Here is a 131,513-nt window from a genome sequence, read left to right on the forward strand (position 1 = left end):
TTTCTAAGTATTCCGCAAGGTGTCTACAGCATTGTGACGTAGTTTTACACATTTCTGTTGAAGAATAGCCGTAGGGGGCCACATTGCGTAAGTGGTCACATGGTGGCTCCGAGAGAGATTCTCGCGTAAAATACAGAGGTAGCCATTACTCCAATCGGTCCTACTGAAAAACGAATTGTCCCGACGGATATATTATCGAATAGATATTAGAAATTAATAAACAGCTTGGAAAATGACAGAAAACGATATCATGGCTTTAGAAGCTTCTGATAGGCTAATTGACATAATTTGAGTCAATTGGAGGTGTAGCTGTGGATGTATTTCAAGGCCTACCTTGACATTTCAAGTGCCTCTTTGATTGATCAATGGAAAATCAAAAGAAATCAGCCAAGACCTCAGAAATATAATTGTAGACCTCCACAAGTCTGGTTCATCCTTGGGAGCAATTTCCAAACACCTGAAGGTACCACGCTCGTCTGTATAAACAATAGTACGCAAGTATAAACACCATGGGACCACCCAGCCGTCATACCGCTCAGGAAGGAGATGCGTTCTTTCTCCTAGAGATGAACGTACCTTGGTGCGAAAAGTGCAAATCAATCCCAGAACAACAGCAAAGGACCTTGTGAAGATGTTGGAGGAAACAGGTACAAAAGTGCAAGCCGAAGAACACCATCCCAACCGTGAAGCACGGGGATGGCAGCATCATGTTGTGGGGGTGCTTTGCTGCAGGAGGGACTGGTGAACTTCACAAAATAGATGGCATCATGAGGTGGGAAATTATGTGGATATATTGAAGCAACATCTCAAGACATCGGTCAGGAAGTTAAAGCTTGGTCGCAAATGGCTCTTCCAAATGGACAATGACCCCAAGCACACTTCCAAAGTTGTGGCAAAATGGCTTAAGGACAACAAAGTCAAGGTATTGGAGTGGCCATCATAAAGCCCTGACCTCAATCCCATAGAACATTTGTGGGCAAAACTGAAAAAGCATGTGTGAGCAAGGAGGCCTACAAACCCGACTCAGTTACACCAGCTCTGTCAGGAGGAATGGGACAAAATTCACCCAGTTTATTGTGGGAAGTTTGTGGAAGGCTACCTGAAACGTTTGACCCAAGTTAAACAATTTAAAGGCAATGCTACCAAATACTAATTGAGTGAATGTAAACTTCTGACCCACTGGGAATGTGATGAAAGAAATAAAAGCTGAAATAAATCATTCTCTCTACTATTATTCTGACATTTCACAATCTTCAAATAAAGTGGTGATCCTAACTGACCAACAACAGGGAATTTTTAGGAAGCTACAATATTTGGAAGCTACAATCTATCTGTAATATTATAGCTGATCTACCCTCTAAAAAAAAGTCAGAACCGTAGGATAAATAAAGGGGGAATATTGGCAGACAATGAAAGCTCTTACAATATTTGATGATGACGTTTCTCTAAAACAGGCTCTAGGCTACACTTGCACCACCAAGTCAGAAAAATAGGCTACGTTATGAAGGGGAAAGGGACCAAATTATTAGGGTGAGGCTCATGGGCTACTAACAGCTTACTACACAACATACATTTAGTATTACTTTCTAAGCTACAATATACAACTGGGAACTCTGAAAAAAACAAGGTTGATTCATGACTTCAGTGATCTTCAGGTCGGAGCTCTAGAAAGGGGCCCGACTTGGAATCCAAGATGGATGACCGTTCAAAATGTTTTTTTTTTCCCAGTCTGAGCTCGTTTTCTTCCGAGTTCCCAGTTGTCTGGAACTCACTGAAGTCCCAGTTCTGAGTTTCCAGCTGTTTTTAAGGCAGCAGAAGTAATGACGGATTGACCTCATGGCCAATGTATTCAACCTTTTCTGGCCCATGATATTTCATGTGAATGTTTATCCTTTTATGCTTGGAAAAGAGACCCTTAAACCCAGACTTGGATCACACACCCTCTCCACCAAATAGCAGGCGGGGGAAGCAAAATAGTGATTGCTTTGCAGCACTTGCAGTTAGTCATTGATTCCTTCCGAACTACTCATTGATGAATTTGCGATTTCCAACTTGCTTGAGCCAGTACATTGAAGCAGCATATCAAATTGGGATAATGTTGTAGGTTGCACCGGGAAGTATAAGTATTTGCCATTTAATATTATTTAATTAGAAATCTGATTATTTCAAAAGGCTAGCTAGCTTGCAGTGTTAAGCAAACTTGCTAGCAAGGGAAGACAACAAGACAAGAGACTCTTCTTTTGCTTTCACAACAAATGAGAAGACACCAAGAAAACCTCTGTCGCCCCCTTGTGAATGTTGACCAGTGAAAAAGCAACTATAGAGGATGTGTGTTGCTGGAATAGAGGCAAAGAAAAACCTAACTTGTGTATTAAATACATATCCAGCAGCACCCTTCACCCCCACTGCCTTCAACCCATTTTATTATTTCACATGTTGCTCAATTCAAGACCTTTTGACTCATGACAAATCAAATGAATCAGACATAAAGTAGGAGTTCCCTCTTCCTATAGGTCAACATGTTGGTTGAAGAATGTGATATCAGTTGGCATGGTACTTTCTCAACAATGGCAATTGGTCAATTTGTTTTACACACTGATTAAAAAAATAATTTTACATTGATAAAGGGCAGAGCATCAAAAAGATGTGAGGAAGAAGGGTACGGCTGGCTGGTCTGTTTGTTCCCATCCAATTATGTTCCTTTCCTCCATTGTCCTGAGGGGGATTTCTGTTTCTCTGCATCCTGGACGTTTAGGCCTTTCATGAATGACAATGCTAGCTACACAGTTTCAGACAATACAGGATTTCACATTATTTCACATTGCTCAATTCAAGACCTTTTGACTCATGACAAATCAAATGAATCAGACATAAAGTAGGAGTTCCCTCTTCCTATAGGTCAACATGTTGGTTGAAGAATGTGATATCCATTGGCGTGGTACTTTCTCAACAATGGCATTTGGTCAATTTGCTTTACACACCTTGATTTATAAAAGTACTTCACATTGTATAATGCATTGAAGAGATAAAATCACCCAAAATATATCACAATATTTACAGTATCACCAGTTACACTATTCAAACCGGTCAAAAAAATGTGTGTTTTTGCATTGGACATTTTGACCAATGTTACATTCAGTCTAAGCAAAGCAATGATGATAAAAGGCAGAGCATCAAAAATATGTGAGGAAGAAGGGTGCGGCTGGCTGGTCTGTTCTGTTTGTTCCCATCCATTTATGTTCCTTTCCTCCATTGTCCTGAGGGGGATTTCTGTTTCTCTGCATCCTGGACGTTTAGGCCTTTCATGAATGACAACGCTAGCTACACAGTTTCAGACAGTACAGGAAAACAGTTTTGATTCTCATTGAGAATATTTATCAAAAGTAGATGTTAGCTGAATTGTCTCTTTCATACTTTTTCTTTCAGTACAAGAGTCCCGAAAAATATAATCAGAGAGAGGGGGAGAAAGAGAGAGAGAAAGAAGGCTAATTTAATTGTGGTTTTGACAGTCTGGTTTTATCTGAACTGGCAACCACAGAGCTGAAGCTAAGCCTCTGTGTTCACCTCTGATACAGTTTGTCTGGAGGAGAGACCAGTCATGTGACTGAGACATGATAGAGACAGTTTGACTAGGAGGAGCAATGTGGGGACTAAAAGAGAAACAAGCAACCACCACGCTTCCTCAAGTCAAGTTGTCCAGACCCCCCCCCCCTTTGAATCATCAATGAGAGTGAATTAAGGTGTCAGCAATATGGAAGTGTGCCAGTGTGCCAATATGGAAGTGTGCCAGTGGCACAAAAGGATAGTAGACGTTGACTCTAAATGGAAAAGCTGATATGTAAAATGGGAATAAATATCCTTGTTTTTCCACTGTTGAAACATGACACTTATTACAACATAGCATGACTGAAGTCATCTATGACTTTCCCCAAAAGTTATACCACTTCCCCCTGATAGGTTAGTTTCTATGATCTAGGCACAGTTCCACTTTCTTTATGAGCTGTGTGTTCATTGTCTTCATTGTTCATTCATGCGCCGTGATGCACCTGGCCTGTCCGCTGCCTATCGGGTATTCCTATTTGTTCTTTTCAATTTATATTGAAAATTGATGCAGCTTTGAATGGTTTTATATGTGGTGTGATTGCTAGTTAGCCTATTGCATATCTGGACAAATGATCCATCTACCACTATTGTCACTATGAATGCTGGATAGACTGGTAGACTATACTGACCTGTGGTATAGTAAAGGTTAGCACACGGAAAAGCATGTGCATTTAGGGAAGTACCAATACACCTTGATATAGAGGATGTGCATGCAAGCAGATGAGGAAATTTGGCTAGGATGGAAGAAATTATCTAGTAAAACCACAAACCCTCCCCAAAGCTAAAAAAAAGAAGAAAAGTTTGACAACCCTCCCCTATTTTGGACCACCCCAGCCCCCCCAGTAATTTGTGAGCTGTCACTTAAGCAACATATCAATAATGTTGTAGGTTACCCTGGCAAGCATAAGAATATTTGCCAGGGCATTTTTTTTATATGTTTTTATTTCACCCCCCTTTTTCGTCATATCCAATTACAATCTTGTCTCATCACTGCAACTCCCCAACAGGTTCATGAGAGGCAAAGACCAAGTCATGCATCCTCTGAAACATGACCCACAAACCACACTCCTTAACAAGGTAAAAATCTGTTGTTCTGCCCCTGAGCAGGGCAGTTAACCTGTTGTTCCCTGGGTGCCATGGGTGTCGATTATGGCAGCCCCCCGCACATCTAGGATTCAGAAGGATTGGGTTAAAAGCAGAAGACACATTCAGTTGTACAACTAACTAGGTATCCCCCCTTTCCCTGGAGTGTTGTCCTGCAGAGAAACAGTTCATTCATTTTAATTGAGTGCCTTTTAAAAAACATAGCTGATATGGCTGATTTGCTTAAACATATGTGGTTTCTACTGACAATTGAGATGTACAAACTATGGCATAAGGGAACGTTGAGCGGATTAGAGGCAAGCCAAAATTTTGATTAAGACATTATTAAGCGAGCTAAGACGGACATAGTCATTAAAACTATTTGTTCAGCACTTTTCAAATGTATAGCGTTTACATCCCGCCTCAATCCGATACCTCGATGGCCCTCAAAGAACATCACTGGAATTTATGCAAACTGGAAACCACATATCCTGAGGCTGCATTCATTGTGGCTGGGGATTTGAACAAATCAAATCTGAGGACTAGGCTGCTGAAGTTCTATCAACATATTGACTGTACTACTCGCGCTGCTAAGACTCTCGACCATTGCTATTCAAACTTCCGGAATGCTTACAAGGCCCTCCCCTGCCCTCCTTTCGGCAAATCTGACCATGACTCTGTCTTGCTCCTCCCGTCCTATAGGCAGAAACTCAAACAGGAAGTACCCGTGCTTCTAACTATTCAACGCTGGTCTGACCAATCGGAATCCACGCTTCAGGTTGTTTTGATCACGTGGACTGGGATATGTTCCGGGTAGCTTGCAAAAGTGATCTAGACGCATAAACGAATATGGTGACTGAGTTTATAAGGACGTGTATAGGAGATGTAGTACCCACTGTGACAAGTAAAACCTAGCCTAACCAGAAACCGTGGATAGATGGTAGCATTCGCGCAAACCACCGCATTTAACCATGGCAAGGTGACTGGTAATATGGCAGAATATAAACAGTGTAGCTATTCACTCCACAAGGCAATCAAACAAGTGAAATGTCAGTATAGAGATAAAGTGGATTCGCAATTCCAACAGCACTGTCACACCCTGACCTTAGATATCTCTGTTTTTCTCTATATTTTGGTTAGGTCAGGGTGTGACTAGGGTGGGTACTCTAGGGGTTTTTGTATGTCTATGTTGGCCTGATATGGTTCCCAATCAGTGACAGCTGTTTATCGTTGTCTCTGATTGGGGATCATATTTAGGTATCCATTTTCCTCATTTGTGTTGTGGGATCTTGACTATGTTTAGTTGCCTGTCTGCACTAAGCTTCACGTTTCGTTCGTTGGTTTTGTTGTTTTTGTTAAGTGTTTTCATTCATTAAAAGAGAATGTACGCATAGCACGCTGCGCCTTGGTCTCACTCTTACGACGATCGTGACATGCTCAGACTCAGACAACAAAAGGAAAACCAGCCACGATGCTGAGACAGACGTCTTGGTTCCAGACAGGCTAAACACATTCTTCGCATAATTTGAGGATAACACAGTGCCACCAAAGCAGCCCACTACCAAGGACTGTGGACTCTCCTTCTCCATGGCCGACATGAGTAAAACGTTTAAACGTGTTAACCCTCGCAGGGCTGCTGGTCCAGACGGCATCCCTAGCCGCGTACTCAGAGCATGCGCAGACCAGCTGGCTGGTGTGTTTTCGGGCATATTCAATCTCTCCCTATCTCAGTCTGCTGTCCCCACATGCTTCAAGATTGCCACCATTGTTCCTGTACCCGAGAAAGAAAAGGTACCTGAACATAATGAATATCGCCCCATAGCAGTCACTTCTGTCATCATGAAGTTCTTTGAGAGACTAGACAAGGATAATATCACCTCTACCTTACCTGTCAACCTAGACCCACTTCAATTTGCTCACCGCCCCAATAGGTCCACAGACGATGAAATTGCCATCATACTGCAGCTGGCTGGTGTGTTTTCCGGCATATTCACTGCCCTATCCCGTCTGAACAAGAGGAATACCTATGTAAGAATGCTGTTCATTGACTACAGCTCAGAATTCTACACCATAGTCGCCTCCAAGCTCATCATTAACCTTGAGGCCCTGGGTCTCAACCCTGCCCTGTGCAATTGGGTCCTGGACTTCCTGACGGGCTGCCCCCAAGTGGTGAAGGTAGGAAACGTCACCATTTCGCTGATCCTCAACACTGGGGACCAACAAGGGTGTGTGCTCAGCCCCCTTGTGTATTCCCTGTTCACCCATGACTGCGTGGCCATGCACGCCTCTAACTCAATCATCAAGTTTGTAGACGACACAACAGTGTTTGTAGACGACTACAGTGCCCGTTGTTACAGGAAGGCCAAAAAGATCATCAAGGACAACAACCACCTGAGCCACTGCCTGTTCACCCCGCTACCATCCAGAAGCCGAGGTCAGTACAGGTGCATCAAAGCTGGGACCGAGAGACAGAAGCTATTTTTCAATCTCAAGGCCATCAGACTGTTAAACAGGCGTCACTAACTCAGAGAGGCTGCTGCCTACATACAGACTTGAAATCATTGGCCACTTTAATAAATAGATCACCAGTCACTTTCATAATAACACTTAAATAATGTTTACATATCTTGCATTACTCATCGCATATGTATATACTGTATTTTTATACCATCTATTACATCTTGCCTATGCCGCTCAGTCATCGCTCATTAATATACTTATATGTACAGTATATATTCTTATTCCATCCCTTTAGATTTGTGTGTATTAGGTAGTTATTGTGGAATTGTTAGATTACTTGTTAGATATTACTGCACTGTCGGAACTAGAGGCACGAGCATTTTTGCTACACTCGCAATAACATCTGCTAAACATGTGTATGTGACCAATAAAATGTTATTTGATTTTCTGCTGGCCTGCCCCACCACCACAGAAAGCACTGAGCTAGGCTGAAACACCTGCATTTTGGAACTGCCTGTTTGTTTGCGGCTTTATTAACTAATATTTTTTACATTATTTGCAAACTGATATGTGACACATGTTAATGCCAAAATAACATGCAAAACAGGCAAGCCCCCCCCTAAAAAAAACATATATAAAATATAAATATAAAAAAAAATTTGAGGCTCAAATGAGCCCCACCTGCCCTGAATGAAGAGTCGCCACTGCGTCACTTTATCTGTGGCCAATGATCTTGAACCTTCTTGAATGGGCACTTCTAATGTAAATCTATGGCAGCACCCAAGGACGCTTGAACTTTTTAACTCTCCCTGTAGATTTTCTGGCAACGTGTCCCCATGAGTGACAGAACACTAAGCCAATCACGGTGCAACTAGAGAAAATGACCAACCACTGCGCTCTGTATTTTCGGCTGGCTGGGTCTACACCACAGATAGCACTGAATTTGGCTGAAACACCTGCATTTTGGAGCTGCCTTACTCAAGAAAACAAAAAAGAGACCATGTTTGTATGTCGCTTTATTAAGTCAAGAATAATTGTAACTTTTTTTTTTTGCTGAACATGTGGGGCTCAAAGCAGGTGGGACTCCCCCCCCCCCCATGCCCTGAATGACGGGTTGGCACTGGACAAGATTGTAGCCTTATTAGAATCCCCTCATTTTGAAACGTAAAAACAGAACAAAAAAAATGTGACATAACAATTATGACATTCTATTTTTAGCTCATAGGGGAGCCAATACGTTGAAGTAGAATATTAAATTGGTATAATGTTGTACGTTGCATCGGAAAGTATAAGTATTTGCCATTTAATATTATTTATTTAAAAATCTGATTATTTCAAAAGGCTAGCTAGCTAGCAGTGTTTAGCCAACTTGCTAGCAAGGGAAGACAACAAGGCAAGAGAAGAAAACCTCTGTTTGTTCCCCCTTGTGAATGATGATCAGTGAAAAAGCAACTATAGAGGATGTGTGTTGCTGACTCATGACAAATCAAATGAATCAGACATACAGTAGGAGTTCCCTCTTCCTATAGGTCAACATGTTGGTTGAAGAATGTGATATCAGTTGGCATGATACTTTCTCAACAATGGCAATTGGTCAATTTGTTTTACTCTCATTGATTTAAAAAATAATTTGACATTGATAAAGGGCAGAGCATCAAAAAGATGTGAGGAAGGAGGGTACGGCTGGCTGGTCTGTTCTGTTTGTTCCCATCCATTTTATGTTCCTTTCCTCCATTGTCCTGAGGGGGATTTCTGTTTCTCTGCATCCTGGACGTTCAGGCCTTTCATGAATGACAACGCTAGCTATACAGTTTCAGACAATACAGGAAAACAGTTTTGATTCTCATTGAGAATATTTATCAAAAGATAAATAGATGTCAGCTGAATTGTCTCTTTCATACTTTTTATTTCTGAAAAATATAATCAGAGAGCGGAGAAGAAGAGAGAGAAAGAGAGACAGGGAGCGAGAGAGTCATGAAGTGAGTTGAATTGTGTTTTTCATTTCTCTTCCGCTGTGAGTGTGGTGTCTTATCTGAACTGGCATCCACCGAGCTTCAGCTAAGCCTCTGTGTTCACCTCTGATACAGTTTGTCTGAAGGAGAGACCAGTCATGTGACTGAGACATGATGGAAACCGTCTGTCTAGGAGGAGCAATGTGGGGACTAAAAGAGAAACAAGCGACCACCACGCTTCCTCAAGTCAAGTTGTCCAGATCACATCCTCTTCTTCTGACTCCCTTTCACCTTTCTTCCTATTTTCTCTCAACTTTATTTCCCCCCCTTTTAATCATCAATGAGAGTGAATGAGGTGCAGTTTTGAATGGTTTTATGTGAGGTGTGATTGTTAGTTAGCCTATTGCAGATCTGGACAAATGATCCATCTACCACTATTGTCACTATGAATGCTGGATAGACCGTTAGACTGGTAGACTATACTGGCCTGTGCCCAATAAAAAAAAAACACAACCCACCACAAAGCAACAAAGACAAAGTTTGACAACCCTCCCCTATTTTGGACCACCCCCCAGTAAATTGTGAGCTGTCCCTTAAGCAACATATCAAATTGGGATAATGTTGTAGTTTACACCGGTAAGTATAAGAATATTTGCCAGGGCATTTTACACTCCTTTTTCTCCGCAATTTCGCCATTTCCAATTACAATCTTGTCTCATGGGACGGAATATGGGAATTAATATCCTCGTTTTTCCACTTTTCCAAACATGACACTTAGTAAAACATAGCATGATTGAAGTCATTTATGACTTTCCCCAGAAGTTGTATCACTTCCTCCTGATAGGTTATTTTCTAGGCACAGTTCCACTTTCTTTCTATGATTTTCATCACATAACACTTCGAAAGTGTGATAATTATTTCCTGAGGCATTTACATAAATTCACAGTTATCCTATGTCTATATGTATCCTAACTGATAAAAAATATGTCTACACAAGCTATTCAGCTATTCACTGTTTAATTAGCCTGTGATCTAATAAGGACAGGAACTCCTCCTCATACCAAATGTGCCTTCCCACAGACTTTGGCCACATTCACTCGAAACTGACATTGGCCACATTCACCATTGCAAGTCGTGATACAGAGCCAGAACTATCATCCACTGTGCGCTCGTTGGACTGAGTGTTTCGACCATCTCTGTCATCGGCTAGTGCTCTCCGGTACACCCCAGCTAAGCTCTGCCTGAATCTTGACCCTCTCATGTCCAACCCCATACAGAAGTACAGCAGCGGGTTCACACAACTGTTGAAGTAGGCAAAGCCTGTGGCCCCTGTCAGCCCCACCTTCACCACCATACTGTTGCTCTTCACCATCTTGACCAGTAGGAGACAGTGGTAGGGCGCCCAGCACAGGAAGAAAGCACAGACCAGCGATGCCAGGATACGGAGGGGACGTGACTTGCCCAACAGGCGGGTGCGTCTGATGCCTAACCCTGCTAGGATGTAGCAGCAGAGGATGATGAGGAAAGGAAGCAGGAAACCGCATAGGAAGCGCATTAGGTAGAGCGCGAGCTTAGCGCTGTTATCGCCTTTCGTTGATTCCTTGACATCTAGCGAGCACTTGCTCAGGTTGTTCTTGCCGAGGTAAACCTGGCGGTAGGCGAAGTAGGGGGCGCTCAAAATGGCCGCCACCGCCCACACGCCGGCACTCACCAGGCGGGCGGCGCAGATCGTCCTACGCCGTTTGGTAAAGACGGGGTGCCAGACGCAGAGCGTCCGGTCCATGCTGATGACAGCGAGCAGGAACACACTGCAGAACATGTTGGCATACTTGAAGAAGCCGTTGAACTTGCATAAAAAGATGCCGAACGGCCAGTAGTCGAAGAAGAGCTTCTTGGTCAGCGAGAGCACACGGCTCAGGCAGAAGATGAGGTCGGCCACGGCCAGGTTGACCAGCCACACATTGGTGACGGTGGGCTTGAGCTTGAAGCCTGCCACCCAGATGACTACAGAGTTGCCCGTGGTGCCCAGGACAATGGTCAGCGTGTAAAGGACAATGATTAAGTTGTTCATGATGGCCTCGATGTCCACCACCTTGGCTTTGTCATCTCGGGTGGCTGAGGTGACGAGGACGAATGGAAGGGTGGCGTTTGGTGTCATTCTGTAAAAAAGGGTGACAATAGTTTGAATACACAGAATGACTACCTTCTAATCTACAGTATACTTAATGGCTTCCCTCTAGATGAGTCATATTGTGTAACACTGTTTCCTCTAATGGTAGAACACTTTGTCACAGCCAGCAGCCAGTCAGTTATTATTATCAGGAAGAGGACTCATAGTCACAAATGGACAGAACTCTATAAATTCTTGATTTTAGGAATTATTCTGAACCTTCAGATGGGATATAGTGTACCAGGCATGATGTAATCTATTCATGACAGTCTATTTCTATGTCTGTGTCTGAGTCATTCTGTGTCTATGTCTGGGAATGTGTGTGTATGTATCTGGGTGAGTATGTGGCGGGGGTCTGGGACTGTGAACTACCCACAGTTTTAACCTTTTACATTTTTTTCCCCCAAAGTGCACACCACAGGAACCTGACGGCTCAAAATAATGACTGTAACGGAGTAAATGGAATGGTATCAAACACCTGTTTCATGTATTTGACACCATTCCACTCATTCCGCTCTAGACATTACCACGAGCCCGTTCTCCCTAATTAAGGTGCCGGATGGGATGGCTGGCATTTTACGGACTCCTAACCAATTGTGCTATTTTGTTAGTTTTTTCGTGTTGTTTGTAACTTATTTTTTTACTTATTTTGTACATAATGTTGCTGCTACTGTCTCTTATCACCGAAAATAACTTCTGGACATCAGAACAGCGATAACTGGAACTGGACGAAGATTTTTATTTTAACGAGTCCGACACAAAGGAATAACTTCTTTCTCAGAAACGGGCCCAAATCCCCTTCATTGCATGAAGAAAAGACGGAGAAAAAGGGGGCGGAGATCGGGCTGCCTTCTGAGAATTTGTAGGCGAGTGAGTAAACCTTCACTACCATTGGCCAACGTGCAATAATTGGAAAACAAAATGGATGATATACGATCAGGACTATCCTACAAACGGGACATTAAAAACTCTAATATCTTATTTTTCACCAAGTCGTGGCTGAACGGCAACACAGATAATATAGAGCTGGCAGGATTTTCCATGCATCGGCAGGACAGAGTAAGGTAAGTCGGGTAAGACGAGGGGCGGGGTGTGTAACAGCTGGTGCGTGATGGCAATTTTTTTATTTTTTAAAATTAATTTTTAAATAACATTTTACTCCTTTTCCTCCCCAATTTCGTGGTATTCAATTGTTTTTAGTAGCTACTATCTTGTCTCATCGCTACAACTCCCGTACAGGCTCGGGAGAGACGAAGGTTGAAAGTTATGTGTCCTCCGATACACAACCCAACCAAGCCGCACTGCTTCTTAACACAGCGCGCATCCAACCAGCCATCCAGCCAGCCGCACCAATGTGTCAGAGGAAACACTGTGCCGTGCACCTGGCAACCTTGGTTAGCGTGCACTGCGCCCGGCCTGCCACAGGAGTCACTGGTGCGCGATGAGACAAGGATATCCCTACCGGCCAAGCCCTTCCTAACTTGGACGACGCTAGGCCAATTGTGCGTCGCCCCACAGACCTCCCGGTCGCGGCCGGTTGCGACAGAGCCTGGGCGCGAACCAAAGGTCTCTGGTGGCACAGCTGGCGCTGCAGTACAGCGCCCTTAACCACTGCGCCACGCCTTTGATGGCAAATTTTAAAGAAGTCTCGAGGTATTGCTCGTCTGAGGACAGAGTACCTTATGATAAGCTGTAGACCACACTATCTACCAAGAGATCTATATTATCATCTATATTATTCGTAACCGTCTATTTACCACCACAAACCGATGGTGGCACTAAGACCACACTCAACCAGCTGTATAAGGCCATAAGCAAACAATAAAATTATCATCCAGAAGCGGAGCTCATAGTAGCAGGCAAACTTAAATACATTTTACCTCATTTTTACCAACATGTCACGCTTAACCAGAGGGAAAAAACTATCGACCACCTTTACTCTACACACAGAGACGCATGCAAAGATCTCCCTCGCCGTCCATTTGGCAAATCTGACCATAATTCTATCCTTCTGCTTCCTGCTTTCAAGCAAAAACTAAAGCGGGAAGTACCAGTGACATGCTCGATACCTAAGTGGTCAGATGACGTGGATGCTACGCTACAGGACTGTTTTGTTAGCACAGACTGGAATATGTTCTGGGATACATCCAATGGCATTGAGGAGTTTATCTCCTCAGTCATCGGCTTCATCAATAAGTGCATCGACGACGTCGTCCCCACAGTGACCGTACGTACATATCCCAACCAGAAGCCATGGGTTACAGGCAACATCTGCATCGAGCTTAAGACTAGAGCTGCCGTTTTCAAGGAGAGCGACACTAATCCGGACGCTTATAAGAAATCCTCAGACAAACCATCAAACAGGCAAAGCGCCAATACAGGATTAAGATTGAATCGTACTACACCGGCTCTGATGCTAGTCGGATATGGCAGGGCTTGAAAACTATTACGGACTACAAAGGGAAACCCAGCTGCGAGCTGCCCAATGACGCGAGCCTACCAGACGAGCTAAATGCCTTTTATGCTCGCTTCGAGGCAAGCAACACTGAAGCATACATGAGAGCACCAGCTGTTCCGGACGACTGTGTGATAACGCTCTCAGTAGCCGATGTGAGCAAGACCTTTAAACAGGTCAGCATTCACAAAGCTGCAGAGCCAGATGGATTACCAGGACGTGTACTCAAACCATGCACTGACCAACTGGCAAGTGTCTTCACTGACATTTTCAACCTCTCCCTGACCGGGTCTGTAATACCTACATGTTTCAAGCAGACCACCATAGTCCCTGTGCCCAAGGAAGCGAAGGTAACCTGCCTAAATGATTACCTCCCCATAGCACTCACATCGGTAGCTTTGAAGTGCTTTGAAAGGCTGGTCATGGCTCACATCAACAGCATCATCCCAGATACCCTAGACTGACTCCAATGCTGTTCATTGACTACAGCTCAGCATTCAACACCATAGTGTCCAGAAAGCTCCTCACTAAGCTAAGGACCCTGGGACTAAACACCTCACTCTGCAACTGGATTCTGGACTCCCTGATGGGCCTCCCCCAGGTGGTAAGTGTAGGCAACAACACATCTGCCATGCTGATCCTCAACACGGGGGATGCGTCAGGGTGCGTGTTTAGTTCCCTTTTGTACACCCTGTTCACCCACGACTGCGTGGCAAACACGACTCCAACACCACAACTGACAACACAACAGTGGTAGGCCTGATTACTGACAACGATGAGACAGCCTATAGGGAGGAGGTCAGAGATCTGGCAGTGTGGTGCCAGGACAACAACCTCTCCCTCAATGTGAGCAAGACAAAGGAGCTGATCGTGGACTACAGGGAAAAAAACAGGCCCCCATTAACATCGACGGGGCTGTAGTGGAGTGGGTCGAGTGTTTCACATTCCTTGGTGTCCACATCACCAATGAACTATCATGGTCCAAACACACCAAGACAGTCGTGAAGAGGGCACAACATGTTTTCCCCCTCAGCAGACTGAAAAGATTTGGCATGGGTCCCCAGATCCTCAAAAAGTTCTACAGTTGCACCATCGAGAGCATTCTGACTGGTTGCATCACTGCCTGGTATGGAAACTGCTCGGCATCTGACTGTAAGGCTCTACAAAGGGTAGTGCGTATGGCCCAGAACATCACTGGGGCCAAGCTTCCTGCCATCCAGGACCTATATACTAGACGGTGTCAGAGAAAAGCTTAAAAAAATGTCAAAGACTCCAGTCACCCAAGTCATAGACTGTTCTCTCTGCTACCGCATGGAAAACAATACCGGAGCGCCAAGTCTAGGACCAAAAGGCTCTGCCATGGCTGGCCTGTTCGGGTCAGGTTAACGTGGGCCACACTCCTACAGAGACACCACTCACACCCACCAGAGAGGGAGAGATCGAGAGGTATGGAGGTGGGGGTTTTATGACACCTCATGCCCATAGTAAATCTTAAGGCAGCAGACAAAATCCCTTTGTCCTCTGACTGTGGAGGAATGGAATGTAGGATGGGCCTATGGAGAACCTACCTCAGAACAGTAACATGCAATAAATGGTCTTTTGGACAATGTGTTTCGTCAACCAAAATGGTGGAAAATGATAGATGGAATACGAAAAGGAATGTTGTTTTGTTATGCTATTAAAAGTTAAATGATGACGTTATAACAAAAACATTGTAACTTGAAGAGTTTTCACAATATGTGCCTGATGTTTGCATGCTGTACGTTGTGTGGAAAATGTCCAGATCAAATAGAATGTTTTTGTAAAGATGAAATGTGAAGTTAGTGTTCTAAATTGGATCTGAGTAAAATCCAGACCTTGCCTCGTAACTAGCGACGCCCAGAGAACTTGCCATAAAGACGGAGATCTTCAACACGTAATTATTTAATTATATTCTGACCCATAAGAGCGGCAGTTCGGGGTAAGGTAGGGCTAAACTAAGCATAGTTTACAAATGTACCCAAGTGTGCTTTTCTCTCTTTTTCTCTCTCTTTTTAAATCCCCATTTTGTGTAACACGTGTCATATTGTGTTGGCCCGCTAGGGACCTGTTTCATTATACTAAGTTCTAATCAATATCCTAGACTGTGTGTTTGTGTATCGTATATTATCATTTTAGCTTGTTAGAAAATAAATAATCAACTCATAAATAATCAACTATTGTACGGACATATTTAGTGGGTCTCGGGTTTGTGCTGATTCCCAGATTATGCGATGTTCAGGACGAGACTGTAGAGAAAATGTATTAATTAGCAACTGTTGTAAAATAGATATTCTGATATTATTTTAGTTGATTTAGGAAATAGAAACTCAATTAAACCAAACTTTCCCATGGTGCCCCAGGTTACGGAGTTAATAATTACCTGATTAATTGAATCACATAATTATAAACAGTTAATCAATTGATGAACAGCAGTCATCACATTAATCAATGCTAAGTCCCGACAGCTCCTTAACAGCTTCAACTTACAAGCCACAAGACTGACAACAATTAATGAAATGGCCACCCGGACTATTTACATTGACTCCCCCCATTTGTTTTTACACGCTGCTACTCGCTATTTATTATCTATGCATAGTCACTTTAACCTTACCTACATGTTCAAATTACCTCGACTAACCTGTGCCCCCGCACACTGACTTGGTACCGGTACCCCCTGTACATAGCCTCGTTATTGTTATTTAATTGTGTCACTTTTGATTCTTTTTTTTTACATTAGTTTATTTGGTAAATATTTTCTTAACTTTTTCTGGAACTGCATTGTTGGTTAAGTAAGCATTTCACGGTAAGGTCTACACCTGTTCGGCGCATGTGACAGATAAAGTTTGATTTGATTTGATTTGACCAACCTCCTGTGGTGCACACTCACACACTATACAATTCATTGGATATTGACATACTCTCTGCATTCCACCTAAAACACATCAGTCCAACAAGGAACGTGTAAGAACATGATTGCCATCCTGATCCTCTTAGCATACAGTATCTCCATTTCCTTTCCAGAGGCATGCATAGACAGGAATCGTATAATGGTTTTGGCTTATAACTAGGGCTGTGGTGGTCATGAAATTTCATCAGCCGGTGATTGTCAAGCAAATAATTACCGGTCTCACGGTAAGTGAGCGTTAATTAACAAACACATTTTGCATCTCCTGGCTTCCACACAGTATAGCATACACCTTCACAATAAATCCAGGATTTACTTTAGACAGGTCTAAAGAAACATGATATGGAGAAAATGTCATCTATTTCAGAAGAACAGAATAGCATACTCTGAGTTGTCCTTATGTTAGGTCCTGATCAGGCTATGCCATATGGCTGTGGGCTATGGTAGTTAATTTAGCAGACAAGATTTGCTTAGAATACCATGGCATTATTTTATAGTATTATATAGTATAAAGAATACAATGGAACAAAGCTGAATAAAATAGAAAGGATATTTTCTCCAAACAATTTGAGGGAGTGCGCACATGTGGCAATTCTGTGTTGAGTGGTTAACAAAGATAAAGGCCATCCTATATGCTTCATTTAGAGTTATTTATGTAACTTTAGTTGCGATACAAATGTTGGGGTATATGTTTTGATTTTTAATACATTCCAAGGCTGATGAGACTCTAATGATGATTTGAAAGAAGTCATATTAAAGGCATGAGCTCTGCTTTATTTTTTTGTGCAGGCTGTACACACTTCATCAGTCTCTCATTCACAATTTGACAAGCACTTGCTTCGAATTTCCCAGTGGCATCCCCTTTGTTTGACCATAATGCCCCCTAAAATAATCCAGACATTTTGCAGCCAGCGGCTGTTCTGCCCTTAGGCTGAACACGATAATTGTTATTCCCTTCTCCCTGCGTGCTTCGTGCTCTGAAGCACCTCTCACTCGTATTGGCTCTCAGTCACGTGATCTGGTCTTTCTCACAGGTTGAAAGACAGACACATCCGGGTGACAACTGCATGTGTCCTCATCCAATTCCGAGGCACATATTAAAGATTTTGGAAGAATTTACTTGCCGTCAGCCAACAAGATGAGTAAACCTAAAGAACAGCAAAATCTCTAGCCTATGTCAATCCACTATCCCCCATAGTACAAAAGTTGACCTATTCTATTCTGTGCGAGAAATAAATATTCCAAACATAGTCTGGGACAGCTGTGCAATGAGATGGATTCCAAATTAATACAACTGCTAGCATGAAAAAAAAAAAACGCAATGAAGCTTATGCAACAGAACAGAACGTTCAGCTTAAAATGTTGATAAACTATTTGTGCAGCAATGCACAAATGCCAGTAGGCTACAAACCGAATGTTCCATTAGCTGGAAAACACCATTATCAAAAGTGAAGGAAATGGGATTACGCATGTAATGCTTCTATTATAAAGGTGCATTTTAATGGTGAAAATGATCTTCCCCAAACTTGAAACTCACTCACTGCGTATGTAATCCAGTTAGAATCTACAGTTATATGGCCACTTTAGTTGTGATGCAAACCTTGTCAAAACATATAGGCCGACTATGATTTGAAAAAGTCGCAAAAAAAAGGTATGCATTGTTTGCCTTATGCAGGGCATCTTTCACAAGTGATAATATTTAATTCAATTTTTACCCCTTTTTTTCCCCAATTTCGTGGTATCCAATTGTGGTAGTAGCTACTATCTTGTCTCATCGCTACAACTCCCGTACGGGCTCGGGAGAGACGAAGGTTGAAAGTCATGCGTCCTCCGATACACAACCCAACCAAGCTGCTTCTTAACACAGCGCACATCCAACCCGGAAGCCAGCCGCACCAATGCGCCGGAGGAAACACCGTGCACCTGGCCACCTTGGTTAGCGTACACTGCGTCCAGCCTGCCACAGGAGTCGCTGGTGCGCGATGAGACAAGGACACCCCTACCGACCAAGCCCTCCCTAACCCGGGCGACGCTAGGCCAATTGTGCGTCGCCCCACGGACCTCCTGGTCGCGGCCGGTTACGACAGAGCCTGGGCGCGAACCCAGGGACTCAGTACAGCGCCCTTAACCACAGCGCCACCCGGGAGGCCCACCAACACACTATTCTTAATTGAATCTTGCCTTTACATATACTAAATAATATCTGTGAAATTTGTTTTGATTTGGAATGGGCCATTATCATGCACCTGTCTTGAAACAGGGGCAGGGGAAAAAATACATATTTAATATATGCACTTAAATAGTGAATGGAGGACGCTTTTCCCAAGGTTCATTTTCATGCCAGCCAGGTGGCTATACTCGTGCTGTAAAGAGAAGCAAGGTGCTTAATATTAGGAAAGTTGAGAAATAAATATAGTAGGCCTAGCTGATGGGATCCTCTTCTTTTTAGTAGAGGCCATCACTCTGTTTTCTCACGCAATTACATAGCCTATAGAAATGAGCTCATGGGCTCTCATGAAGTGTTTGAGTAGATTTTTCGATTACATTTGCATTGATCTCAGAGTGACAGTAGAGTGGTGAGTACCAGGCAGTTAGCAAGTTTGGTAGACTACTAATGACCATCAGCAGCAACAGAGCTTGGAGAAGCCGAATTACCGTAACTTCACATGGAATTTGAATTTGACTGCCTCCATGACTCGTGACCGCTGGTGTGGCGGTAACAGCCGTGATGTGACCAGTCTCTTTGGATCATAGCCGTGGGAAGTAGGGGTGCTGAGGGTGTTGCAGCTCCACTAGTGGTGAGATAGTAAGACTGCAGAAGAGCTGAATATTCCAATCAGTGAGCATTGCATTTGGAAAGTATTCAGACCCTTTCACTTTTTCCACATTTTGTTATGCTACAGCCTTATTCTAAAATGGATTCAATTGTTTTTATCCTCATCAATCAAATCACAATACTCCATAATGACAAAGCAAAAACAGGTTTTTAGAAATGTTTTGAAATGTATAAAAGCAAAAAAACACCTTTACATAAGTATTCAGACTCTACTCATATACTTTCCGAATGCACTGTATACAGTATATATATATTCCCATCAGTGAGCCAACAGTAAAACAAACATAGTCCTGTTGTCTGGCAACCAATACGCTTCCAGTCTATATAAGGGATGGGGTTTACCTAGGAGCAAGACAATTAGGAATGTGTTGTTGTGCCATGAGCCAAGGACTCAATCCACCTCTCGTACAGTTTTGTGTTGTTTTATGAGCAGAGGCTTCTTTGATATGACGCTAATATGATTTGAATCGCCCTAAATTCTTGTGTTGTCATAAAGCTGGCTCTCTGCACTAGGTCAAAATCAATATTGACAGGCTACATTCATTGTTTGTTCTTTATCAGTTTGAGGATGTATTTCATTCATGTAAATACACCTTACAAAGTCAAATCCGATCACTATTTCTGTTTGATTTCTTTATTGTCAAGATAAAGAAAGATGTCTTATTGTTAGATGTGGCTGACAGATGCTGTTCGCCCCTTGCTCGTTAACGTAGAAGAAACTTTGTTTCCAATGACATACTATTTGTTCCTGGCTAAATTAAGTTTCAATAAACGCTGCAAAACAAACGTCCATATCTAGCCTAGACTTTACTCAATATTTTCATCTACAGTAGTTATACATATATATATAAGTGGCTAATCATTATTCATCTTGTTGGCAACTCAATTTGAGCTGGCATTTGATGATATTGCAATGGAAAGCAATGGACACAGATTAAGGGTAACATATCTTCTTCATATAGTCCCTGACGGATGATCTGTATATATTCAGCTAACTATCCACAGAATCTCATCATTTGTCCAGAATAGGCTATAGCATGCTACAACTACGTACGTGTACAGCTTGAGTGGCCAGTATTGATAGTCAGAAGACAGAGTTGCTTCATGTCAAAAGAGTTTAGGTGGTCTCTAACTAAATCGAACCGATCGTCTCTTGATAGTCAGAACACCTAGAGAATATTCTCTCCTGCATTTGAAAATATCCAAATAAAGTGATTTAAGAAACTAAATGAAAAGTAAAGCCAAACAACGCTGTATACGGTTGTTGTTATTCATACCGATAATGCTTACCTATGAGCTGAGATGCTTCAGTAGTAGCTGTCCAGCATGTTTAGCTTCAGGGGTTGAACAAAGCGTGGAGGTTCATAGTTCTAAGCTGTGTGTCTTAGATTTACAGATAGGTTTGTGTCCCTACAATCCTCACGATCTTCTCTGTCTTTCCCGTGTCTGTGTGAGTGTGTCTGTGTGTGCATGTCTAAATGATGTGGCCCCCAACCACAAGTCATTGTGCCGCTTGGGTGAAAAGGCCACAGAGAAGTGAACTTCCTGCCTCTCGCTCTCTCTTTCTCACGCTCCATCTCTTTTGCTCCCATCCCCTATCTCCCACCTCCTCTCTCTGCTCACACAGATACAAGGGGCAAGAGTTGTAAGGGGGTGTGCACTACTGACCATGCCTTACTCGATCGTTGGACACTCTTCCCTGGAGTCCTAGAGTGTCCACTTCCTGCATGTATTCTCAATTTTTAGCCAACAGACCCAGAACGAGATGAATGCCTCAATAGAATTAGGACTTTATGATGAATGAGGGTGTAGTTAGTAGCTTATTAAGTCAAGATGAGGGCTTTTTCATGATGGCATCTCAATCTCAAAGTATCTAAATGCATCATTCAATCACAATGTTTTGTTTTACTGCAGATTTTAGTTAGAGTTACAGTACATCACTCTCCAAATGTACCAATAGCTGTCTTACTGCATGTACTGCACGACTGTATACAGAGCTTTATAAAAGCTATCTGCGGGATGCCTCAGGCCCCTGATAGTTTTGGTGGCTCCTACATGGGGATGTTGCACTCTGGTGGCAGACTGTGTCAAGTCATCACGAGTATAGAGTATCTCAGAAGCATTACACAATAAACACAGTCTTTTTCTGTCTCTATGTTTATTTGAAGTGTATTGTTACTGTGGAAGGCACCTCAACAACATCACAGATTGCGTTCACCATTTTTCTGTTGAAAGGTCAGTTTCTCCCTAATTGTGCGTACTGTACTTCTTAACTTGTACACACTTAGACTTACTCACAATTTTACTGACATTTTACTGATAACATATTATTTAATTTATAAATGTGATTATTTCACAGCTAATCATCTTCAAAATCACTTAAACTTCAAGTTTACTGTCTCAGTTTAGCTTGGCACTAAATAAGCAGCCTATTTGGCATTGACAAATAAATATAATCTTAGCGACTGTTCAAACAATAAATCAAAGAAGATCAGTGGCGATTTTAGCATGTAAATCTTGGTGGGGCAAACTTAACGTCACTATTTCTTTGTATGCATGCCAGCAAAGCCATTACACAACACAACACTAAACAATACATGAATTGCACTATAACGGTGACAAACAATGCCCACAAACTGTTAGGGCCTACATAAAGCTGTCCCAACAGCAGAGCTTTCTTTTCAGCACCATGGAGTGAATCCTCACCACCGCTACACCTGGCTATCAGCGAAGCCTTGTCTGACAGTGAAACAGTTAATTCAGCCTCATTTATTGCCTTTTTAAAAAACATTGCTGATATGGCTGACAAATGTGGTTTCTACTGACAATTAAGTTGTACAAACTATGGCATAAGGGAACAATGAGCGAATAAGAAGCAATCCGTAGTTTTGATTAAGACATTAACGAGCTAATACGGACGTAGTCAATATAACTATTTGTTCAGCACTTTTGAAATGTACAGCGACAGAATTCAGAACATGGGCCATTCTTACAATATACTCTCTGTACACCAAGTCAGAACAGTAGGATAAATAAAGGGGACATATAAGCAGACAATGAAAGCTCTTACAATATTTTCGATGATGATGTTTCTCTAAAACAGGCTATAGGCTAAATGTGCACCACCAAGTCAGAACAGTAGGCTAAGTTATGAAGGGGAAAGGGACCACATTATTAGTGTGAGGCACATGGGCTTTAGCCTATAGCTTACTACACAACATAAACTTAGTATTACTTTCTAAACTACAGTATACACATCTCCCTGGCATATTACATAATTTATGCAGCAGCCTACAATACATTTTTGGACTCACCGTGTTGTGCTGTGCTCACCTGAACAGGAATGTTGCGCTGGCAGTCCTTCTTGTGGGCAAATTTTGTAATGAAACGTTGTCATCAAAGTCTGGCTCTGGATTTGTGGTGCTTTCAAGACAACTGGGAACTCTGAAAAAAACAATGTTGAATCATGACGTCAGTGATCTTCAGGTCGGAGCTCTAGAGTGAGGCCTGAGTTCTCGACTTGGAATTCCGAGTTGGATGACCATTCAAACATCGAGTTTCCAGCTGTTTTGCCTTCGGCAGAAGTCATGCTGGAATAACAGCATGGCCTATGTCTTCAACCTTTTCTGGCCCATGATGTTGCGTGGGAATGTTTATCCTGTTAAGCTTGGAAAAGAGACTCTTAAACACAGACTTAGACCACACACCCTCACCACCGAATAGCAGGTATGTCACGCCCTGGCCATAGAGAGGCTTTTATTCTCTATTTTGGTTAGGCCAGGGTGTGACTAGGGTGGGCATTCTATGTTCATTTTCTATGTTTTATATTTCTTTGTTGTTGGCCCGGGTGTGGTTCCCACATGGTTTTTGTGGGTAGTTGTTTTCTGTTTTGTGTCTTTCTGCACCTGACAGGACTGTTTCGGTTTTTGTTTGTTCTCTTTGTTATTTTTGTTATTTCAGTGTTCATTTCAAATAAAGTATGAACAAATAAAGTATGTCCTCTCCTTCCAACAGCCATTACAAGGTAGTGGAAGAAAAATAGCGATCACTTTGCAACACTTGCAGTCAGCCACTGATTCTGTCCAAACCATTAATTTCTGAATTTGCGATTTCCAACTGGTTGTGTAATGTTAATATCCAATGGCTGATGAGCACTGCTACGTTTTATCTATCATTTCTATTCATATGACAAGGCTTGAAAAGGATTTGCCGACGTGATTCATGATGATGACTGCTCTTCTAGCTTGCTAGCTTAGATTATCAAAGCTGTGGTAAATATAACATGATTTGACATAATTTTATCTGTGGCCAATGACCTTGAGCCTTCTGGGATGGGCACTTATAATGTAAATCTATGACAGTACTCAAGGGGGCTTGAACTATCTAGCTCTCCCTGTAGATTTTGTGGTGACATAGTGTCCCTATGAGTGGCAGAACACTGAGCCAATCACGGCGCAACTAGAGAAGATTACCAACCCCTAAGGCTCAGTGTTTTCCACTGGCTGCCTCTCCACCACAGAAAGCACTGAGCTAGGCTGAAACGCCTGCATTTTGGAGATGCCTTACTCAAGAGTGCAACAAAGAGAACATGTTTGTATGCCGCTTTATTAACTCAATAATAATAATTTTGAAATATAATATTAATGCCAAAATAGCATGCAAAACAGGCAACATTAATTTTTTTAGCTAAACAGGTGGGGCTTAAAACAGGAGAGGCCCTGAATAAAAATTATGACATTGTATGTTTAGCTGATATGTGAGCCAGTACATTGAAGCAGCAAATCAAATTGGGATAATGTTGTAGGTTACACCGGAAAGTATTTGCCATTTAATATTATTTCATTAGAAATCTGATTATTTCAAAAGGCTAGCTAGCTTGCAGTGTTTAGCAAACTTGCTAGCAAGGGAAGACAACAAGACAAGAGACTCTTCTTTTGCTTTCACAACAAATGAGAAGACACCAAGAAAACCTCTGTCGCCCCCTTGTGAATGTTGACCAGTGAAAAAGCAACTATAGAGGATGTGTGTTGCTGGAATAGAGGCAAAGAAAAACCTAACTTGTGTATGAAATACATATCCAGCAGCACCCTTCACCCCACTGCCTTCAATCCATTTTATTATTTCACGTTGCTCAATTCAAGACCTTTTGACTCATGACAAATCAAATGAATCAGACATACAGTAGGAGTTCCCTCTTCCTATAGGTCAACATGTTGGTTGAAGAATGTGATATCAGTTGGCATGGTACTTTCTCAACAATGGCAATTGGTCAATTTGTTTTACACACTGATTAAAAAAATAATTTTACATTGATAAAGGGCAGAGCATCAAAAAGATGTGAGGAAGGAGGGTACGGCTGGCTGGTCTGTTCTGTTTGTTCCCATCCATTTATGTTCCTTTCCTCCATTGTCCTGAGGGGGATTTCTGTTTCTCTGCATCATGGACGTTTAGGCCTTTCATGAATGACAACGCTAGCTACACAGTTTCAGACAATACAGGAAAACAGTTGAGAATTTTTATCAAAAGATAAATAGATGTCAGCTGAATTGTCTCTTTCATACTTTATATTTTAGTACAAGAGTCCTGAAAAATATAATCAGAGAAAGGAGAAGGAGAGAAAGAGAGAGTAAGTGAGAGGGAAGGAGGGAGAGAGCGAGAAAAAGTCGGAAAGTGAACTGAATTGTGGTTTTCATTTCTCTTCCGCTGTGAGTGTGACATTGCATATTAAGTGGAAACGTGACCACACGGTTTTTATCTGAACTGGCAACCACAGAGCTTCAGCTAAGCCTCTGTGTTCACCTCTGATACAGTTTGTCTGAAGGAGAGACCAGTCATGTGACTGAGACATGATGGAAACCGTCTGTCTAGGAGGAGCAATGTGGGGACTAAAAGAGAAACAAGCGACCACCAGGCTTCCTCAAGTCAAGTTGTCCAGATCACATCCTCTTCTTCTGACTCCCTTTCACCTTTCTTCCTATTTTCTCTCAACTCTTTATTTTCCCCTCTTTGTATCATCAATGAGAGTGAATGAGGTGTCAGCAATATGACAAATTCACCAGTGGCACATAAGGATGCTGCCAAGTAGTTGACAATGATTCCAAAAGCTGAAAAGCTGAAAGGTAAAATGGGAATAAATATCCTTGTTTTTCCACTGTTGAAACATGACACTTATTAAAACATAGCATGACTGAAGTCATCTAGGACTTTCCCCAAAAGATGTACCACTTCCCCTGATATGTTATTTTATATTTCCTTGACACAGTTCCACTTTCTTTCTGGGATTTTCATCACATAACACTTAGAAAATGTGAAGCTGATTTATTGAGTAATTTATGTAGATTCACAGTTACCCTGTTTCCATATGTATCCCAACTGATAAAAACTCTGAAATATGTGTGTCTACACAAGTTGGGAAAACCTATTCAGTGTTTACTAGCCTGTGAGCTAATAAGGACTGAAACCACTCCTCATACCAAATGTGACTTCTCTCAGACGTGGGCCACATTCACTTGAGACTGAGTGCAGGTTGTGACGCAGAACCAGAACTATTATGCACTGTTCGCTCGTTGGACTGCGTGTTTCGACCATCTCTGTCATCGGCTAGTGCTCTCCGGTACACCCCCGCTAAGGTCTGCCTGAACCTCGACCCTCTCATGTCCAACCCCATACAGAAGTACAGCAGCGGGTTCACACAACTGTTGAAGTAGGTAAAGGCTGTGGCCACTGTCAGCCCCCCCGTCACCACCGTACTGTTGCTGTTCACCATCTTTGCCAGTAGGAGGCAGTGGTAGGGCGCCCAGCACAGGAAGAAAGCACAGACCAGCGATACCAAGATCCGGAGTGGACGTGACTTGCCCAACAGGCGGGTACGTCTGATGCCTAGCCCTGCCAGGATGTAGCAGCAGAGGATGATGAGGAAAGGAAGCAGGAAACCGCATAGGAAGCGCATTAGGTAGAGCGCGAGCTTAGCGCTGTTATCGCCTTTTGGCTCATTGTCCTCCAGAGAGCACTTGCTCAGGTTATTCTTGCCGAGGTAAACCTGGCGGTAGGCGAAGTGGGGGGCGCTCAAAATGGCCGCCACAGCCCACACGCCGGCACTTACCAGGCGGGCGGTGCAGATCGTCCTACGCCGTTTGGTAAAGACGGGGTGCCAGATGCAGAGCGTCCGGTCCATGCTGATGACGGCGAGCAGGAACACACTGCAGAACATGTTGGCATACCTGAAGAAGCCGTTGAACTTGCATAAGAAGATGCCGAACGGCCAGTAGTCGAAGAAGAGCTTCTTGGTCAGCGAGAGCACACGGCTCAGGCAGAAGATGAGGTCGGCCACGGCCAGGTTGACCAGCCACACATTGGTGATGGTGGGCTTGAGCTTGAAGCCTGCCATCCAGATGACTACAGAGTTGCCCGTGGTGCCCAGGACAATGGTCAGCGTGAGAAGGACAATGTTTAATTTGTTCATGATGGCATCGATGTCCACCACCTTGGCTTCGTCATCTCGGGCGGCTGAGGTGACGAGGGCAAACGGAATGGTGGCGTTTGGTGTCATTCTGTAAAAAAAAGGCAACAAGGGTGTGAATACACAGCATGACTTCCTTCTAGTCTACAGTATACTTAATGGCTTTCCTTTAGATGAGTCATATAGTGTAACACTGTTTCCTCTAATGGTAGAACACTTTGTCACAGCCAGCAACCAGTCAGTTAAAATCTTCTTCGGGATAGGTGTACTGTCCACGAGATGGTTGAGCTGACGTAGGCTAATGTGATTAGCACGAGATTGTAAGTAACAAGAAAATTTCCCAGGACATAGATATGTCTGATATTGTCAGAAAGCTTAAATTCTTGTTAATCTAACTGCACTGTCCAGTTTACAGTAGCTATTACAGTGAAATAATACCATGCTATTGTTTGAGGAGAGTGGACAATTTTGAACATAAAAAGTTATTAATAAACAAATTAGGTACATTTGGGCAGTCTTGATACAACATTTTGAACAGAAATGCAATGGTTCCTTGCACATACACTGCTGCCATCTAGAGGCCAAAATCTAAATTGCACTTGGGCTGGAATAATACACTATGGCCTTTCTCTTGCATTTCAAAGATGATGGTACAAAAAAATACAAAATAACTGTAGTTTTCTTTCTTTGTATTGTCTTTTACCAGATCTATTGTGTTATATTCTCCTACATTCCATGTTCTATTGTGTTATATTCACATTTCCACAATATTCAAAGTGTTTCCTTTGAAATGGTACCAAGAATATGCATATCCTTGCTTCAGTGCCTGAGCTACAGGCAGTTAGATTTGGGTATGTCATTTTAGACGAAAACTTTAAAAAAGGGGCGGATCCTTAAGAGGTTTTAATAATATCAGGAAGAGGACTCATACTCACAAATGAACAGAACTCTATAAATTCTTGACTTTAAGATTACAATTAAATATATTTTGCTATTTAGGAAGTATTCTGAATCTTCAGATGGGATGTTGTGTACCAGGCATGATGTAGTCTATTCAGGACAATCTATTTCTATGTCTGAGTCATTCTGTGTGTGTGACTGGGAATGTGTGTGGGTATTTTTGTGAGTATGTGGCGGGGGTCTGGGACTGTGAACTACCCACAGTTTTAACCTTTTACATTTTTTTCCCCCAAAGTGCACACCACAGGAGGCTGCTGAGGGGAGGACAGCTCATAATAATGGCTGGAATGGACTAAATGGAATGGTATCAATCACCTGTTTCATGTATTTGACACCATTCCACTCATTCCACTTTGTATTTGACAGCATTCCACCGATTCCACTCCAGCCATTACCACGAGCCCCAATTAAGGTGCCACCAACCTCCTGTGGTGCATGCCCACATACTATACAATTCATCGGATATTGACATACTGTCTGCAATCCCCCTGAAAAATATCAGTCCAACAAGGAACGTGTAAGAACACGATTTCCATCCTGATCCTCTTAGCATACAGTATCTCCATTTCCTTTCCAGAGGCATGCATAGACAGGAATCGTATAATGGTTTTGGCTTATGACTCATTTGACCGGTCTCTGTGTCATAGCTGTGAGAACTAGGGGTGCTGCACCACCCCCTGGTGGTGAGATAGTACATCTGCAGAAGAGGTTACAGCCTTATTCTAAAATTGATTAATTTGTTTTACCTCTGAAAAAAATCCCAACAGTATGATGCTGTCACCACCAATCTTCACCGTAGGGATAGTATTGGCCAGGTGATGAGCGGTGCCTGGTTTCCTCCAGATGTGACGCTTGGCATTCAGGCCAAAGAGTTCACTCTTGGTGGTCTGAGAGTCCTTTAGGCACCCTTTTTAAAAGGACAAAGCGAGCTGCTGCCATGTGCCTTTTACAGAGGAGTGGCTTCCGTCTGGCCACTCTACCATAAAGGCCTGATTGGTGTAGTGCTGCAGAGATGGTTGTCCTTCTGGAAAGTTCTCCCATTTCCACAGAGGAAATCTGGACCTATGTCAGAGTGCCCATTGGGTTCTTGGTCACCAGCCAATTTTTTGTATTGAATACATTTGCAAAAATATATTTAAAAAATGTTTTTTTGCCTTGTCATTATCAGATATTTTGTGTAGATTGATGAGAAATAAAAACTATTTAATCCATTTTAGAATAAGGCTGTAATGTAACAAAATATTGAAAAACCCAAGGGGTCTGAATATTTTCCGAATGCACTGTATATATATTCCCATGAGTGAGCAGACAGTAAAACAAAACATAGTCCTGTTGTCTGGCAACCAATACGCTTCCAGTCTATATAAGGGATGGGGTTTACCTAGGAGCAAGACAATTAGGAATGCGTTATTGTGCCATGAGCCAAGGACTCAATCCACTTCTCGTACGGTTTTGTGTTGCTTCATGAGCAGAGGCTTCTTTGATATGATGCTAATATGATTTGAATCGCCCTAAATTCTTGTGTTGTCATAAAGCTGTCTCTCTGCACCAGGTCAAAATCAATATTGACAGGCTACATTCATTGGTTGTTCTTTATCAGTTTGAGGATGTATTTCATTCATGTAAATACACCTTACAAAGTCAAAATCCTTTCTGCTTAATTTCTTTATTGTCAAGATAAAGAATGATGTCTTATCGTTAGATGTGACTGACATACTGTGTGTACTGGCGTCCACTAGCACAGTGGACGGATTGTTCTGGACTTCATTGTATACACGATGAAGATTACATTGTTTTGTTACGCCTCCTATTTTATGGCACTGTTTGTGTTACTGCAATATTTATGCTTGCCTACGTGATTAAATGCTGTTCGCCCCTGCTCTTAAACGTAGAAGAGACTTTGTTTTCAACGACTTACTGAATGCTGGCTAAATTAAGTTTCAATGAATGCTGGGAAAAAAAAACGTCCACATCTAGCCTAGATTTTACTCAATATTTTAATCTACGGTAGTAATGTATATCAGCGGCTAATTATTATCCGTTTTGTTGGCAACTCAATTTGAGCTGGCAAGTGGTGATATTGCAATGGAAAGCAATGGACACAGATTAAGGGTAACATATCTTCTTCATATAGTCCCTGACGGATGATCTGTATATATTCAGCTAACTATCCACAGAATCTCATCATTTGTCCAGAATAGGCTATAGCATGCTACAACTACGTACCTGTACAGTTTGGGTGGCCAGTGTAGATAGTCAGAACATCTAGAGAATATTCTCTCTTGTATTTTAAAATATCCAAATAAAGTGATTTAAGAAACTAAATGAAAAGTAAAGCCAAAAAATGCTGTATACGGTTGTTGTTATTCATACTGATAATGCTTACCTATGAGTTGAGATGCTTCAGTAGTAGCTGTCTGTGTCTGTGTATCTAGGTGATGAAACTCCAGCCATAAGTCATTGTGTCACTTGGGTGATGTGGCCAGAGAAAAGTAATCAGATGTGTGAACTTCCTGTCTCTCGCTCTCTCTTTCTCACGTTCCAGCTCTCTCGCTCCCATCCACTCTCTCCGTTCACACAGATAGGGGGTGTGTAAGGGGGTGTGTACTACTGCCCATGCCTTACTCGGGTTGTTAGATGCTCTTCCCTCTTCAACTGGAGTCCTAGAATGTCCACTTCCTGCCTGTATTCTCTATGTTCAGCCAACAGACACCCAGAATGAGGCAAATGCGCCCAAAATCAATAGTAATTAGTAATAAATTATGACTTTAGGATTAGAGTATATCACTTTCCAAATATACCAATAGCTGTCTTAATGATGCATGTACTGCACGACTGTATACAGAGTTTTATAAAAGCTATCTGCAGGATGCCTCAGGCCCCTGATAGTTTTGGTGGCTCCTACATGGGGATGTTGCACTCTGGTGGCAGACTGTGTCAAGTCATCACCTTGTGCCTTATTACAATAGAGAAGTCAGAGACGTCCTGTCACAGAATGTTGCAACCAATTGTAAATGTTCTAATGTTCCATCAGCTGTAGCAAACATCCTCTTTATTCTGATGTTTGTCATTGGTTCAGCATTAAGCAAACAGGGTTTGGATTTCCCTTTATTTCCCAATGCATATAAAAGAAAAGACAACTTCCTGCTTTGATTGAACACCCTGTGCCATTTTGGATATATCTGTGATCTCAATATCCATGATCTCCATTACTCAGTCACAGGTAAGGCTTTTTCATAAATGAATCTGAAATACACGTTTAGAGTATTACACAATAAACACAGTCTTTTTCTGACTCTGTTTATTTGTAGTGTATTGTTACTGTGGAAGGCAATCTCAACAACATCAGAGATGGGTCTGTGGTTAATTGCGTTCACCATTTTTCTGTTGAAAGGTCAGTTTCTCCCTAATTGTGCGTATTGTACTTCTTAACTTGTACACACTTAGACTTACTCACAATTTTACTGACATTTTACTGATAACAACTCTGCAATGTGTGCTTGTACGTTTTAACAAATGTGTGCGAGATTGATAAATCTTTGTGTTTGTGTGTGTGTGTGTGTGTGTGTGTGTGTGTGTGTGTGCAGAGACATTTGTTTTGCTGTTCAGCCTGGCCTCATAGACTAGACGTAATATAATAAAAGTACGTCTGTGACACTCAAATTAGTATGATATGTTACCTTTGGTATGGTTACATACAGTGCCTTGCGAAAGTATTCGGCCCCCTTGAACTTTGCGACCTTTTGCCACATTTCAGGCTTCAAACATAAAGATATAAAACTGTATTTTTTGTGAAGAATCAACAACAAGTGGGACACAATCATGAAGTGGAACGACATTTATTGGATATTTCAAACTTTTTTAACAAATCAAAAACTTAAAAATTGGGCGTGCAAAATTATTCAGCCCCTTTAAGTTAATACTTTGTAGCGCCACCTTTTGCTGCGATTACAGCTTGGGGTATGTCTCTATCAGTTTTGTACATCGAGAGACTGAAATGTTTTCCCATTCCTCCTTGCAAAACAGCTCGAGCTCAGTGAGGTTGGATGGAGAGCATTTGTGAACAGCAGTTTTCAGTTCTTTCCACAGATTCTCGATTGGATTCAGGTCTGGACTTTGACTTGGCCATTCTAACACCTGGATATGTTTATTTTTGAACCATTCCATTGTAGATTTTGCTTTATGTTTTGGATCATTGTCTTGTTGGAAGACAAATCTCCGTCCCAGTCTCAGGTCTTTTGCAGACTCTTTTGCAGACTTTTGCAGGTTTTCTTCCAGAATGGTCCTGTATTTGTCTCCATCCATCTTCCCATCAATTTTAACCATCTTCCCTGTCCCTGCTGAAGAAAAGCAGGCCCAAACCATGATGCTGCCACCACCATGTTTGACAGTGGGGATGGTGTGTTCAGGGTGATGAGCTGTGTTGCTTTTACGCCAAACATAACGTTTTGCATTGTTGCCAAAAAGTTCAATTTTGGTTTCATCTGACCAGAGCACCTTCTTCCACATGTTTGGTGTGTCTCCCAGGTGGCTTGTGGCAAACTTTAAACAACACTTTTTATGGATATCTTTAAGAAATGGCTTTCTTCTTGCCACTCTTCCATAAAGGCCAGATTTGTGCAATATACGACTGATTGTTGTCCTATGGACAGAGTCTCCCACCTCAGCTGTAGATCTCTGCAGTTCATCCAGAGTGATCATGGGCCTCTTGGCTGCATCTCTGATCAGTCTTCTCCTTGTATGAGCTGAAAGTTTAGAGGGACGGCCAGGTCTTGGTAGATTTGCAGTGGTCTGATACTCCTTCCATTTCAATATTATCGCTTGCACAGTGCTCCTTGGGATGTTTAAAGCTTGGGAAATCTTTTTGTATCCAAATCCGGCTTTAAACTTCTTCACAACAGTATCTCGGACATGCCTGGTGTGTTCCTTGTTCTTCATGATGCTCTCTGCGCTTTTAACGGACCTCTGAGACTATCACAGTGCAGGTGCATTTATACGGAGACTTGATTACACACAGGTGGATTGTATTTATCATCATTAGTCATTTAGGTCAACATTGGATCATTCAGAGATCCTCACTGAACTTCTGGAGAGAGTTTGCTGCACTGAAAGTAAAGGGGCTGAATAATTTTGCACGCCCAATTTTTCAGTTTTTGATTTGTTAAAAAAGTTTGAAATATCCAATAAATGTCGTTCCACTTCATGATTGTGTCCCACTTGTTGTTGATTATTCACAAAAAAAATACAGTTTTATATCTTTATGTTTGAAGCCTGAAATGTGGCAAAAGGTCGCAAAGTTCAAGGGGGCCGAATACTTTCGCAAGGCACTGTAAGACAGAAGGTTATTAACTTCAAAAAACGAAAGGAAAGAGGGAGGTTGGTCGGGGAGGATGGGTAGACGTGACCGTCTAGCAACCCAAAGGTCAATTTTTTAAAAATCAAATCACGGACATCTTTAGCATTTTAACAAAATAGAAACTTTGCAACAACTCACAGTAGTACTTAGCCTGTTAGATCAACCTTCTCCTAAAACTAACACCTAACCCTAACTTTAACCGTCATTTTAACCTTAACCCCACATTTGCACAGAAAAGTGGAATTCGTAACATATTATACCAATTGAAATGCGTGATATATCATTTACGAATTATAATTCGTAACATATCATACTAAATGAAGGCAGACAGATTTTATGTTTACTATGTTATGTCTATCCCTGAGTCCAGGTTTTGCTGTTCAGTGTTTGTTGATGGTGCGGTGTTCTCCAGGTGCTCTCTGCCAACAGTGGAGTCTGTGGACGCCCCAAAGCATTGTGGCTGTTGGTGGATCCTGCCTAATGGTCCCATGTAGATTCCAGATCCCTGCAGAGTTTGATGCTACCTTGAACAACTGCACACCCCATGGGCTTTGGAAGAAACATTCAGAATGGGGAAATATTGTTTTCCACTCAGCCCAAACGGATGCCAAGAACATCATCAAGGGAGTGATGTTAGGAACTCTGTTGAACAAGAACTGCACCACTATTTTCAACAGTTTCTCTGCAGGATATGATGACACATATATCTTTAGGCTGGAATGTGCTGGAACAAATCACCTCAAGTATAACTTTCTACCAGGTGTAAATATCAATCATACAGGTACTGAATTTTACCTTTCCTAAGAAATATAATGCCTTAGGAAAGTATTCAGACCCCTTCACTTTTGCCACATTTTGTCACATTACAGCCTTATTCTAAAATTGATTATATATATTTTTCCCTCATCAATCTACATACAATACCCCATAATGACAAAGCAAAAACAGGATTTTTAGAAATTCCGTATTTATACAAGTATTCAGATTGTTTGCTATGAGACTCGAATTTGAGCTCAGGTTCATCCTGTTTCCATTGGCCATCCTTGAGATGTTTCTACAACTTAATTGGAGTCCACCTGTGGTAAAATCTATTGATTGTAAATTATTTTGAAAAGCACACACCTGTCTATATAAGGTCCCACAGTTGACAGTGCATGTCAGAGCAAAAACCAAGCCTTGAGGTCGAATTAATTGTCCGTAGAGCTCAGAGACAGGATTGTGTCGAGGCAAAGATCTGGGGAAGCGTACCAAAACATTTCTGGAGCATTAAAGGTCCCCAAGAACACAGTGGCCTACATCATTCTTAAATGGAAGAAGTTTGAAACCACCAAGACTCTTCCTGTCACACCCTGATCTGTTTCACCTGTCTTTGTGCTTGTCTCCACCCCCTCCAGGTGTCGCCCATCTTCCCCATTATCCCCTGTGTATTTATACCTGTGTTCTCTGTTTGTGTGTTGCCGGTTCGTTTTGTTTGTGAAACATACCAGCGTTTGTTCGCCTGTTCCTGTCTGTTTCTTGCACCTGTGTCTTAGTCTTCCTGGTTTTGACCCTTCTGCCTGCCATGACCCTGAGCCTGCCTGCCGTTCTATGCCTTGCCCCACCTCACTGGATTATTGACCCCTGCCTGCCCTGACCCTGAGACTGCCTGCCGTTCTGGACCCTTTGCATCTTCTCTGGATTACTGACCCTTGCTTGCCTTTGACCTGTCGTTTGCCTGTCCTTCTATTTAGAAATAAACTTTTGTTTCTTTGACACTGTCTGCATCTGGGTCATACCTGAAACGTGATACTTCCTTGGTCAGGGAGGTGACCAAGAACCCGATGGTCACTCTGACAGAGCTTCAGAGTTCCTCTATAGAGATGGGAGAACTGTCCAGAAGGACAACAATCTCTGCAGTGCTCCACCAATCCACCAATCAGGAAAGACGAAAGCCACTCCTAGGTAAAAGACACATGACAGCCCGCTTGGAGTTTGCCAAGAGGCACCTAAAGACTCTCAGACCATGAGAAACAATATTCTCTGGTCTGGTGAAACCAAGATTGAACTCTTTGGCCTGAATGCCAAGTGTCACGTCTGGAGGAAACCTGGCACCATCCCTCCTGTGAAGCATGGTGGTGGCAGCATCATGCTGTGGGGATGTTTTTCAGCGACAGGGACTGGGAGACTAGTCAGGATCAAGGGAAAGTACAGAGAGATCCTTGATGAAAACCTGCTCCAGAGCGCGCAGGAACTCAGACTGGGGGCGAAGGTTCACCTTCCAGCAGGACAATGACCCTAAGCACACAGCCAAGACAACGCAGGAGTGGCTTTGGGGTGAGTCTCTGAATGTCCTTGAGAGGCCCAGCCAGAGCCCGGACTTGAACCCGATATAACATCCCTGGAGAAAGCTGAAAATAGCTGTGCAGCAACGTTCCCCATCCAACCTGACAGCGCTTGAGAGGCTCTGCAGAGAAGAATAGGATAAATTCCCCAAATACTGGCGTGCCAAGCTTGTAGCGTCATACTCGAAGACTCGAGGGTGTAATCTCTGCCAAAGGTGCTTCAACGAAGATCTGAGTAAAGGGTTTGAATACTTATGTAAATGTGATATTTAAGTTTTTTTATTTGTAATAAATTTACTAGCATTTCTAAAAAAAACATGTTTTTTCTTTGTCATTATTGGGTATTGTGTGTAGATTGATGAGGGGAAAAACAATTTAATCAATTTTAGAATAAGGCTGTAACATAACAAAATGTGGGGAAGTCAAGGGGTCTGAATACTTTCCGAATGCACTGTATATGATTTCCAATTTAAGTATACCCTTAGGGCTAAACATTCTAACAGAATGACTAGATTGAACTCTTATAAATACTAACAGCAAATATAGGGCTCGATCCAGTCAGATGGAGCGTTAACGCATGATGGCCGACATCCGCATAATGGATGTTTTGGTGGTGTTGGATATGTGACTGCGGAAAGAGCTGACAAATTGGTGAGTGGCTGCTCTTGTGTGTCACAAACCACTTCCTTCCTTATTATCCCTACCACTTTAGAAGTTCAAAACAGTGATAGAAAGTGTAGGCTCTATCGATGATAGAAAGTATTACTCTCAAGTAATATCATTAAACTAAAAGGGCTATAGCCAACAAAAGCCACCTGGCTACGTTCTCCTTATTTATGTAAGGAGTCATCAATGAGGCAACATTTTCAGAACTGCCTACTTCTAATGTGTCTGCATGGGATTTGTCGAATTGTAAAATCAGGTGGTCCAATTCAGTGTCCGTGATAAGGTAATGTAAGGAACCATTTGTGGATTTGAACTATTCCACCTCAGAAATCACCAAAACAACCGTTTGCGGATGTCGGCTAAAGCGGATCTGATTGAATCGAGCCCCTAGAATCAAATACTCAACATGAAAAGTGATATTGTTAGCAAAGTTAGTTTCAACCTGGTTGCCCCACCACGGCATGCCATTGAGCTATACTCAGGCCACTTTCTGTCATGTTATTGATTCAATATCACCCTTTCTCCCACATATCGTCATCCACCCAGACACCCCACCCAGACCCCAACTGATCTCTATGGGCAACATCATGGAGGGGGAGTGGGCTAGACTGAGCTGCTCTGCCCCCGCCCCCTGCCCTACATTGCCGCCCTCCCTGACCTGGACCTCTAGGCTGGGTGGAAGTGTTGAGAGCCGGCTACAGGAGGGTATAGATGGGCTCATGACCATGACCTCCATCCTGACATTTACCGCCTCCCTCCGGCATCATGGGCTGATGGTCAAATGCGCCGCCTGCTACACACTGCAGCCAGGGGGCACCACCAAGACGACTCAGGGGAACCTGACCCTCAATGTTCTGTGTGAGAGACCACAACAATCATAATCATATGACCATACCGCCACCTTATGACCACAACCGTAAACAGTAGTGTAATCTCCTTATTCTGTGTTTAAACATGTTTAGTGATTTAACTGTTAAGTGCTAAACAGTATTAAAGAGCACAGGGCATAAAAAACGAACTGGTTAGACATGAATTAGCAGATAATAGGCAGTGATTTAGCTAATCCTACCTGTGCAAGGATTCTTCCCTTCCTCATTCTGTACACTGTATGTGTATCTTCTCAATAGTGGTTTGAGATCACGTTCTCAATACTAAGGCAACTTTCCAGCTCACTAGCGAGACTTCAAAATGACACTAATCATTTGTATTTTTTCCTGTTTTCTCTCATTCACTTCAACACGTTGTATTTCTATCATTCGTACGCTCGTTGACGCTCACATGACGAACGTTCCCCCTGTGGGAATTGGTGTTTAATATTTCAAATCAAAATGAGCTTGTATGCCTCACAGGTAGTTGAATTAACTGTGTGGATGTTGTCTTCCAGATGCCCCTAAAAACACTGTAGTCCTGTCCAACCCAACAGGGCCTGTGCCTGAGGGTAGGGCAGTGACCCTGACCTGCCAGAGTGATGCCAACCCACCGGTGGAGAGCTACACCTGGTATAAAGACATCAGTGGGAAGGAGACCTGGAAGGCCAATGGGCAGACACTAGTCCTCCTGGTCAGCAAAGCGGACAGCGGGCTCTACCTCTGTGAGGCCCACAACCAGAACGGATCACAGAGGTCAAAGGCCATGCCTCTGGAGTTCGAAAGTAAGCCATTTTGTTCACTTTATGAATAGTGCACTACGTTTGACCTAATAGTGCACTATACGAAATAGAGTGCCATTTGATTGGTTGAAAAGTGCTGCTGTGGGTAACACTCAAGACAAATGGACCACAAATTAATTTTAAAAAAAACATGTTCTATTCCAATTGTTTTCAGGCGACCAATTTTTCAAGATGGCCCCCTACATCATCTGTGGAGTGATGGTGTTGCTTTATGTTCTGACCATCACCGTGGAGGTGTATAAATATAAAAGGTATCATTGTTTACGTAGTCATGCCCATCGAGTTTAGGAATAGATTTATATAATAGATTTCTTGAAGGACTGTTCCAATCCTCTTTGTTCTAACCCAAGTCCCCCCCCCCCTTTTCCTTCCCTCATAAGTCTCTCCAGAAGACTGAAAGTAAGAGGAACATTTTCATTTCATAACATTCTGTTTAACCAACCTCACCCACTGAGCAATTTTAAGACATTGGCAGTAGATGACGCAGTTTGATACTCAAGAGTTTGATGTGTTAAATTCCACGTCAAAACTTTAACAATTCTCAGTATGACTATTATACATGTTGCGCCTTTGACAACGTTTACTGGGGTTTTGTATAAAACATGTAACTCTAATACTCCTATTTTGTATTAAATGTTATATAGTATTGCTACCTCTGTTGGGTAATATAACTCCTCTGTTTACATGAAATTATTTATCCTCAATATTTTAGCAGATCGAGCTCTCCCTCTCAGGGAAAGCGGACAACACATACACCAACCTAAGGATCGCCAGCACCAGCTCTGACTATGACGAACTCCAGGTGACTATGAAGAAAAAACTCAAATATAAATTCAAATCAACAAAATACAAAGTTTTTAGGTATTTAAGCTAACTGTTATGTATGAGGATTCATTTGAATAAGGTACAGTTAAAAATCATAAATGTGTTCGTGTGTGTGTCCATACACAATGTTTTCCTCTGACAGATGACCAGGGCTGTCCCAGGTAAATCTAACTCTCATGAAAACCCCAATGGAATTGGCAGAGGAAGTGAAAGAGCTGCGCCCTGAAACCACATGGCAAAACAGCTCCAGATGTAACCTTTTCAGTTGAGCTTTTGCATGGAAAATGATAATCTTGTATCTTTTGCTTCGGATCATACTGTATATTTTTTCGGCACAAAAGACATGATATTATATATTTTAACCTGGTGTTTTCTGAATGTCATCACCTCTGCTAGTGTATTTCGCCTGAAAGAGTTCAACATGATCCAGAGGCGTCATGCACCTGATTTAAAAAAAAAAGGGAGCATTGATGGCCAAATTGCATATCTTTGGATTCATGCGTAAGATGAACCATAGCTTCTGTATTTTCAGTGTACAAATGGATAAACTCAATGGGCATAATGCCTCTGTGTTGCCCCTGTGAGCTATGTATTTACATCTCAATGTGTAAGGCTGTATATCTGAATTAATGCAATGCTTTATGCACTGATAGTTGTATTTCCTAAAATAGTACTAAATTGTTCTTGAAGGATTTTGGTTTGAGGTTCAGCATCATCAGTGTATTGCTGTCGTCTTCGCTGTAGATGATGTTAAACCATGCAGGGGGTTGTGGGTTGTGTGGTAATCAGTCGAATAAATCTCTTAATGCCATTCTAACGTGTTTTCTCTCTTGAAATTCCACACATTCCATTGCCTCCATCAATGAACAGGAAAGAAAGTAGAGGAGTGGGTGGCCGGTCGGGGGGGAAATGGCAAAAGAAGCAGGGCGTTATCTGACATCACTTTTTGACCCTCCCCCCTCCCTGCCCCCCCCCCCCCCCCCTCGGGGCCCCCTGATTTCCCACCAGGAGGGAAGTGGCGGATCTTTGATGACATCATAGAGCACTCATCTCCTTTGTCTGCTCTGTGTGAGTCTCTTTGCGTTCATGTCCATCCATGAAACAACAACAGGCAGAATGCTAGCAGAGAGATCTGACAGTACTTGCTAGCTACAGAGAGGGCCAGGGGGGTTGTGTGGGGTGCAGTGTGGGGACATTTTTGGGGATTATTTTACTAAGGGAGGAGAACGATTTAAAATTCAGATAAAAATGAATCACCACTTAGCAACCGTTTCAAATACAGTATCAAACATGTCTGATAAATGGTCGTTTTGAATCATCTCTTTTAGTTGAGCCTCATTGCAACTCATATCATATCAGAGTTAAGGAGTGGGACAATTTTTTTCCAGAGTGTGTGATTGCGTCACTAATTCAAAGCCAAGATTATTCCATAGAACAGCCTGATAGGAGAACCCAACCAGTAAAACCTAACCAGTTTTAAGAACCCAACCAGTATAAAGACCCGAACCAATATAAAGACCCTAACCAGTAGAAAGAACCCAACCAGTATAAAGAATCCAACTGGTATAAAGAACCCAACCAGAACCCAACTAATGAACCCAACCAGTATAAAGAACCCAACCGGTATAAAGAATACAACTGGTATAAAGAACCCAACCAGAACCCAACTAATGAACCCAACCAGTATAAAGAACCAAAACTGTATAAAGAACCCAACCAGTGTAAAGAACCCAAACATAACCCAACCAGTATAAAGAACCCAACCGGTATAAAGAATACAACTGGTATAAAGAACCCAACCAGAACCCAACTAATGAAACCAACCAGCATAAAGAACCAAAACTGTATAAAGAACCCAACCAGTGTAAAGAACCCAAACAGAACCCAACTAATGAACCCAACCAGTATAAAGAACCAAAACTGTATAAAGAACCCAACCAGTGTAAAGAACCCAAACAGAACCCAACTAATGAACCCAACCAGTATAAAGAATCCAACTGGTTTAAAGAACCCAACCAGAACCCAACTAATGAACCCAACCAGTATAAATAACCCATCCAGTACGAAGAAGCCAACCAGTATAAAGAATCCAATAGGTATAAAGAACCCAACCAGTAAAAAAGACCCAACCAGTATAAAGAACCCAACCGGTTTAATGGAAAAGAAAGAAAAGAAAGTGAATAGCTGTGTTTTGGAAGGGAGGAGGGAGAGAGGAGAATTGCGGGGGCATTCTTCTATGAATGGAGAGGGTGACTCAGGTGACGTGTCATCGTACAGATTCTATAAAAGAGAACGTTTGGGTTTGTGAACTCATTTAGGGGGACGAACGATTGAGGCTGCTGACAGTTTATTTACAGCTTTTGGATTTTGGGGTGACAATGAAAAGTAAGTATTTCTGATATACTATTGACTGGGGATGTATGTCTGTGTGTGTTGGGTGGGGGTGCAAATTTAATGTTTAGTTGTGCGATTATGACATATTTATATACATAAGTGCTCAAAATTGTTGGTACCCCTCCACAAAAAACAAAGAATGCACTATTTTCTCTGAAATAATTTGAAACTGACAAAAGTAATTGGCATCCACCATTGTTTATTCCATATTTATTTATTTTTACATTTAGAATATATTTTTTTTACCCCTTTTTCTCCCTAATTTCGTGGTATCCAATTGGTAGTTACAGTCTTGTCTCATCACTGCAACTCCCGTACAGACTCGGGAGAGGCGAAGGCCGCACTGCTTCTTGACACAATGCCCACTTAACCCGGAAGCCAACCGCACCAATGTGTCAGAGGACATTTTAAAAATGTTTTTATTTCGCCTTTATTTAACCAGGTAGGCCAGTTGAGTACAAGCTCTCATAACTGAGACCTGGCCTAGATAGAGCAAAGCAGTGCGACACAAACATAGAGATGCACATGGAATAAACAAACGTACAGTCAATAACACAATAGAAAAGTCTACACACAGTGTGTGCAAATTAAGTAAGATTAGGGAGGTAAGACAATAAATATATATACAGTGCCTTGCGAAAGTATTCGGCCCCCTTAAACTTTGCGACCTTTTGCCACATTTCAGGCTTCAAACATAAAGATATAAAACTGTATTTTTTGTGAAGAATCAACAACAAGTGGGACACAATCATGAAGTGGAACGACATTTATTGGATATTTCAAACTTTTTTAACAAATCAAAAACTGAAAAATTGGGCGTGCAAAATTATTCAGCCCCCTTAAGTTAATACTTTGTAGCGCCACCTTTTGCTGTGGTTACAGCTGTAAGTCGCTTGGGGTATGTCTCTATCAGTTTTGCACATCGAGAGACTGACATTTTTTCCCATTCCTCCTTGCAAAACAGCTCGAGCTCAGTGAGGTTGGATGGAGAGCATTTGTGAACAGCAGTTTTCAGTTCTTTCCACAGATTCTCGATTGGATTCAGGTCTGGACTTTGACTTGGCCATTCTAACACCTGGATATGTTTATTTTTGAACCATTCCATTGTAGATTTTGCTTTATGTTTTGGATCATTGCCTTGTTGGAAGACAAATCTCCGTCCCAGTCTCAGGTCTTTTGCAGACTCCATCAGGTTTTCTTCCAGAATGGTCCTGTATTTGTCTCCATCCATCTTCCCATCAATTTTAACCATCTTCCCTGTCCCTGCTGAAGAAAAGCAGGCCCAAACCATGATGCTGCCACCACCATGTTTGACAGTGGGGATGGTGTGTTCAGCTGTGTTGCTTTTACGCCAAACATAACGTTTTGCATTGTTGCCAAAAAAGTTCAATTTTGGTTTCATCTGACCAGAGCACCTTCTTCCAAATGTTTGGTGTGTCTCCCAGGTGGCTTGTGGCAAACTTTAAACGACACTTTTTATGGATATCTTTAAGAAATGGCTTTCTTTTTGCCACTCTTCCATAAAGGGCAGATTTGTGCAATATACGACTGATTGTTGTCCTATGGACAGAGTCTCCCACCTCAGCTGTAGATCTCTGCAGTTCATCCAGAGTGATCATGGGCCTCTTGGCTGCATCTCTGATCAGTCTTCTCCTTGTATGAGCTGAAAGTTTAGAGGGACGGCCAGGTCTTGGTAGATTTGCAGTGGTCTGATACTCCTTCCATTTCAATATTATCGCTTGCACAGTGCTCCTTGGGATGTTTAAAGCTTGGGAAATCTTTTTGTATCCAAATCCGGCTTTAAACTTCTTCATAACAGTATCTCGGACCTGCCTGGTGTGTTCCTTGTTCTTCATGATGCTCTCTGCGCTTTTGACGGATCTCTGAGACTATCACAGTGCAGGTGCATTTATACGGAGACTTGATTACACACAGGTGGATTGTATTTATCATCATTAGTCATTTAGGTCAACATTGGATCATTCAGAGATCCTCACTGAACTTCTGGAGAGAGTTTGCTGCACTGAAAGTAAAGGGGCTGAATAATTTTGCACGCCCAATTTTTCAGTTTTTGATTTGTTAAAAAAGTTTGAAATATCCAATAAATGTCGTTCCACTTCATGATTGTGTCCCACTTGTTGTTGATTTTTCACAAAAAAATACAGTTTTATATCTTTATGTTTGAAGCCTGAAATGTGGCAAAAGGTCGCAAAGTTCAAGGGGGCCGAATACTTTCGCAAGGCACTGTATATATATATACATATATATTTTTGGCAAGACAATAAATAGGCCATAGTGGCAAAACAATAAAACATGTGCAATTAAACACTGGAGTGATAGATGTGCAGAAGATGAATGTGCAAGTAGAGGTACTGGGGTGCAAAGGAGCAACAAAAAACATATATATATGCGGATGAGGTAGTTGGGTGGGCTATTTACAGATGGGCTATGAACAGGTGCAATGATCTGTAAGCTTCTCTGACAGCTGATTCTTAAAGTTAGTGAGTGAGATATGAGTCTCCAGCTTCAGTGATTTTTGCAATTTGTTCCAGTCATTGACAGCAGAGAACTGGAAGGAAAGGCGGCCAAAGGAGGAATTGGCTCTGGGGGTGAGCAGTGAAATATACCTGCTGGAGCGCGTGCTACAGGTGGGTGCTGCTATGGTGGCCAGTGAACTGAGATAAGGTGGGGCTGTACCTAGAAAAGACTTATAGATGACCGGACAACAGTCCCTCCGATTTGACACACTGAACTCTGTCTGAGAAGTACGGGTGAACCAGGCAAGCCAGTCAATTGAGAAACCAAGGCTGTTGAGTCTGCCGATAAGAATGTCAATCACCGCAGTGTCGAAAGCCTTGGCCAGGTCGATGAAGATGGCTGCACAGTATTGTCTTTTATCGATGATGGTTATGATATCATTTAGGACCTTGAGTGTGGCTGAGGTGCACCCATGACCAGCTCAGAAACCAGGTTGCATAGCGGAGAAGGTACAGTGGGATTCAAAATGGTCGGTGAACTGTTTGTTAACTTGGCTTTCGAAGACCTCAGAAGAGGGGTATGACAGCGGCAGCTTTCCAATCTTTGGGGATCTCAGACGATACAAAAGAGAGGTTGAACAGGCTAGTAATAGGGGTTGCAACAATTGTGGTGGATAATTTTAGAAAGAGAGGGTCCAGATTGTCTAGCCCAGCTGATTTGTAGGGGTCTAGAGTTTGCAGCTCTTTCAGACCATCAGTTATCTGGATTTCAAATCAAATCAAATTTTATTTGTCACATACACATGGTTAGCAGATGTTAATGCGAGTGTAGCGAAATGCTTCTAGTTCCGACAATGCAGTAATAACCAACAAGTAATCTAACTAACAATTCCAAAACTACTGTCTTGTACACAGTGTAAGGGGATAAAGAATATGTACATAAGGATATATGAATGAGTGATGGTACAGAGCAGCATAGGCAAGATACAGTAGATGGTATCGAGTACAGTATATACATATGAGATGAGTATGTAAACAAAGTGGCATAGTTAAAGTGGCTAGTGATACATGTATTACATAAGGATACAGTCGATGATATAGAGTACAGTATATACGTATGCATATGAGATGAATAATGTAGGGTAAGTAACATTATATAAGGTAGCATTGTTTAAAGTGGCTAGTGATATATTTACATCATTTCCCATCAATTCCCATTATTAAAGTGGCTGGAGTTGAGTCAGTGTCAGTGTGTTGGCAGCAGCCACTCAATGTTAGTGGTGGCTGTTTAACAGTCTGATTTGGGTGAAGGAGAAATGGGGGAGGCTTGGGAAATGGGGAGGCTTGCTGTGGGGGGTGCAGAGCTGTTGACCGGGATAGGGGTAGCCAGCTGGAAAGCATGGCCAGCCGTAGAAAAATGATTGTTGAAATTCTCGATTATCTTGGATTTATTGGTGGTGACAGTCTTTCCTAGCCTCAGTGCAGTGGGCAGCTGGGAGGAGGTGCTCTTATTCCCCATGGACTTTACAGTGTCACATAACTTTTTGGAATTAGTGCTACAGGATGCAAATATCTGTTTGAAAAAGCTAGCCTTATATTTCCTAACTGACTTCCCTGAAAAGTTGCATATCGCGGGGGATATTCGATGCTAATGTAGAACACCACAGGATGTTTTTGTGCTGGTCAAGGGCAGTCAAGTCTGGGGTGAACCAATGGTTATATCTGTTTTTAGTTCTACATTTTTTTGAATAGGGCATGCTTTTTTAAGATTGTGAGGAAAGCACTTTTAAAGAATTACCAGGCATCCTCCACTGACGGAATGAGGTCAATATCCGTCCAGGAAACCCGGGCCAGGTCGATTAGAAAGGCCTGCTCGCTGAAGTGTTTTAGGGAGTGTTTGACAGTGATGAGGGATGACCGTTTGACCGCGGGCCCATTACGGATGCAGGCAATGAGGCAGTGATCGCTGAGATCCTGGTTGAAGACAGCGGCGGTGTATTTAGAGGGCAGGTTGGTCAGGATGATATCTATGAGGGTGCCCGTGTTTACGGATTTAGGGTTGTACCTGGTAGGTTCCATTATCATTTGTGTGAGATTGAGGGCATCTAGCTTAGATTGTAGGACGGCCGGGGTGTTCAGCATATCCCAGTTTAGGTCACCTAACAGTGCAAACTCTGAAGATAAATGGGGGGGCAATTAAATCACATATGGTGTCCAGAGCACAGCTGGGGGCTGAGGGGGGTCTATAACAAACGGCAACAGTGAGAGACTTATTTCCGGAAAGGTGGATTTTTAAAAGGAGAAGCTCGAACAGTTTGGGCACAGACCTGGATAGTATGACAGAACTCTGCAGTCTCTGCAGATTGCAACTCCACCCCTTTTGGCAGTTCTATCTTGGCGGAAAATGTTGTAGTTGGGGATGGAAATTTCAGATTTTTTGGTGGCCTTCCTAAGCCAGGATTCAGACATGGCTAGGACATCAGGGTTGGCGGAGGGTGCTAAAGCAGTGAGAGAAAAAAAACTTAGGGAGGAGGCTTCTGATGTTAACATGCATGAAGCCAAGGCTTTTACGTTTACAAAAGTCAACAAATGATAGCGCCTGGGGAATAGGAGTGGAACTGGGGGCTACAGGGCCTCGGTTGACCTCTCCATCACCAGAGGAACAGAGGAGTAGGATAAGGGTACGACTGAAGGCTATAAGGACTGGTCGTTTAGTGTGTTGGGGAGAATAAAAGGAGCAGATTTCTGGGCATGGTAGAATAGATTCAAGACATAATGTACAGACAAGGGTATGGTAGGATGAGAGTACAGTGGAGGTAAACCTATGCATTGAGTGACGATGAGAGAGGTTTCGTCTCTGGAGGCATCTGTTAACCTAGGGGAGGTCTCTGCATGTGTGTGGGGTGAGACAAAATAACTATCTAAGGAATTTTGAGCGGGACTGAGGGCTCTACAGTGAAATAAAACAATAAAAACTAGCCAAGACAGCAGTAGACAAGGCATATTGCTTTATGCCTCTCTCTAATGTCAATCACAGGTGTTGATCAGGAGAGCTAAGACAACAACGGGTAAATGGTGATGAAGGGGTAGAGCGGGTCAGTTAGGACCTGACCTGACAGGTAAACAAAATGAGGTACCGTGTTATTGAAACAGTCCAGGGGGCATCAGCTGTGTAGTCAAGTTACCATAGGGTCAAAAGAGCAGCAATAGGTCAGTCAGGGTGCTGTTCGGTAGTCACTACTACGCTAGGCGAGCAGGGGACACCGTACAACTGGTCTACCCTGTCAGTATGCACTGTGACCGGCCCGCCACAGGAGTCGCTAGTGCGCGATGGGACAAGGACATCCCTGCCGGCCAAACCCTCCCCTAACCCAGGTGACGCTGGGCAAATTGTGTGCCGTCCCATGGTTCTCCAGGCCGCGGCCAGCTGCGATAGAGTCTGGACTCGAACCCAGAATCTCTAGGTTTATTCCATATTTAATAGAAATCAGACTTTTCTTTAGATTTTATATTCAACATATTATTGTAAATAATAAAACAAATGAACATGGCATGGACAAAAATGATGGGACCCGTAACCTAATATTTTGATGCACAACCTTTAGAGGCAATCACTGCAATCAAATGTTTTCTTTAGTTCTCAATGAGTCTTCTGCACCTGTTAACAGGTAGTTTTGCCCACTGTTCCTGAGCAAACTGCTCCAGCTGTCTCAGGTTTGATGGGTGCCTTCTCCAGACTGCAAGTTCTCTTTCCATAGATGTTCGATAGGATTCAGATCAGGACTCATAGAAGACACTTCAGAATAGTCCAATGTTTTGTTCTTATCCATTCTTGGGTGCGTTTTAGCTGTGTGTTTTAGGTCATTATCCTGTTGGAGGACCCATGACCTGCGACTGAGACAGAGCCTTCTGACACCGGGCAGTACATTTCACTCCAGAATGCCTTGATAGTCTTGAGATTTCATTGTGCCCTGCACAGATTCAAGGCACCCTGTGCCAGGCGCAGCAAAGTGGCCCCAAAACAGAACCGAGCCTCCTCCATGTTTCACTGTAGGTATATTGTTCTTTTCTTTGAAAGCTTCATTTTTTAGTCCGTGAACATAGAGATGATTTAACTTGCCAAAAAGCTCCAGTTTTGACTCATCTGTCTGAAGGACATTCTCTCAGAAGGATTTTCTCTTTTTAATATGCATTTTAGCAAATTCCAGTCTGGCTTTTTTTTTTTTTACGTTCTTTCAAAAGTGGAGTCATCCTGGGTCTTCTTCCATGGAGCCCACTTTCGCTCAAAACGTGACAGATGGTGCGATCAGAAACTGACGTACCTTCACCTTGGCGTTCAGCGTGTATCTCTTTGGCAGTTATCCTTGGTTCTTTTTCTCCCATTCGCACTCTCCTTCTGTTCAATCTGGGGTCCATTTTCCTCTTGCGGCCGCGCCCAGGGAGGCTGGCTACTGTTCCATGGACCTTAAACTTCTTAATAATATTTGCAACGGTTGTCACAGGAACATCAAGCTGCTTGGAGATGGTCTTGTAGCCTTTACCTTTACCCTGCTTGTCTATTATTGTCTTTCTGATCTCCTCAGACAATTCTTTCATTGCTTTCTCTGGTCCGTGTTTAACATGGTGCACACAATGATACCAAACAGCACAGTGACTACTTTCCTCCATTAAATAGGCTGCATGACTGATTACAAGATTGGAGTTTGAAATATCACTATAATCCAATTATTTATTATATTTTCTAAGGGGTACCAACAAATGTGTCCAGGCCATTTTAGAATATCTTTGTAGAATAAGCAATAATTAATCTCTTTTCACAGCTTCTTTGCTTTATTCTATGACATACCAAAGGCATGCAAGTAAACATGATAAAATAGCTTTTAATTTCCTCACTTTTCAGGCGGAATGAAGCATTACTTCAATGAGCTGTAAGGGTACCGACAAATTTGAGCATGTCTGTATTTGATTCCTTACCTTGAAAGCAGTCTATGGACAAAGGTTGACTGCAGTCCACACCAGCACTTTTGGACTGATTCCTCATGTAAATTCCTCTTCACCATTTAGAACGTTTAAAATTTAGTTCCCGATCATCTAAATAGGATTTGAAACCAACACAATCCATTTAAGAGATGATTTGGGCAAACAACATGGAAACAAATGCACAAATAAATAAATATATAAGACCACTGACCTTATAACTTAAGCAATTTTATTATATTTAGGAGAGTAATATAGGCATATCCAACACACTATAATGCTAGGTTTCCAGAATACTGATCCACTGTACGTAGACAAAGCAATGCACTTACAAGCAACAAGGTGTGCAGAATTTCTAAGGAAATTGTCAAGTACATGGTTAGGTCAGCCCAATGCTACATCAAACTTCCGTTTAGTGGTATCTGACACAGATGAAAATCTGTATAAAAACTGAGTCAGAGATAACTTTTTGACAGTGCAAGTGACATGCATTTTTCCATGAAATGACTGAACAGGAAATGGTTACCTCTCAGGTAACTCTTTTTAACTCTATGGCTAAATGTATGAAATTTAACATATTATTATAAGTATGTTGTTTCTAACCTTAAGCATCATAGATTTCTGCCTGCATCAGACTGTGTTCTATTTATCAAGTAATGAAATGACAAATGCATTTTTCAATCAAAGGAAAGTACTGTACAGGAAATGGTGACTTTCTTAGAAGTTGATTCAAACCCTATCCTGTTTCTCAAGCATTGATAATGGGTTATAAGAAGTGTATAGGGGGATATAGATGCTACTGTATTATTCTACTGGTGATCACCAATATGCTGCTCAGACCATCTCACTCGTTTATGTTTACAAGGAACCTAAAGATGTCTATTACGACATACTCAGCATTCTTCATAAATGACTTGGCTTCAACTGTGATATCTTGTTTAGTTCTGGTTGGTGATTTATATGAAGGTTTGGTTGCAGTGTTTCTGATGCAGTCTGCTGGCTAGGAAAACAGTTGAAATCAATACTTGTCATTTCATGATTTGATAGCATCAAATGAATCACTAGCTTACTGTCCAGACTGAGTCATAGTGCTTGCTAGCAATAAGCACATAGTCTAGAAAATACTATTTGAAGTTGTCGGCTTGATGAGTCAATGATGAAACAGTTGGACTCCATGGTGATTGGATGACCCCATTATCAGACATAACCTCATTTTTAAATGGAACCTGTCATGTCTATGTTTTTCCCACTTTTTCCCATTGTGCCAAAGTGAAGAGGGGAGTGGCATTGTAAAAAAAAAGATCTGGTTCCATGATGGCTTCTTGCTCTCTGGGAAGACAAAAACCTGTTACGTGCCAACCAATCAGCGTGTCCACTCACTCTAATGTAGACCTACCATTTGGTCTGGTACCAGGCTATTAAATCACCGCTTTGTAATTGTTGAATAATGTTTCATAGCATTGTAAACAGTGGCAATTGTTCAAAACAAACCTATTTTGAAACGTGGATGAATGCTGCGATCTTGAATGTAACCCTGATCCAATGCCTCATACAATGTACCTCTCTAAAATGAGGATTTATTTCTTATCTCTGCAGCGTGGCTTAACTCACCACAGTCTCTCCTCCTGTTGCTGCTATTGGCGCAGCGGCTTGTCCTTTCATGGCCACGCCCCACCCACAAGTGCCCCCTCTGTGCCCATCTGACAATGATGGTCCAGCAAATGAGAAACCTGCAGATGCTGACAAGGAATCTCCAGGTGAGTGAGTTGACCACATTTTGCTAGGCACAGCACAGTCAATGCTAGTCAACAGACGCTCATTAGTTGACCATCCGATATAACTCTTACCTATGTCCTCTTCCTTTAGAGTGAAAGTGAGTTCAGCGGTATAGAGCTTCTGAAATACAACCTAGACACTCTTCCAGAGATGGAACACACGGCAAATCACCTCAGTTCACTAAAGGTATGTATCTATCTTCTCGAGTCCAGTCCTTATTGCATGCTTTCAGCCTTCGGAAAGTATTCTCACCCCTTGACCTTTTCAACATTTTGTTGTGTTAAAACATCTACAAAAAAAAAAATACAAATAATAATAATAATTCATGGAAAATAAAACACTAATATATTTTGATTAGATAAGTATTCAACCTGCTGAGTCAATACATGTTAGAATCACCCTAGGCAGCGATTACAGCTTTCTGGGTAAGTCTCAAAGAGCATTGCAAAGCTGTGTTGTACAATATTTTCCCATTATTCTTATTTTTTTATATTTTTAAATCTCTGTCAAGTTGGTTGTTGATCATTGCTAGACACCATTTTCAAGTCTTACCATAGATGTTCAAGCCGATTTAACTCTATCTAGGTCACTAAGGAACATTCAATGTCGTCTTGGTAAGCTACTCTAGTGTATATCTGGCTTTGTGTTTTAGGTTATTGTCCTGCTGAAATGTGGATTTGTCTCCCAGTGTCTGATGGAAAGCAGACCGAACCAGGTTTTCTTTGTGCTTAGCTCCATTCCTTCTCTTTTTATCCTAAAACACTCCCTAGTCCTTGCCGATGACAAGCATGCCCATAACATGATGCAGCCACCACCATGCTTGAAAATATGAAGAGTGGTACTCAGTGATGTGTTGTGTTGGATTTGCCCCAAACATAATGCTTTGTATTCAGGATTAAAAGTTAGTTTCTTTGCCACATTTATTGCAAACAGGATGCATGTTTTGGAATATTTTTGATTTTGTACAGGCTTCCTTCTTTTCACTCCATAATTTAGGTTAGTATTGTGGAGTAACTAAAATGTTGTTGATCCATCCTCAGTTTTCTCCTATCACAACCATTTAACTCTGGAACTGGTTTAAAAATCACCATTGGCCTCCTGGTGAAATCACTAAGCGGTGTCCTTCCTCTCCGTCAACTGAGTTAGGAAGGAGTATCTATCTTTGTAGGGACTGGATGTATTGATACACCATCTAAAGCGTAATTAATAACTTCACCATGCTCAAAGGAATATTCAATGTCTGCTTTAATTTGACATTTTTACCCATCTACAAATATGTGCCTTTCTTTGCGAGGCATTGGAAAACTGTTCAACTGAGCAAGATTGCGCTGACAGAGATGGTCGCCTCGCTTTGAGTTCTTAGGAAACTATGCAGTATTTTGTTTTTTTTAATGTATTATTTCTTACATTATTATCCCAGGAAATCTTCAGTCTTATTACATACAGCCGGGAAGAACAATTGAATATAAGAGTGACATCAACTTACCAACATTATGAACAGCAATACGACTTTCCCGAAGCGGATCCTCTGTTCGGACCACCACCCAGGACAATGGATCTAATCCCAGAAGCCGACACAAAACAACGGCGCCGCAGAAGTGGCAGACGGTGCGGTCCGGCCTCCTGGTCAGGCTCCATAGACGGGCACTTCACCCACCGCTCCCGAGTATACTACTCGCCATTGCCCAGTCCCTTAACAACAAGGTAGATGAAACTCGAGAGACATCAGAGATTGTAACATTCTCTGTTTCACGAAAACATGGCTCTCTCGGGATATGACGTCGGAATCGGTTCAGCCATCGGGCTTCTCCATGCATCGCACCGACAGAGATAAACACCTCTCTGGGAAGAGGAAGGGCGGGGGTGGGGTGTATGCTTCATGACTAACGACTCATGGTGTAATCATAATAACATGCAGGTCCTTCTGCTCACCAGAACTAGAATTCCTTACAATCAAACGCCTACCATTTTACATCCCAAGAGAATTCTCATCAGTTACAGTCACAGTTTTGTACATTCCTCCTCAAGCAGACACCAAGATGGCACTCAAGGAACTGGACTCTATGTAAACTGGAAACCATATATCCTGAGGATGCATTTATTGTAGCTGGGGATTTTAACAAAGTAAATTTGAGAACAAGGCTACCTAAATTCTATCAGCATATTGATTGCACTACGCGCAGTGGTAATACACTCGATCACAGCTACTCTAACTTCCGCAATGCATACAAAGCCCTCCCCCTTCCACCCTTCGGCAAATCCGACCACAACGCCCTCTTGCTCCTACCGTCTTATAGGCAGAAACTCAAACAAGATGTACCAGGGACTAGAACTATTCAACGCTGATCTGACCAATCGGAATCCAAGCTTCAAGATTGTTTTGATCACGCGGGCTGGAAACTGAAAGCGCTAACCATCGAATTTGGAAAGAAGTCTGGGAATATGGCTGAATATAAACAGTGTAGTTATTCCCTCCACACGGCAATCAAACAAGTGAAATGCCGATACAGGTACAAAGTGGAGTCACAATTCAACGGCCCAGACACGAGACGTATGTGGCAGGGTCTACAGGAAATCACGGACTACAAAAATAAAACCAGCCACATCACGGACACCGATGTCACGCTTTCAGACAAACTGAACACCTTCTGTGCCCGCTTTGAGGATAATACAGTGCCACCGTCGCGGCCCGCTAACATGGACTGCACCCCCCCCCCCCCTCCTTCTCCGTGGCCGACGTGAGTAAAACAATTTAACGTGTTAACCCTCGCAAGGTTGCTGGCCCAGATGGCATACCTAGCCGCGTCCTCAGAGCATGCACAGTGTGTTTACGGACATATTCAATCACTACCTATCCCAGTCTGTTGTCCCCACATACTTCAAGATTGCCACCATTGTTCCTGTACCCAAGAAGGCAAAGATAACTGAGTTAAATGACTACCGCCTCGTAGCACTCACTTCTGTCATCATGAAGTGCTTAAGGAGACTAGTCAAGGATCATATCACCTCCACCTTACCAGCCACCCTAGACCCACTTCCGTTTGCATTCCGCCCCAACAGGTCCACAAATGACGCAATTGCCATCACACTCCACACTGCCCTATCCCAACTGGACAAGAGGAATACCTATGTAAGAATGCTGTTCATTGACTACAGCTCAGCATTCAACACCATAGTACCCTCCAAGCTCATCATCAAGCTGGAAGCCCCCAGGTGGTGAAGGTAGGAAATAACATCTCCCCTTTGCTTACCCTCAACACTGGGGCCCCACAAGGGTGTGTGCTCAGCCCCCTCCTGTACTCCCTGTTCACCCACGACTGCGTGCCTCCAACTCAATCATCAAGTTTGCAGACGACACAACAGTAGTGGGCTTGATCATCAACAACGACGAGACAGCCTACAGGGAGGAGGTGAGGGCACTCGGAGTGTGGTGTCAGGAAAACAACCTTTCACTCAACGTCAACAAAACAAAGGAGATGATTGTGGACTTCAGGAAACAGCAGTGGGAGCACCCCCCCCCCCCCCCCCCCAAAAAAAAAATATTTTATACTATCTATTGTGCCTTGCCTATGCTGCTTGGCCATCGCTTATCCATACAGTTACATGTACATATTCTCATTAACCCCTTTAGATTTAGGTGTATTAGGCAGTTGTTGGGGAATTGTTAGATTACTTGTTAGATATCACTGCACTGTCAGAACCAGAAGCACAAGCATTTAGTTACAGTCACATCAACATCTGCTAACCATGTGTGTGACCAACAAAATGTGATTTGATTTGATTTTGACCTTACGTGTGATGTAGAGAAGAGATAGGGTAGTCATTAAAAGTCCACGCAACTTATTATCTGACTTGTTAAGCACATTTTTACTCCTGAAGTTATTTAGGCTTGCCATAACAGCGGGGTTGAATACTTATTGTCTCAAGACATTTCAGCTTTGAATTTTTTATTCATTTGCAAAAATGTCTAAAAACATAATTCCACTTTGACATTATGGGGTATTGTGTGTAGATCAGCGACACAAAATCTAAATGTAATACATTTAAAATTCAGGCTGTAACAACAAAATGTGGAAAAAGTTAAGGGGTGTGAACACTTTCAGAATACACAGTACATACAGTGCATAAAGAAAGTCTACTTCTTCTTGAACCTTTTTCACATATTGTTGTGTTACAAAGTGGGATTGAAATAGATTTAATTGCAACTCTTTATCATTGATCTACACAAAATACTCCATAATGCCAAAGTGAAGAGACAATTCTACTAATTAAATAACAAGAATATAGTCGTTGCGTAAGTATTCACCCCTCTTGTTAAGGCAAGACTAAATTAGTTTTGAAGTAAAATGCTTAACAAATCACATAATACGTTATATGGACTCACTCTGTGTGAAATAATTGAGGTTGACATCATTTTTTTTATGACTAACCCTTCCACTGTCCCCCATACAAACAACATCTGTCAAGTATTGAATTTTAAGCACATATTCAACTGCAAAGACCATGGGAAAAGCCTCATAAAGAAGGGCAGTGATTGGTAGATGGTTAAAAATAACAAATCAGACATTATATATATATATATATATATATATATATATATCTCTTTAATTATGGTCAAGTTAATAATTATGCTGTGGGTGATGTACTAAACCACCCAGAACATCAAAGATGCAGTCGTCCTTCTGAACTGAGCTGCAGGACAGGAAGGAAACTGCGTAGGGATGTCACCATGAGACCATTGGTGATTTTTAAAACAGCTACAGAGTTCAATGGCTGTGATGGTAGAAAACTGAGGATGGATCAACAACATGTTTGTGTCTCTACAATAATGACCTAAATGACAGAGTGAAAAGAAGAATACAAATATACAGAATAAAAATATTCCAAAACATTAAAGTAAACAGGGCACGAAAGTAATACTGCAAAAAAACACGACAAAGGAATACACTTTTTGGCATAAATGCAAGGCCTTATGTTTAATTATTTTCAAGCATACTGTTGGCTGCATCATGGTACGGGTATGCTTGACATCAACAAAGACTGGGGAGTTTTTCAGGATGAAAAGAAACAGGATGGAGCTACGCACAGGCAAAATCCTTGAGGAAAACCTGCTCCAATCTATTTCACACCAGACACTGGGAGAGAGTTTCACCTTTCAACCTACAACAACAAGGCCAAATCTTTACTGGAGTTGCTTACCAAGAAGTGAATGTGAATGTTCCTGAGTGGCCAAGTTACAGTTTTGACCTAAATCTGCTTGATCATCTATGGAAAGACTTGACAATTGCTCTCTCGTCATGATCCCCAACACCTTTGTAGAGCTCGAAGAATTTTGAAAAGAATAATGGGCAAATATTGCACTATACTTGCCCATTATTCTTTTCATCTAAATTATTCAGGTGTGCAAAGCTCTTATGAGACTTACCCAGCAAGCTATAATCGATGCCAATAGTGTTTCTGTCACACTCTGACCATTATTTGCGTTGTTTGTTTTTAAGTTTTGATTGGTCAGGGTGTGATATGAGTGGGCATTCTATGTTGCATGTCTAGTTTGTCTGTTTCTATGTGTGTTGGCCTGATATGGTTCTCAATCAGTGGCAGGTGTTTGTCGTTGTCTCTGATTGGGAACCATATTTAGGTAGCCTGTTTTGTATTGTGGTTCGTGGGTTATTGTCTATGTGATGTTTGTATACAGTAGTGATAGCGGTCGTCTGATCAGTTTGTTTAGTGGTCGTCGTGTTCTTTCATCTCCATTAATAGAATATATTCACACCACGCTGCGCTTTGGTCTCCTCACTACGACGATCGTGACAGTTTCTAACATATATTGACTCAGGGAGCTGAATACTTATGCAACTACGATATTTTAGTTATTTCATTTTTATTAATCTTTAAAAAAATGAATTTTTCTTCCAATATGACATTACAGAGTATTTTGTGTAGATTGTTGACCAAAACCGACAATTAAGTAACACAATGAGAATTACTTTGTAACACAAAATGTGAAGAAATCCAACGGGCCTGAATACTTTTCCAAGGCACTGTATACAGTGCTACATTGAGTGAAAGTGAAAAAGTGATATCAATGTTGTGACTTAAAGCGACAAATGTATTCCATAATTCACCACTGCTCAGTTTATTTACTATATTGTGAGGAATACATCAGGGGATGCTTTAATCAATTCACCCGCAACACTTTTCAGAAGCTTTTCGATGTTGTACTAAATAATGTGTTTATAACACAGTGTCAAGTCCCGAGTCTTTAAAACTCACCTTGTCGCCCTCTCTCCTTTCTGCCAGCTAAACGACTCTCTCTCACAACTTTACACGGATTTCCGCTCCTTTAAGCTGCACCTTGATTGGCTGATTGATGTCCGAGTCAGTATGAGCCTGCCAGTCTCTCTCACGACAGTAGAGGTCACTAGAGGCCTACAGCATATCTCAAGCCTCTGCTCTACTGCACTACAGCAGGTAGGTAGTTCAATATACTCTGTGTACGGTAGCGGTGTGTGTGTAGAAAATAACTGGGGAAGCCAGGCCAGAAAAATACATCCATATTACAACCTATGTGTTTTCACATGCCTTGCCACCATGACAGTTAGACTGGGTACAGATCTAGGATCCACTTACACTCTCAAGTTCCTAACCTTATCCATAAGTGAGAGAAAATATAACTGACCTTAGAAGAGTATAGGGGCAATGTCATCCTACTCCGCTCAGATCAATATGACACACATCTGAAGTGGCACAAAAAGAGCTGACTAATGTCAGTGGTAGAAACATTAATGTACCCAAGCATTTTAGCTTAGTCACTGTGTGGGAAAAAAAACAACCTATATAATATAACAAATATGAAAACGCTGTTTGGATTTTGATAATTGACTGTGGTATGCTAAGATGTAATATTTGACAGTAACAGTACATTCTTAGTTGGCACCATGCTAACTTTTCCCACCCCTTTCTCCCTCCATTATAGATCGCGTGCCCATTACCCCAGATTTCCATTCCTTCTTTCCCAACTCAACTCACAACCTGGGACGTGGTCCTCCTCTCCTACGAGATTCCTGAACGGTTAGGATTCTACTGTCAATGGTCTACCAGAGTGCTGGTCCTCCTTAAGTCACGGGTTCAGGGCCTTTGACATCAAGGTTCCCGCCACCTAGGTTCCCACTCTTTGCGACAACAAATGCCTTTCTCCTAAGCGCTGTTAACTTTTTCAATTTAACTAAAGATTTTTTGCCACTTTTCAAGGGAAGCTTACTTACTGTGACTGAGAAGTGTTCGACTTGAGTATCTAAGATTCAGCTTACATGTTGTCGTTCTTTCAAACATAATGCACTCTATAAGGTCAATTGCTGTTTACCTCCCCCTGTGGTCGTAAATCAGGGGTCCTCAACTTTTACATGCTGACTAGACCGGGCACGCACTTACAACAGACGCAATCAGGACACGCAGGTTGAAATATCAAAACGAACTCTGAACCAACTACGTATATTAATTTGGGCACAGGTTGAAACGCATGAAACCAGAAACTAACTAAGTTTACCCTTTTTATCTGTGGATTAAGTCATTAGAGGACCTTGTGCATTTCAGGTAAAATAACAACCCAATGTTTATATCACAGGACAAATTAACTAGCAACAGCAACATCTCTCCTCCTTCAGTCTTCTTCTTCTTCTTCTTCTTTGGACTTGATATGGCGGTTGGCAACCAACTTTAAGGTGCATTACCACCACCAACTGGACTGGAGCGCATCAATCGTAAAAAATAAAACCAAGTTCTATTTTAGCACCTGGTTATGCAGACGCTCGTTGACACGCATGAGCAGTTTGGATGAAATTATTGAATAACATGTGTGTGTACATTTATTTTGCAACGCTCGCGAACGCACTGCAAGTCCCGTCTCTCCCATCTCCTCATTGGTTTTTAGGGAGCATATACCCACGTGGGTGATTGAAAGGTCCACACTCCAGTCCAGTTGGTGGTGGTAATGCACCTTAAAGTTGGTTGCCAACCGCCATATGAAGTCCAAAGAAGAAGAAGAAGAAGACTGGAGGAGGAGGAGAGATTACTAGAAACTAATTCGGTTTACTCTTTTATCTGTGGATGAATTGTCGGAGTAGAGGACCTTTTCAGAAGTTCATGTAAAATAACAACCCAATGTTTATATCCCAGGACAAATTAGCTGGCAACAGCAAGCTAGCTAGCTAAATGGCCATGAAAGTTTCATGCGTTTCGACCTGTCCCCAAATTAATATAGGTAGTTCAAAGTTCGTTTTGATATTTAAACCTGCCCGTCCTGATCCCATCTGTTGTGGATGGACAAAATCAACATGTATGCGATGGCGCATGTGCGTGTCAGGTCTAGTCAGCATGTTAGATCTCTTCTTTAATATACAGTCATTTATTATATCCTTATTACAGTGCTGTTGCTGAAGAATGTGCTTGAATTAGGGTTAACCCTGATCCTAACCCTAAATCTGACTGAGCCTATGACCCTGTTTTGTTTTGTGTTTACTGAATGTATAGTTATTTATGACCCAAGTGTGTCATATCTGAGCCTATTATATTTGTGATGCTGGCATCACATATTTTTTTATGCAAATACATTATAATATCCATGGGATTTACCCATCTAAAATTAAAGACAGTGATATATTACCATGTTGTCCTGCATTTCTTTACATCGTTCAATGTAAACTGACATACTGTTTGGGTAACTTCCTTTAATGGTACATATGACTTCATAACACATTCATCATGCTATCATAGCAGTACTACCGACCCGTAGCACTCACTTCTGTCATCATGAAGTGCTTCGAGAGGCTAGTCAAAGACCACATCATCTCCTCCCTCCCTCCCTGGCACACTCGACTCTCTCCAATTCACCTACCGCCCTGACAGATCCATTGGGCCAGTAACTTTTCGGTTACTGGCCCAATGCTCCTACCCGCCAGGCTACCTGCTGATCATAGACTACAGATCGGCCTTCAATACCATAGTGCCCTCGAAGCTCACCGCAAAGCTCATGGCCCTGGGACTGAACTCCTCCCTATGCAACTGGGTCCTGGACTTCCTGATGGGCTGCCCCCAAGTGGTGAACATTTCCTCCTCAACACGTATCCTCAACATGGGGGCCCCACAAGGGTTCGTCCTCAGTCCCCTCCTGTACGCCCTGTATACCCACGACTGCGTGGCCTCACATAGGTCCAACACCATTGTCAAGTTAGCTGATGACACGACAGTAGTATGCCTGATTACCAACAACGGCCTACAGGTAGGCACTCTGACGGCCTGGTGCCAGGTAAGCAACATCTCCCTCAACGTCAGCAAAACAAAGGAGCTGATTGTGGACTTCAGGAGGAACCAGGCTGGGCACGCCCCCATCCCCATCAATGGGGCCGCTGTGGATACGGTCAAAAACTTCAAGTTCCTTGGCGTACACTTCTCAGAGGATCTGAAATGGTCAAACCACAAGGACGGTGATGAAGAGGTGTGGTGAAGAAAGCACGACAGCGACTCTTCAACCTCAGGAGGCTGAAGAAATTTTGCCTGTCCCCGATGGCCCTCACAGTGTTCTACAGGAGCACCATCGAGAGCACACTGTCGAGCTGCATCACAGCCTGGTTTGGCAACTCCACTGCTCACAGCAAGGCGCTACAGAGGGTGGTAAGCTCAGCCGAACGCACCAGTGAGTGCATACTGACTGCCCTCTAAGGACACCCACAGCAGCATGTGTCGCAGGAAGGCTAAGAAGATCAACAGGGACCCCAGCCACCTGAGTCACAGACTGTTCTATTTAGTGCTTATGAACTGCTTATGAATTCGTTACGTATAGGTTAAGATTGTGTTAATAAGTATTTATGAAGGTACCTTTTAAAGGAAGTGTCACCCAGAACATTGCTACACATGAAATATTGCTAACACAGCTAAAATGACAGAACAAGTGTAAGTTGCGTGATAATTCTAGTCACAGAGAAAGGGATCCTCCTTGGGGCTGGAGGAGTTGGAAAAGATGTTGGCCAGAATAGCTGGTTGGATGGGTGGAGGTGGGGGAGATAGTTGGATAGTTGGCAAGCTGGAGGAAATAGAGTTGACAGGCACTCAAGGTACGAGAGGATCGCGCTATAAAGCTGTTTTGGTATGCAACCTCCTTCAGCTGTTCGGTTTGTCAAACGAGGGGATTGAGGGAGTTGGAGAGAGAGAAAGAAAGAGGCACAAAACAGGTGGAAAAGCTCAGGAAAAGAGGCAATCACTTGAAAGCCTGTGAATAAGTGTGAGCCGCTTGTTAAGCACAGGCATGTCCTCTCTCGCTCCTCTTCAAAGGTCGAATGCAGCAAGCTTGGAGAGAGAGAGAGAGAGAGAGAGAGAGAGACAGAGAGCAAGAGAGAGAGAGAGAAAGACAGAGAGAATGTGTGTCCACTGTCTATGTGTTTGTGAGTGAAAGAGAGAGAGAGAGAGGTGCCGTTGGAATAAGGGAGAGATTCTAAACAAGTGTTTGGATAGACACAGGGATTCATTTGTTGATTGACAGAACAAACTCAACATTTCGACTGGCTCCACAACAGGGAGGGAAAGGCACCAGTGGGAGGGAGAGAATCCGGTGGGAGGGAGAGAACGTGGGAGGAGTGCAGGAGGAGAGGAAAAGGGGAGCGAGATAATGTAGGGATCAAAGTAGGGGTTGGAGATATCAAAAGGCACAAACAGGAGAGATAGAGCGGCCTCTGCTGAGAAAGACAGACACGGACAACTACTCTACAAGATCTCTAGTGCAACTCTATTACCTTATAGTTGGAAGAGCTGATGTGCAGCCTATGTGTTGTAGAAGTGGTATTGAAAGGTGCACTACTTGGTCGATGTGGGCAGGGATACAGATTCACTGTAGCTTGTCTGTGAGGAACATCACAATATCACTGTGAAAGAGACTGAAGTCTACCACAGAGCCAAAATGACAGTAAGTAAGCCATCCGTTCACCCCATTTTCCTCTGCAACCAAGAAAGAAATATGAACAATGTGTTTCATTCAGCCAACATTCTTCAATGTTTAGGTAGACATGCTGACTTCTTATGAAATTGACTTAATATAGTTTTCCTTCCTTTATTTTCTAAATGTATTATTTCAAAATAACATTTTATTGTATTAAATTATTGTGTGCAGTGCCTTATACCGATGTGAGATGTCCCCATTATGTGACCAAATGCAATCAAACGTGTTGTTGATATTAGACAGCAGGTTATTAGATAAGGAAAATTGGTTATGTAGTATGTACTATTTGGTAACACTTTATAATAACGTTCATGCTTAAGCCATTTGAAATGCTTATACAGTAAAAAAAAGGCTGTATTCATTACTAGAAACGTTATAGAAGCTTATGAATTGGAATCTTTGTAACGCTTATAAATATGTTTTTTTGATAATGAAATACCTATTAACAGTTTACTAATGCTTGTTCATGATATTTATTATAAAATGCTTACCCGCTACATTTATTGATATTCATATCTAATCAATCCCTATACTTTTTATGCTTACACTATTGATACCAAATGTTCCTAAGCATTGTCTATTGTAATTCATTAACATGTTGAGCAGTAGTCAGAAGTTGGGCACAGTGCAGTATGACTTTAATCCCAAACCACACACCTCCAGTTTCCCCCAACACAAAGTTACATAACCAAGGTGCTAAGCCCATGTCCCTACAGGCTGTTCAGGTTATGCCGCTCTGGCAGGGGACCCCTGCCAGAGCGGGCTTACCCCTGTGGAGCTAGCTATGCCACTCAGAGATGTATATATCCATGGCTCTCTATGTATTCATGGGATGTCTTGGGGTCATATAAAAAAAATCCCACAATCGCCTGCCTGGTGCGAATGAAAAGGTAAACAGTTGAACGGATAAATCAAAGGCTTGTTGAATAGGGAGGTGTCCAAAAACTGTCCAATAAGAGCCTTTGAGCTGGTCATAGGGCTATAAAGGGATGTGTTTATACCTGGTTTAGTGCTGCCAAAATCGTCATGACGACAAGCATCATAACAGATGTCTGTTATGTTCCCATCTCCAAAGGCGGCCACAAGGTTATTGGACGAGATGTGCCATCTCACCGTCCAGTCGTTTACATCACTGGAGACCTCGGACCACTTCCAGGTGGTCAAGATGTTAGGGGAAGGGTCGTACGGGAAGGTCATGTTGGCTGTACATAGGAAAAGAGGTAAACTACGTGTTTGTTATAACCCTAAACCCAGTTTGTGTGGCCTCATATCTACAGAATTTCTTTCTTTTGTTCTGATCACTTTTCTCTCTCTCTTCCTTCCCTCAAGGAACTCCAATGGCTCTGAAGTTCTTTCCTCGTGATTCCACAAATCTCTTCTCCTTTTTGCGAGAGTATAACCTCTCCCTCTCCTTCTGCACCCACCCGTCCCTGACCAAGGCCCTGGGCATTGTCTTCTCCACCCCCACACATTACGTTTTCGCCCAGCAAGCTAGCCTCTTCGGTGATCTGTACGACGTCATTGTCCCTGAGGTATAGTATATGTGGGAAATGTTTCATTTTTCTCGGATGCATTTTTGTTAACTAAGGTCTAGATCCAATCAGATCAAGAATTAACCGGCAATGGCAGATGCCTGTTTTGGAGGTGTAACTGCATTGGAGATGTCAAATTGGTGAGCAGCTGCTCTTGCGATCCACACATTAGAAATTCAAAACTAGAAAGTGCAGGCTATATAGAAATAATGACGCTCAAATTGAAAAATCCTGAAATAAAATAATAAGGGTTTCTGTCATCGTAATGGAGGTGTAGATTACATCTCACATTCTAGTGTTCCAACTTGTAAACAGGGCTACATGGGATTTCTGTTCATGTGACTGCAGCCAATAGCAATGCACGCTTCAGGTATAATGCCGGGAACCACTTGTGGATTTGAGACCTATAACGCAGTTCCACCTCCCGACACTGTCAAAACACCCACCCTACAAATGTCAACTAAAGTGGATCTGATTGAACAGAGCCGTAAGAGTGTGAAATGTAGTTCAACTGTGCCTCTGTCTTTTCCCCAGGTGGGTGTGGAGGAGGATTGTGTCCAGAGGGTCGTGTCCCAGCTGAGCAGTGCCCTAACCCACCTCCACTCACTGGGTTTTGTCCACCGCGACGTCAAGCCCGAGAACATCTTCCTGGTTGACGCTGCCTGCCGCTGGGTCAAACTAGGCGACTTTGGCATGGCCAAGGCCACGGGAACCAAGGTACCCGGTGTGTGGTACAGTTCTGCTTACTGTACGCCCGAGGCAGAGATAGCAAAGGAGTCAGAGGATAGTAGACATAATACTGCTTCAAAACCTGATGGGGGAAATGGGTTGGACAACAAGATCAAGAGGGTGTGGGTGTCGGTTGAGGTCGGTACAGACTGCTGGGCCTTGGGGATCCTCATCTACGCCATGCTGACTGGCAGTCTACCTTGGACGAAGACCGCATCCGACGACCGCTCGTACATCAAGTACAAAGAGTGGTTTGACCAGGAGAAAGATCAAGATGGTCAGGATGACGAACTAGACCTATGGGGGGAAGGAAAAGATGAGGACATCATGATGAGTTTGGATGAAGGCACGCGGAATCTGAACAAGAAAAAATCCAATCCGGTCGCCCCCCAGTTTGCCTATTTCACCCCACTGGCCTGCTCCCTTTTCCAGGCACTTCTCCACCCACAGCCTGGGCTTCGCGGTAGGCCCGACGATGTACTGGGCTACCTCGGGGGAGACTGGTTGTGGAAGAAGGAGAAGTTACGGTTGGAGGAGGAGAGGAAGAGAATTAAAGGGAGAGAGGTCATCAGAAACGGGAAAGAGAGGCAGGGAAGGGTGGAGAGATAAGGGAGTGGCGACACACGATCATAAACGTACAAACTCAGAGGTGAAAGAGACAATATTTTTGACCCCCAGAAAGCAATACATATCCTCTAATGTGTCACATTGGTGCTTAAAAAGACCTTGTACAGTATATAATACCACTACAGTTGCACTTTTTGTAAGATAAATAGCCACCAAGTCATTGTTGATACCGGATAGCCTTTGGGGATAGACACAGTTGCATTTGGTTACTATAGGGACTTTATAAGCACTTTATAAATTAGCATGTTGATGTGTTCAATCTAGTAAATTCTACAGTAAGTGTGACTTGATGATGTTGTTTCTGTATTCTAATGTTTTTTTATAATATGGAAATATCATCTGTACGTCATCATTTCCTGTGGTTAGAATTGAGTCTAATAAAATGTTTATTATGAGTTAACATTTGGATTAAACTCATAAATTCAAGGTTTCCCTCTCTAGACTGCTGTGATATTTACACAGTCTTCTGCACTTTGTGTTGATTCTATAGAAAGTTGTCTAGCTGCTCTACTGTATTACGTTAACCAAGACAATTGACATGATTTCAGATTTTTCAAAATGATTGGACTTGGAGGGTAGAATAACAACTGTGACTGCAAGCGCTCCGCTAGGCAAAAACTGGTTGAATCATCGTGGTTTCCATGTAATTTCCACAAAAACGTTCTGTTTTTTTAATTTTTTTATTTAACCTTTATTTAACTAGGTAGGCCAGTTGAGAACAAGTTCTCATTTGCAACTGCGACCTGGCCAAGATAAAGCAAAGCAGTGCGACAAAAACAATGACAAAGAATTACACATAAACAAACGTACAGACAATAACACAATAGAAACATGTATGTACAGCGTGTGCAAATGTAGAAGATTAGGGAGGTAAGGCAAGAAATAGGCAATAGAGGTGAAATAATAACAATTTAGCATTAACACTGGAGTGATAGATGTGCAGATGATGATGTGCAAGTAGAGATATTGGGGTGCAAAAGAACAAAAAGATAAATAACAATATGGGGATGAGGTAGTTGGGTGTGCTATTTACAGATTGCCTGTGTACAGGTACAGTGATCGGTAAGCTGCTCTGACAGCTGATGCTTAAAGTTAGAGAGGGAGATATAAGTCTCCAGCTTCAGGGATTTTTGCAATCCAGTCATTGGCAGCAGAGAACTGGAAGGAAAGGTGGCCAAAGGAGGTGTTGGCTTTGGGGATGAAGAGTTAAATATACCTCCTGGAGCGTGTGCTACGGGTAGGTGTTTCTATGGTGACCAGTGAGCTGAGATAAGGCAGGCCTTTAACTAGCAAATACTTATAGATGGCCTGGATCAAGTAGGTTTGGCGACGAATATGAAGCGAGGGTCAGCCAACGAGAGCATACAAGTCGCAGTGGTGGGTAGTATATGGGGCTTTGGTGACAAAACGGATGGCACTTTGATAGACTGCATCCAATTTGCTGAGTAGAGTATTAGAGACTATTTTGTAAATAACATCGCCAAAGTCAAGGATCGGTAGGATAGTCAGTTTTACAAGGGCATGTTTGGCAGCATGAGTGAAGGAGAATTTGTTGCGAAACAGGTTTGATTTTGGATTGGAGATGCTTAATGTGTGTCTGGAAGGAGAGTTTACAGTCTAAGCAGACACCTAGGTATTTGTAGTTTTCCACATATTCTAAGTCAGAACCGTCCAGAGTAGTGATGCTAGTCGGGCAAGCGGGTGTGGGCAGCAATCGGTTGAAGAGCATGCATTTAGTTACTAGCACTTAAAAGTAGCTGGATGCCATGGAAGGAGTGTTGTATGGCATTGAAGCTCATTTGGAGGTTAGTTAACATAGTCTCCAAAGAAGGGCCAGATGTATACAGAATGGTGTCGTCTGCGTAAAGGTGGATCAGAGAATCACCAGCTGTAACGCTCGTCGGAAGAAGTGGACCAAGGTGCAGCATGGTACGTGTTCATGATACTTTATTTAATCTGAACACCAAACAAAACAACAAAAGAGCAACGAACGACACGTTCTGAAGGCTACACAGGGCTAACAAATAACAACATCCCACAACCTAAGGTGGCAAAACAGGCGGCCTAAGTATGATTCCCAATCAGAGACAACGATAGACAGCTGTCCATGATTGATAACCATACCCGGCCAAAACATAGAAACACAAAACCTAGAAATAAAGAACATAGAATGCCCACCCAAATCACACCCTGATCAAACCAAATAGAGATAAAAAGGCTCTCTAAGGTCAGGGCGTGACAGTACCCCCCCCCCCCCCCAAAGGTGCGGACTCTGCCGCAAAACCTGAACCTATAGGGGAGGGTCCGGGTGGGCATCTATCTGCAGTGGTGGCTCTGGTGCGGGACGTAGACCCCGCTCCACCTCTGGCTCACCCTACTTTGGTGGCGCCTCTGGTGCGGGGATCTTCGTCACCGACCCCGGACTGGGGACCCTTGTTGCGGGCCCCGGACTGGGGACCCTCGCTGCGGGACCCGGACTGGGGACCCTTGCTGTGGGCCCCGGACTGGGGACCCTCGCTGCATGCCCCGGATTGGGGACCCCCGTTGCGGGCCCCGGATTGGGGCCTGCTGTCTGGATTTGGGGGAAGGACAAGGGGGGGGGACAAGTTGCTGCAGGGAGTGCAGAGCTGTTGGCCGGGGTAGGGGTAGCCAGGTGGAAAGCATGGCCAGCCGTAGAAAAATGCTTGTTGAAATTCTCGAGTATCATGGATTTATCGGTGGTGACAGTGTTTCCTAGCCTCAGTGCAGTGGGCAGCTGGGAGGAGGTGCTCCTATTCTCCATGGACTTTTCAGTGTCCCCAAACTTTTTGGAATTAGTGCTACAGGATGAAAATTCCTGTTTAAAAAAGCTAGCCTTAGCTTTCCTAACTGACTGTGTATTGGTTCCTGAATTCCATGAAAAGTTGCATATCGCGGGGGATATTCAATGCTAATGCAGAATGCCACAGGATGTTTTTGTGCTGGTCAAGGGCAGTCAAGTCTGGGGTGAACCAAGGGCTACATCTGTTCTTAGTTCTACATTTTTTGAACGGGGCATGCTTAGAGCAACCTCTACTGACGGGATGAAGTCAATATCCGTCCAGGATACCCGGGCCAGGTCAATTAGAAAGGCCTGCTTGCTGAAGTGTTTTAGGGAGCGTTTGACAGTGATGAGGGGTGGTCGTTTGACCGCGGACCTATTACGGACGCAGGCAAAGAGGCAGTGATCGCTGAGATCCTGGTTGAAGACAGCGGAGGTGAATTTAGAGGGCAAGTTGGTCAGGATGGGGCGGCAGGGTAGCCTAGTGGTTAGAGCGGTGGACTAGCAACCGGGAGGTTGCAAGTTCAAATCCCTGAGCTGACAAGGTACAAATCTGTCGTTCTGCCCCTGAACAGGCAGTTAACCCACTGTTCCTAGGCTGTCATTGAAAATAAGAATTTGTTCTTAACTGACTTGCCTAGTTAAATAAAGGTAAAATAAATAAAATAAAATGAGGGTACCCATGGTTACATATTTAGGGTTGTACCTGGTAGGTTCCTTGATAACTTGGGTGAGATTGAGGCATCTAGCTTAGATTGTAGGACGGCCAGGGTGTTAAGCATATCCCAGTGTAGGTCACCTAACAGTACGAACTCTGAAGATAGATGGGGGCAATCAATTCACATATGGTGTCCAGGGCACAGCTGGGGGCTGAGGGGGGTCTATAACAAGCGGCAACAGGGAGAGACTTGTTTCTGGAAAGGTGGATTTTTAAAAGGAGAAGCTCGAATTGTTTGGGCACAGACCTGCATAGTATGACAGAACTCTGCAGGCTATCTCCGCCCCTTTGTCAGAAAATGTTGTAGTTGGTTGGGGATGGGAATTTTAGGATTTTTGGTGGCCTTCTTAAGCCTGGATTCAGACACGGCTAGGGGGTTGGTGGTGTGCTAAAGCAGTGGAAGAAAAAAAAAACTTCTGATGTTAACATGCATGAAACCAAGGCTTTTACACCTACAGAAGTCAAGAAATGAGAGCGCCTGGGGAATAGGAGTGGTGCTGGGGGCTGCAGAGCCTGTGTTAACCTCTACATCACCAGGGGAACAGAGAAGGGTACGGCTAAAGGCTATAAGAACTGGTCGTCTAGTGCGTTCGGAACAGAGAGTAAAAGGAGCAGATTTTTGGGAGTGGAAGAATAGATTCAAGGCATAATGTACAGACAAGGGTATGGTAGGATGTGAGTACAGTGGAGGTAAACCTAGGCATTGAGTGACGATGAGAGAGGTTTTGTCTCTAGAGGCACCAGTTAAGCCAGGTGACGTCACCACATGTGTGCGGGGTGGGACGTAAGAGCTATCTAAGGCATATTGGGCAGGGCTGGGGGCTCTACAGTGAAATAATACAATAATAACTAAGCAAAACAGCAATAGACAAGGCATATTGACATTAGGGAGAGTGATGTAGCTGAGTGATCATAGGGCTAAATGAGTAGCAATAGGTGAGTCAGGGAGCCATTCAGTAGTCGCTACTACACTAGGCGAGCTGGAGACACGGCGATTCAGACAGCTAGCGGGCCGGGGATAGCAGACGGGCCTTCGGCGGAGTCACAATGGAAGAGCCTGTTGAAACCACCTCGGACGATTGCGTCGGCAGACCAGTCATGATGAATCAGCGGGGCTCTGTGTCGGCAGTAAAGGAAACAGGCCAATCGGCAAAATAAGTATTGTAGCCCAAGAATTAGCTGGTGGACCTCTTCAGCTAGCTGGGAGATGGGCCTAGCTCGAGGCTAGCTTAAGGCTAACTGGTGCTTGCTTTGGGACAGAGACGATAGCTTGGAGTTGGCCCACGGATTGCAGAAAGCTAGCTGCAATGATCTGGTGTAAAGGTTCAGAGCTTGCGGTATACGGAGGTGTGGTTGAGAAAAAGCAGTCTGATATGCTCTGGGTTGATATCGCGCTGCGCAGACTGTCAGGTATTGACCGAGCTGAGGCTGGCTGGTGTCCAAGTTAACGGTGAAGACCGCTAGAAGTGGCTAACTGACTACTACTTAGTAGCTAGTTAGCTAGCTAGCTTCTGATGGGGGTTCTGGTTAAAAAGTATAAAAATAGCAGATCTGTACCACATTGGGTGAGGCGGGTTGCAGGAGAGTATATACAGTCCGTAGTTGAAAAGTGAGATTAAAATATATACTAAATATATACTGAACAAAACGAGGAAAGATATTTACACAGGACAGGACGGGACAAGACAAAACACACATCCAACTGCTTCGTCATCTTGGATGTGATGTGATGACTTTGAATCAACATGGAAAACTGACTGGCTTTGTAAAAAGTAAGAGAATTGTGTATTTTTCCACCCAACTTTGAACCTAAATCCAAAGTCACCATCTACATGTTTTGTTGATTTCAACTCAACCAAATGTAAGTCAAAACTAGACGTTGAACTGACGTTTATGCCCAGTGGGTCATGACTATCACGCCATAATGTGAACTGCCTGCACTAGGCAGTGGGCCTTCAACAAGTAGCCATACTCCTCGCCATAGAAGGAACTGGTACATCATAAATCTGCTCGTCTGCCCTGCAGGGTGCTCCAAAGAAAAGCCCATAATATTGCACGATGTCAGCAGAATCTGTCATCGTCTCCATTACAAATGGACGGCAATATGGAGGCCATTTTATGTATTTGGACCATTTCCACTCCACAAGAGGACATAGTGACTGAGATTCAGGGTAGATTGTAACAAAATGGCTGCTTGTTATGATACATTTGCATTATGTTGTGCGAGTAACTGAACATTATTTATTATTCATTATTTAAGGACCATAATATGAGGACCTGGCATGCATAGGCCTATATACAAACACATGCGTGTGTGTCTGTGTGTTGAGTGGGTCAGTGTGTGTGTCCACTCATCAATTTAGTTAGCTTGAGTAATTGGAGATGGTAGGGAGTTCCATGCAATCATGGCTCGTTTTGGACTTGGGGACTGTGAAGAGACTCCTGGTGGCATGTCTTGTGGGGTATGTATCAATGTCTGAGCTGAATGTTATTTGATTATGCAGACAACCTGGAGTTTTCATTACAGTAATTTCATAAAAACTAGAAGAGAAGCAAGTTAATTTCTCATTAACCCTCAACCGGGAAAGACTGCATGTTGATGTTAGTTCTATATGTGCAGTTAAGGGAAAGGCGTGCTGCTCTGTTTTGAGCCAGCTGCAGCTTTGCTAGGTCTTTCTTTGTTGCACTTGACCATATTACTGGTAGGATAATATCACCGTGTAGGTTACTATGTGTGTTATGCACTCGGATTGGTTGAACTTCTTTTTATTATTCCAAATGATTGGGGCAAAATCGTTGTGCAATATTTACCACTTTCTCAAATTAGAAAACAGTACAGAAATTCAACAGCTATGGGTTTGAGTGATTAGGACTCAGAGCAAGTACAGTACATCCCAAAGACCACCAGCTGGTCCTTACAGACAACTGATTTCATGATCAATCTTCCCAAGTCCTCCCATGTCACCCTGCTCCTCAGCACACTCCACTGGCATCCAGTCGAAGAACACATCCACTACAAACTGAAGAATGTATTTTTTATTTTTACATTTTTTTCCTTCACATTTTCAAACAGACCATTTATATTTTCCAACGGGGCTATACATTTGGGTAGGTTTTTTTTCTCGCCTGAGTAGCCTCGTTTCACTGCCAAAAATACAATTAAACCACTTTGTCAAATACAGGTAGCCTAGTCAAATAATTAACATCCAATCACATTAACTGTTACGCTCTCATGGGAATTCCACTAACGGTCCGTATGTAGCCAAATGTAGCTGCTGCTCATGTTGGTATCTGTACTGATGGCGCAAAAGCCATGACAGGGAGACATAGTGGAGTGGTAACGCGCGTGCAAGCAGTTGCTCCCGACACCACTTGGGTACACTGCAGCATCTACTGAGAGGCCCTTGCTGCCAAGGGAATGGCTAACAGCTTGAAAGACGTTTTGGACACTACAGCTTGAAAGACGTTTTGGATACTACAGTGAAAATGGTTAACTTTGTTACAGCAAGGCCCCTGAACTCTTGTGTATTTTCTGCACAATGCAATGATATGGGAAGTGACCATATAACGCTTTTACAACATACAGAAGTGCGCTGGTTATCAAGGGGCAAAGTATTGACACGTTGTTTTGAATTGAGAGAAGAGCTTAAAGTTTTCTTTACTGACCATAATTTTCCCTTGTCTGAACGCTTGCATGATGACGAGTTTCTCACACGACTGGCCTATCTGGGTAATGTTTCTTCTCACCTGAATGTTCTGAATCTAGGATTACAGGGACTCTCCGCAACTATATTCAATGTGCGGGACAAACTTGAGGCTATGATTAATACGTTGGAGCTCTTCTCTTTCTGCATTAACAAGGACAAAACACAGGTCTTTCCATCATTGTATGATTTTTGATGTAAAAATGAACTCAAGCTTACGGACAATGTCAAATGTGAAATAGCGAAGCACCTGAGTGAGTTGGGTGCGCGATTGCGCAGGTACTTTCCCAAAACGGATGACACAAACAACTGGATTCATTACCCCTTTCATGCCCTGCCTCCAGTCCACTTACCGATATCTGAACAAGGGAGCCTCATCGAAATTGCAACAAGCGGTTCTGTGAAAATTGAATTTAATCAGAAGCCACTGCCAGATTTCTGGATTGGGCTGCGTTCAGATTATCCTGCCTCGGCAAATCACGCTGTTGCCCTTAGCAACACTGTACCTATGTGAGAGTGGATTCTCAGCCCTCACTAGCATTAAAAATAAATACAGGCACAGACTGAAAATGATTTAAGACTGAGACTCTCTCCAATACAACCCAACATTGCAGAGTTATGTGCATCCTTTCAAGCACACCCTTCTCATTAACCTGTGGTTATTCACAATTTACAAATAAATAAGGTTTTATATGTAAGATGGTTAAATAAAGATTATTTTTATATTATTATTTGTGCCATGGTCCTATAAAAGCTCTTTGTCACTTCCCATGAGCCGGATTGTGACAAAAACGCACACTCATTCTTACGTTTAATAAATGTATCGTATAGTGTGTGTGTGGCAGACTTACAATGAAGGCAAAAAACAACATTTGAGAGTGCGCTGACCCTGGTGCTAGAGGCGGTACACAGCTGGAGGTTGAATGTTTAAAGCGGTACGGGACTATAAAAAGTTTGGGAACCACTGCACTACAAGACCATGATACTTGCCTACTGACCAGCAAGAACCTCCCCTCCCTACCTTCAGGCTATGCTCAAACCCAACACCCCAGGCTCCGTTCTGCCATCTCTAGTCGTCCCACCCCTACGGGGGTCAGCTCCCACTCAGACCAGTCAAATCTCTTCAATGGTGGAGCGAGCTTCTCCCTGAAACTAGGAAAGTCAGAGTCCATGCCCGTCTTCTGAATACAACTGAAACCCTACCTCTTCAAAGAGTATCTCAAATAAGTATTTTTTATGCAGTTGTCAATTTCCGACAAGCACTGACTTTGCGGATTACTTCCGTATTGGAGGAAAAATGTACTTACTACAGCTGTGATATGTGTTTTTTATCCCCTAGCTATCTTCAGATGAATGCACTTACTGTAAGTTGCTTTGGATAAAAACGTCTGCGAAATGACAAAAAGGTCAATGTAAACGCAAGTGTTAAGTTCTGGGTCACAACACCTGATCCCCTTGTAAAACACTGAGGCTGAAGCCCCCAATGCCCGATAGTCCTAAAATCACCACAGTGCAGCCCAGATGGGTAAACTTATGTGTAAAATGAACGCTATGTAGGTCACCCTACATGGGTTGTCCTTTGCGAATCCAAGAGCAAAAACCCCGGCTTTAGGAGCAAAACAAGGGGCCGAAAATGGCATCAGAAAAGGGGCACTAGCCAGTAACCAATACATACTGTATGGACGGATAAAATAGTCATCATCTGGCAGGCTAACAGCACCAGGTTATAACCCACTTGGCCAAAACTCATTAAACTCGTTAATAATGTCTCGTTAACGGCTCGGCAGTTTAATTAGGGTATTACACATGAGAAGGAGAGGGGGCTGGGTTGGAGGGGGGTGAGCTGCACAGCTCCAATACACTATTCCAACCGCGGCGCACTCCTGACATTTCACCTGATACGAGTCATTAATGGTGTGTGCTTGTAAAAGTATGCTGAATTATGTGTGTGTCAGAGTGAGAGGGGGGAGGTGCGAGAAAGATCGAGAGAAATGCATTTTTAGGTATATTGGAAATGTATTTTCTCGTGGCCACAACATCAGATCCCATGCTAACTAAAATGAAAACTAATCAGTCTCGTTTTTTGGCTCAGAGGTTCATTAACAGACATGTATTAAATGTTGACATACAATTTTACAAGACACATAAGGCGTCATGGGCAAGTTAATATTAGCATCCAGTAACTACAAGCCTGTTAATGGGCCTAGCACAAGACTAGTGCAGCCTGGCACTCTGTGGCCTGATACCTGAACCACCGACTGCCTTCGTCCAGACCTGTGTTTGTGAGCCAACTTCAAAAATGATGGATGGAGGAGAGGAGAGAATTGGAATCAGAACTAGAATCTCATGTGCTTGTGTAGCACATGGGGAAGCGTGAAACGTAGTCCTCAGCCTGAAGTGGCCCCACTTGCACTCGGGAATAGCTAGCTATTCGAGTGGTGCCGATTGCTAAGACACTTCAAGAGGGTGGTCACGTGTGCTAGCAAGGCAGAAGTCCCGAGTTCGTGCCAGGTATGGGCCAAATAGGGAGGAAGTGGTACTCGCTAGGCAAGTAACGTGATGTCCTTTACACTTGTATTAAACTGCAAAAACTCTCAAATATAATTTGAAATAAAAGGATGACGTAATAAAGCTACTTTTCAAAAAATGCTATGCAGTCACGTCCTCCTGAAAGAGACTTTTATAATGTGTTTCGAAGATATTCTCAGAATAATTGGGGCTCTGAAAACACCTAAATCAAATGCCTAAAGCGAAATACCGCACATTTAACCCAAAACTGTTTTGTGAAATAGACTACAACCTAGGTAAGTGGAATTGTGTTTTAAGAGGGCAATATCCTCTGTCACAACTAACCACTGCCACCAACCACTAACATTACAACTTTAGAATGTAGGTCGGTGTAAGTCCCCAGTTAGCATGCTTCAAATTTGATGTCCAAATAAATCGCTGAAGGGGACTGTTCAATTCAAATTAAGTGACTTTTTGATGATTTGTGCATGAACTGTAAAGTTACAAAATGCTAATATCAGCCATTGGGGGCTTTTGGTTACAAAATGCTAATATAAGCCATTGGGGGCTTTTGGTTACAAAATGCTAATATCAGCCATTGGTGGCAGTGGCTAGTTGAACAAAACCAAAGTATGGATTGCAGTCATTTCTTGTGCATACAGACAGTGGACAAAGTTAACAAATATGCTACATTTCCAATTTGGCTGAATTATCCCTTGAAATGTGAAAAATGTACAGATATTTGACACTGAGCATCCAGACCCTCTTGGTATTTTCGGAATATGTCATCTTCAAAGCATTGACAGACTAATAGCATAGCAAGCCCCATTCCTCAGAACTAGGAGCACATGTGTATGAGCCACGTGTTGCCAATTGATCAGTGGGAACAATCTCCATGGACGGGTGGGGGAATGGAGACAGATGGATGAGGGTCAGTGGAAGACTGTACCTGTTCTCCTTTTTCCATCTCTCATTAGTCGTGTTATCCATCCATATCCGTCTATCGTTTGCTCTGTCAGCTAAAAGCGACCAGCCATGGAGAGAGGATGCCCACCCCTCTTCCTGGGTCACATCAAGGCGGCAGGTAGCCGAGCGGTTAAGAGCATTGGGCCAGTAACCGAAAGGTCGCTGGTTTGACATACTTTTTCCCTGTCAAGGGATATAGGAACGTAAATGTACAACTTTAAATATTAAATGTCCTCATTTTTGTCCTTTATTTTGGGAAGCCATGTTTACTAACACCTTTGACATACAGCACACACCTTGAAGGTAAAACGTTGTCTTCATTTGAATGAACAGGTGAAACAACAAAATACAAATCTAACTTTCAAACATCATATTTTGAGATTTAAAAATGGTCAAACTATAAACATAATCCCGGAGCCATCTAGGTGAAAAATCTGTCGTTGTGCCCTTGAGCAAGGCACTTAACCCTAATTGCTCCTTAAAAGTTTCTCTGGATAAGAGCATCTGCTAAATGACTCAAATGTAATGTAAAAAATGTATATCACCAGCAGCCAGTCATGGAGTCACGCTGACCCCCTTTCTCTCTACCACTTCTCTCTCTCGCTCTCACACTCGCTCTCTTCATTTACTTCCTGCCTCTGCCTGGCTCGTGTCAGTCTTATCTGTCTGTCCACGGTGTTCTTCACGTTATGTCCCCTTTGCCCATGTCCCCCTGACCCGGTTGTGTCAACTTGGTATTTGTGACGAATGTGTCGGGTCTGTTAACTTATCAACCTCGTGCTTCAGATAATGTCAGGTAGTTTTACGTGGGGATCGGCGTCTGCCTGTGTTTGCCTTCAAGTCCTTGGTACAGTATGTAGGTGTGAGTAGATGTACTGAGGCTGGGGTGGCAGGTTAAAAAGCAGAGCGTGTACAAAGCAGTTGAAAGTGGCTCCGTGGTGGTCAGCGTTGGGCTGTCCCCCTAGTGGTAGAAGTTGAGAGTTACACTAACTATTTACACTTCATGTAAATATACAACTTCCAAATTTGAATGTCCTGATTTTGGGAATGTCTTTTGTATTTTTGGAAGACATGTTTTTCGAACACCGTTGACATACATAAAAGGCAAAACACTGTCTACACTCTCATGAAGAGCGGAAATAACAATATACAAAAGTCGTATTTTGAGATTGAAAAAAAATGACTAACGCAATTACTTTCGTTTTTTGACCCTCTTCATCAAAGTCTAACCTTTTCTACCATGCATCGTCCATGTGAAGGCACAAAGACGCACGACTCCCGTTGAAGGTTTTTATTGCCACTTTCAGATGTCAAGAGTAATGACGACTGAGGCAATAAATCATGAGTACGCGTCTGGGGAAATTACAGTAACTATGGAATGACAGAGCCATCTGAAACCGTGTTCTGGGGAAGGTAAACAAACACTTTTGACACGAGGCAACTTATTCAATCACAACAGCGTTCATCGAAGTACAACAGCACATCCTCGACAACAATAGTTGCAGTTGTTACACATTCATATTACTCTGTGTTAGACAATCATCACTTCACAGCCTGGTTGACAGATTGGAGGAGTAGGCGGACACAGATCTGGCATCCCAGGCTACTTCTTTAAAACTCATACAAATTAAACATTGAAAAGCACTTTTGCGAATATCATTAGTTTTACACCTACCGTTGAAGTCTGAAGTTCACATACACTTAGGTTGGATTCATTAAAACTTGTTTTTCAACTCCACACATTTCTTGTTAACAAACTATAGTTTTGGCAAGTCCGGTGGGACATCTACTTTGTGCATGACACAAGTCATTTTTCCAACAATTGTTTACTGACAGATTATTTCACTTATACTTCACTGTATCACAATTCCAGTGGGTCAGAAGTTTACATACACTAATTTGACTGAGCCTTTAAACAGCTTGGAAAATTCCTGAAAATTATGTCATGGCTTTAGAAGCTTCTGATAGGCTAATTGACATCATTTGAGTCAATTTGAGGTGAACCTGTGGATGGATTTCAAGGCCTACCTTGACATTTCAAGTGCTTCTTTGGTTGACATCATGGGAAAATCAAAAGAAATCAGCCAAGACCTCAGAAAAAGAATTGTAGACCTCCACAAGTCTGGTTCATTCTTGGGAGCAATTTCCAAACGCTTGAAGGTACCACGTTCATCTGTACCAACAATAGTACGCAAGTATAAACACCATGGGATCACGCAACTGTTATACCGCTCAGGAAGGAGACACATTCTGTCTCCTAGAAATGAACGTACTTTGGCGCGAAAAGTGCAAATCAATCCCAGAACAACAGCAAAGGACCTTGTGAAGATGCTGGAGGAAACAGGTACAAAAGTGTCTATATCCACAGTAAAACAAGTCCTATATCGACATAACCTGAAAGGCCGATCAGCAAGGAAGAAGCCACTGCTCCAAAACCACCATAAAAAGCCAGACTACTGTTTGCAACTGTACATGGGGACAAAGATCGTATTTTTTGGAGAAATGTCCTCTGCTCTGATGAAACAAAAATAGAACTGTTTGGCCATAATGACCATTGTTATGTTTGGAGGAAAAAGGGGGAGGCTTGCAAGCCAAAGAACACCATCCCAACCGTGAAGCATGGTGGTGGCAGCATCATGTTGTGGGGGTGCTTTGCTGCAGAAGGGACTGGTGCACTTCACAAAATAGATGGCATCATGACGAAATAAAATTATGTGGATATATTGAAGCAACACCTCAAGATATCAGTCAGGAAGTTAAAGCTTGGTTGCAAATGGTTCTTCCAAATGGACAATGACCCCAAGCATACTTCCAAAGTTGTGGCAAAATGGCTTAAGGACAACAAAGTCAAGGTATTGGAGTGGCCATCTCAAAGCCCTGACCTCAATCCTATAGAAAATATGTGGGCAGAACTGAAAAAGCGTGTGCAAGCAAGGAGGCCTACAAACCTGACTCAGTTACAGTAGCTCTGTCAAGAAGAATTGGCCAAAATTCACCCAACTTATTGTGGGAAGCTTGTGGAAAGCTACCCGAAACGTTTGACCCAAGTAAAAAACTTTAAAGGCAACAAAACCAAATACTAATTGAGTGTATGTAAACTTCTGACCCACTGGGAATGTGATGAAAGAAATAAAAGCTGAAATAAATAATTCTCTACTATTATTCTGACATTTCACATTCTTCAAATAAAGTGGTGATCCTAACTGACCTAAGACAGGGGATTTTTACTAAGAGTAAATGTCAGGAATTGTGAAAAACTTAGCCAAATGTATTTGGCTAAGGTGTATGTAAACATCTGACTTCAACTGTATGTTCTTTTCATTACAAGTAGGGATTTTCACCCATTTTCATCCAATGTACACTACATCACAACTACCTACTTACAAATGGACTGTAGAGGGCTGTGTCAAGTCCTCTGCAGCAAAGTTAACAAGAATACATGCTCTTCCCTCTTTAAAACAGGCCAAGTGTGAGGCAGTCAGTACAATGGAAACAGATAAGTTCATCAATATGAGCCCTATTCCGGTTCTCCCCCTTCTCCCAAAAAAAGCCTATAGTTTGCATGCAATCATAAGGAATATGATCGATTCCCTCCAGCCAATGCATACGCTCATCCAATGCTTTAAAATCATTGAGGGGGAGTGAACGATTGCACACTGAGGAGAATGGGGGAGGGGAAAAATTTGGGCGAGTGTCTGAGCCATTCCTTTTCACAATTATTTACTACGAATGCTGTTCCCTATTATGAGCAGAGGAAACCCCTATGGGAAAGATTGTCATTCCCTATGGGTTCCCCTCTCTAAAAAGCAAGTATGTAGGGATGTTTAGGTAAACATTAACAAGAGGTTGCCGGGTAAAAAACAGTACTGTAAAATTGCTGCTACTGAACATCCTATCATCATAGCCCTTAGGATATATTGCAGACCTACCATAAAGCTCATATGACCAAATATTGAATATTTGCATTATTATCCCGAATATTACTTTATTATTCTTATTTTTTTTTACTTTGGGAGGAGATTGTAGTGTACGTCCATTCTTAGATTTGATGAAGACTTTCTAGACGTGCATGGTGTTCTTCGTCTCTTGGAAAGTTTGCTTTGACTGTGTTTGTAGCGACGGAGGGAGGCGTTGCGTTCAGCGGTGGAGGCCAATGAGAAAGGCGATGATGTGGACTCAAAACTGGCCCCAATTCGGCGTGTGCTCTTGTCGCGATGTTGGAGGGAGCGAACTGAAGATAAAGAGACTATTTTTACAGTCTGATTGACTCACAGCAATGCTGGTATGACAGTATATCAGTATGTCATAGCATAACAAGACAAAAAAGCTCAAATAAGCTCCGTCACAGACAGTTCTAACAAGTTACCTTGCAGGAGAGGAGAAGCCTCCCCAAAGATCACTGCTGGGGTTGGATGATTGGACCACAGTGTTGGAGTTACTACTGTCCAGATCTAGCAAACAGCCTAGAGAGAGAGAGAGAGAGAGAGAGAGAGAGAGAGAGAGAGAGAGAGAGAGAGAGAAAAACTTGTGAAATGTTTGTGTTTATGTTTATGTTAATTTGTGATTGCCAAAGCAAGTGAAATAAACAATGGTAACATGTTTTCCATGCCAATAAAGCCCCTTTGAATTGAGAGAGAGACAGACGACAGAGAGAGAGAGACAGAGAGAGAAAATGAACAATCAAAGCTACACTACATGGCCAAAAGCTATACTACAGGGACACTACATGTTCGTCAGACATCTCATTTCAAAATCATGGGCATTAATATGGAGTTTGTCTGCTATAACAGCCTCCACTCTTCTGGGAAGGCTTCCCACTAGATGTTGGAACATTGCTGTGGAGACTTGCTTCCAATGAGCAACGATAGTATTAGTGAGGTCGGGCACTGATGTTGGGCGATTAGGCCTGGCTCGCAGTCGGTGTTCCAATTCATCCCAAAAGGTGTTCCATGGAGTTGAGGTCAGGGCTCTGTGCAGGCCAGTCAAGTTCTTCCACACCAATTTAAACAAACCATTTCCGTATAGATCTCACTTTGTGCACAGGGGCATTGTCATGCTGAAACAGAAAAGGGCCTTCCCCAACCTGTTGCCACAAAATAGGAAGCACAGAATCGTCTAGAATACCATTGTATGCTGTAGCGTTAAGATTTCCCTTCACTGGAACGAATGGGCTTAGCCCGGACCGTGAAAAGCAGCCCCAGATCATTATTACTCCTCCACTATGCATTGGGGCAGGTAGCATTCTCCTGGCATCCGCTATAACTCCGATTTGTCCGTCGGACTGCCAGATGGTGAAGCGTGATTCATCACCCCAGAGAACGCCTTTCCACTGCTTCAATTCTGTCCAGTTTTAAACCACTGCAGCTGACACTGGGCATTGCGCATGGTGATATTAGGCTTTTGTGAGGCAGCTCGGCCATGGAAACCCATTTCATGAAGCTCCCCATGAACAGTTCTTGTGCTAATGTTGCTTCCAGGAGGCGGTTTGGAACTCGGTAGCGAGTGTTGCAACCGAGGACAGACGATTTTTATGTGCTAGGTGGTTCAGCACTCGGCGGTCCAGTTCTGTGAGCTTGTGTGGTTTACCACCTCGCGGATGAGCCAGTGTTGCTCCTAGACGTTTCCACTTCACAATAACAGCACTTATAGTTGACCGGGGCAGCTCTAGCAGGGCAGAAATTTGACCAACTGACTTGTTGGTAAGGTAGCATCCTTTGAAGGTGCTACGTTGAAAGTCATACTGCGGGCCAATCTACCGCCAATGTTTGTCTATGGAGATTGTATGGCTGTGTGATCGATTTTATACACCTGTCAGCAACGGGAGTGGCTGAAATAGCCGAATCCACTAATGTGGCCATGTAGTTTACCAATCAAAGTTTTATTTAGCTATAGAGAAGTTTATCAAGGCTTTACTGAGAGTTTTAACTGGTGTACCCGTATCTGAGCCTCCTGTTTGAGGCACAGTGTTGTGATTGGAGAAGGCAGAGGAAGGAGGAGGAGCCATCTTTCCTTTTGGTGGCGGCGGTAGGAGACCGAGCCCACCTGCCCCCTGTGGACGTGGCTTATCCCTCTTTTTGCCTTGCTTGAAGAGAGAAAGGATGAGAGAGAAAAAAAGATTGGAATTCTGAAGGAATATTGGTGTTGGGGAAAAGCCAAATGGCCAATCCCAAACAATCCCAAATAGATTTTGTTATACAATTTCTACAAGAATGATCTAGTTCAATTGTGCTAGGTCTTTACCCCAATATTTAGGGTGATGGTTTGTCCGTCTTTAAATCCCAAGTCCAGCTTTGGTCCCAAAGCTGCCCCCTTAGGGTTTTTGCTGATCTCATTCTCTTGTTTCACCCACCTGTAACACACACAATATTGACTGCACTGACACAGGAAAAAGCACTGTAACATCAGCTGTTTTGAAAACTGCAGCATCTGGAACAAGCGAACTCAATGACACGTTGTTTTGGCTGGCAACTTCTGCTGCAGACAGACCACAGTACGTGTGTTTGTTATTAGTGGGAGATGGTGAAGCAGCAATGTGTGAGTGCCTTGACAGTCACACTGTCCTTGGAGTGGCCCCTTCCATCACTTACTTAAAGTGGTCCTGCAAAGACACGTTGAAGTCAAAAGAGTCCCCTCTGTCCGCGAATCCAACGCCAATAAACGCACTGCGGCCTGGGAGAGTAGGTTGACATAGCTGTATGAGTTCATTGACATCGAGCTGACATGCAGGACCAGTCAAAAGTTTAGACACACCTTCTCATTCCAGGGTTTCCTTTATTTTCACACTTTTTTGGTTACTACATGATTCCATATGTGTTATGTCATAGTTTTTGAAGACTTCACTATTATTCTACATGATAGAAATGGTCAAAATAAAGAAAAACCCTTGAATGAGTCGGTGTGTGCAGACCTTTGACTGGTACTGTAAGTGTAGAGTAAATGTACATTTGAGGAGAGCTGACAAACTCTATGAGCGCACTGTGATCAGAAAGAATATGTTGACATAGACTGATGAGAGTACTAAAACATGCTAAAGGAGGCTGACATAACACTATATGACTTGTGTAAAAGGCTGACATAGCTATGAACGCACAGTGAGGAGTTTTTCACTCATACACACACCATTGCCATCCTGTATTCGCAGGACAAAGTAGCGACTGGAGTCGCTTACGGTTTCAACTGCGATGCCGGGATACTCTGTGACAGGGGCCTGAGCAAACAGCTCCCCTGCAGGATGGCAGGAGAAACACATAATCATAATAATAAACCACACAGATATGCTGTATGAAGTTAATTTTACTAGCTACAGTGGGGAGAACAAGTATTTGATACACTGCCGATTTTGCAGTTTTTCCTACTTACAAAGCATGAAGAGGTCTGTAATTTTTATCATAGGTACACTTCAACTGTGAGAGACGGAATACAAAATTCCAGAAAATCACATTGTATGATTTTTAAGTAATTAATTTGCATTTTATTGCATGACATAAGTATTTGATACATCAGAAAAGCAGAACTTAATATTTGGTACAGAAACCTTTGTTTGCAATTACAGAGATCATACGTTTCCTGTAGTTCTTGACCAGGTTTGCACACACTGCAGCAGGGATTTTGGCCCACTCCTCCATACAGACCTTCTCCAGATCCTTCAGGTTTCAGGTTTCACTCCAGGACCTTGAGATGCTTCTTACGGAGCCACTCCTTAGTTGCCCTGGCTGTGTGTTTTGGGTCGTTGTCATGCTGGAAGACCCAGGCACGACCCATCTTCAATGCTCTTTCTGAGGGAAGGAGGTTGTTGGCCAAGATCTCGCGATACATGGCCCCACCCATCCTCCCCTCAATACGGTGCAGCCGTCCTGTCCCCTTTGCAGAAAAGCATCCCCAAAGAATGATGTTTCCACCTCCATGCTTCCATGGTTGGGATGGTGTTCTTGGGGTTGTACTCATCCTTCTTCTTCCTCCAAACACGGCAAGTGGAGTTTAGACCAAAAAGCTCTATTTTTGTCTCATCAGACCACATGACCTCCCATTCCTCCTCTGGATCATCCAGATGGTCATTGGCAAACTTCAGATGGGCCTGGACATGCGCTGGCTTGAGCAGGGGGACCTTGCGTGCGCTGCAGTATTTTAATCCATGACGGCGTAGTGTGTTACTAATGGTTTTCTATGAGACTGTGGTCCCAGCTCTCTTCAGGTCATTGGCCAGGTCCTGCTGTGTAGTTCTGGGCTGATTCCTAACCTTCCTCATGATCATTGATGCCCCACGAGGTGAGATCTTGCATGGAGGCCCAGACCGAAGGTGATTGACCATCATCTTGAACTTATTCCATTTTCTAATAATTGCGCCAACAGTTGTTGCCTTCTCACCAAGCTGCTTGCCCATTGTCCTGTAGCCCATCCCAGCCTTGTGCAGGTCTACAATTTTATCCCTGATGTCCTTACACAGCTCTCTGGTCTTGACCATTGTGGAGAGGTTGGAGTCTGTTTGATTGAGTGTGTGGACAGGTGTCTTTTATACAGGTAACGAGTTCAAACAGGTGCAGTTAATACAGGTAATGAGTGGAGAACAGGAGGGATTCTTAAAGAAAAACTAACAGGTCTGTGAGAGCCGGATTTCTTACTGGTTGGTAGGTGATCAAATACATATGTGATTTTCTGTATTTTTTTTTCAACTTCACAGTTGAAGTGTACCTATGATAAAAAATTACAGACCTCTACATGCTTTGTAAGTTGGAAAACCTGCAAAATCGGCAGTGTATCAAATACTTGTTCTCCCCACTGTACATTGAAAGGGCCCTGATGAGCAATGTTGGGACAAAGGGGCACCTGTGCCACAACACACACACACACACACACACACACACACACACACACGGTTTCATGACTCTCACACCTGAGACTTTGTCTTCCAGTTTGATGTAGGCCACTTTCCCCTTCGCCGTTATCCGCATGCGCCCTGACCAATCGGGCACATCCAGCTTCCAGTCTGCTGCCCTACAGGAAATACCCAGGTATTAGCCAATAACAAGGCAAAACAGGGAGTAGGTCAGAAGGTCAGTAAACAGTGCCTATTCCAACTGTTCTCAGACCAGCTTTTGTAACAAATAGTACTGTACAATATGGAGAGAATTCTGAATTGACCCAATTGTCTTGTTCTTATAGTTCCTGAAGGTGGAAGCAAGACTATTATGAAGATCACAAACCCCAATTAATAGCATATCAGATAATGTACGGTTTTAGAGAATTTCAATTAAAACCATTTAGCCTACAGTTAACTGGGCCACACACATATAACCAGACTGAAAACAGCAGTCTGCTGAAACTACTCTACTTTCTCTCTCGCAGCTGGCACTGTTGGCTTTAGATGCCTTTAATATACATTGGTTTCATTATTTGAGCTATTCTGTAATCAATTTTACTATCATAATAGGACTGGTGTAGAATGATCGGGAGCCTTGTATTATAGGCCCAATGATATCAGGCTATTTATCACTTAATATACATCCATATAACATTTGCTGTCAATACATTTTATGGTTAAACTATGCTGATAAACAGCACACGCAAATACACATATCATGCCCATTCACTGTCGATTCATCCGCACTGATAGTGCCAGCCTTGCGAGAGTAACATCAATATTACCAATGGAGCGGAATAATTAGAGAGTCGTAGGCCTACGCAAAACAAATATTAAACACACGTCGACTCCTGTTAACATCCACTTAGCGCTCAGACAGATAGGCGCACACACACGATGCAGCACTATGACCACAGATAGAACCACCGGCACCGCGGTTTTTTGTCCATCACCCCAAATATGTGCCAACCCTTTATATTTTACCTGTATCCACGATTTGTAGCCCTCGGTGGTATTCGATAAACGTTGACATCGGGTTTAACGCAAAGGATCGACTCGTATTCGCCCTCGGTCGACATCTTGATGTAAATTAAATTGATGTGTGGCTTATTTATAGTTCCTTTCGGTTTTTGCGAGTGGCCTATATACTCACAATACGGCGATGACGTGATGGGGATTCCAGAGCGGAGTTTGTGCTCCATCAATGGGTGCATTGACCCTGCGCACATCCCCCAATGTTTTAAGGCAGCATCCCTATTCCAATAATATGTATAATAGGCTAGATGTGTAAGCACCCAATAGATGGCATTGGTAAATATGGCAAACAGCTGTTCATGTATACTTTTGAGACCCAGAAAATGCTCAATAAACACATACTTTATGAGAAACAGGCAAGACTGCTCCCAAGAATAATCAGTTCATTTGTGGACAAAACAAAGAAGCAAACATAGTATTTGTTTCAGTCTCAATAGAGATAATGTTACATCATTGCCACGTTGTTTAATTTTTTTGACAACAATGTAACGTTCTCCTGATTATTAAGTAGGGGGAGTGCTCTTTTAGACAGGTCAGGTGCGGATTGCAGACGGAAGCGGAAATTGTAGTTCTTTGCAGATCCCTGAAAGCATCCCGAAGGTTCGTATTCCTTTCAAATACACGCAAAATCATATGAAAAATGGATACCCAATGGAAGCATGTTATCTTAAAGGTGTCCGTTGTCCTTAGAAGTTTACCAAAACTATATTTTCCAAGCTGTCGTTGTTATTGGACGGCTGTCATTGATAGCTAACTGGTTAGATTGCTTGCTACGTTAAAGCTTGGAGGAAAACAACATTCGACAGCCATGAAGATGCACTGACGTTGGCTAGCTACGGTAGCTGTCCATGGTTCTGAATCGTGATGCAGACACTAGCTTGGTTGATCTATCGCAATTACTGTTCTTCAATAAGAATATTGCCAAGTAGCATGCTAAATCGACAGTAGCCTACTCGGGTGCATAGCTAATCTGTAGCACTGTAGATCCTGGATTTGTCGGCATTACATTGGCGTTGCATGAAGCTAGCTAGCCACTAAGCTAGTTTAGCCTTTTTGCTAACGTGAATGGTGTTGATTTGGTTACAATCATGACGATGTATAGTTACTAGGCTACCTTTGGCATTTTTCTGTTTGGTATTTACATTTAAAACCACAAAGCTAACCATTGCATAACTGGGTGGTACAATTTGTTGCCCAGTGGCATGCCAATGTGAAGTTGCTTCTTCAATAGCCTATAGCTGTGTCATTGCTTTGCTCCCTTTTTAGGATCATTTTTTCCCAGATCTGTGTGTGCTGGGACCCAATGTTGTCGTGGAGAGAGACGAACAGAATGAGCATCCAGTGAGAGCAGATCGAAAGAGAGACCCACTTCTTTGACATCACCCACAGTCAGTTTTATTTCAATAGGTAAACAGAGGTATAAGCAGCATGATTTGGGTTAAGTGCCAAGCAGCTTCTCCTGTGTTACAGACACATACATGTCTGGTGTTACGCGAGGCAAGACAGAAGCGTCATGGTTAATATATGAGTGAAAGGTGTGTGTACATGCTCTTACTAGTCTTTATACTGACTAGGTCCTTGTGGTTTGAGACACCCCATCTGGCACCATGACGTCCTCTATGCTACGCCGACAATTGAAGAACCTTGTTCAGAACTTCTCTGAGGCTGAGGTCAAGGTAAAGGATATGACTTACTTTCCATCTCGTCTTTCCCCCTTTTCCTTTACCCTTCGCTCTCTCTTTTCTTGCTCTCTGTTCTTTTGTTCTCTGACTTCCTCTTGATTTGTCTCATCTTCCTCTCACAATACTACCTTGCTTACTTCCCTTCATCTTCACTCTATCCCTCTCTTTCTCTACTCTAAATGCTGTACCACGGGTGGGTCGTTTTACCTTGCAAGGGCCAGTGTGGGTTCAGGCTTTTGTGCCAGCCAATTAGTAGCACACATGCAGTCCTGGATCAAGGCTTTAATTTAGCAGAATCGAGCTAGTACTGCTTGGCTCGGGCAAAAGCCTGCATCCACACTGGCCCTTGCAGGGTAAGAATGGCCACCCCTGCTGTTCAGTTGACACTGTCAGCATTCTGAAGTGCCTTTGCAGCATCGTTCTGAAATAAGACACACCCTCTGTAGCAGAGCATGGGTAAGTCCTCCATCTGCTACCCCTGTCTGTAACACCAGTGACTCTATCACCAGTCTTTTCCTACAATTATATAGTACAAGTTTGGTGCCAGAAGGCCTGGATGGTATTTGGTATTTTATAAGGATCCCCATTAGCTGTTGCAAAAGCAGCAACTACTCTTCCTGGGGTCCACACAAAATATGAAACATATTACAGAATGACATTATACAGAACATCATTAGACAAGAACAGCTCAAGGACAGAACTATATAAAAAAAAAATTAAAGGCACACGTAGTCTACATATCGTTGCATACACACAAACTATCTAGGTCGAGTAGGGGAGCCTTTGTTCTCCGTCTGGAAAAGAATCTGTGTTAACACTGCTGTATGCCTGTCAGGTGAGGGAGGCCACCTCCAATGACCCCTGGGGCCCCTCCAGCTCGCAGATGGCCGACATCTCAGACCTCACCTACAATGTGGTGGCCTGCAACGAGATCATGACCATGCTGTGGAAACGCCTCAAAGACGACAAGAACTGGAGGCACATCTACAAGGTGAGGCCAAAAGGGGTATAATCACACATATTTATAGTTCGAAAGATTTAGATAGATTAAATTCTTGTATACACAATCTACAGATTAGTACATCTACTCATCATAACGTCAAAGTTGTTCGTACTGTATGGCTCACTGGCTGTATGCATACTTTACTCTTTATTCTGAAACTTTATTCTGAATAATTGATGAGCTATCCTGCTGAACAGCTCAGTTCATCAACCAGTGCTGGATAGAACCCCACCTCTCTCTTTTTCCGTCACATCAAATTATTTATTTATCTTGTCTTTGGTGGGGTGGATTGCTATGACGCATTGAGTTTGAGTTACTGGTATCAATCACTTCAGTGTGGGTACCTTTCAGAGATGACAATGTCGATGTCAAGCCTTTGTATATGAATGGTGCGTTTATATTTCTGTTCAGTCCATGTTTCCTGTAATATTATGTTATCTTATTCAAGTAGGTTGGTGGTTTTTGTTGTTGAGAGCTTTGTTACAATGTAGCCGATATATATAAAAAAATATTTAAAAAAACATAATTCCTCTTACTGTGAAAATATTATTTTATATTATTTGACACTTTCTTCTTCATTTTGTTTATTTTGCCACAAATCAGATACAAATACATTTCGTCTACAGTATTTATATTGGCTTCGGACATACACAGTACCAGTCAAGGGTTTTTCTTTATTTTTACTATTTTCTACATTGTAGAATAATACGGAAGACATATAAACTATGAAATAACACATAATGAATCATATAGTAACAAAAATAAGTGTTAAACAAATCTAAAATATATTTTGATTCTTCAAAGTAGTCAGCCTTTGCCTTGATGACAGCTTTGCACACTCTTGGCATTCTCTCAACCAGCTTTATGAGGAATGCTTTTCCAACAGTCTTGAAGCAGTTCCCACATATGCTGAGCACTTGATGGATGCTTTTCCTTCACTCTGTGGTCCAACTCATCCCAAACCATCTCAATTGGGTTGAGGTCGGATGATTTTGAAGGCCAGGTCATCTGATGCATCACTCTCCTTGGTAAAATAGCCTTTACACAGCCTGGTGGTGTGTTTAGGGTCATTGTCCTGTTGAAAAACAAATGATAATCCCACTAAGCGCACACCAGATGGGATGGTGTATCGCTGCAAAATGCTGTGGTAGCCATGCTGGTTAAGTGTGCCTTGATTTCTAAATAAATCACTGACAGTGTCACCAGCAAAGCACCATCACACCTCGTCCTCCATGCTTCACGGTGGGAACCACACATGTGTAGATCATCCGTTCACGTACTTTACTGACTTTATTGTCCCCATGGGGAAATTTTGTTGCAGTGTCATGTACACGTTAAAGTGGCGTTTAGATAACAAAACAAAACTATCGTATCGGTTGCACACCAATAAAAAGAGACTAGCCTGCTGGCCTTACTGGGTCGATGGGAACATTAGCCTGAGTTATTTAGGAGGGATATCACACCTGGCACAAATTATTGTCTAGTTCTGTTTTTCCTGCCGAGGGCTGCTTTATACCTGCGCCCAGAGGGGAGTAGTTTAAAGTCCGGATACAGGGGGTCGCTTGGGTCAAAAATTATATGTGAGCCTTGCGGAGGGCCCTGACCTTAAAGATCTCATCCAGGCCTGTCTGTTTGACTCCAAATACCATATTTCTCTGGCTGACAGTGGCATTGCCAAACCAACAAACAATACAAAAAGTTAAAATACTCTCAATGAAAGATTTGTAAAACAGAGTCAGTATAGTACAATTAACATTCAAAGATCCCAGCTTTTAGAGAAAGTACAGTCTCTGTTGACTCTTTTTGTAGATCAGGTCTGTACATTTACTCCACTGAAGCTTATTGTCCAAGAGGACACACAGATATTTGTATTCCTTTACAATCTCTATGTTCTGACCTCTGATAGATGTTGCAGAGGTAGGTGTTGTAAGCTTCCTGAAGTCTATACACATCTCTTTGGTCTTATTGGTATTGAGGACCATGTGTGGTCACACCACTCTCATTTAGGACCGGGCCATGGTGTTCCTCGTCATCATGCAACAGGCATTGTCATCAGGCAACAAGGCAGTGTCATCAGCAAACTTAACGAGGTGTCTGTCAGGATTGGAACTAGTACAACTATTAGTGTACAAGATGTACAGGTGTGGGGACAAAACACATCCCTGAGGAGAGCCTGTGTTGGTGGTGCGCATGTCCCACACTTGGGGATCCACCATGACCCAATGTGACCGTTGGCTCAGGAAGTCCAACAGCCACAAAACCAGCCCCCCATCTAAGGAGAAGTCCCAAATGTGTCTCTGCCAGAATGTAAGGCTGGAGGCAGAAGAAAAGCCAACAAACAAAACCCTGACATGTGATTTGTCACCCTGTCGATGTCTGTAGACCATGTTGAGGAGGGTAAGAATGGCATCATCAACTCCTCTGCTGGGCTGACAGGCAAACTGAAATGGGTCGAGGAGATTCTGGGTGACGCTGAGAATATGACTTTTCACAATTTTCTTAACGCATTTCATTACTAAGGATGTCAAGGCAACAAGACGGTAGTCATTCAGCACAGAGGGATTAGATGCTTTAGGAATTGTTATATTTATTGAGTTTTTCCACAATACTGGTACGTGTTGCTGGTCAAGCAACTCCGCTTCTCACAAAGACACAACGGTTGGAACCAAAATTATTAACTTTGGACTCATCAGACCAAAGGACAGATTTCCACCAGTCTAATGTCCATTGCTCGTGTTTCTTGGCCCATGCAAGTCTCTTCTTCTTATTGGTGTCCTTTAGTAGTGGTTTCTTTGCAGCAAATAGACGATGAAGGCCGAATTCACGCAGTCTCCTCTGAACAGTTGATGTTGAGATGTGTCTGTTACTTGAACTCTGTGAAGCATTTATTTGGGCTGCAAATTCTAAAGCTGGTAACACTAATGAACTTATCCCCTGCAGCAGAGGTAACTCTGGGTCTTCCTTTCCTGTGGCGGTCCTCATGAGAGCCGGTTCCGTCTTGATGATTTTTGCGACTGCACTTTCGAAGTTCTTGAAATTTCCCAGATTGACTAACCTTCATGTCTTAAAACAATGATGGGCTGTTGTTTCTCTCTTCTTATTTGAGCTGTTCTTGCAATAATATGGATTTGGTCTTTTACCAAATAGGGCTATCTTCTGTATGCCACCCCTACCTTGTCACAACACAACTGAACAACACAACTGATTGCCTCAAACGCATTAAAAAGGAAAGAAATTACACAAATTACACTTTTTTTTGGTTACTACATGATTTCATATGTTTTATTTCATAGTTTTGATGTCTTCACTATTATTCTACAATGTAAAAAATAAAGAAAAACCCTGCAATGAGTGGGTGTGTCCAAACTTTTGACTGGTACTGTATGTTTTGTCATCTTTCTCAACTTTTACAATCCGCTTGTAATTTCATACAAACGCTCCCCTCTTCGCCATATTTCTCTGGCACATCTTGGCTTTCACTATGGTGCCATCTTACATTTTTATGAATGATTGTATTTTCCTTCTGATGATTGCTCCATGCAGGGATCAAGTTTCAGAGAGTGTTTTTAAAGGAGTTAGGGGATGATCGTCTTGATTCCCTATTTAATTGTTTTACTCCCATCCCCCAACTGCAGTCGTTGACCCTGCTGGAGAACCTGTTAAAGACGGGCTCAGACCGCGTTCTGAATACGATGAAGGACAACATCTACATTGTGAAAGCGCTAACAGAGTTCCGTTTCCAGGACAAGGATGGGAAAGATCAGGTACTAAAGCTAAATGCATGTTTGTCCCACCAACTCCTCTGAAATGCAGGTTCCATCTCCAAGGTATTACTTTTGAAGCCTCCCCACTTGAGAAATGAACTGTGAGCGAATTTACGTATTCATAATTACCATTGGCATACCTTTTTATCTCCAGATTATCTCTTCATTGCTCTAACCGAATGAATAATATTAAAATGCATCAGAATCTCTCATGGATTCACGTTACAAAAAATCTAGTCTTCTGATTTTCTTAAGGAATGCTATATTTAAAAAATAAAAAAATAAAAAAGTATTTCTCAGTCCAATTAGTACATACTAGCAACACACGCATAACCACCAAACCAGACAGGCAAATTCAGGGCAGCTAAAACAACTCAAGTCAAGGACAAATCGCCTTAAATCTACGGTTTTATGTAGCGCTATAGCTAAATGGAACTTTTTACCAATCCATATTTCTCAGACAAAAAGTAAATCCACCTTAAAGAAAAAAATAAAAGATCATCGAATGTGGTAGACCATATCACTGGACAGGAAGTAGAAAGTATCAACTGAATGTTAAATGTGTTTCCTGTCAGGTATTTTAATTATCTGTATTGTCTACTTGTTGAATGTTTGAAGTCTTGATTTGTGGTTGTTTGTAATGTCTTGTTAATTGGTGTTGGACCCCAGGAAGATTAGCTAGCGTTGTGGGGTTAGCTAATGGGGATCCTAATAAAAATGACAAAACGAGCATAACTTTTATGATTAGTACATTCAGAAAATCTCCAGCGAAAGTGCTTTGTCGAACAGGAATAGGTGTAAACTGGCCCGGGGGAAACCAGTCCAATAAGTGGGTGAGGCTTGGAAGTATCTGGCTCTACTAACATCTAAGCTAACACAGTGCTTTGCCATTCATACACTGACCACTTCTTTTCTGATATTGAGCTTTCCCATACTAATTTGGCACAGTTACACTTAGGGAGCCCCGTGCTCCGGAAAGAGAGCTGTCTAGCGGTACGTACTAATGTCTGCTCATGCTATCATTCACAGGGGGTGAACGTGAGGGAGAAGGCCAAGGTAGTACTGGTTCTTATGGAGGACGACGAGAAACTAAAGGAAGAGCGAGAGTCTGCGCTCAAGACCAGAGACAAGATCTCAAAGAACGCCACTGGTGAGCATTAGAGAGCACAGACTCGACATTTGAGAGACTTCATTTGACCCATTTCTCTTAAAAACATTCCCGGAGAATCTCACAGAAAGCAATTTCTTCAATTGAAACCTGAATTGACCCCCAACCCTGCTTGACATAATAATGTATCTTATCATGCTATATCTTATCGTGCTCTTCCCACAGCCTCCTCGGACGACCCCAACGACCCCAAGGACCCCAACTACAAGCCAGTGTATGTCCCAGGAGCCACCGGGCTCCCCTCCCTGGCCAACATCCCGTCTGTGGCTGATCTCGCCGCCAGCTTTGAGGCAAAGAAGCAAGAAAAACTGAGGCTAGAGGCCCAGAAAAAAGAGGAGGAACGAAGGGTTAGTTTTACACTTCAATAGTCTGATTTCTCCCTTTATTTGGACTCAAAGACGCCTTCAGTAAATGATTGTACGTACACTTAGGACAATTTTGGATCATCGACCAAATAAATGTGTGTTTGACATCATGATTGTCCAATCACTTATGTAATTGCAGTCAAAGATGACCAAGGAAGAGCTTGAGTGGGAGGATGCCGCCAAAGCAGGAAAAGTTGCTGACGCCTTTTGCGGGGCAGATGCGCCATCAGAGGAGGATGCGTGGGGTGCAGCAGCCAAGACACCCGCTCCTGATCCTTGGGGGGTTGCGTCCAAAGCTCCATCCGAGGATGCATGGGGCGGATCATCCAAAGCTCCAACCGAGGATGCATGGGGTGCACCATCTAATGCTACAACAGAAGAAGCAGATCCTTTTGCAGCACCAGCCAGTGCCCCAACAGATGGTTCAGATCCTTTTGCGGCTACAATAGATGGTTCTGATCCCTTTTCAGCACCATCCAATACACCAAAAGATGGTTGCGATCTGTTTGGGGCACCAAAAGATGATCCCTTTTCAGCACCATCCAATACACCAAAAGATGGTTCCGATCTGTTTGGGGCACCAAAAGATGATCCCTTTTCAGCACCATCCAATACACCAAAAGGTGGTTCTGATCCGTTTGGGGGACCAAAAGATGATCCTTTTTCAGCACCATCCAATACACCAAAAGATGATCCCTTTTCAGCACCATCCAATACACCAAAAGATGGTTCTGATCCGTTTGGGGCACCAAAAGATGATCCCTTTTCAGGACCATCTAATATGTCTAAAGATGGAGCCGATCCGTTTGGGGCACCAACAGAGGATCCATTTTCGGCACCATCCAATATGCCAAAAGACAATTCCGATCCTTTTGGGGCCCCATTGAATACCCCAACGAAAGGTGCTGATCCTTTTAGGGCACCATCCAGTCCACCAACCGAGGCTTCAGATGCGTGGGGTGCTCCATCCAATCCACAGTCCGAAAAGAAGGCTGATCCCTGGGGAGACGAGGGAACCACAGCTGCCTCTCCCCCCGCAGATCCATTTGGCGATGGCTCGAAGGCTGATGATGACGCATGGGGACCACCAGGTAAGGAGTAATGGTTATTTTTTATTTATTTTTATTTCACCTTTATTTAACCAGGTAAGCTAGTTGAGAACAAGTTCTCATTTACAACTGCGACCTGGCCAAGATGAAGCAAAGCAGTGCGACAGAAACAACAACACTGACAACACAGAGTTACATGGAATAAACAAGCGTACAGTCAACACAATAGGAAAAAAACAAAGTCTATATACAGTGTGTGCAAATGGCATGAGGAGGTATGGCAATAAATTGGCCATAGTAGCAAAGTAATTACAATTTAGCAGATTATCACTGGAGTGATAGATGAGCAGATGATGGTGTGTAAGTAGTGATACTGGTGTGCAAAAGAGCAGCAAAGCAAATAAAAGCAATATGGGGGTGAGGTAGGTAGATTTTGGTGGGCTATTTACAGATGGACTATGTACAGCTGCAGTTAGTGAGGGAAATGTAAGTCTCCAGCTTCAGCGATTTTTGCAATTCGTTCCAGTCACTGGCAGCAGAGAACTGGAAGGAAAGGTGGCCAAATGTGGTGTTGACTTTGGGGATGACCAGTGAGATATACCTGCTGGAGCGAGTGCTACGACTGGGTGTTGTTATCGTGACCAGTGAGCTGAGATAAGGCGGAGCTTTACCTAGCATAGACTTGTAGATGACCTGGAGCCAGTGGGTCTGGCGACGAATATGTAGCGAGGGCCAGCCGACTAGAGCATACAGGTCGCAATGGTGTGTGGTATAAGGCGCGTTGGTAACAAAACGGATGGCACTGTGATAGACTGCATCCAATTTGCTGAGTAGAGTATTGTAAGCTATTTTGTAGATGACATCGCCCGAAGTCGAGGTTCGGTAGGATAGTCAGTTTTAATAGGGTAAGTTTGGGGGCGTGAGGGAAGGAGGCTTTGTTGCGAAGCCGATTTTAGATTTGATTTTGGATCGGAGATGTTTGATATGAGTCTGGAATGAGAGTTTACAGTCTAGCCAGACACCTAGGTATTTGTAGTTGTCCACGTATTCTAGGTCAGAACTGTCCAGAGTAGTGATGCTAGTCGGGCAGGCGGGTGCGGGCAGTGAACGGTTGAAAAGCATGCATTTGGTTTTGCTAGCATTTAAGAGAATTTGGAGGCCACGGAGGGAGTGTTGTATGGCATTGAAGCTCGGTTGGAGGTTAGTTAACATAGTCTCCAAAGAAGGGCCAGATGTATACAGAATGGTGAACTCTGTCTGAGTAGTAGTTGGTGAACTACTGGTAACGGTTATAACCTTGTGACATCATCACACATGCTCTTAATACAGATTTTGGCTCAATCCTAAAGTTAACCCGTTCCCTTTCCTCCAGCATCGACTCCGCCAACCGCCAGTGATCCTTGGGGTGCAACTGCTGCTCCCACAGACACAGCATCGACAAGTGACCCCTGGGGAGATGGAGGAGCTTCCACCACCACAGACACTATGAACTCTGACCCATGGGGAGCTCCAAGTAATGGCACAGGTAATGTACTGTAGTAATGTATGCTTCCTAAAGGCGAAAAAGCTCCAAGCTCTGAGGAAGGCGTCTGACACACGCCGCAATGTAAGCCTGTCTTTTTGTCCTGGCAATAAGCCTCAAACATCCTTGCATGCAGATATCTGAGTGCTCCGTTTTCTTTCTCTGGGCTAGTCGGCAATTGATGTGTCCTGGGGTAAGATGTTTTTTTTTTGATTCCTAAGTCCCTTAGTTAAACGCTGTATTCCCTTTTTCAGTCAAGCATGTTTGGTTACGCTCACAGATTCCATTCATGTTTTTCTTTGTGTGCAAGCACTCCATCTGTCTTCCCTCTGTCTGTCTCCAACAACAATACTTAACACATCCTTGTCTGGTGAAACCCATCCTTGCTCATATTTATACTTCCCACCCATAGGCAATGATTCCTCTAGGGTTTGGCGAAATCTTCAAGATCTCTTATTGTATATCACAATAATATTTTCCTCTCTCTCTACAGACAATGGAGCCGCCGCAGACGAAAACAACAAATCGCCAGCTTCGTTCCTTGGCGCAGGAGCTTCACTCGTGAACATGGACTCACTCCTCTCCTCCGAACCCAAACAACCCCCCCTCAACGTCCTTGCCAAGCAACAAAGTAAGGACGGGTAAATGAAAGAGAGACCAGGGGAGAGAGAGAGGGAATATATATTTATCCATTCATTTAAAGCAGTGCTTGTGATTCAGTGTTTTGACTAGGTCTTCCTACCCCTATAGTGGATAACTGTTGTGTGGGTCAGCATCGGTAGTTGTAGTCACTTACAGTACCAGTCAAAAGTTTGGACACACCTACTCATTCAAGGGTTTTTCTTTATTTTTACTATTTTCTACATTGTAGAATAATAGTGAAGACATCAAAACTATGAAATAACACATATAGAATCATGTAGTAACCCAAAAAAGTGACAGACAAATCAAAATATATGATATATTTTAGATTTTTCAAAGTAGCCACCCTTTGCCTTGATGACAGCTTTGCACTCTCTTGGCATTCTCTCAACCAGCTTCATCTGGAATGATTTTCTAACAGTCTTGAAGGAGTTCCCACATATGTTGAGCACTTGTTGGCTGCTTTTCCTTCACTCTGTGGTCCAACTCATCCCAAACCATCTCAATTGGGTTGAGGTTGTGTGATTTGTTGAGGCCAGGTCATCTGATGCAGCACTCCATCACTCTTCTTCTTGGTCAAATAGCCCTTACACAGCCTGAGGTGTGTTGGTTCATTGTCCTATTGAAAAGCAAATGATGGTACCCCTAAGCGCAAACCAGATGGGATGGCGTATCACAGCAGAATGCTGTGGTAGCCATGCTGGTAAAGTGTGCCTTGAATTCTAAATAAATCACTGACAGTGTCACCAGCAAAGCACCCCCACACCTGTGGCGGTCCTCATGAGAGCCAGTTTCATCATTGCGCTTGATGGTTTTTTGCGACTGCACTTGAAGAAACTTTCAAAGTTCTTGACACAACACAACTGATTGTCTCAAACACGTTAAGACGAAAGGAAATGCCACAAAATTACTTTGATCAAGGCACACCTGTTAATTGAAATGCATTCCAGGTGACCTCATGAAGCTGGTTGAGAGAATGCCAAGAGTATGCAAAGCTGTCATCAAGGCAAAGCGTGGCTACTTTGAAGAATCTCAAATATAAAATATATTTTGATTTGTTTAACACTTTTTTTTGGTTACTACATGTTTCCATATGTGTTATTTCATAGTTTTGATGTCTTCACTATTATTCTACAATGTAGAAAATAGTCCAATAAAGAAAAATCCTGGAATGAGTAGGTGTGTCTAAACTTGACTGGTACTGTATATATTTTAAATATGTAACCTTTTCACTCCTCCCTCTGTTCTACACTCTCTTGGAATGCTTTGTACTGTGTATCCCTCCTCCTCCCTCTCTTGCCACATTTCTTTTGCCTTTCCTAATTTCCCAGGCGTTTCACAAGGCCCAGGCCCTATGGGCAGAGTCACGTCCATTGCTGGCGTGTCTCGTACTACAATCCCCCCAAACTCCAGCCTTTTTGGTTCCACCGCTATGTCCTACGGTGTTACCCACCCCAGCTTTCGGTCCCCCAACCCCATGCTGGGGACTCCTTTATCCCAGCTATCATCCCATTCCCTGGGCATGCCTCGTCCTGGCCTGGCTATGCCTGCAATGGGTCCTCAGATGGCACCCCCCTGTTTTGGAGCTGTGATGGTACAACCCAATTGTCTGGGGGTGATTCCTCAGGCAGGTCACTCTGCAGTGGCCCACTTGGGAGCTTCCACTCCTCCAATGGGACGCGGGGTCCCTTTGCAGCCACACATGGTTTTGGACACTGGGATGGGAGAGCCTCTTCAACAGAACAACAATCCTTTCCTTTTTTGAAAAGCTACAACCTGCCCAGCTCACCTTCCTCAACCCCAATATCTACAATGGTTAATATAATGTACATGTCCAATTTAGGTGTATGCAACGATATGTAAGAAATTAAGCAAGGCAAAATATAAGTATTTTGAAATTATTTTTCATGGAAAAACATTCCATTTTGGTTGATTTAGATTTTTATTTAGGTTCTTTCAAGAGTGGGGAACTTGTGTGATTTTGCTCTTGTGTTGTTCGTTTTCAGTTACGCTGACCAGGTTATTATCAATGCTCACGTTCTTTATGCTTGACTCAAAAGGCTCTGAGAAAGATGGACGGAGGGTTAAGAAGACCTGATAGCAATATTTGTACAATCATTACAAAAGCCTACAGTGGGACACGTACCCATAAAAAACAGGATGCTAGTAGAGACGCTTTCAGGAAGTGTGTGTGTGAGCGGGCATGTTTTGTGTGAAGATGAGGGGAGGTCCTTCATCAAAAGTAAGCATAACAACAGTAACTTTTTAAAGTCATTTTTAAAGTTCTATTGTATTTTTTAAATTAATTTATTATCCTATTTATTGTATTATTTATTTATTAAACAATTTGTTTGTTTCTTGAACACTTGGCCTCCAACAGACACTTTCGGAAAACAAACTAGAGCCATATTCAAATTCATTCATATGACATTACTGACAGCAAACATCAAAGTTGTCATTTTCCCGTGGGTTTCTTGAGTTGGAACAGTGACTTTGGTTGGAAAAGGTCATATCCAATTGGATAGAACCCTAATCATCCACATTATCATCCAATAACCAATAGTGGCTTTATTTCCCTTTTATCATTTTATACACATGTATATGTCTACTTATTTTCTTGTGTTCGGGAACAAACACATTGTATACAAATGAAAGCTGGATTTGTCATCCTTTTTTTCTGTCCTGCGAAGCTATCTGTCAGTTGAAAGTTTTTTTTTTTTTGTCAAATATTTGTATTGAAAGACAACATTCCATGCATACAGTACTGTTAATGTACATCTATTCAGTGAGTTTTCATCGTAAGGCCTATTGGATGCTTGTCATTCTGTATTTTTGCATTCCTTCTTTGGCCTCAAACGAAACGTTCGAAGTACAACAAGACGGCGCACAAAACGTGAAGCGAAATGACAGTGGGACTGGAAGTCAACAAATGAATTGATCTGAATCGTAGTGCAAGTGTATTAGTATAGCTACGATAAATGTTATCATAGCTACTATTATAATTACATTTTGTATGATCAATCTTTATTTTATTGTGTATGTCAAGGCTGTGATGTAAACTGTGACAGTACACATTTGAGAAATAAAATGATTTAATTCCTGAGAGCTCAGCTCTGACTACAGTATCTGCAAATTCTCTCTTTGTTGGCATTGCTTATGTTTTAAGGCGTCTCCATCAATGCCTGTTATCTCTTTGAATGAGGCGTATGGTCTATGCGCAATCAACACTTGTCTCAATTCGCATCATAGTGATGGTAGTTATTACAAATGGCCACAAGAGGGCTGGCGACACATCTGTAACTCCAGTACAGTGAGTCTGTGTTATATACCGCATATATATTTTTAGTTTGCACATACATGCATGTGCGCCACTAGACTAAAACCCAAATTAAATTATTTTTCATTCGCCCACTTCACTCTTCCAGCCCCTCTCCGAAATCGGGATGATTCAAACTAATTGGTGGACATCATTTGCGGAACTGCTGTTTGATGGGGAGTGAGCTAAACGGAGTGGAGATTGCTGGGTTGAAGGGACATTGGGTGGATCAGAGTTGATGACGGGATGAAAGCGAGGGGCTGAGTGGTGAGTGCATACTGTAAATTCTCTAATTCTACTCCTCATTCGGAATATGGCATGTCCCAAAGGAAAGTTTGGGTGTTGACTCATCATCCGGGTCACGATGGGGATTCCCCAGAGGGGAACAGACGGTGTGAAATCTCGTGTAATCAGAGGGGTCAGAGCAGTACAGCACATCAGTACAGTACAACAAGTGACACAGTGGGTTCACGTCTAAAGCCATAACGTTAATCACTATGTAGTGAACTGCTAAGTATGATAATGGATTTGCCTAAAGTGGAGTGGAAGAAGGGCGGAGAGGGAGGGAGGGAGGGAGAGAGAGATAATGTGAGGGATGGATGGATGGATAGATGTAGGGAGCAAAGAGAGAGAAAGTAACAGATGGGCGCGTGAGGATTAAGTCAAATCTGGGTGTATTTGTGTCAGAAACTCACCCAAGAAAGACGAGCGTGAGAGTGAGGGAGAAAAGGTGAAGAAAGTGAATATGGTAGAGAGGACGAAGGAGTGTAGAGGGTCGATGTCTTTGAAGGCCTTATATGGTAAATTGTTTTCTTTAATTCGTTCATTCACATCTGTTCGGTAACTTTCATGCATGCATTGTACTGGGTAATGTACTGGTAATGGGTGGACTAGGACTCAATGGAAAGCCCGCTATTATGCAGTACATAGGGAAAATACAATGGGTACGGCAATTGGAAATCATATCTAGGCACAGGTATTACAAGAAATGTATCGATCTACCTATGATAGCCGACAAGTAGCCCACAGGAAGTGTGGAAAGTAGATTTTATCATGGGGAGCTAGTTTTCTACAGCTTCATATGTACTGTAGCACCATCTGAATTACATGGGAAGGAAAAGTGTGATTGTGTGCAGGGTGTGTCATATTTAATCATATTGTTGGACAAAGGGGATAGGAGATTTTCTTTGGTTTACCCGTTAAATTTATGCAGTCCATGGACTGCCCCAAATCTTTTACAGTTTCGAGCGAAGCAAGAAAATAGTGTCAGAGTATCTGGAGTGTATATGTATGAGACTCTTCGAAAGGACCGATTGATTGACAGTTTGAAAAAATAACTTGTTGAAATGCTTACAGATTTAAATCATTGGAAAATTGAAGGGCTTGTAATTTGATATTTCGGGGGTAAATTGACCAAGTTTGAAGGATATTCCAAATGTTGGAATATTTTGGTATCACGATGGGATAAATGAAATGCATTACTTTTCTGGATGAACTTCAAAATGCCTAATATGGGTGTCACGAGGGAGCAGTCTGACAAACTCCCGGTCTTACTGTCACGAGGAATCCTCTCTGTCATTATATTGTGCTGAAACTGACAAACCAATCTGGCAACAACACAGCTATACACTCTTAGACAAAAAGGATTCCAAACAGGTTCTTCGGGCTGTCCTCATAGGAGAACCCTTTTTGGTTACATTTTTGTAATATAGCATACGCTCTTATAGAGAGTGATTTACAGTAGTGACTGCATACATTTTCATACTTTTTGTTGTTGTACTGGTCGCCTGTGGGAATCAAACTCACAACCCTAGCATTGCAAGCGCCATGCTCTACCAACTGGGTCACCCAGGGAGAAACTTTTTTTGGTTCTTTGTGGAAAGGGTCCTCCATTGAACCAAAAAGGCTTCTTCAAACGGTTCTCCTATGGGGACAACTGAAGAAGCATTTGAGCTTCTAGATAGCACTTTCCCCCCCCCCTAAGAGTGTATAGTGGTAATGTGTGCAGATGGACTGATGCAGATGTTGCCAGATGAAATAAAAAACATACAAGCATCACATCTGTGATTCTGCTATCTTTGTCAGATTGCTATTCTACATAAAGACCATATCAACACAGATGGATGGATCTTTCGATTACTATTCTCTGAGGTGACCAATAATGATTCATGGAAATGAGACAGGCATCAGACCAGTACATTAAACCATCCCTATAGTATGATGATGATGATAATGATGATTGTGATGATGCCGAAGATTGTGATTATCGAGATTGCTATGAGGATGACCACGATGACGATGATAGGAGGATGATTGTGTGGGCGATTGTGATTGGGACGATGCAAAAGATTGTGACGATGAAGAGGATGACAAAGATTGCTGTGGCGATGATGATGATGACGATAATGATCGTCAACGATGTTGATCATGGACTGTTGACAAAGTCCACATAGTCCAAAGTATGTGTGTAACTTTTCTGACTATATGGATTACATCGTTGTCTAAACCTATTGCCATGTAATATGAAATGTTTCTACAAAAAGGAGATTACAGTGAACAGTGATTCCTGACAGATTCTGCTGTAGTTTGTTGTCCATTAATTACTCCTCCCAATACTAATCCAAATGATTTGTCTTGCTCTATAGATGGTTGGACAGATGTTACGATCGTGAGGTCAAATGGGATTACCCAGATTTACAGGGAGATTAACACAGATTACGGGCCAACAGAGAGGTAGATTGAGAGATTGGACTAATCATTACATCGAATCACAATCCTCCTAAGAAAGTTGAGATGCACGGGAAGAACAGAATATGTCCTGAGAAAAAGGAGACAGGAGAGAAGGATTGGGGGTTGTATAAAACGTGGTGAAATTGAAGCGTTTATCTTCCAGGACACAACTGTATAACAGCGAACACATGGCAATTCCACGTCATGAAACTGGAAACATGGGATGTAGCATTCAGACGAAAAATAAAAAAATGTAAGAAAAATGTATTAATTCAATTTTTTTCTTCACAAATCTAAAGATGAAAAGCTCTCTGCCTGATTGCCTCAGTTTAATGACTGCTTTGATTTACCTCGTTAATCATCACAAGTCGTTATCGAGGGACCACAGCTGGATCACCGTGTAAAGGGTGGAGGAATATCGAGGGGACTCGTTGGAGTAGAGCATGACAGAGGCTGGAGGCTAGCTAGCCCTCATCCACGTGACATGATATGATGATGACAACGATGACGATTGTGTGGATGATTGTGATTGTGATGATAATGAAGTTGATGATAACGATTGCTGTGACAATGATATGATGATGACAATGATGACGATGATTATCATGGTCTGTTGTCATAGTCCACATAGTCCAATTTAGGTATGTAAATCTCAAACTTGCTGCTGACTATATGGATTACATTGTTGTCTAAGCCTATTGCCATGTAATATGAAATGTTTCTACATGAGGGAGACTACATCATGAACAGTGATTTCTGATGGATTTTTGCTGTAGATTGTTGTCCATTAATTACTCCTCCCAGTACTAATCCAAATGATTTGTCTTGCTTTATAGATGGTTGGACAGACGTTGCGATCGTGATATCAAGTGGGATTACCCAGATTCACCTAGTACAGGGAGATTAACACAGATGAATGAGGATTACAGGCTAATAGAGAGGTAGATTGAGAGATTGGACTAATCCTTACATTGAATCACAATCCTCCTAAGAAAGTTGAGATGTTCGGGAAGAACAGAATATGTCCTGAGAAAAAGGAGACAGGAGAGAAGGATTGGGGGTTGTATAAAACGTGGTGAAATTGAAGTGTTTATCTTCCAGGACACAACTGTATAACAGCGAACACATGGCAATTCCACGTCATGAAACTGGAAACATGGGATGTAGCATTCAGACGAAAAATAAGAAAATGTAAGAAAAATGTATTCATTCCATTTTTTTCTTCCCAAATCTAAAGATGAAAAGCTCTCTGCCTGATTGACTCAGTTTAATGACTGCTTTGATTTACCTCGTTAATCATCACAAGTCGTTATCGAGGGACCACAGCTGGATCAGCGTGTAAAGGGTGGAGGAATATCGAGGGGACTCGTTGGAGTAGAGCATGACAGAGGCTAGAGGCTAGCTAGCCCTCATCCGCATCCAATCCGTCTGTCTCGCTCAACCGCAAGTAAAATCTTCTACATTTCATTGTCCCCTGACCCTGTGTTTTATCTATTTCTTCTTCTTCTTCTTTTTCTTCATTCCCTCCCTTTATCCTGCCTCTGCCTAATCTCCTCTTCTCCTCTCACCCCTCCATCCCATCATTTTCTCACAGTTTCCTAATCCCACTCCCCAAAACCATCCCTCTGTCAATCCCCCTCCCCACTCCAATTTCTTCACTCTATACCTCTCCATTCCATTCCCCTCATTCTGCCGTGTCATTGAGTCCCCCCACAGTTCCCTCCTCAGCATTGTCAATGCCCTCACTCTAGCTGGTCTCTCCTCAGTCCTCTGTCATCCCTGCGTCCGTCCTCTAACCAGCACCCTCACCCTGTTACACCATCCTTCGTCTCAAGCTCCACTTGAGACACCCCGTCTCTCCCCGTCTCTCGCTTCTCTTTCCAGCCTGTCTCCCACATCTCTGTCTCTCTATAGGAGGGGCATAATTTCTTCTCTCAGTGGCCCTCGCCCCACTCCCATAATCCATCATGCTGGAGAGCATGTCACGATGCAACCGCTCCCTGCTCTCCCTGTCCCTGACCTCGCTGGCCCTGGCACTGTCCATCCTGGCCTTCTGCACCTCGTACTGGTGCGAGGGGACCCACAAGGTTGTCAAGCCCCTCTGCCTCTCCCCGGTCAAGTTGAAGAACTGCGGGCAGAACAACAGCCAGCCCTACACCACAGGTGGGGAACTAATTCACCTCTTCGCCCTGTGCCAGAACGAATCTGGAGCCCAGTGACTAATGATTTGTTTCCCTCACTCTATACTTGTGGACTCACCCCTGTTGAACCACCCCTGTTGAACATGAATCCTGAAACTGACAATTATGACTTTTTAGATTTGTCAGGGGAACCCTTAGCAAAAAAAAGTCCACCTATCCCTTTTTCGCCATCGCTCTCTGAGCAATCTACTGTATATCAACAGAAAGCAACCAGAGGTCTGTTGACATAGTCCACATAGTCCAATGTATCTATGTAATCTCAAACTTTGTTGACTGCCTGGATTACATCGTTGTCTAAGCCTATTGCCATGTAAATGTGCAATTTTTCTACATAAGGGAGATTACGTGAAGAGCAGTGATTTCTGACGGATTCTGATGTAGATTGTTGCCCCTTCATTCCATTGACACTAGGGAGCACTTTTGACCTCTGTCCCTGCAGAATATTACATGGTGGTCTTGCTATGCCTTTGAGGAACATGGCTGGAAGATGTGTGTTTCTTGAGTTTATTGTAGAAAAACATTAATATGGCGTGTAGACTAGACACATACAGTACCAGTCAAAAGATTGGACATATCTACTCATTCAATGTTTTTTCTTCATTTTTACTTTTCACAACTCTGAAATACAGTGCCTTGCGAAAGTATTCGGCCCCCTTGAACTTTGCGACCTTTTGCCACATTTCAGGCTTCAAACATAAAGATATAAAACTGTATTTTTTTGTGAAGAATCAACAACAAGTGGGACACAATCATGAAGTGGAACGACATTTATTGGATATTTCAAACTTTTTTAACAAATCAAAAACTGAAAAATTGGGCGTGCAAAATTATTCAGCCCCTTTACTTTCAGTGCAGCAAACTCTCTCCAGAAGTTCAGTGAGGATCTCTGAATGATCCAATGTTGACCTAAATGACTAATGATGATAAATACAATCCACCTGTGTGTAATCAAGTCTCCGTAAAAGTGCACCTGCACTGTGATAGTCTCAGAGGTCCGTTAAAAGCGCAGAGAGCATCATGAAGAACAAGGAACACACCAGGCAGGTCCGAGATACTGTTGTGAAGAAGTTTAAAGCCGGATTTGGATAGAAAAATATTTCCCAAGCTTTAAACATCCCAAGGAGCACTGTGCAAGCGATAATATTGAATTGGAAGGAGTATCAGACCACTGCAAATCTACCAAGACCTGGCCGTCCCTCTAAACTTTCAGCTCATACAAGGAGAAGACTGATCAGAGATGCAGCCAAGAGGCCCATGATCACTCTGGATGAACTGCAGAGATCTACAGCTGAGGTGGGAGACTCTGTCCATAGGACAACAATCAGTCGTATATTGCACAAATCTGGACTTTATGGAAGAGTGGCAAGAAGAAAGCCATTTCTTAAAGATATCCATAAAAAGTGTTGTTTAAAGTTTGCCACAAGCCACCTGGGAGACACACCAAACATGTGGAAGAAGGTGCTCTGGTAGATGAAACCAAAATTGAACTTTTTGGCAACAATGCAAAACATTATGTTTGGCGTAAAAGCAACAGCTGAACACACCATCCCCACTGTCAAACATGGTGGCGGCAGCATCATGGTTTGGGCCTGCTTTTCTTCAGCAGGGACAGGGAAGATGGTTAAAATTGATGGGAAGATGGATGGAGCAAAATACAGGACCATTCTGGAAGAAAACCTGATGGAGTCTGCAAAAGACCTGAGACTGGGACGGAGATTTGTCTTCCAACAAGACAATGATCCAAAACATAAAGCAAAATCTGCAATGGAATGGTTCAAAAATAAACATATCCAGGTGTTAGAATGGCCAAGTCAAAGTCCAGACCTGAATCCAATCGAGAATCTGTGGAAAGAACTGAAAACTGCTGTTCACAAATGCTCTCCATCCAACCTCACTGAGCTCGAGCTGTTTTGCAAGGAGGAATGAGAAAAAATGTCAGTCTCTCGATGTGCAAAACTGATAGAGACATACCCCAAGCGACTTACAGCTGTAATCGCAGCAAAAGGTGGCGCTACAAAGTATTAACTTAAGGGGGCTGAATAATTTTGCACGCCCAATTTTTCAGTTTTTGATTTGTTAAAAAAGTTTGAAATATCCAATAAATGTCGTTCCACTTCATGATTGTGTCCCACTTGTTGTTGATTCTTCACAAAAAAATACAGTTTTATATCTATGTTTGAAGCCCGAAATGTGGCAAAAGGTCGCAAAGTTCAAGGGGGCCGAATACTTTCGCAAGGCACTGTAACACATATGGAATCATGTAGTAACCGAAAAAGTGTTAAACAAATCTAAATATGTGTTATATTTGAGATTCTTGGCATTCTCTTAAGAAGCAGCGTCACCTGGAATGCTTCTCCAACAGGTACTCTATATCTCACCTAAAACTGTCCAAATATTCCTGTCCCAACTATCCCCTTACCCTCTGTTGTCCTCAGAGAGTCCCACTCTGGACCCCAAGAAGCCGGCAAACAACGTCACCTTGTCGCCCCAGGAAAAGGAAGAGCAGGCAAGGCGTCGGAAAAAGGCCCTCGCCAACGCGGTGCACTACATCTGGGAGACGGGCGAGGACAAGTACATGCTGCGCTACTTCCACACAGGTTTCTGGTTGTCCTGCGAGGCACACAATGAGGGTGAGCATTGGGCTAGACATTGGGGTCTTTATCCAGACCGTTGTTTGAATATGCTTTACACTTATAGAAAGAGGTGTTAAGTAGGCTTCATCCCAAGAACCTAATGATGCCTGGTCCTTGTTCTGTAAGATCCAATCTCCACAATGAATGCACTTGCTACGACTGTGATACAATATGTGATATGTGGTTGTCTCACCTTGCTATAAGGAATGCATGCACTAATTGTAAGTCTCTCTGGATAAGGGCGTCTTCTAAATGACTAAAATGTCAATTGTAAATGTAAATGATTCCCTCGCCTTAGCCAGTAATTGTTTGACACAGAGAACTTGATTGGAACAGTGAATAAAACACGAGATAGCTCTTGTTTTAGGCTGTTGATCTACAGAACCTTCATTCGAGTCCAGTCTTAGGGTCGGACCTAGAACTGAGCCTTGTGGAACCCTAATAATGACCGGACACTAGTGATTAGAATGCACTATAACGTCGATATATCTATCAGCAATTGCCATTGTGCCTTTGAATATGGTTGTTTTGCTGTTCCACTATCAATCTCTGCAAGACTGGTTGCTTTAACACCATACTCATCCACTGATCTGGGATTGTCCCTAATCAACCGTGGCTATGTAGAAGTAAATAATCACGAGCGGGTGCTTTGTTAATAACTGAATCGTCTTTAATGTCAGCCATGTAAAGTCAAGTGTCAGTGAAGGCTAACTTAAAAGGAATATCTTCCCATATCACCTCAGGAATCATTTGCTAGATCACTGTAGAGAGAGGAGAGTTAAGAGCTTTGGTCTTGACCCTAAGATAGAAAACATCTGGTGGATTTCTCTCTCTCTTCTCAATGTGGCTTATTTTACGACAGAAAGTGCCCCTTCCCGAATGCCCATGCCAATTGGAGCACTGTCTTAAGATCTCAGAACAGCCACTCAAGGGATCTCTTGTTAAATCAGTACGTCCATTTACTTGACAAGGCCCTAAAAGATACATGTGAATACACTGACTTAAATTGGATTTGTAACTAATCACATTCTATTTGTCCTATAGAGGAGAAGTGCCGAAGCTTCATTGAATTGACTCCAGGAGAGACGCAAGGTTTGTGCTCGTTGAAAGTACACATACTGTAGGTGCTGCTAATACGCCAACATAACATTTCTAATAAGGACTGTATGCCAACTTTTTATCTCTCTACCTCTGTCCAATCTTAATTCTCTCTCTCTCTCCCTCTCTCTCTCTCTCTCTCTCTCTCTCTCTCTCTCTCTCGCTCTCTCACTCTAACTCTCTCTCTCTGACAGGGGTGCTGTGGCTGTCAGTAGTATCAGAGTTTGCGTACATAAGCCTGTTGGCCATGGGCTTTCTCCTCATGTGGGTGGAGGTGCTGTGTCTCTGTGCCCGTAAGGAGATGTACGCTCTCAAGATCAACGCATTTGCCGCTATATGCACGGTCCTTTCAGGTGAGACTGCCACCACTGGCAGAACTTTCTTTTATCACCAAAATGATACATGCCAAGGCTATGAATACTCTGTAAAAAATATCCAAAATGTAAAGCATTGATTATTCGATGTTAGTCGAATAAAATAGGGGATTATCAGCAAAACCTTTTCTCTCTTAGGTCTGATGGGAATGGTGGCTCATATGATGTACACCACTGTGTTCCAGTTGACTGTGAGCATTGGGCCAAAAGATTGGAGACCACAAACCTGGGACTACGGCTGGTCATTTGCGTAAGTATCTCCTTAGGCATAGTTCACCCAAATTACAAAATTGCTTATTTGTTCCCTTAACCCTGAAAGCAGTCTTTGGACTGCAATCCATGGTTTGGTTTGTTTGTCTAGGCACTGTCTCCATTTTCTAACCACGAATCAATGGAAAACAGTGGGTCCAGAAGGATTGGATCACTGTCTCCATTTTCTAACCACGAATCAATGGAAAACAGTGGGTCCAGAAGGATTGGATCACTGTCTCCGTTTTCTAACCACGAATCAATGGAAAACAGTGGGTCCAGAAGGATTGGATCACTGTCTCCGTTTTCTAACCACGAATCAATGGAAAACAGTGGGTCCAGAAGGATTGGATCACTGTCTCCGTTTTCTAACCACGAATCAATGGAAAACAGTGGGTCCAGAAGGATTGGATCACTGTCTCCATTTTCTAACCACGAATCAATGGAAAACAGTGGGTCCAGAAGGATTGGATCACTGTCTCCATTTTCTAACCACGAATCAATGGAAAACAGTGGGTCCAGAAGGATTGGATCACTGTCTCCGTTTTCTAACCACGAATCAATGGAAAACAGTGGGTCCAGAAGGATTGGATCACTGTCTCCATTTTCTAACCACGAATCAATGGAAAACAGTGGGTCCAGAAGGATTGGATCACTGTCTCCATTTTCTAACCACGAATCAATGGAAAACAGTGGGTCCAGAAGGATTGGATCACTGTCTCCGTTTTCTAACCACGAATCAATGGAAAACAGTGGGTCCAGAAGGATTGGATCACTGTCTCCGTTTTCTAACCACGAATCAATGGAAAACAGTGGGTCCAGAAGGATTGGATCACTGTCTCCGTTTTCTAACCACGAATCAATGGAAAACAGTGGGTCCAGAAGGATTGGATCACTTAAAAATAAAGAGGAACAAAAAAAAGCCTGTATAAAATAAATACTGAGCTATATTTTTATGCTATTTTTATTTAAAAAATAATTTATATTTTATGCTAACACAATTTCTCAGAGAAAGAGATGTTGTTTAACTAGTCAAAATGATTGGATCCACTGTTTTCAATACTCCAGCATCCTACACCTGGCAAAGATGACACTGAAACTAAGGATACTGAAGATAATGACACTGAGATGTTTTTATAAAAATGTTTTTGAGTTTGGAGAACACGTCAGGAGGGATCTTAGACCATTCCTCCATACACAATCTTCCCAGATCCTTGATATCCTTTGTCTACACTTATGCACTACCCTCTCCAATTCAAATGGCAGGTTTTCAATGGGTTTTAAATCCGGAGACCGAGAGGGCCATTGCGAAATTATGATTTTGTGGTCAATGAACCTTTTCTTTGTGGATTTAGATGTGTGCTGGTGTGCGTGGCCAAATACCTTTATTTTCGTGTCATTTGACCATAGCACCGGTTCCAATCTAAGTGCCAATAGCATTTAGCAAACTCCAGTAGGTGCTGTGGTCAGATGACATTAAAATAGAGGTCTTTGGCCATGCACACTGTCACGATCGTCGTATGGAGTAGACCAAAGCACAGCGTGGTTAGAATACATTCTTCTTTATTTAATGAAGAACACGAAGAACACTTAAACAAAAAAAAAAACGATTAAGACGACCGTGACCGCTATATAAACACTGTGCTAACATGCAACATAACATAGACAATAACCCACCAAATACCCAAAGAAGATGGCTGCCTAAATATGGTTCCCAATCAGAGACAACGATAAACACATGCCTCTAATTGAGAACCAATCTAGGCAACCATAGACCTACATAAACACCTAGATGGAAACAACCCCATAAATCTACAAAACCCCTAGACAGTACAAACACCCTAGATGAGACTAAAACACACATACCACCCTCGTCACACCCTGACCTAACCAAAATATATAAAGAAAACAAAGAATACTCAGGTCAGGGCGTGACACACACCAATGGTGAGTTTGGCCCTCGAAAAACAATGCATGCAGAAAATACCTGATCCTCACTGTAAAATATGGTGATGGATCTTTGATATTATGTGGCTATTTTGCTTCCACTGGTCCTGGGGCCCTTGTTAAGGTCAACGGCATCATGAACTTTACCAAATACCAGGGCATTTTTACCGAAAACCCGGTTGTCTCTGCCAGGAGGCTGAATCTTGGCCCGCAAGTGGATCTTCTAGCAAGACAATAACCCCAAGCACACATCGAAATCCACAAAGAAATGGCTAATTGGCCACAAAATCAACATTTTGCAATGGCCATCTCAGTTTCTGGACTTGAACTGCATTGAAAATGTGTGGTTTAAATTGAAGAGGGAAGTCTAATTGTACTGTACAGACAAAGGATATCAAGGATCTGAAAATATTCAGGGTCTTCTCCAATCTAAAAAAAAAAACATTTTAGAAAAAGGGGAGGGTGCTGGAGTATTGAAAACAATATATTTGTTTCATTACTTGTTAAACAAAATATTTTTCTCTGCTCAATTGTATTAGTATAAAATAATTGTGTTTGTACAAAATATTCCGGACCTCACTGTATGTATCCGATATTAGCATCTTTTAAACTTCCTAGGCCATATTTACAGCCTATCTATAACCAATGACCACTACGGCCCTACCATCCTTTCTCTCTTTTACCCCTAGTCTGGCCTGGATCTCCTTCAGCTGCTGCATGGCGGCGGCTGTCTTCACCCTCAACTCCTACACCAAGACGCTGATAGAGATGAAGCACCGCGCCCGTGTTCGTCTGGAGGAGGCCCGGGCGGCCATCCAGGCACCCTCCTATGACGAGGTGCTGCAGGCGGACGGGGGCATCTACTCAGTCAGCAGCCTGCTCCAGCACTGCCATCAGGGGGCGTTGAACGACCCCATGTGTGGGGGAAGGGGGCCGCTGGTGGGCCCGGGGGTTCCAGACCCCAGAGGGCTGGTGGTGATGGCTGGTGGCTGTGGGACAGAGGGGTGCGAGGACTGCGAGAGGGAGATGGACGAGATTGAGGACGCCCTAGACAGGGAAGAGAGGGAGGAGATGGAGAGAGAGGACTGTGAGAGGTGCTGAGGGAAGGGAGGAGGAGGCGTTAAAAACTGTGAAATGGACTGTTCTTGATTTCAGTCATTTCAGTGATAACTATTTCAGTACCTCCATCCATGCATTAAATCTGAGTAGCTAAAGCTCTGTAAAACCAAACACAGAGAGTGATATGTATTGTCCCGGTAGAGGTCAATATAGACAATCACTAAGAAATGCCTGGCATTGGCCACATTTAACATGTATAATATAGCTCACTTTTATTCTATGTCTTTATGTTAACCCTGTTATTACTATCCTGATATTGATAGTAACTGTTCATCATTGGCGGCAGCGTAGCCTAGTGGTTAGAGTGTTGGACTAGTAACCCGAAAGGTTGCAAGATTGAATCCCCGAGCTGACAAGGTACAAAATCTGTCGTTCTGCCCCTGAACAAGGCAGTTAACCCACTGTTCCTAGGCCGTCATTGAAAATAAGAATGTGTTCTTAACTGACATGCCTAGTTAAATAAAGGTAAAATAAAATAAATACAAATCATGTCAGTTTTCATGTCATGTCAGTTCTGCTACATAAACTGGACAGATCCTGGGAATTGTCTGTTGGGACAACTGTCTCAATATCTCCAGTTGATGTCCAAAAATAGAGGATTTTATCTTGTAGTTAAATGAAGAGTGATTCAAAGATTACATTAAAAAACACAGGGAGCTTTGGAGGTTAAGACAGATGCTTTCAAATGCAGAAGATTATGTCAATAATCTCCCCAGTCACAGGTGCAAGAGAGATAGAGAGATAGAGTCTATGCCTTCGCTATGGTGAATCACTAAAACAAGAGACTCTAACCACTTCTGGGAAAATTGTTATCTAAAATTGTTATCTTGGCCCTATAACAAAGAACAAACAGCAAAAACATATACATGATCAAATACAAATCTTAGAATCAACTATTAAAGACTACCGGACCCCACTGGATTCTCCAATTACATTGAATGAACTACAGGACAAAATACAAACCCTCCAACTCAAAAAGGCCTGTGGTGTTGATGGTATCCTAAACGAAATGAAAAAATATACAGAACAAATTCCAATTGACTATACTTAAACTCTTTAACATCATCCTTAGCTCTGGTGTCTTCCCCAATATTTGGAACCAAGGACTGATCACCCCAATCCACGAAAGTGGAGACAAATTTGAACCCAATAACTGCCGTGGGATATGTATCAACAGCAACCTTGGGAAGATCCTCTGCATTATCATTAACAGAGGAGGGCCTACAGCAGCACCTAGATCTTCTGTACAGATTCTGTCAGACCTGGGCCCTGACAGTAAATCTCAGTAAGACAAAAATAATGCTGTTCCAAAAAAAGGTCCAGTCGCCAGGACCACAAATACAAATTCCATCTAGACGCCGTTGCCCTAGAGCACACAAAGAAACTATATATACCTCGGCCTTAACATCAGCGCCACAGGTAACTTCCACAAAGCTGTGAACGAGTTGAGAGACAAGGCAAGAAGGGCCTTCTATGCCATCAAAACAAAAACGCCAAATAATTCATGCAGATCAGAATTAGGCCGATACCCACTAATGATCAAAATCCAGAAAAGAGCCGTTAAATTCTACAGCCACGTAAAAGGAAGCGATTCCCAAACCTTCCATAACAAAGACATCACATACAGAGAGATTAACCTGGAGAAGAGTCCCCTAAGCAAGATGGTCCTGGGACTCTGTTCACAAACACAAATAGACCCCACAGAGCCCCACGACAGCAACACAATTAACCCAACCAAATCATGAGAAAGCAAAAATATAATTATTTGACACATTGGAAAGAATTTACAAAACAGAGCATGCTAGAATGCTATTTGGCCCTAAACAGAGAGTACACAGTAGCAGAATACCTGACCACCATGACTGACCCAAACTTAAGGAAAACTTTGACTATGTACAGACTCCGTGAACATAGCCTTGCTATTGAGAAAGGCCAACGTAGGCAGACCTGGCTCTCAAGAGAAGACAGGCTTTATTATTCCCTTTTGTACTTTAACTATTTGCACATCGTTACAACACTGTAGACATATGACATTTGAACTTTTGTTTATTATCTACTTCAATTGCTTTGGTAATGTTAACATATGTTTCCCATGACAATAAAGCCCTTGAATTGAATTGAATTGTGAGAAAGAAAGAAAGAAAGAAATAAATAAATAAATAAATAAATAAATAAATAAATAAATAAATAAATAAATAGCGGTTGGAACTAGGGAAGGATGGATTGATGAATGTGACAGCCATCTCTTCAAGCATGTAGGATTATTCAGATGTATGTGGTAAATGATAGAGAATTTAAATAAAAACAAAATGGTAGCCTATAAGATCGTGACAATACTGTGTGGAATGTCTTTGGCAAGAGTTTACATTTTGTATGGATCGATTTTAAATGTAATGTTGACATTTCCAACCAGAAAATAGACATTTCTATGAATAATGTATCAAACATTTAAAAAAAAAAAAATTATTGAAGTGGAATGCATTATTTCACAATAATACTTTAAAATCAAAACAGCAAAACAAATTGTGTACAAAAACAGAGGGGGGAAGCACAGATCACACAAATAATCAAAAACAAAGAACACAAATGATCATCTGATAGACAGATTTGATGTTGTCTTGCTACACAAACTATCTTTCCAAGAACTATTAAAAGGGCCATTTTTATCTAATGAAACTTGAAGGTAATGGAATCTAAAGTTTATGACAACTCTTTCATAAAGTCAGTATCTTATCAAAATAAAAGGTATGTGTATTAAATGAGTGAGACTTCAAATGCTGCTAGAACCGTTCTCAAAAGACAGAGTAAACACTAGTGATCTTCCTGTCCGGGTTGCCCCCCCCCCTCCTTGGGTTTGTGCCGTGGGGGAGATCTTCGTGGGCTATACTCGGCCTTGTCTCAGGATGGTAAGTTGGTGGTTGAAGTATCCCTCTAGGATGGGGGGGGGGGGGGCCCTGTCTGGGGCTATCATCAGACAGGGTCACAGTGTCTCCCGACTCCTCCAATGTCAGCCTCCAGTATTTATGCTGCAATAGTTTATGTGTCGGGGGGCTAGTGTCAGTCTGTTATATCTGGAGTATTTTTCCTGTCTTATCCTGTGTCCTGTGTGAATTTAGGTATGCTCTCTCACCTGTTGCACCCTCTACAACCACTGTGCTTATTATTATTTGACCCTGCTGGTCATCTATGAACATTTGAACATCTTGGCCATGTCCTGTTATAATCTCCACCCGGCACAACCAGAAGAGGACTGGCCACCCCTCATAGCCTGGTTCCTCTCTAGGTTTCTTCCTAGGTTGTGGCCATTCTAGGGAGTTTTTCCCTAGCCACCGTGCTTCTACATCTTTGGGGTTTTAGGCTGGGTTTCTGTACAGCACTTTGTAACATCACCTGATGTAAGAAGGGCTTTATGATTGATTGATTGATAGTTCAGCAATAATTTCAGTGCAAGCATTAGCACTTTGATAACGTTTGTGTCTATCATTTTCAGAGGATAATATTAAGACAAAGAAACGAATTGAAACTCACAATCCTTAACCTTCAATAGCAGGGGCAAACTCTGAGTGAAGTATTTTAAAATGTTTACTTCGAAAAGAGGAGATTTCATGAGGTAAATGCCATAAAGAATTGTATCGTAGTTGGCATTGTGTGAGTCTACAGTATTTAGCCCTTGACCTTTATATTAGATTGTGTCTGTCGGTATCAAGATCAAGGTCTTTATGTCAACACGGACCAAGTTACATTTTAAACACAATCTCTAAAAGGTCCTAAAACATTATCCTAAGTTTGCACTACCTTTGCTATTATTGCTAATGAGTAGCACGTCTGGTATGAAGTATTATCAGATTACTCATTGCTTGCTTTCATTTTCTAAACCCCTCTTACCAGCTCTTAATACTCTTTACCCTTTCTCAAAACATTCCAAAGCTAAATATCAAGTCCCAAAATATACAGTATATAGTAAAAACAATACCAGTATAGAGTAAAAACAATACCAGTATATAGTAAAAACAATACCAGTATACAGTATATTGTAAAAACAGTACCAGTATACAGTATATAGTAAAAACAATACCAGTATACAGAATATCGTAAAAGCAGTACCAGTATACAGTATATCGTAAAAACAATACCAGTATACAGTATATAGTAAAAAGTAATGTCCCGTGTAGCTCAGTTGGTAGAGCATAGCGCTTGCAACGCCAGGGTTGCGGGTTCATGGTATGTTTTTACAATCACGCGCAGCTAAAGTATTTGGAGGAAAACATATACTATTTGAACCGAAGTCCGATAAACATTGAAGTTAGACTGGGATTAAAACGAAATACTTTCTGCATTATGATGGGTAAATTGAGGATAGGGGTGGGGAATGTGGAATGTAGGAGCGCAGATCCCAGATCTGTTTGTGCTGTCTTGTCAACTCCTATGGTCATGTCCTATGACCATAGGACTTTATTAGCAGAGGGTTACTTGTTGGCAGGTTCATATTGAATGAGGCGAAGTGCATCCTCATTGTCCATCACACCCTTGATGAACTCTCCTTCTGCAACTCGCTCTGAGGTGGAGAGAGAGAGCAAGAGAAAGAAACAGATAGGAATCATCATCATCATCATCATCAGGTTTATATTACAGTTAAAATGTCAAATCACATTAAACAAGACGTTCTTCTCCTCACCATTGTCTTCTTTCTCAAAGAATGTCCAGAGTTTGTTGGCCCTCTTCTCCGGTGTGTTCTCGTCATTGGGCAGCTCAGCTTGTTCATCCTTGGGAATTAGCTTGAAAATAGCCTGTTGGGTACATAAAAATGGTATACCTTCAATCCCTGAACACAAACAGTGTTTTATTAGAGACAGGCTTCTATTTGAGCCCAGTGTTTATTTCCTTTATACTCAATAAAAATGTTGAAAAGACTACCACACTGTTTATTGTGACAAGTAGGACCCGTATAAACATTGTAATAACAAATCCGCTGCAGATCAGACTTGCAACGACTAGACTGCCTATCACACACGCACCCCATTTCGCGCTTCAACACCATGGAGAACGGTACCGGTGATATTGCATTTTCTTTTTTGGTGGCGCAATGGCTAGCAACAATGACAGAATTTTGTACACATTTTTTTAATGTCCATGGGAATATTGGAGCTGTGTCCATGCTAATCTCGTAAACAATTCATTTCAACCTGGTGTTTATTTGAAGCAGGTGTTCATTTGCTGAAATGTGTTTTCGGTGCCCGGGGACAGACGGCTATTTGAGATTCGGCGTTTAATTGAAGTTTTATGGTATGTCACTTTCATCGGCTATTCTGTAACACGGGAGATTTACTGACAAATATGTAAAGCAAATCCTGCCGACTACGCCAAAATGTCAAGTTCAATCATGTTGTCCAACACAAATAACTATTATTATGGAATCATTTTTATCCACATTCACTTTAGGAACTAATACAAGCGGCGTGTTGGGGTGAAGTGTTTGTGAAAGGATGTCATGGATATTCTCTCACCCTATATAAACTACAAACACCAGATCACTGCAGTGAGAATATATCCTTAGAACACCCCAATCCTGTTCTTTTTAATCTTCTCATAAAATCATATTCCAGGGCTGATTATTTTAAAACGGGCGATTACTGTGGAACATTGATGTTTGTACTACGAAAATGATCCAATGATAATCTGTAATGTAAGGCTAAAGAAAATGTATCGCTCCGAAGCAGTCAAAAACACATACATTTACATTGTTCAGGAAAGAATACACAGTATGAAATACTCAGGTACCATTCACATAGAAATAAAAATGTATTTGCGTTCTGTGAATATACAGTGCCTTCAGAAAGTATTCAGACCGGTTGACTTTTCCACATTTTGTTATGTTACAGCCTAGTTCTAAAATTGATTAAATAAAACCATTTCCTCAGTAATCTACCCACAACACCCCATAATAAAAAACAGAAATACCTTATTTACATATGTATTCAGACCCTTTGCTATAAGACTCGAAATTGAGCTCAGATGCATCCTGTTTCCATTGATCATCCTTGAGATGTTTCTACAACTTGACTCCACAAATTCAAATTCAATTGATTGGATATGATTTGGAAAGGCACACTGTCTATATAAGGTCCCACAGTTGACAGTGCATGTCAGAGCAGAAACCAAGCCACGAGGTCGAACAAATTGTCCGTAGAGTTCCGAGACAGGGTTGTGTTGAGGCACAAATGTCTGCAGCATTGAAGGTCCCGAAGAACACAGTGGCCTCCATCATTCTTAAATGGAAGAAGTTTGGAACCACCAAGACTCTTCCTAGAGCTGGCCGCCCGGCCACACTGAGCAATCGGGGGAGAAGGGCGTTGGTCAGGGAGGTGACCAAGAACCCAATGGTCACTCTGACACAGCTCTAGAGTTCCTCTGTGGAGATGGGAGAACCTTCCAGAAGGACAACCATCTCTGCAGCACTTCACCAATCTAGCCTTTATGGTAGAGTGGCCAGACAGAAGCCACTCCTCAGCAAAAGGCACATGAAAGCCCGCTTGGAGTTTGCCAAAAAGGCACCTAAAGACTCTCAGACTATGAGAAACAAGATTCGCTGGTCTGATGGAACCAAGATTGAACTCTTTGGCCTGAATGCCAAGCCTCTCGTCTGGAGGAAACCTGCCACTATCCCTACGGTGAAACATGGTGGTGGCAGCATCATTCTGTGGGGATATTTTTCAGCAGCAGGGACTAGGAAATAGTCAGGATCGAAGCAAAGATTAAGGGAGCAAAGTACAGAGAGATCCTCAATGAAAACCTGCTCCAGAGCACTCAGGACCTCAGAATGGGGTGAAGGTTCACCTTCAAACAGGAAAACAACCCTAAGCACACGGCCAAGACAATGCAGGAGTGGCTTTGAGACAAGTCTCTGAACATCCTTGAGTAGATTGGTTTTGAGGGATTTCAAATGTTAGCATCCACCATTTATAAATATTCTTCCCATCTGAACCTTAGTTTTGATTAAATCGCATTGTGTTCCCATGGCTTGTAAGAAAATCAAAATAACATTTTGGAGAGAAAAACAGTGGTACAAAAAACACTAAATCACATTTTAGTGTTTCAACTGTAAACAGGGAGCTTAAATAAGATTAGAGCCTAAGGAACGTTGTGAACCGACAAATCAGCAGCAGCTTGTTCTCATTTACAGTTCACATAGACTCAGTTTGTTTAGAAGGATTTTTTCTGTCTATATATACACAAACAAAAATATAAACGCAAAATGTAAAATGTTGGTCCCATGTTTCATGAGCTGAAATAAAAGATCCCAGAAATGTTCCATATGCACAATAAGCTTATTTCTCTCAAATTCTGTGCACAAATGTGTTTACATCCCTGTTGGTGAGCATTTCCCCTTTGCCAAGATAATCCATCCACCTGACAGGTGTGGAATATCAAGTAGCTTATTAAACAGCATGATCATTGCACAGGTGCACCTTGTGATGTGGACAATAAAAGGCCACTCTAAAATGTGCATTTTTGTCACACAACGCCATATTTTTTGATAGGGCGTGCAATTGGCATGCTGACTGCAGGAAAGTCCACCAGTGTGCATCGAAATCGGCCTATGCTTCGTGGCCTGCGCTCCACGCTTTGGAGTCAGAACGTTGAATAAGATTAAATTATTGTTCGTCCATGTATGCATGGTGTTGAAACAAACACAATTGCATTTTATCGATGTCAATTTGAATGCCCATTGGGAGGCCCATTTTTTTTTTTAAAGGCATCTGTGACCAACAGATGAATATCTGTATTCAAAGTCATGTGAAATCCATAGATTAGGGCCTAATGAATTTATTTCAATTGACTGATTTCCTCATATGAACTGTTACTCAGTAAAATCAATGAAATTGTTGCGGTAATTTTTTTGTTGAGTAACCACCCAAGCAAAATACAGTATATGGTGTTTGCCATTGGTCACATTTACATGGCAAAGCACTGACTGTTTAGTTTTTGGTTGGCAATGTTGCATGCTTCATCATGATTGCTATAGGGTGGGGCACTCACTGTTATTCTTTAGCATTTTTCCGGCTCGAAGGGCCAAATAAGAAATGATAGGTTTAAAAAAACGTTTTAATTTGGACTAAAACGTTATTCACAATTTTAGTATTCAACCTCCTTTGCATGTTTGAACAAATCATACATTTTACTTTCAGACAGCCATGGGGGATAATCACACAGTGAGTGTCACATACTGTACATATTGACCTGCAGCCCAGTGTAACCGTTGTTAAATGGCTAGCTAGTTAGTGGTGCGCGCTAGTAGCGTTTCAATCGGTGACGTCACTCGCTCTGAGACCTTGAAGTAGTTGTTTCCCTTGCTCAGCAAGGACTGCGGCTTTTGTGGAATGATAACGTAACGATGCTTCGAAGGTGATTGTTGTCGATGTGTGCAGAGGGTCACTGGTTCAAGCCCAGGATGGGACGAGGAGAGGGACGGAAGCAATTCTGTTACACCAGGACACAGCGAGATGTGTCTTTAAATCTTAAACACTGTTCAATCTCAGTCCCCATTCTCTCCTAATCTACATTTATCCATCCTTCCCTAATTCCCTCACTCCCTCCTACACCCTTTCAGTTTAACCTCAGGGCCCGGGGAATACGGTCAGATGTTGTAGTGGAGTGGTATCAGTGCTTGAATTCATCTGCACCTCAGGGACACTGAGGCAAAACAATTTATCCCTGCCTCCAGGTCACTATAGTGCTTCCTGAGACTCCACAGCAGAAGTGAGGCGCCAAAACAATGAATTGTCAGATATTGGGGTCACCACTTTATTTGTCAAATGGAAAGTCAAGATTTGTTTGATTGAACATTCTATTTTTTGGCTTAGTTTGCTCATGTTGCAAAGTGTTAAATTATCCTATGGTTGAGCGCCTTTGATGTAAGCCTCACCCATTTCTGGGTAAAAGGTTTGTGGGTAGAAGTATGTAGAAGTATCAGGGGTCAAGTATTACATCTTAGAAGATCAAACAGAGCTTGAGGCCTATCCCTCCTCCATACTGCCTGAGACCCTAACCACAGCCCCTCCCCCATCTCTGTCAATCACCAAGTAGCACAACCATGTGACACTTGATGACCAGAATCAACCTCACACGGCTTTAAAACTTAACCCCCTCAATGCCAATACAGAGGCCTAGATTAAGGCTGGTTTGGATTTAGATGACAAGCGTCAGTCAACGGGTTTAGTTTCTAACATGCATGTCATCTCTATTGATCTGTCTATCCACCCACCCATCCACTCCCCGCTTCTCCTCCCCCACTACTTACGCTGCAGATCTCGGTCACTTCCGACTTGGTGATGTATCCGTTCTTGTCCACGTCGAACAGCGAGAAGGCCCACTCCAGCTTCCTGGTGGTCTTGCCCGTGGACGTCAGGTGCAGCGCAATTATGTACTCCTTGAAGTCCAGAGTGCCGTCGTCGTTGGTGTCGAAGGAACGGAAGACGTGCTGCGCGTACGTCTGGGCGTTGCTCTCGGGGAAGAAGCGGCTGTAGATGACCTCGAACTCCTTGGGCGTGATACGTCCAGAGGGACACGACTTCTGGAAGCTCTCGTACCACTGGGTGATCTCCGTCTCAGTGAACTTGGTGCTGAGCTTCAGGTCTTCCAGGATCTCCTTGGAGACGGCGCTGCTCTTGGCGTTCCCCATGTTGTGTTTTCAGGTGAAAGAAATAGCCCCGTTGTGTCTTTTAAAAGGCAAATGTATATCAACACGGACTGTGATGTGTGTGTTCTTTTGTACGTCCTGACAATGTATGATATCCAGAAGCTGGGAGGCTGGGTCCTTCTCTCTGTAAAGCAGGCTTTTCGCTTAACCCCTTGAAAAGCAACTCTAAATTAAAATAGGAATGAAGTCATTTAATAAGGTTATTCCAGTCTAACAAATCGCAGAGTGAAGTCCAATGTCTTTAATATTTACATTTTTCATCAAGAGAAGTATCTGGGCACAACGGGCCATCCATAACTAATTGCAGTAGTGTATCCAGCATGTGACGGGATGACAGTTATCGTAGACATGATAACCATAATCTGTGCTCTGTGATCTCCGTCTAGTAGGCATAAAATACCCATTCCTAATCATCGGGTTTAGGATAAAGGCTACAGTCAGCTAATGAGTTCACACACACACACACACACACACACACACACACACACACACACACACACACACTTCTTAAAGAAAAACTAACAGGTCTGTGAGAGCCGGAATTCTTACTGGTTGGTAGGTGATCAAATACTTATGTCATGCAATGAAATGCAAATGAATTACTTAAAAATCATACAATGTGATTTTCTGGATTTTTCTTTTAGATTCCGTCTCTCACAGTTGAAGTGTACCTATGATTAAAAAAATTACAGACCTCTACATGCTTTGTAAGTAGGAAAACCTGCAAGATCGGCAGTGTATCACATACTTGTTCTCACCACTGAGATATATAGAGATATATATATATATATATATATAAAAAACCTCCCAGTAATTTATTGGGTAAAAAAATGTTTCAGAATTCATTTGCCTTCTTCAGGGTAATGTCATGAATGCTTGGGCCAGGTTATGTAGACAAACAGTGCAATTAATGCAACCAATGACAATAGTGAGGGTTGTGTCGTAATTGCTAGGTTGATCATATTGAATTGAGCTAAACTGTTTAAAGACAATAGCCCACAGAATATTGAATATATTATGCCATAACAATTATTCAATAAATGACTGGGAGGTTATATATATATATATGGAGTGTGTGACTCTCTTTGGGTTTTTTTTATAGCTTATTCACCGTTGGTCAGCACCTCTACACTAAATTATTTTCTCTGGGTGTGTGCCAGCTCATGCTTTTTTATTGGAATGGAATAAATGAAACGGAGTCAAATGTGGTTTCCATACGTTTGACTCCGTTCCATGAATTCCATTCCAGCCATTACAATGAGCCCGTCCTCCTATCGCTCCTCCCACCAGCCTCCACAGATCACTGTGCTAACACACATAGGCGACTAAAAACATCATACTGAAAACCTGTGGTTATTCCTTTGATCTATGACTCAAATATGGACTAGCATACATTCATGATAATACAACTTTAAAACCATTAGAAGCTTCAAAAGTACTAAAACAGAAGTTAAAACTATGGCTGAAATGAGTACAGTATGTTGAGTAGATACCAAAAAACGAGAAAGTCCATATTAACCTAATGCTTTCAGAAGGGAGTTCAAATCCTTCAATTTAGAAAGAACTGAAATCTCCAAATCAATTCCAATCTTCCACATAAATTTGAAGGGAATTTAACCCATCCCTGGCTCCAAAAAATGAATTTCCTTGGAGTACAGCTAGAACTACAGACAGAAACAAACAAGGAAAGACATAAATAGACATAAATAAAGATGAATTCAAACGCTTACCTGTGTGAGTGACTCAGCGGAGACAAGTCAAGATGAAAGTGATATTCATGGTCAGCGGAGAGCAAAGTGGGATCCTGCTACACCTGCAGGTTGGGCTAAGTCAATTATACAGGATCGTTAATTAAGGCGCTAAGCCACAAACACACCCAAATGAACTTCTTATCTGCTTCTTTTTGTTTCTCGATCATTCCATGCCTACACGTCAGCACACACTAAAACATATTTTATGTAATGTCCGTGTAACGTCATTATGTCCTTATTTTTTCCATTGCCCTGTCTTAAAAAGCAAAGTTCAAACAACTTTAAACAATTCAATTATTTGAAATCTTTCGCCGTGAGCGTTTTATCCACATAGGTTGCTGTGTAGTTATTGACTCTAGCTTTTACCTTCTTCACTAAGACTTGTTGTCCGTTATCAACACTTGAGTTGAATGAGAACAAAACAACAATGGTCTTACAGGCATGAGCTGTTTTTATAGATGTCAGAGGTTAGTGTATAGGGGCCATGCAACCATTTCTCAACACATTGTTAGCAGTTTCTAGAAAGCCAACCGTAGGTCTGTTTTTATGGTTTAGGTGCTTTATAGTCAGTTAGGATCCCACTTATAAGTAGAGGGTTTGGTCAAACATGTTCAACTATGTACACCAACATAGAAACAAATAAATGCCTGCTCGCTGTTTCGTTGTTCCCAGATGAGTTGATTTAATAAAGCTTCAAGCTTTATTCAAATCGCCTTCAAGGTAAATGACCACACTAGCGTTATTAAATCACCATGATAGCTTTATTAAATCATCATGTTTGGGAGCAGCATAAAAGTGAGCAAAGATTATTTTTTGATGTAGATCTTCGACTTTGAGCATGGTCTGGGAGAGACTTGGTGGGGAAAAGAAGGCGGAAGCGGACGATGAAGTGGATTCTGAATCCAATGGCGGTAGACCCGAGGATAATTAGTGTAGCAAAAGTCGTGTACAGTGACGAGTGTCCCTTCGTATCTAGTAGAAGTACAGTTTCTTAATGAGGAGCAGCTGAGCAGATTACCAATCTTGAAGAATCCATTTGAGATACCGAAACTGGCGGAGAGAGTGCTGGGTAAAGTGAAGGCTGTGAGGGTCACGAGAGGCGGGCTTGTTTCGATTTTTTTGTGCTTCTGCGGATCGGAAGAAATGTGCGTCTCCCCAAATTTGATAAGTTTGAAGTGTCATGTCTGTCTCTTCGTAACAGGGCACACATCAAGGGGGTTATATCTGAGTGGCCTTTATAGCCATAGTGATTAATGGCACTGCCAAGGTGGGGAGGAGGTCCAGGAAGATGGATATCATTGTGGATGCGGCGGAGTGGTTCCTGGGACTGAAAGATTTCTTGGCGGAGGAGTTACATGAAATATTGTCACAAGCAGTACCACCCTCTGAGGCCCTAGAGCCTGAGAAGGGAGGTATGGAGATTTGAAAGAAGTAAGAAGTGGTAGTTCTGATATGGTTTTGTCAATGTACTATTTCTATTTGGGTGGATTAAGTTAGTTTACCTATCACCTATGGATTTTCTTTTTACCTTGTTTTGGTTTTTCAACCTGTCCAGTTGGTGGCAGCAATACACCTTTTGGGGTTGTATTCCGCCATAAAACCCACAGAAGAAGAATAATAAGATGTAGATATTTTTGTTGAGCTCCTGTTACTATTTAAGATGTGCATAAACCCCCTCTTTCCATCATGTACACCGCTTTTGAGACAGAAACAGACAAAATAGTAAAGGGTGGTCTCACAAACAAAGAGATTCAGTATGTCAATAACACACAGGTAACCTATTCTTCCCCCGTAATTAGAAAGGGCTAAACCTTCAGGTTCTTGGGTCTTACAGACCTAAGACGAGTTAGTGATAATTGACCCCCCTGTCTTTGATCCAGGGGACTTAAGTGCACTTACCTGACCTATGACCCATAAGCCGTAGTCCACCACCTGCTGAGGTGAAACTGCCTGAAAGAAAATGTGCATTATATTTTTGGTAGAATCCTCATAACTTCCCCAATTTAGTTGGAGTTGGTATAACCAGTGGCCATTTTAGCATGTAAATGTTGGTGGGGCAAACTCCCCCATTTGTTTTTGTATGCATGCCAGCAAAGCCATTACACAACACAACACTAAACAATACATTAATTGCACTATAACGATAGCAAACGGTTGTCCACAAAATGTTAGGGCCTACATAAAACTGTCCCAAAAGCAGAGTCTCAACAGCAGTCCCAACACCTTACCACTGCTACACCTGGCAGGCGGAGGCGGAGCCTTGTCTGGCAGCGAAACAGTTAATTCAGCCTAATTTACCACCTTTAAAAAAAAACATAGCTGATATGGCTGACTTGCTTAAACAAATGTGGTTTCTACTGACAATTGAGATGTGCAAACTATGGAATAAGTGGACGACAAGCGGATAAGAAAATATCTGTAATTTCGATTAAAACTTTAATGAGCGAGCTAGGACGGACGTAGTCAAAATAACTATTTGTTCAGCACTTTTGAAATGTACAGCAACAGAATTCAGAACATGGGCCGTTCTTACAGTATTCTCCCTGTACACCAAGTCAGAAGCGTAAGATAAATAAAGGTAGCATATAAGCAGACAATGAAAGCTCTTACAATATTCAATGATGAAAATGTATACCAAGAAGGAGAGCGATGGAGTGCTGCTTCAGATAACCTGCCCTCCACAATCACCCGACCTCAACCCAATTGAGATGGTTTGGGATGAGTTGGAATGCAGAGTGAAGGAAAAGCAGCCAACAACTCCTCAGCTTATGTGGGAACTCCTTCAAGATAGTTGGAAAAGCATTCCAGGTGAAGCTTTTGAGAGAACCCCAAGAGTGTGCAAAGCTGTCATCAAGGCAAAGGGTGGCTACTTTGAAGAATCTCAAATATAAAATATATTTTTATTTATTATAACACTTTTTTGGTTACTACATGATTCCATATGTGTTATTTCATAGTTTTGATGTCTTCACTATTATTCTACAATGTTGAAAATAGTAAAAATAAAGAAAACCCCTTGAATGAGTAGGTGTGTCTAAACATTTGACTGTGTACTGGTACTATATATATATATAATGTTTTTTAAAATATTTGTTTTATTTTATTTTATTATTATTTTAGATACTTTTTTAATATATTTTTTATAGCTAAACAGGTGTGGCCGTCACTGGGTATAAGTATGACTGGGTATAAGTATAATGTATGGCCGCCACTGGTTGACAACCATGACAGCCATACATAAAAGAAGGATGGGCCTTGATAGCTGGAGGTTTCGCCACCACTGTCTACCTCTGTTTATCACTAGGACCAGAGGGGTTTACAACAAAGCAGGATCAATGTGTTAGCCATCAAACTTTGCATAAACATTCTGAATTAACTTTATTTTTTATTTTTTATATATGCTTGAAATGCATATAGTCCAATTGAGTCAACAACCAAAAACACATACCTAAGTTTAATGAACCAGAAAATCAATAGTTATTTCTGGTTGTTTATCAAAGTTGGCTAACTCATTATTCCTGCTTTGTATTATACCCCTCTAGAGGGGCCACGTTTTTATTGACTTGGTTAACCAGTTTTCTCTTTCTCCCTTATTTTCTCTGGCCTTTTCCATACTCCACCTGTAATGCTTAGTGTTATTGGTTGATTGTCTGACACAATGTTCATTTTCAAAACCTACAGTGTGTCATAGGGACCCAACACTGTGAAGTGGTCAATTTATCAACACCTTGAAAAAGATGGTCCTATATACAGTATGAGAGTTTGGATTTCAACACTGTGTTTAGAATCTAATACAGAATCTAATACAGAAAGGCTGTGTTTACACAGGTAACGAGTGGAGGACAGGTCTGTGAGAGCCAGAAATCTTGCTTGTTTGTAGGTGACCAAATACTTATTTTCCACCATAATTTGCAAATAAATTCATTAAAAATCCTAAAATGTGATTTTCTGGATTTTTTTTCCATTTTGTCTGTCATAGTTGAAGTTGTACCTATGATACAAATTACAGGCCTCTCTCATCTTTTTAAGTGGGAGAACTTGCACAATTGGTGACTGACTAAATACTTTTTTGCCCCACTGTACATGTAACCAATTTTCAGTGAGTTCCTCTGGTGCAGTTAAGTGCCTTTCTCAAAGGCACAACAATAGGAGGTAGCATCAAGGATACTGATTATGTTTCTTGTCTATTTATTGTCTATTTATTGTCTATGTGCTTGATTGTTGTATGTGTGAAGCAACACCATACCTTTAACCTGATAACTTGGATTCCATTTGATCAACCACATCAAGAGAGACGTCTGGATAGACTGGCACCAAGACGTGTGTGTTACCATCAGTCCCCGAATTCACCTGTAAATGAAGTCAAACTACTTAAACGTTCAGATGGCCAGAACACCCATGGACAGAGGCACAGATCGCCTTAAAACAGGGTGGCATAGTACCACTCTTCAGCTACAGTCTTGTCCTCACATTCCACTTTGTCCACACACACTTTATCCATTGTGATCCCCCTGGCCTGACACACACCCTCCCCCCACTTGTTTTGTCCATCCATCTATTTTAAAGAGGGGATTTTCCCCTCAGCTAGAAATATACTTTGCCAAGAGCCCCTGGTTATTGGATTAAGTATGTTTGACGCCCCCCTCAACTCTCTGAGCCAGTAAAGCTGCTGCCCCGAGACCAATCTAACCTTTGCTCTAAATCAAGGTTTAGGCTGAGTGGATGGCGCTAGTGAAGGGATCTTTTGATTGACGGAGAGATAGACAGAGGAGAGGCTATGGAGGCTTAGGAGGTGATGGTTTATGTCAGGACAGAGTGGTGCCAAAGTGATCGAATGGCCATGCCATCCATCCTATTAGTCTGTTTGTCAAAGATACAGTGGGGCAAAAAAGTATTTAGTCAGCCACCAATTGTGCAAGTTCTCCCACTTAAAAAGATGAGAGAGGCCTGTAATTTTCATCATAGGTACACTTCAACTATGACAGACAAAATTAGAATAAAAATCCAGAAAATCACATTGTAGGATTTTTTATGAATTTATTTGCAAATTTTGGTGGAAAATAAGTATTTGGTCAATAACAAAAGTTTATCTCAATACTTTGTTATATACCCTTTGTTGGCAATGTCAGAGGTCAAACGTTTTCTGTAAGTCATCACAAGGTTTTCACACACTGTTGCTGGTATTTTGGCCCATTCCTCCATGCAGATCTCCTCTAGAGCAGTGATGTTTTGGGGCTGTTGCTGGGCAACACGGACGTTCAACTCCCTCCAAAGATTTTCTATGGGGTTGAGATCTGGAGACTGGCTAGGCCACTCCAGGACCTTGAAATGCTTCTTACGAAGCCACTCCTTCGTTGCCCGGGCGGTGTGTTTGGGATCATTGTCATGCTGAAAGACCCAGCCACGTTTAATTTTCAATGCCCTTGCTGATAGAAGGAGGTTTTCACTCAAAATCTCACGATACATGGCCCCATTCATTCTATCCTTTACACGGATCAGTCGTCCTGGTCCCTTTGCAGAAAAACAGCCCCAAAGCATGATGTTTCCATCCCCATGCTTCACAGTAGGTATGGTGTTCTTTGGATGCAACTCAGCATTCTTTGTCCTCCAAACACGACGAGTTAAGTTTTTACCAAAAATTTATATTTTGGTTTCATCTGACGATTTGACATTCTCCCAATCTTCTTCTGGATCATCCAAATGCTCTCTAGCAAACTTCAGACGGGCCTGGACATGTACTGGCTTAAGCAGGGGGACACGTCTGGCACTACAGGATTTGAGTCCCTGGCGGCATAGTGTGTTACTGATGGTAGGCTTTGTTACTTTGGTCCCAGCTCTCTGCAGGTCATTCACTAGGTCCCCCTGTGTGGTTCTGGGATTTTTGCTCACCGTTCTTGTGATCATTTTGACCCCACCGGGTGAGATCTTGCGTGGAGCCCCAGATCGAGGGAGATTATCAGTGTTCTTGTATGTCTTCCATTTCCTAATAATTGCTCCCACAGTTGATTTCTTCAAACCAAGCTGCTTACCTATTGCAGATTCAGTCTTCCCAGCCTGGTGCAGGTCTACAATTTTGTTTCTGGTGTCCTTTGACAGCTCTTTGGTCTTGGCCATAGTGGAGTGTGACTGTTTGAGGTTGTGGACAGGTGTCTTTTATACTGATAACAAGTTCAAACAGGTGCCATTAATACAGCTAACGAATGGAGGACAGAGGAGCCTCTTAAAGAAGAAGTTACAGGTCTGTGAGAGCCAGAAATCTTGCTTGTTTGTAGGTGAGCAAATACTTATTTTCCACCATAATTTGCAAATAAATACATTAAAAATCCTACAATGTGATTTTCTGGATTTTCTTTCTCATTTTATCTGTCATAGTTGAAGTGTACCTATGATGAAAATTACAGGCCTCTCTCATCTTTTTAAGTGGGAGAACTTGCACAATTGGTGGCTGACTAAATACTTTTTTGCCCCACTGTACCCCCACTGTACATGCTATGGTAAATATAGCTAGGGTTATAAAAATTGCTGGCAATTGGATCACAACAATGGAACGTGGAACGAACTAGCCAGGGCAGGACAGGCTATATAGGCAACTCCATTCCTGACCTCAGACTTGGCAGGCTTTAGGTACAGCCCTTTTGTTACAGCCCAGCTCTTAAATACCGGATTAGACTAATCATGATCTTCATTTAAGGCCATGATTAAATTGAAGACCATAATTCATTAATGAACCGCTTCTACAGACAGTGAGTAACGTGGCCGTGGCAGGCACACAGCGATCGAGGTCTTCAGTTACTGTTCGATTGAATGTTAAAAGGGCAAAACAAGTGACCTAAGCGACTTTGTGCGTGGTATGATCATAGGTGCCAGGTGCGCCGGATCTAGTATCTCAGAAATGGCCACCCTCCTGGGCTTTTCACACACGACAGTGTCTGGTCCGACAAAACTCAGTTCCTTTTGCGTCATGCTGATGGCAGAGTCAGGCTTTGGCGTAAGCAGCCTGAGTCCATGGACCGACCCATCCTGTCTGCTGTCAAAGGTACAGGCTGGTGAGGAATGTTTTCCGGGCACACGTTAGGTCCCCCAATTGAGCAACGGTTGAATGCCACAGGGTATCTGAACATTGTTGCTGAACAAACCCAATAGATCATCTTTAGGATGAGATGGAACGCAGAATGAATGAACTGCTGTCCAATCTGCAGCAACTGCGTGTTGCCATCGCGTCAGGATGGACCCACATCCCTTTGGAATGTTTCTGACACCTTGTACTGTCCAAGCCCCAAAGAATGCAGGCTGTTCTGGACCTGGTTCTTGTACCTAATAAACTGGCCGATGAGTGTATATTTTTGGTTGCTGACTCTTAGGGATCAGTAGAATCTACCCATACTATTGTGTAGATTTGTCATTGAGGTGAACTATCCACTTAAGTGTTGATCCAGACAAAGCAGAACACTGATCTCACATTCATATATGTACTAGCCCAGATATGTACTTATATTATAGGTAGCCTAGTGGTTAGAGTGTTGGGCCAGTTGGGCCAGTAACCGAAAGTTTGCTAGATCAAATCCCCGGAGCTGACAAGGTAAAAATCTGTTGTTCTGCCCCTGAACAAGGCCGTTTAACCCACTGTTCCCAGCATACATCTATGAGGTACAGAACATTCTTGAGAGTACATTATAATTATCTGCTACACCAACTCATTACCCAGCTTATGAGGACCCTCTTGTAGACCACAAGTCAAAGACCCCTCTAAATTTGGCAGGACAAAACAATTTTCTCTTCTTCCAGGAGCAGTGGAGGGTGCTGAGGGGAAAACGGCTCATAATAATGGCTGAAACGGTATTAATGGAATGGCATCAAACCATTGTTTCATGTATTTGATACCATTCCACCTATTCTGCTCCAGCCATTACCATCAGCCCATCCCCCCCAAATAAAGTGCCACCAACCTCCTATGTCCAGGATAGTCCATTTTCTCTCCCCTGCCTTCCGTTAAGCCTGTTGTTGTTTTGAATTATAATATAATACTTCTTGCCAGGTTTACAGGATATCAGTTGTTGGACGGTATCCTCTGAATAACATGAATGAATAAACTTCATTTGAGCCCCCTCAATGTAAAGCTAATTCATTTTTGTTTAAGTAGTAAAACAAAAGCTCCCATTTTTGTATAACAAAACAAAAGCTCCCACATCTGTGTATGACTAAATTGTGGTCATACACAGGACATAGAAGCTAGAATACAATTATTAATATCTACCTCTGCATAGTGGTAGGGATAGTATATATATGACATTTGTAATGTCTTTATTGTTTTGAAACTTCTGTATGTGTAATGTTTACTGTTAATTTGTATTGTTTATTTCACTTTTGTATAATAT

The 131,513-nt window shown here is 42.4% G+C and overlaps 8 protein-coding genes and 1 long non-coding RNA gene across 20 annotated transcripts; 5 read left to right on the forward strand and 4 right to left on the reverse strand.

Annotated features, from left to right (window-relative positions):
* Positions 1-8,145: 8,145 nt before the first annotated feature.
* LOC110496166 (N-formyl peptide receptor 1) lies at positions 8,146-21,071 on the reverse strand. The gene is made up of 2 exons (XM_021571911.3): positions 20,776-21,071; positions 8,146-11,257 (listed from the first exon to the last, which is right to left on the reverse strand). Exon 2 carries the CDS (start codon positions 11,254-11,256, stop codon positions 10,192-10,194), a length of 1,065 nt encoding a protein of 354 aa, XP_021427586.2. The 5' UTR covers position 11,257; positions 20,776-21,071; the 3' UTR covers positions 8,146-10,191.
* A 3,003-nt stretch (positions 21,072-24,074) lies between these two features.
* Positions 24,075-30,830, reverse strand: LOC110496167 (formyl peptide receptor 2-like). Its single transcript, XM_021571912.3, has 2 exons — positions 30,291-30,830; positions 24,075-27,035 (listed from the first exon to the last, which is right to left on the reverse strand). The coding sequence occupies exon 2, from the start codon at positions 27,032-27,034 to the stop codon at positions 25,991-25,993; it is 1,044 nt and encodes a 347-aa protein (XP_021427587.3). The 5' UTR covers position 27,035; positions 30,291-30,830; the 3' UTR covers positions 24,075-25,990.
* A 90-nt stretch (positions 30,831-30,920) lies between these two features.
* On the forward strand, positions 30,921-39,552 carry LOC110496168 (myelin-associated glycoprotein-like). 8 transcript variants are annotated; one of them, XM_090208583.1, is made up of 9 exons: positions 30,921-31,127; positions 31,216-31,298; positions 33,673-34,041; positions 36,794-37,105; positions 37,632-37,898; positions 38,071-38,167; positions 38,297-38,315; positions 38,629-38,718; positions 38,884-39,552. In XM_090208583.1, the coding sequence occupies exons 2-9, from the start codon at positions 31,256-31,258 to the stop codon at positions 38,965-38,967; spliced, it is 1,281 nt and encodes a 426-aa protein (XP_090064709.1). In that variant the 5' UTR covers positions 30,921-31,127; positions 31,216-31,255; the 3' UTR covers positions 38,968-39,552. The 8 variants fall into 8 exon arrangements, with proteins under 8 accessions (XP_090064709.1, XP_090064710.1, XP_090064712.1 ...); XM_090208584.1 differs by having other exon boundaries at positions 30,953-31,127; positions 37,671-37,898; XM_090208586.1 differs by lacking the exon at positions 38,297-38,315 and having other exon boundaries at positions 30,953-31,127.
* A 10,901-nt stretch (positions 39,553-50,453) lies between these two features.
* On the forward strand, positions 50,454-58,050 carry LOC149975530 (uncharacterized). Its single transcript, XR_016488495.1, has 3 exons — positions 50,454-50,551; positions 56,666-56,836; positions 57,342-58,050. It is a non-coding gene; the product is annotated as an uncharacterized LOC149975530 (long non-coding RNA).
* A 2,691-nt stretch (positions 58,051-60,741) lies between these two features.
* si:ch211-171h4.3 (serine/threonine-protein kinase SBK1) lies at positions 60,742-64,666 on the forward strand. Its single transcript, XM_021571913.3, has 4 exons — positions 60,742-61,319; positions 62,428-62,572; positions 62,682-62,884; positions 63,419-64,666. The coding sequence occupies exons 1-4, from the start codon at positions 61,314-61,316 to the stop codon at positions 64,220-64,222; spliced, it is 1,158 nt and encodes a 385-aa protein (XP_021427588.2). The 5' UTR covers positions 60,742-61,313; the 3' UTR covers positions 64,223-64,666.
* An 11,546-nt stretch (positions 64,667-76,212) lies between these two features.
* LOC110496170 (adaptin ear-binding coat-associated protein 1-like) lies at positions 76,213-85,028 on the reverse strand. The gene is made up of 8 exons (XM_021571915.3): positions 84,778-85,028; positions 83,827-83,927; positions 82,056-82,160; positions 81,524-81,605; positions 81,177-81,285; positions 80,871-81,018; positions 79,303-79,399; positions 76,213-79,167 (listed from the first exon to the last, which is right to left on the reverse strand). The coding sequence occupies exons 1-8, from the start codon at positions 85,020-85,022 to the stop codon at positions 79,113-79,115; spliced, it is 942 nt and encodes a 313-aa protein (XP_021427590.3). The 5' UTR covers positions 85,023-85,028; the 3' UTR covers positions 76,213-79,112.
* A 318-nt stretch (positions 85,029-85,346) lies between these two features.
* On the forward strand, positions 85,347-99,126 carry LOC110496171 (uncharacterized). Of its 4 annotated transcripts, none has more exons than XM_021571916.3 (11): positions 85,347-85,428; positions 86,095-86,235; positions 86,403-86,504; positions 87,346-87,501; positions 91,149-91,277; positions 92,307-92,427; positions 92,611-92,792; positions 92,950-93,901; positions 95,232-95,384; positions 95,875-96,012; positions 97,355-99,126. In XM_021571916.3, exons 3-11 carry the CDS (start codon positions 86,436-86,438, stop codon positions 97,786-97,788), a joined length of 2,334 nt encoding a protein of 777 aa, XP_021427591.3. In that variant the 5' UTR covers positions 85,347-85,428; positions 86,095-86,235; positions 86,403-86,435; the 3' UTR covers positions 97,789-99,126. The 4 variants fall into 4 exon arrangements, with proteins under 4 accessions (XP_021427591.3, XP_021427594.3, XP_021427592.3 ...); XM_021571919.3 differs by lacking the exon at positions 97,355-99,126 and adding an exon at positions 95,553-95,574; XM_021571917.3 differs by having other exon boundaries at positions 85,420-85,666.
* Positions 99,127-99,911: 785 nt separating this feature from the next.
* Positions 99,912-112,176, forward strand: LOC110496172 (germ cell-specific gene 1-like protein). 2 transcript variants are annotated; one of them, XM_021571921.3, is made up of 7 exons: positions 99,912-100,139; positions 103,664-104,232; positions 106,706-106,900; positions 107,948-107,995; positions 108,196-108,354; positions 108,514-108,625; positions 111,261-112,176. In XM_021571921.3, the coding sequence occupies exons 2-7, from the start codon at positions 104,037-104,039 to the stop codon at positions 111,670-111,672; spliced, it is 1,122 nt and encodes a 373-aa protein (XP_021427596.1). In that variant the 5' UTR covers positions 99,912-100,139; positions 103,664-104,036; the 3' UTR covers positions 111,673-112,176. The 2 variants fall into 2 exon arrangements, with proteins under 2 accessions (XP_021427596.1, XP_090064718.1); XM_090208592.1 differs by lacking the exon at positions 99,912-100,139 and having other exon boundaries at positions 103,456-104,232.
* Positions 112,177-115,501: 3,325 nt separating this feature from the next.
* LOC110496173 (visinin-like) lies at positions 115,502-121,499 on the reverse strand. Its single transcript, XM_021571922.3, has 3 exons — positions 120,989-121,499; positions 116,366-116,477; positions 115,502-116,245 (listed from the first exon to the last, which is right to left on the reverse strand). Exons 1-3 carry the CDS (start codon positions 121,367-121,369, stop codon positions 116,157-116,159), a joined length of 582 nt encoding a protein of 193 aa, XP_021427597.3. The 5' UTR covers positions 121,370-121,499; the 3' UTR covers positions 115,502-116,156.
* Between the last annotated feature and the right edge of the window lie 10,014 nt (positions 121,500-131,513).

The sequence above is a fragment of the Oncorhynchus mykiss genome, chromosome 18 (genome assembly GCF_057628025.1).
Source record: "Oncorhynchus mykiss isolate SJ-2025 chromosome 18, ASM5762802v1, whole genome shotgun sequence".
Taxonomy (NCBI): Eukaryota; Metazoa; Chordata; class Actinopteri; order Salmoniformes; family Salmonidae; genus Oncorhynchus; species Oncorhynchus mykiss.

What these genes read in the sequence shown, in the direction of transcription:
- LOC110496170 (XM_021571915.3), bottom strand. Translation starts at nt 85,022, where the DNA reads ATGTGCGCAGGGTCAATGCACCCATTGATGGAGCACAAACTCCGCTCT. An exon ending in GCTACAAATCGTGGATACAG is followed by an intron (nt 83,928 to 84,777) that starts GTAAAATATAAA and finishes TATTTCCTGTAG; the next exon opens with GGCAGCAGACTGGAAGCTGG. An exon ending in GGCTTCTCCTCTCCTGCAAG is followed by an intron (nt 79,168 to 79,302) that starts GTAACTTGTTAG and finishes CTTTATCTTCAG; the next exon opens with TTCGCTCCCTCCAACATCGC.
- LOC110496166 (XM_021571911.3), bottom strand. Translation starts at nt 11,256, where the DNA reads ATGACACCAAACGCCACCCTTCCATTCGTCCTCGTCACCTCAGCCACC.
- LOC110496172 (XM_021571921.3), top strand. Translation starts at nt 104,037, where the DNA reads ATGCTGGAGAGCATGTCACGATGCAACCGCTCCCTGCTCTCCCTGTCC. An exon ending in CAGCCAGCCCTACACCACAG is followed by an intron (nt 104,233 to 106,705) that starts GTGGGGAACTAA and finishes TGTTGTCCTCAG; the next exon opens with AGAGTCCCACTCTGGACCCC. An exon ending in GACTACGGCTGGTCATTTGC is followed by an intron (nt 108,626 to 111,260) that starts GTAAGTATCTCC and finishes TTTTACCCCTAG; the next exon opens with TCTGGCCTGGATCTCCTTCA.
- LOC110496167 (XM_021571912.3), bottom strand. Translation starts at nt 27,034, where the DNA reads ATGACACCAAACGCCACCATTCCGTTTGCCCTCGTCACCTCAGCCGCC.
- LOC110496171 (XM_021571916.3), top strand. Translation starts at nt 86,436, where the DNA reads ATGACGTCCTCTATGCTACGCCGACAATTGAAGAACCTTGTTCAGAAC. An exon ending in AAAAAGAGGAGGAACGAAGG is followed by an intron (nt 92,793 to 92,949) that starts GTTAGTTTTACA and finishes ATGTAATTGCAG; the next exon opens with TCAAAGATGACCAAGGAAGA. An exon ending in CGTCCTTGCCAAGCAACAAA is followed by an intron (nt 96,013 to 97,354) that starts GTAAGGACGGGT and finishes CTAATTTCCCAG; the next exon opens with GCGTTTCACAAGGCCCAGGC.
- LOC110496168 (XM_090208583.1), top strand. Translation starts at nt 31,256, where the DNA reads ATGGGTCTGTGGTTAATTGCGTTCACCATTTTTCTGTTGAAAG. An exon ending in CACCATTTTTCTGTTGAAAG is followed by an intron (nt 31,299 to 33,672) that starts GTCAGTTTCTCC and finishes GGTGTTCTCCAG; the next exon opens with GTGCTCTCTGCCAACAGTGG. An exon ending in CCTGACCCTCAATGTTCTGT is followed by an intron (nt 37,106 to 37,631) that starts GTGAGAGACCAC and finishes GTTGTCTTCCAG; the next exon opens with ATGCCCCTAAAAACACTGTA.
- LOC110496173 (XM_021571922.3), bottom strand. Translation starts at nt 121,369, where the DNA reads ATGGGGAACGCCAAGAGCAGCGCCGTCTCCAAGGAGATCCTGGAAGAC. An exon ending in AAGTGACCGAGATCTGCAGC is followed by an intron (nt 116,478 to 120,988) that starts GTAAGTAGTGGG and finishes TGTACCCAACAG; the next exon opens with GCTATTTTCAAGCTAATTCC. An exon ending in CTTTGAGAAAGAAGACAATG is followed by an intron (nt 116,246 to 116,365) that starts GTGAGGAGAAGA and finishes TCTCCACCTCAG; the next exon opens with AGCGAGTTGCAGAAGGAGAG.
- si:ch211-171h4.3 (XM_021571913.3), top strand. An exon ending in GGCTGTACATAGGAAAAGAG is followed by an intron (nt 62,573 to 62,681) that starts GTAAACTACGTG and finishes CCTTCCCTCAAG; the next exon opens with GAACTCCAATGGCTCTGAAG. An exon ending in ACGACGTCATTGTCCCTGAG is followed by an intron (nt 62,885 to 63,418) that starts GTATAGTATATG and finishes TCTTTTCCCCAG; the next exon opens with GTGGGTGTGGAGGAGGATTG.